Below are 132,977 nucleotides of genomic sequence, written 5' to 3' on the forward strand. Positions count from 1 at the left end.
CTACAAATATGGTTCTTTTCTACACTGAAATATACGACACGCATACTTCGCTTACTACAATAAAGTTTGATTAACCAGGGGAGCAACTCATTTGAAAACAGTGGAAATGAAGATGTAAAGACATATTCTTAAATAGACTACTACTCTGCATAAAGAATGCCGATACACTTACCTGGATTTATTTTACTCTTCTTTTGCGTGGGATTCCGTGAATTTGACGAAACTTTGTGTTAGCATAACGATTCCAACGCACTTTGGTGTCCTCTCCTGATTATCTTTTAAAACTTCATGTATAAGTAAATATGGTACTTATTTGTTTCTTATTTAAAAGTTTTCTAAATCATTTGAAAACTAAAACACAATCCTGCATTAAAATGTTTTGTGGGTTTTGCTATGTTTCTAATGATTAAACGAAGGGAAATAACTCATTTCAGAGTAAAGTACAGTATCCCGTGTCATACCAATATTACCAGTTGACTGATATACAGTAAAACTCGTTTAGAACGAACACGAATATACCGAATTCTCGGATATAGCGAAGTTTTTTGAGTCCCCTGTATAATTCTTAACAAATCATTACAGAATTTTACAGTAAAAACGAATTCGGATATAACGAATTTACGGATATAGTGAACTCATTTTGAGTCCCGTAGAGGTTAATAATAACGAAATTTAACACTTTTATAACGAATTTCTTTACAGTTTAAAAAGTTTGCACTACTATTTAACATCATAGTTTGAAGGAATTTAATTTCATATAAATTTTTCAATTCACAATCCGATTGTTAATGTAATCGGAGTAAGGTATTTTTATTTTAAGCTTTAATTAGTAAAAATTATAGACTTGTTAAAGATAACATGTATATAGTGAATTTGCTATAGTTATTATTACGAATTTGTTAAACGGATATAATGAATTGGAGGTTTTTAAAGGTAAAACCCCTGTTTACGAGATATCTATACTTACCTGCATCAACTTTTTGCATTTTCCCCGAGCTGCCTACGATCATGCCTGAACTTTTGAGACCACCCCTGTGGTATCATCTAGTGTTTACCCATAATGCACAAGCATACTTCCGTTTCAGTTTTGTGAGGGCCTACACAACTAGGACCCAATGAACAGGGGTGGGTGGTGCAGGTAAGTATAGATATCTCGTAAACAGGGGTTTTACCTTTAAAAACCTCCAGTTTACATCAATATCTATACTTACCTGCATCAACTTTTTGCAGAATTTGTAGCAGAAATATTGGGCGGGATTACAATCACTATCATATAATAGTAAAATAAAGAATACACTCACCCAAAAAGATATTCTATTTTTGTTCTTTTTCTTTTGCCCATCTCGATGTATCAAGAACTGATGACTTGGCAAAGCGAGCTTCTCCTTGAGGAACATCTCTCATATAGAATGAAGTAAAGGTGTTTTCTGTTGCCCAATGAGCTGTCTGTAGAATTTTCTCTAGAGTTGCACCATTGAAAAGGGCCCATGAAGTTGCCAATCGTCTTGTATCATGTGCACGCACATGAGATAAGGTCTCACTGTTATGTTCATACACAAACTTTACTAGTGACACAATCCATCTTGAAATTGAATTCTTGGATGCTGGTTTTTGCGAGTTTGATTTGTAAGTCAAGAATAAACACTTTTCATCACCACGAGAAGACTCTGTCCTTTTTAGGTACATTTTAAGTGCTCTACAAGGACACAAAAACAAGTCTCTACTGTCTGTTGCAAAGCTATTAAACTCTGGTATGAATATTGGTTTCCATGGCTTTCCTAATCTCTGAGTTTTGGCTAAAAACTGTATATTTGGTAATAAACGTATTCCATTCTGCTCAAGACGTAAATGTGACTCTCCAATTGAAAGAGCTTGAATTTCGCTTACTCTTGATGCTGTTGCCAGAGCCACAAGGAACACTGTCTTCCATGTAAGGTACTTCATATCGCATGAATTCATCGGTTCAAATGGGGAGTCACACAACTTCCAAAGAACAGTCGGCAAATCCCAATTTGGAAGTAATGGTCGTACATTAGGTTCAGAATTGTATATTCCTTTTATTAACTTTGACAGATCAGTATTGTTACTGACAGAACTATTGCTCCAACCCTTATGCATAGATGCTATCGCCGACCTAAAACCCATTAAAGTATTTGGCTTACAATTACGTTCTTCATGTAAATAGATGAAGAAGTCTGCTAAATCAGCTACAGTGGCCTCAACTGAATCCTTTTGGTTCTTGGCACACCATTCCTTGTAGATTCGTATTCTAGCATCATACATTTTTCTTGTTGACTGTCTTCGTGAGTTGAAGATAAATGACTTAGCTTTCTCAGAAAATCTATTCTCTGTTCTTTGTTGTTTGAAATTTTCCAAACCGCCAGATGCAGACTTTCTGGACTTGGATGAATGAACTGCCCTCTTCTTTGAGTCAACATGTCTCTTATTATTGGAAGTTCCCTTGGAATGTCGACCAATAGATGTAGTAGGTCTGGAAACCATGACTGTCTTGGTGAAAACGGAGCGATGAGGAGAAGAACACACGACTCCTGTTCCACTTTCCTGAGTACTTTCGGAATTAATATGGGAGGCGGAAATGCATATGCAAACATTCCTGTCCAATCTACAGCTAGCGCATCGCATTCCCATGCCAAGGGGTCTGGAAACGGAGAACAAAACACTGCTAGTTTCCGGTTTTCCCTTGTTGCGAATAAATCTATGTTTGGAGTGGGAAAAACTCGAAAAATCTGCTGAACTATTTCTTGGTTGAGACTCCATTCTGTCATCTTGGGAATTTGTCGCCCTCTGGACAACTGATCCGCTATTACATTCTTTTTCCCTGGAATGTGAGCTGCTTTGAGCTGTATCCCGAGAAGGTGACACCAATGCAGAATCCTCCATGTCATCACGCATAGGGCTGCAGACTTTGTCCCCCCTTGGCGATTGATGTAAGACACTACTGTTGAATTGTCTGTCCTCAGCAAGACTTGCCTGTGTTTGACATTGTCCCTGAAGTGATGAAGTGCATTCTCCACTGCACTGAGTTCCAACAGATTTATATGTGATGACTGTTCTATCACCGTCCATTTCCCCGACACATTGCGATCCTCTAGGTGGGCTCCCCACCCGTAAGTTGATGCATCCGTCCACAAGGTTAGGTCTGCTCTGAAGCTCAGAATAGACGTTCCTGCCAGAACATTCCCTCTCTCTATCCACCAGAGAAGATGTGGGATGAGGAAACTGTCCATTTGAATCAGATGATCCAGTTCGTCCACATGTGGACGCCACTGAGACAGAAGGCAGAACTGAATGGGACGCATCTTGAGTCTGGCAAGAGGTACCAAATCTATACAGGCTGCCATTAAACCAAGGATTCTGAGGAATGTACGTGCTGGGATAAAAGATTCCATAACCATGGTAGAAATTGCCCCAAACAGACTGAGAAAACGGTCCAAACTGGGGTAGACCATACCCTGTTGGAGGTTGAATAGTGCTCCAAGATAAGTTATCTGTTGCGTTGGCTGCAGAATTGACTTGGATTAATTTATTACCAGGCCCAAGTCCATCAGCAGAAACAAAGTTCTCCTTAGTTGATGAACTAATGTCATTCGATCTGCATTTTTGAGAAGCCAATCATCCAGGTACATATAAATGGAAATCTGTTGACTTCTTAGATGTGCACCTATTGCCCCCATTAATTTCGTAAACACTCTTGGGGCTGTTGCTAGACCGAAGGGCATTGACCTGAATTGATAATGGATATTGTCTATGCAAAACCTGAGGTATTTCCTGTCTTCTGGATAAATTGGAACATGTAGATATGCATCCTTTAGATCTATTGATGCCACCCAGTCTCCTACATTCAGAGCCTGTATTACTGACCTTAGAGACTCCATCTTGAAATGTTGATTTTGGAGAAATATATTTAACGGTTTCAAATTGAGAATCGGACGGTAACCTCCGTCTCGTTTTGGAACAACAAAAAAGGTGCTGTAAAACCCCTGACCTTCCTGGGCCTTGGGAACAATCTCTATGGCATGCTTTTCTAATAAACTTTCTATTTCTTCTAAAATACATTGTCTTTGGACGACATCTTGTACATTTGTTATTCTTACTCCTGTATTTGGAGGGTGTTTTATGAACACAAGTTTGAGTCCTTCCTGGACTATTTTTAAAATCCAATCGTCGGATGTAATTTTCATCCACTCCCTGTGGTACGAAATGATCCGACAGCCTACTTTGGCTGATTTCTGCAACTTGAGTCGAGTCTCTAATTGATCCGTCAAAATTACTTTGGGGGACGAAACCCCAAACGATCTTGTGCAGAGCCACGAGTTTGACCTCTGAAGGAACCTCTTGAATTGAAATTTCGTCCTCTTCCTATAGTAGTCTTTTGATTCTTTTCTGCAGCAAACTTTCCCTTCTTTGCAAAGGATGACTGCTGTTCTTTCGGTTCCGAGGTGCCCACTGAATCATCTCTCTTTCTTTTCCTTGCAGAACTGAGGGCTGAACCATCTCTCTGCTTTGAACCCCTCAGGTGCTGTGTTTCTTTAGCATCGCGCATACTTTCTGCACTTGCGTGAAGAATATCAAAATACTTCCCACAAAAGAGCTTAGGATTCAGAGTTGTCTGTACAAGGAGTTTGTTTTCAGTTGCTTTGTTTTTAAAAGCCAAATCCTCAATGTGAATGGCTCTGCGGGCTGCAACTGCACCCACTAACATGCGGGAAGTAACATCAGCCATTGACTTGAACACCTGCATGAGTGCTTGTAGGGCCTCTGTCTTGTCCTCATCAGATACAACGTTATCAACGTAGGACGTAATTAGAGAGGCATATGTCAACTCTCTTAGAAGAAGTCGAGATCCTTGATCTATCTTCCATAACTCGTTGTTGCGTGAATGCAACATAGGGTTGCAGAAACGGTAAGAATTTTTGTTTCCTTTTCTCCCTGTTGTAAAACTGTTGTCCTCAATGTTGTCATCAAGGCGCGGCGTTGTGCAGTACTTGTCAAAGTCGGAAGAAGCGACTCGGTATTTTTCATCATCTGATGCTTTATAAGTCCGAATCGCACCTTTTCGCTGGAATTCTTCATCAACATCTGTTAATGTGTTTAAAATGTACCCATCCATAGGCAAAGACTGTTGTGGGGTAGATGATTTTGTCCCAATCAAACGATTTGACATGTATGATTTGAAGTCTCGGCTCTGAGTTTCAGAGGCATCAACTGAGTTGATGTTCAGTTCTGTAGACACTTTTTTAACAAAATTTTTCCAGTCTACCATGCATGAACCATTAGAGTCTGTGTCATGCGTATGTACTGAACCCAAGACAGAGTTATCAAACTCTGAACGATTATCCTCGTGAACATCTATAACATCATCAAGTGAATTGCTTATGACTTGATCAGTTTCACCTCTGTGGCTTACCAGATCATCGTCATCCGATTCTCTGGAGCGTTGATCATCTGACGGTCGAAATCTATCGAACCTGTTACACGCCCTGTCTGAACGAACATCAGACGTAATAGCAATAGTCGGTTGTTTATTTGAATCCTGGACCAACTCTTTAATTCTAGCGTCAATCAACCTTTTCATGCAATTCTCTTGATATTGCTGCCATTGGGCTTCGAAATTCCCCAACACGAAAGGCGGAAAATTACCTACTTGAGGTGGGACTGAACCCTGCGTCAAGTCGCCGCCATTTTGACTCATTTCTGTCGGAGAAAGAATTTCTGATGCAGCTACGTTTCCCGCAGAGGAAACTTGACTATCAGAACGATTGCCACTATTCCCCACAGAGGGAACTTCTGGATTTGGCAATGTAGCTGACTTTCTCCCCGCTTCAGATTTCTTTCGCTCGATCATCTTTCTGATCAACGTCCGTTTTTCCTCTGACCACTTACTGCAAACTTCGCATGGAAATGCTTCGTTGCAAACTCTGTGTCTATAGCACTCTGCGTGGTCATCCAAAACGGTCATTTCTCTATTACATTTTACGCAAATTTTAAATGAATCAGACATTTTAAGACCGCAGGCTTAAGAAATTTTAATCGAAGAAAAACACGCGGCTTTTCTTCTCGAATGCCCGAACAAAACTGAAACGGAAGTATGCTTGTGCATTATGGGTAAACACTAGATGATACCACAGGGGTGGTCTCAAAAGTTCAGGCATGATCGTAGGCAGCTCGGGGAAAATGCAAAAAGTTGATGCAGGTAAGTATAGATATTGATGTAAACTATGAAAATAACAAAGTAAATCCACTGGTTCCTAGTACTTTGCTATAACTGAGTTTTACTGTAATGGAGTTGTTAGTAAATGATTTAACAAGTTGTCGGACAAATAGACATAAGATGAAAAGCATTTAAAAAAAAAAACAATCTTAAAATCTTTTAGAACTCAAGATACTGATGAAAGATAAGACAATAGTTTTTTACATCTTTATTAGATACAGAACAATTTCTTTAGTTCCGCTGTACATAGGGCCAGCACAAGCTGCCATACATCTGGATGTAACAATCTCTAACAATCATGTCAACATAGCGAAGTGATGTACAATAATAAATGAAAAAACATGGTTGTGTTGATACAAAAGATTATTTTGTACAAATTCGGCTGAAAAAAAACCCTTCAATCAACAACAATAGTCAAGGATTCGTCATTAGATGCACACCTCCAGTTTAACCTTCTCATGGTAACAAATGTTTGTATAAGATCTCACTAGTCTTGTGTATAAGTTCTCATTAGTCTTGTCAATTCAGACAACCGCAACACGTTTTTTTCATCCTGATAAATCGTTCGCATTGAACATGTCCTCGTCGTACTTTTCTGCAGTGACAATTCGACCAGCAAAGTATCTTCCATTGAGGGCAGCACAAGCCTTTTCCACCTCTACAAAACATAAGAATAGCATGAGAAGTATTCATTTCTCCAAATGCTGTAGAATCACATTAAGTAGGACTACATAAGCTATAGAGAATTGATAGCTTAACTTGACCATGAAAAGCCAACTTTTAAAGCTGCTTGTGTACATAATGTGTATGATCTAAAGCTTATGGAGCTGCAGACAATTCATCTTAAGAGAGTAACTCAGCGAATGACGTGTGAAGTGCATAGAGAAAAATTGTGCTGATAAGCAAGTTTAACAGACTTGAGGCCAACAGTTTCTTCAGGAACAGTTAACATAAAAAAATAATGATACGCTAAAAAAGTTTACACTATATAAATAGTGCCTGATTGGGAGGGTAACTGTTGAAATTGACACCCCAAGCAAAGCACTGTCAACCGACGCGAAGCGAAGGTTTTTGAGAGGCGTCAATTTCATCAGTTACCCTCCCAAACAGGTACTATTTATTTTATTATACTGAATGTCTTATTTTTAAAGAAAAATTTACTGCTTTTACATAGAAATGAAGTGAATTCTATGGCGAACCGTACGCGCATAATTTACGCGCATGTAACAATTCGTTGTGTTACCCATTGCCAAGTGTGTTGCTAACGCTGAGGGTAATAGAATGGATTATCAACTGTGTCTAAACCAATCAGATTTCAGTATTTAAAATGAAAGTATAATAAAACAAAATACTATATTATATTGCTAACATGATACACAACAAAACTTACCTGATTGAGCAGTGAACTCTACGAATATTTTGACAATAATCTCTGCGTCTTCCTCCTCGCTCTGTTTCTCCTGATATATGATGACACGATTAACATTTCCGTATTTTCCACATTCGTCCGTGACCTCATTCTCAAGTTCACTGTCCAAGTCCTCTGGTCCCACCATGTTTCTCAGAACCATCACTTTACACTGTAAAATAATACAGATCATTAAGTCCTATCACCTAAACTTTCCACCTAATATCAATTAAATTTATATTAAATATACCGAACACATATTATAATATCATGTATGATAAGTGTGCCTCTTCATATACGCATATGAATGGCATTTAGTGATGTACCGTAATCCGGTGAATATAATACGCACTTTTTTCCAACCATTTTTTACCGTGAGAAAGGGGTGCGTATTATGCATCCCTATAGGATTTGGACATATTTTTCCTAGGTGAAGCACGGGATATCGTACTACAGTATTACCTATGCTGTTCACAGAAAAGACCGATACCCTGCTATACATCGTAACATTACTTCATTGCCACATATATATTATTATTTAACCCTTAGGAAATCATTATTATAGAATGTAATTAAAGAAAATGTATACTTAAAGTCTGTTAATAAATAAACTGTTTTAAAATGGCCTTTAAAAATTAATTTGAACTGTCTATTCTTTATCTCCGTGTACGCCGCCATTACTGCTGTTATTAATAGAATGCGGGCTTGGGTGGCCACGTGCTCTTTGAAAACAGCTTTCACGTCATGTGGCTCATTTTTAACCATTTTCATGTAATGCTAATTGATTTATTGCAAATAATTATGACTATAAATAATTCTATAACCTATTCCGGTAATTGAAGCCATTGTTGTGCTCCCCTACCACTAACGCTTGACACCTTGGGTATCTCTGTCACTCCCCTTAGGCTATAAGTGTACTATACACAACACAACTATTTGTGCACATATTTTATTATGTTCCAGGCCTCTAATTGATCACTTTGATCGGAATTATTTAAGAATTTAATTAGGTCCGTAATCTTCATACCTGTACACCGTCCGTTTTTCACTACACAATTATATAACCCTTGTTAAAAGTAGTGGATTTTATTTCCGGTAGAATATTTAATACTAGGTCTATTTAAAACATGATTATGAAATAAAGATATTACCGCGATGTATTAGTTATAATAAATCAGTATCTAAAAAAATATTGTTTTTTTCTTATTTCCGGTAGCGTATTCCCGCGGTGAAGTTGAGCGTGCATACAAAGTTGATACTCGGGATACCGTTTGGTCAATTTTTTTGATGCGTATTATACATCCCAACAAGCTTTTTTCCACCACTTTCAGACCCAAAGTGGGGGGTGCGTATTGTACACTACTGCGTATTATATTCACCGGATTACGGGTATTTGATCGATACAGTATTATTGGGTATTTGAGATATCAACGACCTTTCACAATACAGTTAAACTTCGATATCTCAAACACTGATATCTCTAATACAATGGATATGTCTAAGTGATTTGTAAGTCCCAACCACTTATTTTTTTAAGTATTTTACCCTCGATATCTCGAATACTCAGATATATCGAACTATTTAAACAGTCCAATCTAGTTCGAGATAACGAAGTTTGACTGTATACATTTTAGTACACCAATATCTCAAAATTCCATGTATAAGTTTGAGCGAGTTTATAAGACATGTCAATTAAAACAGACCTCCGTTTTCCTCATGAGTTTCTGCATCACCATGTGGCGCGCGTTGGTGCCGCTGATCTTCATGTTCTCCTGTTGGTCCAGTGTCTGCGTGGAGTCTTCATCCGCCTTCTTCTTCTTATCTTCCTCTTCCTTCTTCAGCTCCTTCTCCTTGTCCTGAGGAGGTAGGGGAATCATAGCCGGCATGGCAACTGCAAAAGAATGAGATACTAAATATAAGTTTGACAATCATCCATCTTAACACTCTTTACAGTAACTGAATAAAATACAGCCCTGTGTATAACACTTGCAGAGAGAAAGCACGTGGTCCATGAGTCTTAATGGTCACCTGATTATAACACAACCATTTGAAGAATGTGCGATGTTTACAATTTTGGAAAAAAGCAACGTGCTGATACTCTCTTTTAAAATTAACTAAAGAAGGGTGGCTGTCAATGTCACATAATTATAAAGGCTTATGATTACAAATGTGTGGGTTAAAAAAAAACCTGTCATACCTGGTATAGAAGTTGGGACAGGTACAGGAGCAACAACACCCAGCCCTGTAGGGGCCACGACAGCTGTGGGGACGATTCCAGGGACTCCTTCCACCGCGGGTGGCATCACCATCCCCAGTGCAGTGGTGGTTACAATGCCTGCTGAACCAAGCTGTGGCACCACCACAGACACAGGTGGGACAGGTACAGGGGCCACCACACCTGGTGGGGGGACAGGTGAGCTGGACAGGGACGGACTGTTCCCAAGACTCATGGGCTTAGCAACTCCTGGGGGAGCCTGCAATGTACCATTCATTATTAGGATATATGTCATTTACACATATATCATATAAGTTTCAATCATATATTTCTGTTACAACTAGTTAAAATTATGATATACTTTGTTTAAAGCAACTTCATTTCACTTTGAGAGAGAGAGGAAGGAGAGAGAGAGGGAGGAGAGAGAGGGAAGAGAGAATGAGAATTTAATGCCCAGAATATGCTGTTAACATAAACAATTTTGATAAAACTTGGTCAAACAGCTTTTAATTTAACTTGACATGGTGCAAGGTCTCGTACCAGGCTCTTGATTTGTTCCTGGGCGTCCATTGCGGTGATTTTTGCGGTGACTGCTGCTGCCGCTACAGCTGCTGCGGTTGGTAATGTGCCGGGCCCAGCCATCGGTTGCAGGGCATCGGGAGGGGTGATGGCCTAAAAGCAGTAAACAGTGGCCCAAATGATTAAACAATTACATGGTAAAATAATGATTTTAATTCCCAGTACACAACATTCATCATGATGTTTCAGCAATTTCCCTACAATGTTTTACAACTTACAACATATCTTTTTGTGCCCAAAATTCAATTTAATTCTCAGTATATAAATTTTATAACATTTACATGTAAGAATGTTCAACTTGAGACATCACTTGTTGTTATTCATTTTCCCATGCAAAAATTTTTGAATTCTCCCATACATAAAAACATTTGTCATGATGCTTATTTGTAAGAGTACTTTTAAGAGATCACTTGCATTGTTTAGATTTTTCTATCTTTAAAATAAGGAAATTAATGAAATGAATCCTCACCCTTCCGACTCTTAGGTACTGGCCTCCAAGATCAAATAAATTCATGGATGTCACAGCATCCTGGGCCGCTTGCTGGGAATCAAACTCAATGAAACCATATCCCCTAAAAAAAACCGGAGTGACAATTATTTACATGACAAAACAGACATATATTTTTGTGTACAACTCATTTCCATGAAAAATGAAATTCTATAATTGTAAATTACAACATACTTGTGTTTTCCAGGTTTACCAGTTTCTGTGGCCAGTTTACAGTTGACAATTTTTCCAAATGCTTCAAATACACTGAAAATAAAAATACAAAGCAATTTTAGTAACTCATCAAAGAAGAAACAAAGTTTTTAATATTTTCCAATATGACATTGAACAATTACTGTTCATATTTTCAGCACACAGACATAAAATCTATTCACTTGTCTTAAACTCAATATAAAACTTGCAGTATGGTAAAAAAAACCTTGACAAAAAACTGACATTTTGAAATATTATGCATAATAAACTACAGGCATAAATTCTGATCAAGATGAGGAATAAATAAGGATTAATGTTAAAGGCATCCTTGATTTCATAGTGATAGTATTCACTGGTTTAGTGTTTTTCAGTTTCTTATCTATTTTTCACTTGCGAAATGGTTTTTAAAAAGTTTTTCTTTTCCCACCACTTTAACTCATTTACCTCTGAATATCGTTCTCTGTAAGATCGTGATGTATCGAGGCTATGTAGATTCTGTTGTGGTTCTTGGCTTCCGTCGCCAACTGTTCAATGATTGGCTGAGCTTGAGGCATGTTACTGGGTCGCCCAACCTAGCAAATGGAAAAACATACGTAATCAAAGATTTTTTGTTAAAAATCCACCTTAATAAATAGTCAATTTGTGCTTTCAACAAAATGTCTGAGATTTTTTTCCCCTGGATTTTCCCCTCTTACATGTCATGTGATTCTTTCCATACACAACTTGCTATATATATAATATATATTAAGATATGTCCGTTCATGTAATTATTTTCACTGGTACCAAACAAATGTTATGTCAAGCACCGTTAGGGTTCTAGTAATGTTCAATAAATTCATGGTCAATATAAAAGTAGAAGAACATTCCTTGAAAATGAAAACTGTTGGCAATTACATCTACCGGTACATGTACATTATAGGGAACACGACATATACATGTAAAAAGTTGTTTTTCTTGGAATTTTTCAAAACAGGTTCATCCATTGCACTTCTATCAAAAAAACATTTGTTCTTCAAGAATTGTTTGGTGCAGTCATTCAATCCTACCAAAATAATAATTTTGGGGCTATATTTTCTTTTCTGCTTCCATATACAGTGGAGCCTCAGATATCCGGACGCTTTCGTTCCTAAGTCTAATCGTCCGGATAGGTGAAGCGTCCGGATATCTGAAATGTGTCTATTGTAAGCAGTTGTCATGAATGATAATGTATTTGTATACAATGGCTCCCAGTGTTGATACTAGGTTGTTTTGCCTTTGATACCATATAGCAACATATGCTAGAGTTGTCTGTTGAGATGAAAGTTTTTAGATATTAAGAACTCTGCATTATTTGATTAATTTGTCATAAAAGAAATATTAACCGGACAATAATGATAACCGAATCTAGCTAAATTCTCTGTGTCCAAGTGTGATGTGTGTGTGATACACTGTTGTTAGCAATTTTCCAATTTTTGAAAGTGATTTGGGAAGTCAGTGTGTTTCTACAAGCTACTCATGAGGGACTAGCAAGCAAAAAATGTGTGAAACTTAATTGACAGGGGTAATCTTTTGTACTGATTAGGGTATCATCAATTTTTACAGTCCGGTTAAATGAAGCAAGATTGGTAGTCCCGTGTTTTGTGGTAAAAACAGACCGTCCGGATCCGGAACTCAGAATTCCGGATAAATGAGACAAAATAACGTATAAAAAATATGTTCCCAAATAAAATTGTCCGTAAACTGAAGCGCCTGGTTATCTGGCATCCGGATATCTGAGGCCCCACTGTATATGGACAATGTGACCTACCTTGATGTTTCTGCCACCAATCATGACACTGTTCATCTGCTCCAGAGCGAGCTGTGCGGCCTCGGGGATCTCGTACTCAATGAAGGCAAAGCCCTTGTGTTTATTGGTGACCGGGTCCCATGAAAGGTTGACACTCTTAATTGGACCGAAGGGAATAAAGGCCTGCTTTATTGTGTCCTCCTTAATCTCAAAGTTTATACTTCCAACGTATATCCTGTAGCAAAAATTTAAAAATTCTGAATATTCAAAACTCAAATTTTTTTTAGATGCTTCCAAATTTTTAAACCAGTTAATTTTGATACAATATTTTACTTAAATTTTTTTCACTTAACAAGAAGTTGACAATCTGATTAATACATGTGCTCTTACAGTTGAGCTTTTCTTAAAACAATTTTGATCTCCATGTTAAAAATATTTCACCTTACACCAAACAAGAAGTCTAGAAATCTTGAAAAGAATAAGATTCATTGCAAGCTTCTGTTTTAACCCATCTCTCCAGCTCTATGTCTAGGACTCTCAAACTTCATAAGTGAGTTTAATCTACCTGCACATCAAGGCTAGAGCCTGTTGTCTTTGTACCGTTGTCTGGAAATTCTGCATTTGCTACAAGCAAAAAAGAAAAGAGTTTTATTTTAAATCAAAAATTATTTCTCATAATACATTTGTATTTGTCTTGGTTAGTTCTAAGGTTTGTTTTGGCCAAATGGAATATATCATTAAATGGTATCTAGTATTTGAAATCTGTATATCATAAAATCATAAAATCCTTCATAAACTGATAAATGTATATCATAAAATCATAAAATCCTCCATAAACTGAATTTTATCTGACCATTTCATTTGAACATACATTCAGTTTCATCAGTACATACTTTCTCCAGACTGTAACTGCAGTAAAGAGAATTAAGAAATTATTAATTCATAAGGACTTACCTGTTGCTGATGGGCTATAGTCTGTTTAACAAGAACACTTTTGATGCTCTGCTCAAAGGCGTATTTCTTTGCCTTCTGTACAAGCTCGTGCTGAGTGGACGACAGCTTTGGGAGAGTAAATGGTTTCTGGTCTCTCTTTGCCCCTGGCCCTTCCAGAAGGGATCCAACCTGATCCGCTTGAGGGATATACACTCCATTTTCTGTAAGATGAAGACAAGAAGTGAGCACTTAAACACAAAAATATGCAGTGATGGAGAAAATAAATTGTCCAAAACTTTTTTTTGCAAGTGGATTTTTTTAGGGGAGGGGGCGTCTCCATCACAATAATAAATAGTCTGAGAATATTTTCAAATTATCTACCCGTACTTTGTCTTACCCCATACTTGCTCATCCATTGATTAACAAGCATTATTTTGTTGTAACCCCTGTCCTTACCCCTTCAAACCCACTTACTTGAAATATACAAGCAGATTTTTCACTATATGTCGTGCCATGTACAAATCATCATATGGACAAGTCAATTGCATTAAAAAAAATACTTTTAGTCAAAGCAACAATGGAAAGAAAAAGTAATCTGAGAGCAATGGACATGTACATGTAGTTTTTGTGTGCAGTTAAATGGTTGTACATGTTCATTTGTCGCAGGGCAATCTTATGGACAGGATAAATTCTCTCAGCAGAATACTTTTCTGTAAACATTCTTTACCGCTACGCTCCAGTGGATGTCTGATTCATGTTGTCATGGCAACACAGCATCATGATATTTTGGTCGCCACATGAAAAGGGGGTCAACCTCATATTTTCCTTTTTACATGAAAAACACAGAAGGAAAGAAAACATCCATGTGTGAGTGTTCATCAGGCAACAATTTCAATTTCTCATAACAAAATGTGATTATTCTTTTTTTCAAAATAGCATCCCTATCTGTCCTAAAAGTTAATTTGAAAAAAAAAATACTATTGCAAACTTTGCATAAAAGAGGAAATGTTTGCTAATAAAACAAAAGCAGTCCCAAAAGATATACAATAAAATGTTTTCCTCTTATTAATTTGTTTTGTGTCATTTAATTCTTTTTTATTAATTAATACTCACCTCTAAAATAAGTATAATCTGAATAGATTATGATAATGTGCTCAATAAAAGCAAAATGGTTGGCAATAGATTATTAATTTAAAAAAGATTAACCGTCAAAAAATGTGCAATTGAAGGCATGAAAAATTTTGTATGTAATTTAATTTCACTTAATAGACACAAAACAAATTATGAAAGTTTGCAAATCAATCAGTCCTAAGCTTTGGTGTGACTTTCTCATGGATGGTCTGCGTTAGAGAACTTGAGCATATTTTCTTTGTGCTTTTAATCTCGCAGAGATCGCCTGTTCTGATCTGAAATGCTTAAAAAATACAGAGATTTCTGAAATGTAAATTGCCATACACTGGTTATGTATAAAATGAGAGTTTTTTAAACATAATTTTCAAGCTACTTCCATATTAGTAGATATAAATAAATAAGAACTCTTGTTTTTCTTTCTTGTCTGGATCAGTTCTGCAAATACAAACAAGAGAGGTTACATGCACACACTCACTCACGCCTTCATTCAATACCCTAGATACTACAGTCAAAAAATATACAGCATTTCCACAAACGTCTATTTAATGTGAAAATATAGAATATTTTTCCTAGCTATATTCTCTGCATGCTTCATTTAAAGAATCTATCATAAAAAAAAATTTGAAATCCATGTACGAAAAAAAAATAAACCTCAATGGGTTTAACAGTCATATACATGTAGTTTTAGTACTGATCATGACACTGAAACTGCGCGAAATATCTCTACAAGATATTGTGAAGACAGTGTGGCCGGATATCCATGTCGGCATTTCTGCAAAGTGTTTGCTTCCCTCCTTGTGAAACTTGTTTGTTAGCCGATGGCTGAAAGTACAGAGAGAAGAGGGAAAAAGAATAAATCTCTGTCCATGACACTCATTTCTAAATTGTACAGAAACTGTTCCAAGAATCGTTACATTTTTCAGTCAACAATTTTTTTTTTTCAGCTGGACAATAAACATTCTTCCTGAAACCAGCTACTCAGTTTTAATGAGTATCTCAACCAAAAAAAAAAATTACGAATGAAAAAAAGCCTTGTTTTATTTTTGTTGATTTGATAATATTCATCATCCTGGTCTTTATAAAAGCAAAAATACTTTTTGAATATTCGGGGGCAAAAAGTTTTTTTTGTTTGGAAATAAAAAAACAATATCCCGATGTTGGCGAAAGACTCATTGCTCGGCTGTTATTGCAACAGATCTGGACAGTGAGGGTTTCCGTTGTAGCCGGTTTTCATTAGTCTTCAACCGATTTCCAGCTTTCCTTTTCCAAATGCTCAGCCTATATTACTCATAAAATACAAAAAAGAGAGTGTCCTTCAATTCATGGTTGTACTGCAGAGCTAACAAGGTGATATCTCTCTTGCATTCCCTTTTTTCTCTCACATTAAGCAAATACATTCATATTACTGATACCATCAATTGCTTTTTGACATTCTTTAGAAAAATTTCACGTTGAAATTATTTTTCAAATTCAAAATTTCTTGGGTGAGGAAAAAAGTGTATTTGCTGTACAAAAAATGATGCCTTTCAATCTATAAAATAACCACTTTCATTCTTTATACATGAAATGTCCCACACTCTTGAACCATTTCCCTTGTGCATTGTACAGTTTTTTAATATATTAACGCAATAAACAATAGAATCACAAAAAGACTGCCAAATATGCTGCAGTCACTACCTCCAAAACCTCTAGGTAGTATAAAACGCATGGAAATTTTTTAACTCCACTGATAGATAAGTCATTTTATATACAATGAGTTTTGGTTCTTCTGTAAGTGACATGAAAATATTCATCATATTTTAATGTCACTTTTATGAAGAACCCATCTCTGCCCACCATACCTAACATAAGCTCTTCATCTGTTTTCATTCTTTTTATTTCACTGGGTCCATTATCCTGCAAAAAAATAAAATTAAAAAATTACACATATATCTTAAATCATCTTGAGTTGGCAAATTATGATAAAAAATAATTTTACTACTGGCGTGCGAACAGTTCTCGCCGAGTACCATTTAAAAAAAAAAATCAATAATTACACATATGTCATAAATCGTCTCAGGTTGTCAAATTATAGAGAATTATTTTACTATTGGCGTGCAACCAGTTCTCACCGAGTACCATTTCTCGCCAGTGCATTGTTATGTCATTTTTCGTAAATGATTTTAAGTGTTAATAAAATGATGTACAATCGTTTGACCAGTTCCGAATTTTGACCAGTTCCGAATAGTTCAGAAGTTAAATAGCAAAAAATTAATGAAATAAAACATGGAGGAAAAAATCAATACCTTTAATATAAACACGTATTTATGCTTGTTTGAATTCTGCTGTAGTTTCATTTTTTGCGGTCATACATGTATTTGATATCGGTCTTAGATTATTCGACCTACTTTCGCTTTGTAATAAATCCAGGTCATTGCAACGCTAATATGCACATAAAATCGTCTGTCGGTGCCTTAAATTTTCACTTGTAACAAGATTTCTTTTTTTAAATGTAGGTTTAGTATGTGTTCTAACATACCCAAAAGCAAACAGGATAAAAAATAAAATAAAAACGCAAGTGGAAGCAGAATTTTATTGAGCGTCATTTTATGAGTTCCGAATACCCAATTTGTTTCCCTCTGTTTTAGGATTTAATGAAGGGATTGATTAAAACAAATACTTCTGGAATTCATTAAATGTCTTCCTCCGTCTTAGATGAATCATATTCTACCACAATAATGATAAGTGGAGGTGCTGTGACTGTATTGCGACAAGATGTTAGAAACCAGGCTAAATTATTGTTACGGTGATTTTGTCTGTCATTTCAGTGCAAATCAAACTATATTATTAAAAAAATACAAATAACTGAGATGTTTGCATTAAACCTGTTATTCAACAGGTTCAATCAATAGTTTTAGGGCCGAAACTTTTTTATCTGCATTCCATATGTATAGGAACAGTTATGTTATTCGGAACCCATCGGCTTATTCACAACTCGTAAAATGGCTTCCCACGTAATTTGTTAGAATAAAATTTTATTTTAAAAAAATTAAATGCAGTAATATTGCATTTATATCAGCAGGGATATGGTGTATATCGGCCAAAAAATCAGATCTAAAAATAACACCCAGGAACATTTACAGCACCTCCAAATCTGTACCCTATTCGGAACTGGTCAAACGACTGTAACAATGCACTGGCAAGAAATGTTATGCAGTGAGAACTGGTCACAACCCAGTAGGTTTGGTAATTCGTAGGTTTCACTCTAAATTAAAAAAAAAAAGTTTGCTAAAACTAAGGGTTTTTAATTTAATGTGTAAATAATAGTTCTGGTGCAGCATATGGCTATTTTAGACTACTAATTCAAAATGTCAAATATATTTTTTCTTCTCTATTTTGCTACATTAGGGTATTTTACCCGGTATATTATATAAACGACGAATTCCGTTATACCGGGTCCATTGGTGTACCAGAATATCCGAGGACAGACACTTCTAAATTCTATCTATTGGACTCATACCGAATTGGACCACATTTAGCTTTATTCTTTAATACTGAATTACAAATGTAGACAATAATTCGTATATTTTACTTTCACCAAGATAAAACATTTCTCAAAAATATGAAAACATGATTGGAAAACGTTTTTTGTTAAGATATGTAAAAATAGAAGCATTCCATCAACGACCACAACAGGGTTTTACACCAAATGTAATTGTTAGACAATGTGTAAATTGAAAAAAGGTTTATTCTTATTGAAAATAAACATCTAAAAAGTTTACCAGCATCGTGTCGCCATTCATTTGTTGTGGAAAAGGTAGAGTTGGTGGTAGGACGGCCATTTTCTCGAGTTTATCTCGCACAATCTCACGTGACTATGAACATTTCTCGAGACTTCTGATAGTCGAGTTGAATCGAATCCGGAAGGTTTCGCCCCCTTCCTATATTTCGCCCCGGGTGGATTATTATCAATTGTGATGAAATTATGTGTAAGGAATTGTATTATATACTTCTTATTTTCGTTCTATCATTTTTGTTTTGAATTTGATATGTATTTTTATTGCATAAAACACAATTCTTTTGTATCAGAGACATTAATAAATGTTATTTATGTCTGTGGTATTCTATATCATTTTCGTGTTCTGTAAAGTTACATATATTGTATTTGTAATTTAAAATAACATAAAAGAACCTAGCTAATTATCTTCCAAAAAAAATTCACAAAATACTTTATATTTGGACTAATACATAATTCAATATACACTTACAAATGCCTTCAGTCTATTTAGATTTTGAGCAATTATAAACTCAGTAACATCATAATTTACCCTTTTTTGGTAAATATATATTAATAGTTTTACGATTTGTTCTTTAAAAGTTTTGGAAAACAAGTTAAATATATCAAGATATATATAATCACACAATTAAGAAAAAAAATACAATATTAAATTGATAATAAGATTATTTTAAAGTTTGGTCATATCCCGTCGGGCTTTTTTTTTGTCTTTTTATGTTTTTTTCTCTTTCCAGTTGTTTTCCCTATGAATGATATGTGCAAGCTATGCACCTAAACAAGTTCGTGTACATATTTTAAGCCTTTCGGTGACTGCGTAGAGACATGTAAAACCTTTCCGTTTCGGATCAGGATGACAATCTGATTAAAATAAGATCTTTGATCCGCTCCGACAAATTCGACATGTGTAGCAACATCAAATTTGTCGGAGCTGATCAAAGATCTTATTTTAATCAGATTGGATGACTTAGAACTGGTTGTGATTTTGACAAATTTGTTATTTGTGCAACGATACTGCGATGTTTTAAATTGTAGTGCATAATGTATTGTAAAGTTAATAAAAAATAAAAATGGTCTTTTGTTATATTTTTTGAACTTCCATTTCAATACATGAATAATTGGATAATTACAACTTTAACAAAGTTTTTGTTAATCATGATTTAATTACATCTACTGAACTGTATATATAAATGTACGTCGTTATAAGAAACACGTCTTTTGTTATATTTTTTGAACTTACATTCGTCCTTACAACTTCTTTCAACTTCAACTTCAACAGGCGTTATCAAAAATTATTACAAACATTTCTAATAAATATCTTTTAATGTAGAACTCCTCCTATTTTTGCGTTTCGTCGGAAAAACGATTTAATTGCGATCGATACGTAGAGCATTATTTTGGAGAATCCCAGTACAGAGACTATTGGTAAAATTGTGCTGTCATGATATTAAAAGACTCCGTTTCTTCCATTTATATACTGGTCAAAATTTCTAATGCCCCACTCTTAATATTCTAAATCTTAAAGAATTTCAACACCAGTTTTTAAGTCGTTGCCATCATTGTCTGCTGTTTAAAATGCTCAACTGTTCAACAGACATGTCAAAAAAAAAAATTAAATCAAGTTTACTTAGTAATTACTCGACCATGACCGTATTTGTTGAAAAGCATAGAGCGCGTGTTCGAAATGTTTTTTGGGTGTGTTTTTAAAAACGACTAGATTCGATCGGTTCCTTGGCTTTAGCTGCTAATAAAAACATAAAACCAACTGAGTAAAATGTGGCGCATGTCTGTGCAAGAACTTTCAATATCAGTTGGCGTGGTCCAGGCAGAGCGTACTTCACGAAATGTTTGATTCTTTTCACAATATTTGCTTTATTTACTCGACATAACCTTTAAAAATGATGTCCTATAAGCAATTCAACAGCTATTCTAAATTCATAATATTTATAATCGTTAGAGTTTTTGCAGACACCACAAAGTCATTCTAAGGCTTGTCCGGAAATACACAGCAACTGTACATGTTAAAGACCTACCATGAAGGCCAAAACGTCACGTAATTAACGACACGTCGTCATGACCGCTATATTAGGATAACTCTTCTACTTTTCATAGTATTCATTACATATCGCTAAAAAATTTTTAAAGACACCACGAAATCATTCTTAGGCTTGTCCGGACATTCAATGCAACCGGAAGTATTCAAGGCCTACACCACGAATTAAGGCCAAAAACGCCATGTAATTAACGACACGTCAACGTGACTGCTACAATAGGGTAACTCGTCTCTCTGATAGACAATGCACAGAACGCACAACTGTATGACAGAATTTTGGAACACATTAATTGCCTGTATGTATGGGACGAGATTAACCCGAGAGTGAGACTGAATGTAGCAGAACTGAACCAGAAAAAGAAGAATAACATGCATTCCACAAAGGGTTTTGTTTAATTGTGGGATCTCTATGAGGACCTGTTATTAGTGCGAATGGAAATCGCACGAGGTAATAATGCGGTGGTTTTTATCGCAAGGTACCTTTCTTTTTTTTGATTTTTTTAAAAATAAAAGTTGATTGAGTTTTTTTTAAGAAACGCCTTGTTATTTTTCATATTTAATCACTGTCATGGTAAAAAATAAAATAAAATTAGGAACAGTACAATGCAAACGTTTGAAATTTTGACTTACAGTATATGTACTTATTTCGTTCTTTTTATAACTAAGTACAGATATATATATTTCGTGTATATTAAGACCATATTTTGTGTGTACTATAATCACTCACTGCTGCTGTATTTACAACATGTAATATTAAGTTAAATCACTTGGTAGCTGATGGATATTAATTATATCTAAAGAAGATGGGTGGATAAGGCGTGTAAAATGCCTATACACGGAAGGATATGATTCTGAAAAATTGAAATATCAATAAATCTGATATTTTATAAAAAAAATATTTAAAACAATATTGATTTAACATAAAGTGCATCATCGATTTTAAATCTTTAAATATGTTCAATACTTGGAGCATTTTGACTCAAACAGGCGTATACGTATCAAAACCAGCAAGTACATGTTTTAGAAATTCTAGGCATTTTCTTTTATGCAGATGGCCTGTGCTCCATATTTTTCTCATAATCTAGATAAGGTCTAATGTAAAACAACCCGATTTCAATTAATTAACAAAACATGGAGAGGTGACCCATTATACAATAAAAATCATTTCGTTTTGAAAAATAATTCAAATCCGTAAATTCGTGGCCAGAGTGACACATAGTTTTTAAACAGCGTACTCAGTTGTGTCAAATGGCTCAGTGGTTAGAGCACAAGGCAATTGCATGTGCAGGCATACATGACTAGGGTTTTCATGTTGTGCATTCGATACCATCAAATTTTAAGGCAATATTTTTTTTCCCGTTTGTTCAATATAAAAAAACCTGAATAGTTAGAAATAGTGCTTTTGCAAACTTGTATTATATAGGTTAAATTGGAAAAAAAATAATTCAAAATTGTATTTTACAACTAAACCTAATAGGCTTTTGCGATATCTTATCCCCCATCTTCTTTAGTTTTCAATCGAAGTTCTATGGTAAAATGCAGTTCAGACTTCTGTATTCTACATCTTTTGGAATTTTTCATTTAATGGACAGAGTCAAGTTATTTAGATTTTCAAATGATCCGATTATTAACAAAGAATACTGCTTTAAGTCTCTGTTCGATTACTCCGAACGTACTAAACTATGTCAAAGAAATTAACCCTCACGCATTGATGCGTAATAACTTCTTTATTATAAATATATGAAAATAATACAAAAAAAAAAAATCAGAAATAAAATTTAGGAATGACTTATATCGTATAGGAACAAATATGCATATAATGTTCTTTTAATGAAATTATAAGAAGTAGGCAACACTATAGGCTATGTTTCAGCATTCAATGTTTTTATTATAATAAGAAAAACTCACTATTTATACAGTGTAGTAACTATCATAAATTTCATAATTTTTTGACATATGCTTCGTGTCCAGTTTTTTTAACGACTAGATTTCCGAATAGATACTGTATATTTATTAAAGTGTAAATCACAAATAACTGTTAAATTTTGCTTATTATTAACTTTAAAATAAATAGCAATTGATATATACAAAACTTTGACCAATTTTAAACTACACATGACGCAAGATTCTATACATGTAAAAGAATTAGGTGTTCTTCCCTTATCTTGTAAATCGATGTCTGACACTGATAAAAATTTGGATCGAAGATCGATTTAAATACTTGATAATGCATAGTAAACACTAAAATTGGAGAATACAGTTTGAAAACGTTGAAAAAAGAAAGACAGTATATACAAATAAAATAAGCACTTTTATATCATGCGTGATGACAATTTAAGTATGTTGCATTTCACACAATTCTTGTGCCTTTTTTTTATATTATTAGGAAAGTAGCAAGTACATGTAAATAAAACTTTAAAAATAAAATCAGACATGATCAGTTATTTGTCTTTTTTTAAAGGAATATACATGTAATCACATGTAACTTGCTATCGTATAACCATAGAAATTCCTACAGAACAAAGAACAATGCTGCCAGAATGCTGAGTATTGAGAACAAGGCATGCGCCTTGAGATCCGCTCCTGCATTATCTTGGTTTCCATTGGTCTGACAGCTGGGGCCAGGGACGGGGTTCACAGAGTTTCGTAGCTCAGGAGATGTGATGTTAACCCAGAAGGTATTGAAATTCTGGACAACGGTGGCACTGGGAATCGAAAAAAGTTAGTTATTTATGTCATGTGTTAACAAATTAGCATGGTATGGGAATCGAAATGAGTTTTTTAAAAAGTAAATTAAAACAAACCGAAAATTAATGTGGCCCAAATCCTGCCCCGGGGTCCAATAGAAGGTCGCTTGTGTCTTGTCGCTCCTACTGGTGTGCGTGATAGCACTCTGAAAAAAAAGCAAAAAAGAAACGAAAATGAGAACTTTTCACACTATTTAATTACTACATATTAAAATATGATAAAAGTAAAATCCTCCAGTTATTCACTAGACAGGCGCATGAAAAATACATGGATACAGAAAAAATAGTATAGATTCATAAAAAATATTTTGGATACAGAAAAAAATACTGTTATCTGAAACTGTTTCGTCAGCTGTAGTCTCACTAATACAATGTGATGGTTAATTGGGCAGCGAGTATTCCGGTGTAACGAAGAATTTTGACCCGGGTTGAAAATTGACCCGGGGGTCATTTTTCCACGTTGAATATTGAGACCAAATTCTTCGTTACACCGGAATAATACTTAATCCTCACTGGAAGATTGCATTAATTTATCCCGTGCTTAATAACTCGTACGAAACACCAAAGAAAATATTTTACTGTATATGTATATATTTACATTTTTTTTAAAACCATTTTTGGTTTGAACATATTTTATTGTATAAATGATATACAATGGGTTTGAACTCAAGTTCTAAGAACTTATAATTACTAGGTTCTCGTGCAATTTTTATCTAATCCATAATTATAAAATGGTTTTAAAATTTCGCCATTGGCTCTATAAACACAATCAGATATTTCAAAAACAAGGCTAAAAATATTTACTTAAGAAGTTAATTATTTGTAATTGTACCTAAATTATGACAAAACATGTACTAACTTATAGGTATGAAACATGAAGCAATCACCCAATAAAAGATGCGACATGTCCGGTCATCGGGATATTACACATGACGATAAACGGAAAGAAGTCATGAGAATAATAACAAACCCAAGTTATCCTGGACTTAATAAACATGGGTAATATATCCTGCTTGATAAATCTAAACTGCGTTAGTCAGAAGAAAGCTAAGTGTATAGTTAAGCCCCACCAGATACTAGTACATGTACCTTAAAGTACGATTCATTTAGCTATCTTTTATAGGTTGAACTTCAAGGGACTTAATTTTATTTTATTTTTTTAAATCAGAATTAAGAAAGTCTAAGATAAGCCAATGGGAAGCCTTACGTTTATCCGTCTTTTTATGTTATTATCAAAATCAAAATACACAAAAATGCATGATTTGGTTCTCTTTCGATATTATCATAATTTTTTTTTTATTTACGTTATCTTCATGTCGGTATGGCTCGATTCTCAAGTCGGTTCTCAACGCAAATCCTTGAAAACAAACAAGCATAAATACAAAATTTACAACATCACTACTATTTGTCATGTTGTAAATTTTGTTTTTATACCCACCCAGTAAATTCAAAATTTACATGACATGAGACTGCATGAGTATTGACTTAAATTGAGAAAAGTTTGTGACGGCGGACCCTGGAGAACTTACATTGGCTTGTCCCGGACAGAAACAGCAAGCCGGGAATACTTACATTGGCTTGTCCTGGACAGAAACAGCAAGCCGGGAATACTTACATTGGCTTGTCCTGGACAGAAACAGCAAGCCGGGAATACTTACATTGGCTTGTCCTGGACAGAAACAGCAAGCCGGGAATACTTACATTGGCTTGTCCTGGACAGAAACAGCAAGCCGGGAATACTTACATTGGCTTGTCCTGGACAGGAACAGCAAGCCGGGAATACTTACATTGGCTTGTCCTGGACAGAGACAGCAAGCTTGGAATACTTACATTGGCTTGTCCTGGACAGAAACAGCAAGCTTGGAATACTTACATTGGCTTGTCCTGGACAGAAACAGCAAGCCGGGAATACTTACATTGGCTTGTCCTGGACAGAGACAGCACGCCGGGAATACTTACATTGGCTTGTCCTGGACAGAAACAGCAAGCCGGGAATACTTACATTGGCTTGTCCTGGACAGAGACAGCAAGCTTGGAATACTTACATTGGCTTGTCCTGGACAGAAACAGCAAGCTTGGAATACTTACATTGGCTTGTCCTGGACAGAAACAGCAAGCCGGGAATACTTACATTGGCTTGTCCTGGACAGAGACAGCAAGCTTGGAATACTTACATTGGCTTGTCCTGGACAGAGACAGCAAGCTTGGAATACTTACATTGGCTTGTCCTGGACAGAAACAGCAAGCTTGGAATACTTACATTGGCTTGTCCTGGACAGAGACAGCAAGCCTGGAATACTTACATTGGCTTGTCCTGGACAGAGACAGCAAGCTTGGAATACTTACATTGGCTTGTCCTGGACAGAAACAGCAAGCCGGGAATACTTACATTGGCTTGTCCTGGACAGGCGAGGGTTGAAACGTTAGTGTCCCCGGACATCACAGAAAACGACGGTAGTGGGAATCCGAAGCAGCCCGGGGACTGGGCCTGGACCAGGAGTCCCCTGAAGGTCCCACCACTGACCGTGACTGCCAACCAAAACAAGGGGAAGATTAAAGGGGCATGGTCACGATTTTGGTCAAATTTTATTTTTCTGTTTTTATTATTTACAACGCTTTATGAATGCATTTTTAATGATCAAATGACATTTGGGTGCCTGTCGATGAATTTTAAGCAAGATACAGGGCTCACAATTCTTCGTCATGTAAACAAGGCTCATGCCCTGTTTTTGTTTACATTGGTTCAATATACCTGTAAAAAATGCCTTCATGCAGCATTATAAACATTAAAATCGAAAAAATAATTTTTGACCAAAATCGTGACCATGCCCCTTTAAGGTCACAAAACAGAAACCGAAACCACACAACCATCTGGTTTTTTTTTTATTTAAACACTATTTTATTCAATATAGTAGAGATCTATATGATGGGGTTAGGCAGCAGGCACAGTCTATTTCAGCCCTCTTCCTTAAACTTTTTTGTAACTAAAGAATATATTATGAGTGCAACGGGGTGTCCGTAAATCGTTTTTATTAATATAAACTTAATATCTATTACTTTTATTATTATATATGTATGTAAACCTAAAAGCACTATCATCAGCTACACATGAATCTACATGTACAGCACACCTTGATCCAAGAAATTTTTATTCTACATTGTATACATAAAATTCACTGTGTATATTGAAAAGAATGACGGATATCAAATACGTTGTTAACAATTTTCGGGGACAAACCTCCACTGGAAACGATGTTGTGTGTACTTTATTAAGAAAGTATAGAAACCATTATGTTTATAATTTTTGCGGACAAACCTCCGTTACGATTCGAAACAGTATACGCAAGCCATACCTTCAATGACGTCACCGGCGGTGTAGGTCGAGGCGTTCATGGTCACCGTGTATGGCGATGCCCCCGCCTGGACGGCCGCCCCGTGACCTGGAACCATCCCCGCGCAGGAGGAAGAAGGCGCTCCTCCAGGGTAGCCGCTGACAGCGACCACACAGCACTGTAGAACGAGAGCAATGAGCACCACATCCATTCTGAAAGGGATTAAGATAATTACATTTATATTATAACACCCGATGATAAACTGCATACATGAACATGTACCTATATAAATTCTTCCGTTTACTATACAATAATTACACACAGAAAAGTCATCATACTATGACCGGTAGTAATACAAGTCAATTTATCGAATAACAATTTATCAACGATCCAAAGTGAAACTTGTCGTTTAAACACGGTCTATGCAGCAAGCATGAACAAGACAAGGCCCAGTCTCCAACTGATGATCATTGCGGATAACTACTAATTTATATATAGGCAAAACATACATAAAGGTGTAAATAAATAGAGTTACTCTTGACACATTTGATAATTAATTTAAAGGATTACTCAAGATTTATGATTAATTCAATAACAGGTGACACCATAATGTCTGACGGTCAAGGTCTAATTAGAACAAATTAGCAGTGGAATCAATAAACATCACTCGATATAAGGCATTTTTTAACAAAGACAAACCGGTGTAATCGGTTAAATTGGCGAGGACCAATTTTCGTGGATTGTCAGTTTTTAACCAGATCGCAGAGACGTAATTTCTTTGATCGGTTCTTACGAGGAGGCCGGGAGGTCAACAAACTGACCATAGATCTGCCTTAAACTTTGACATAAGATGATTTTTGTTCATAAATTACCATTTAGAAACATAAAACAGAATTAAAGCAATATGAACTGTATTTTTTATAATTTTATTTTGCTGCAAAAACCTGGTAGTATGATTCTGCATGTAACTAAAACTCTTATGATAAATAAAATTTGAAAGAATCATTAATTTTGTCAGAAGAAAGATTTCTCTTATAAGGAATATATAGCAGATCAATTTTTGTACAGGACGACAATAATTCAATTTTGCTTCAATTAGGGCTTCTTTACGGTTTTTCTAATAAAAATGTGGCTGACAGAACTTTAAAAACCATGATTTTTTTGTCAATTTAGTAGAAAATAACATTTTCGTAAAAAAAATTTCCGCATGAAAATTGCAGCTCATATTGCTTTAAAATTTGAGCTTCTACAGAACTCTTCTTTAGAAGGAGGTAAAAATATGTAAAGCCTAAAATGGCCACGATCATATAACACTCTTATAAAACAATGAATGAAAATGCCCCCAAACAACACAATATTCTGAAATAGATATACCTTAGACTTTTTCTAACTGTTTTAAAAAAATTATGGAAGGTTGTCGTCCATTTCGAATAACCTATAACGTTAGCATGAAATACTTTCAAAAAAGGGGAAAAGAATAAACAAACACCCCCCCCCCCCCCCCCACCAAAAAAAAAAAAAAAAAGTAAAAACGACTTGATTATTATAGATAGCATGAACCATGAAAATTATATTAGTCAAACAGGCGGGAAAGCACTTTTGGGGAAAGATAGATAATTCTCTAAAACATGAACAAAAGCCTCCAGCGGATTTTAACTCGGGATCTGCAGTTTTCAAGCACGATTCTTTCACCACTGAGTCATGCAGATTATATGCGATCAAATCGATTGATGTATAAAATTTCAAAACACAGTTACGGTACCGGTAAATCGCCATCTTTTGACGTCGTATCTTTAAAAGTATAACCCTTGATGCGGTGAGCTACCTTAAATGGAATTATCATGTTTATATTTACAAGGGCAAAAATGCCGCAAAAGAATCCACATGGGATTATTTTCTTAAAGAACCACCATTAATTGATTTGCTGACAAATAATACTTAAATATATGTTGTGATTTGAACCAAGCCAAGTTTGTAAATGATTGTACAAACACGAAAACTTCATTTACAGTAAAATTCGAATTTTAATTTAGTGAAGAACATGTACACGAATTTATTAATGTACAAGGTTGATGAACATTCGTTAAAATTCCTTCGTCAAAATACCGGTTTATATTATTATTCTTTTTTTAAATTTTGTTCAATATTTCACAAACGTAGATATCCGACTGATATATTTTGCAACTGAAATAGGATTTCTTGCCCAAATGAAGAATTTATACAATATTAACCCATAGTCTTTTTTATGCTTACTTGTATTAACTTCTGTGGTTAGTAGGGCGACCTGTCTTATCTCCTCGTAATTTGGATGAGAAATGAAAAGATTGACACTAAGTTCGAGATAAAGTAGGGATATCCGATGATCTTCATTGTGATGCATAAAACATGCATGACATCATCACTGACATCATCACTTGAATCTACAAGTACTAATGGACTTGATCTTCTAGCTTTGAGCTTTGAACCTGTCGCGTCAACAAGTAAATTTGTCGTTTTGAATTTAGATCATAATTATGACTACGGTTATCGTTAAGAGTATCTATAAGTAGCAGGGAATCTATTCCGTGATGGAAACATTATTGACCAGTTCAATATTGAAAGAAATATACAATACAGAAGAAATATATAATAATATTGAAACAAACATACAAAACAGAAGAAATGTGTACATTCTAATATTCTTTATTATCGTTTCGTAAATTTGAATCATGATACTAAAAAAATTGAATTCAAAACAACATTTAAATAAACTCAAAACAATCTATCCCCAAGCCCATGTAGTTTTTCATTTATAAAAAAAATAGAACTTCGCTAAAATTTCTAAACAATATAAATAAATAAGATGACCCGTATTCATCCACGGCGCCTAAAAGGACGAGGCTGTTTAAAGTTGAACACGACATCAGATGCGAAAGAGATCTGGTATGGAATGGACTGGCCAGGATTGGCAGGGTTCATAAAGCCAGAGGCCAGGAGGTAAGCTGGGGGTGTAATTGGCACGATCGCTAAGAAGAAAAAAATACTATTCGTTAATACATTCAACCAAGTATATTTACATATGTAAATCAGTCACGTAACTTTGTAGTCAGACAATCAGCAGACGACCTTGGAAGCTGCTCTGACTAATAAGACTCAAACGAGCTCACGTTTGATCTCAGTCATATATTTCTCTATTTCTTAAAATTCCTTTTGTGATAGGGTGATCAATAATAACATTTTTAAATGAGCTCTTCTGAATTTAGTTGCCTCGTGCATTTGGCACAGAAAGCATCTCTTTCAATTTGATGCATTGAAATTGATATTCTATAAATAGGAATAAGCAGGTTTACCTGGGCTAACTCCGGGGTGGTTCGGGGGTGGTGGTGGTGGTGCCCCTGTGGTGGTCGTGGGTGGCATGGTGGTGGTTGGTGCCTGGGTGGTGGTTGGTGCTTTGGTGGTGGTTGGTGCTTGAGTGGTGGTTGGTGCTTTGGTGGTGGTTTGTGCTTGGGTGGTGGGTGGGGGAACAACGATTCCTGAGGAGGAAAGCTGGTAGGCATTGCCAAGTCGAGCCGCCCTGCAGCAGAACTTAGCTATAGCGGGGCTGAGGGCTTTCAGTTGTTCCAATGTCAGCTTGTTGGCGGCAGCCACGGAATAAGATGACCTAGCTCCAGTAGAAACTTCAACCATCTGGAAGTTAAAGAGTTTGTCTGTATACACTTTAAGTACACTTTCAAACGACACTTTCTGACATATAGGCAGAGAATACCAAAACCTTGTATGACAATTAAAACAGTGCATGCTTAAACAATCGCAACTGCTCGGAATTTTTCCGGCAGAGCTTTCTGCTTGTTGAAAAAGCCCAACAAGAAGTTACGAAGGCATAGTATGGTTTCGTCATCAAGGATATGTATATATACGATATAAAGTATCATAATAGCTAACCGATTGTCTGCTTTCAAACTCTGTCATGGTTTGTGTCATGCTAGTCAGGGAATCTCCCACAAAGCAGAGGTCGAGCGGTCGAGCACGAAGAAAACGCCAGTTGAATCCATGGTTTTGAAGATTCGCGCCATCGTCGCTCGTATCATCAATGGGTCCTGGCGGGAGAGGGATTCTAAAACGGATTCCCATTTTTCCCTGATTAAAAAAAAATCCATCGTGAAATTGTGTATAAACGTGAGTACAAGCAACTCATTTTTGAAAATAAAACCCAACATGAAATGTGTACTGATTAAATTATTTACTTAACTAATAATATCAAAGATTATTTGAACAATTCAAATTTTACGTGTAAAAACATACTGTTGTAAAATCAAACATGGTATGATGCCTGTTGAACTCGGTATCCAATAGGTCCCTGTCACGTGATACCATAACAGACACATTCCTCTTTATGTTAACACGTGCAAATTCATCGACGTCTACCTCTATATTGGTGTTGGCCTCGTCGAGATCGGTCAACCAGCAATACTTCCTTACCTACATATAGATGACAGTAATTATTGCACAGGCGAAAGAACATGCAATGCAGTTACACTAGTTGTACGTTTTTTAAGAGAGCTAGATGGTCGTATATACTATTTTCATCTCCTGTACATGTAAAAGGAGAGCTTTGTAAAAAAAAAGATATAGAAAAATATTAAAATTAAGAGATTTTTGTTACTAAATAATAGTTTATGGCTTAAATATATGATACCTAAAAAATTAAAGTAGATCTGAAAGGTCATTTATTGGGCATCCATTCTATTTAAATATTTGGAATTATATAACATTTTGAAAATGATTAGTGTAACCTTTTCCCCACTTCTAATTGACAAGTTGGATAAAATTTTCTTGACTTCTATTTGGTTAGAATGAATTAAATGTTGTTCTCCCCGAAACACTGCTATTGCTAACTTTAATAGTTTATAATCTAGATATATTTGTCTTCAAATATCATGACGCTTCAGACACAGTTTACATTACGTGAAGATTTTTAAAATATTTCAATCTACGTACGTTGCTAAAACGTGGTGGTCTATGGTCATCATCGTCATCATCATCGTCATCATCATGACGACTCCCTCTTCCTCGCCCCTGTTGACCCCCACGTTCGCCCTCTTGATCCCCTCCTCTTCTTCCGCCTCCTCTTCCCCTCCCCCGGGAACCACCTCTCCTGTTACTTCCTGAACGACCGAGAATTTCGGATACCCCAACAAGTAGAATCAGAGCCGCTAATATCAATGCGTACTTCATTTTGTTTTGATATCACAGATGAAATACACCAGAAGTAAAGGACCTTTATATATATATAGTAAAACAAACGGACGAGGCATGTTGTAACTAATTTCTGGTCATTATTTCAGTACCCATGTCTTGGTCTCTTCAACGACGCAAGAAAGCCGTGAGTCAGAAGGATACTTTGATCCGGGTTCTGGATAAGAAAGGATAACCCGCGGGACTGGCGTTTTATCCCACACATACATGCACTGCGTATGTAACGTTACATATACATATGCACGGATGATATATACTCGTCAGAATAGAATATATAAACAGGATCTTAATACTAATAGATCATGACCAGATATATGCAGATACAGAGTTTTCCTATTTATTGAACCCTGTAAATGTTAGCATTTTTTCTATATTTCATTTGCCTATGGCTGAATTAAGGTATATTGCTCTTAATTTTTGGTTTCTATCATCACATGTATATCGTATAGACATTCATTTCAAGCATTGATTACTTTGTGGTTAATAAACATTGATTAATTTGGTCGTAATTCGTAAGTTCTTTTGTAAAATGCAGCCCATATCCTTAAGCTGGAATAACATATCATCACAAAATGACTCACCTCTGATTGAAACGACATCCCGATTTATTTTAAAAAGGATCTTAACTAACTCCATAGCCGAGTGGATAAAGTGGCGGGCTTGTGATCCCGAGTTCGAATCCCACAGTGGTTTTTTTGTTATTTCTTACTGAATTGAATTTTTTTTTACATATTCATTTTTTATCCCCAAACAGCCAATTTTTCGCTTATTTGGTATATGTACAGTTTATTGATAATTATATCTTTCATAATCAAATAATTAACTGTTAATTTGAGTGCATTTTTCAAGGTGTGTAACTGTAATTCTACCTTAATTTATAAGTAGATCTGATCGATTGTTAATTTGTTGACCGTTCATGCTCCTTAAAAACGAGATATAAATAAACCTGATTAACTCTATACGGACAACTTCAAGAAAAGCATTCTGTCATTGTAGATCTAAAATTTACCAGCGTGTAGAAGACATCAGCTTTACTTTTTATCAACCCTATTTTGAAAAAAAAAAACCACCGAACCATCCGATAGTTTTAAAAGCATTTTTAATATAAATTTTCAGAGTAACTGAGAAATAATTATTCCAAATAATGTAAAATCAAATGCAAATGGCTGTGTATTGTTGCACAATCCGATTTTTTTTTAAAAACGAATGCGTGACACTTACCGTTCTATCGTCCAATAATAGCATAGACTCACATACACTTAACAGTAAACACTATATACCTGCCTATAAACAACTGACCTGTACCTGCTGTATATTTCTTCTAATCCTCTTCACACTAAATCCTTAATGTTCACAATAGTATGACACTCGCAAAATGTTTCATTAGTGAAGGGGAAAAAAAATCTTTTTCAATGTGGTAATTCTGCTCGTTTTCTTTTTTTTTTTTCGCGAAATCATCCACTACTTGGATGTGTACTTCAACTGTGAATAATGGCATATAATGATGGAGGACGGTAAAAGAACAGGCCGCGATAGGTCAGCGAATCATGCCCGGAGCCGTCAATGCATTGTCAATTGACCATCATAACATAAAAATCAGTCAGTGTGAAACGATACCATATATATCCCTCGATGATCCAAAAAATTAATAATCCTCGCGGCGATATACAATCTCTTTACCATGACGAATCTTTGCCAGGTAGAATTGGGCGTTGTGTATTTGGTTATTATCATGTTGTTACCAAGGTGACATATATATACGATGCATTGTTTTTTTTGTGGCAAGAGTTCTAAACAACACACAGCAATGATTTGTTGTGGTATATGGCTTCGTTTAAGCCAATACTTCATTTTACAGTTGTTATTTTGCATTGAATATTAATTTTTTTAAATTTTACATTGTACATGTATTGTTGATATAAAAATGAAAATATCCTTTTTATTTTGTATTACAGATTTATGGTAAAAGAAGACTGTGTCCAAATTGATGAATTTTGTTTAGTCTGCATGGATTCGTAAAGAATTAGTCTTATTTGACATACTTCGTTTCCAAATAAAGCATGCCAAATTGATGAATTAAACTTTTGTTTTTAATAAATTTTCACAAAGGCCTTAATTTGAAGTAATGTTGTACTGGTAAGTTGAAAATGTTCAAACCAACTCCGGACCAATATGTACGTAAGGGACTTTGTAACAAGTGACCCAAAAGACAGGTGCTCTCAACTTATTACAAAGTAATTATCCATGTTTAACGTTTGCTATCTGCTGCTAGAATAGTAACTGGTCTATCAATACTTGCTTCTAAAGACTCCCTCTATTTTGATACAGGTTGGAGTACATTAAGTTTAAGATGAAAACTTGCTAGACTCAAAAACAATATATTTAAGGTTGATATAGAAAAACCCAGCCCAATTATGCATGTACAAGAGATATTACATTACAAACGTTGTAGTATGTCTAACTGTATGGCATTCTCAAAATGATGATTGCTTACCAAAGTATACAAGTCATCTTTTGTTCCATACAACTCTTATAGGCAAATGAAATTCTCTACCACTAAAGGCCTTCACCAATGCTATCATCCCTGACAAAAATATTTCAAACGCAAAAAACCTCCACCACCATACTTTTCTTTTGGAGATAGGACTGAAAATATAATTCATACTTACTTCGCCACAACTGCATGCTGACTTATGACTTTTTTAGATATAGTATTGTTGAAAGACCTTTATATGAGTGTGGAAAAATTAATTGAAGACACATATCATTATTTTTTCTCTTGTACCAAATCAGAAATGTTTTAGTGTTTGTAATTTTAGATAAGTATTTGTATTTTTAATACACATACATGTATTTTGCATTGAGAGATGATAAACTTTGTGACAATGGAAATTGTAGTTCATTTTTTCATTAAAAAAATCCAAAAGTCTTTGTGTACGTAGTCTCAAAATGTGCTAACAGAAAACTTACTTGATTGTTTGTAAAATTGTTGAATATTTCTATATATTTATAAACAGTTATATAATTACATGACTTTTAATTAACATGTGAAAAATCTGTTTTTCATTTATTGTAGGGAGTGGGCTACATAAGATATAGAACTTGTAGTATATTACAATAAAACCTGTTCAAAGCACTGAACGCGTGCTTCCATGTTTCCATATTGTAAAGGTCAAACGTTTGTACAATAGAGCCAACGCAGAGTTTATAACTTTAGATTTAGATTTGTTGATATACGAACTATCAGCATTATAAAATGGAATTTGTTTGACTTAATTATCAATAATTACTTACACAAAACGACGAAATTCAAAATTCCGACTACATGCACAATTAATGCTTATTATCATAGATTATACCTCCCCATTTAAAAATGTGCATTCATTTCTTCAATTCAAACTAGTGAAGCCACGTTTGCCGTTCGCCATGGATTTCTCTTGGTCGACTTGTTTTATTTGTCTTCTCGCCATTTTTCCAGGTTCCCTTTTTGTTTGATTCTTACCTTTTTTCTCTCCATGTTTCAAATATGCAAATTTAACGCAATTTTTTTTTCAGATTCCATGGGATCTAAGTATCTCACGGTGATCAAGTCACTCCCTGGGACCATCTACTTCGGGACTCGGTCCGAACTGATCGGCAAGTCCGTTACAGCGAACAAAGTCCAGAATAACTTCTCCCCTCTCCTACGACCTCTCCAACAGGACCAGTTTAGCTTTGACATGGAGTTGTGCGACCTGGTTGCGATCTCCAGGGGATCCTTTGTTGTCGCCGACAAAGACGAACCACAATCAGGTTATATGATTTAGTTAATTTTAGTGAAAACACACAGTGAATGTTGGTATGGTAAATTGACCAATTCTTATTTTTTCGTTATCTATCCTTGTCAACTCCCTCTCTCTCTCTTCTCTCTCTCTCTCTCTCTCTCTCTCTGTTTTGTTAATGCATACCGGTATCTTGGATGCTTTATTGAAAACACGGGGGGAAAATATCAATAAACAAATTTAAACGATATGAAATAAACAGTGAATAACATAAACATAAATATCGACTTTACATGATTTTTAAATACTTGACAAAAAATTAAGAATAATGGAACCCTAGAAACACGACAATCAGTTAGTATTTTGTTATTTGTGCAGTCATTTCCTGCTTTGTGAATCTTGATATGTTATAATCAAATGAAATAAAATCTACGAAAATTTGATTCAATACTGTATGTGTATGACAAAATCAATTCAACATTTGTTTTTTTTTTTTGTTTTTTTTGGCTAATTTTAGAATTTTATTTAACAGGAGTGATGTTTCAATGTTTCAAACAACCAGATGATTCTTTAGTTATAAGAGAAATTATCACCATAATGGCAACCAATCTGGTAAGTGGCATTCAACATCAACAACAACAATAAAATAACAAACAAACAAAAATCATTTAAAAACCCAAGGCAAAACGAAGAAAGAAAACAAAAACATTTCTGAAAGCTTTAAGTACGTTTTATTTTATACTGAATCAAATTTGTATCTTAACATCTTTAAAAATCTTTAAATCTTTAAAAATTCGTTTGAAGAGAACATAATTTAGTGAATTCCAAACACAAAAAATCTGTTCTCTCAGCGTCTTAGGGAGGCGGTAGTCCGATTTTTAAAACTCACTGAACTGATACCTATATTACAATGTTTACATTTTTTCTCTGTCTTTGTCTGTGATATCAATTTTGTTTAATACAGTCCAATAAATTCAAATGAGGTATAATTAGGGCACAAGCGTGGTTTGTTTATTTATAATATCAATTGCTGAAAATTATATATAATGTGATCAAATCTATCATAAAGCCCTTCGGGCTTGTTTGCTTTGATCACGACCCAACCGTCATAATACTCAAAGAATGATTCATTATTCCTGAAATAAACAAATTAAGTCATATATAGTCCTGCATCTTCATATTGATTTATTTTAGGTATAAGTACATGTATAAGTATATATACATGTACTATTATTGGGTATATGTAATTTTGTGTAAATTAGATAAACTAAACCAAAATATTATATTGCCAATTTCCTCGTGTAGAAACGTTTATGACTACTAGTAAATATTGTTTCTCTCCCTTCACCCAGGGGACCCATATTAGGGGTAAAGCTAAATGAAACGTTATATTAGTGTGATTTTGTTCAAGCAGTGAGTGATTTCATCATTTTTTATTCTCATTTCTAATATTTGCAGATGTACGAACAGATGTTCCAGAACCAGGTTTCGAGGTCATTCGGCTGAGTTACCAGTATCTCGACCATTCCACTTCTGAAAAAATCTGAATTAATATTCATAATATGAATGAAATAAAAAACCTTGAAATAAATTTAGAAATTAATACTACTTTTTCGTGCTTAATTTAATGCTTTGATATTTATCAAGATGAGTAAAGTTAGCTACTAGTAACTGGCTACTAGTAACTGGCGACGAATAGTAAGAAAAGCTAGCTGCTAGTAACTGGCTAGGAGATGAAATAAAAGTTGACTACTTGTAAATAGCTACGAGAGGTAAGAAATGCTAGCTACTAGTAACTGGCTACGAGATGAAATAAAAGCTAGCTACTAGTAACTGGCCACGAGATGAAATAAAAGCTAGCTACTAGTAACTGGCTACGAGATGAAATAAAAGCTAGCTACTAGTAACTGGCAACGAGATAAAATAAAAGTTGGCTACTAGTAACTGGCAACGAGATAAAATAAAAGTTGGCTACTAGTAACTGGCTACGACGAGTAAGAAAGGCTAACTACTAGTAACTGGTTACGAAATGAAAGACAAATTTGCTTCCAGTTACTAGTTACTGTCCAATTGACAAAACATATCATGTTTCAATTTACCTCATATCTAGGTGGCATATTTCTACCTGTGTTGTTAATATGGACATTGCACTATGTCATCTACATGAGTTGTCATCTTTTGTTATATCGTCAGCTACAGATTGCCTTGCAAATCAAAAATTTGAAAACTACAGTTTGGTTTACAATTGATGAAGAATACTACGAACTTGAGATTAGAGTGTTCGAGTTTAAAGGATTACTAGAACTCAAGAACAAATTATTTTGAAAGATACAGGTCTTATCTAATAAAACACGTGCATAATTGAGTCTATCAGTAATTGGAAGTGTGATCTACCCATTTCCAGAATGGGTCGAGGAGGACCAACTTCCACAGCAGTACGTTTCTTCGGATCACGGGGACGTGTTTGTTGGGAGGAAGAGGCAACTAGATCACTGTGTGAAATGTTCCCCTTGGACATGACGCCTTTTTCCCTGTTACTGGCGTTGAGTGACTTTGATCTGGATCTGTGCTTGATAAACATTCATTAATTTGGTCGTAATTCGTCAGTTCTTTTGTAAAACGTAGCCCATTTCCTTAAGGTGGAATAACACATCATTACAAAATGACTAACCTCTGATTGAAACGACATCTTGTGGGTGAGGGATACCCACGAAAACCACGAAAATTGAGCCACCACGAAATATAATGATTCCACAGTATGCCAAATTGATGAATTAAACTTTTGTTTTTAATAAATTTTCACAAAGGCTTTCATTTGAAGTAATGTTGTACTGGTAAGTTGAAAATGTTCAAACCAACTCCGGACCAATATGTACGTAGGGGACTTTGGTACAAGTGACACAAAGGACAAGTACTCTCAACTTATAATAAAGTAATTATCCATGTTTAACGTTTGCTATCTGCTGCTAGAATAGTAACTGGTCTATCAATACTTGCTTCTAAAGACTCCCTCTATTTTGATACAGGTTGGAGTACATTAAGTTTAAGATGAAAACTTGCTAGACTCGAAAACAATATGTAAGGTTGAGATAGAAATACCCAGCCCACTTATGCATGTACAAGAGATATTGCATTACAAACGTTGTAGTATGTCTAACTGTATGGCATTCTCAAAATGATGATTGCTTACTAAAGTATACAAGTCAGCTTTTGTTCCATACAACTCTTGTAGGCAAATGAAATTCTCTACCTCTGAATATTAGAGAGCTTAATTCACTAAAGGCCTTCACCAATGCTTTCATCCCTGACAAAAATATTTCAAACGCAAAAAACCTCCACCACCATACTTTTCTTTTGGAGATAGGACTGGAAATATAATTCATACTTACTTCGCCACAACTGCATGCTGACTTATGACTTTTTTAGATACAGTATTGTTGAAAGTGAAAATGAACACTTGTTTTCTGTAGTTCACTTTTTCATTAAAAAGTCCAAAAAACGTTGTGTTAATAGTCTCAAAGTGTGCTAACAGAAAACTTATACTTGATTGTTTGTAAAATTGTTGACTCTTTTTATAGATTTATATACATGTATATAATTACATGACTTTGTAAAAATCTGTTTTTCATTTATTGTAGGGATACACTACATAAGTTACAGAACTTGTAGTATATTCCAATAATAAAATGTGTTCAAACCACTTAACGCGTGCTTCCATGGTTCCATATTGTAAAGGTCAAAAGTCTGTATAATAGAGCTAACGCAGAGTTTATAACTCTAAATTTGTTGATATACGAACTATTAGCATCATAAAATGGAATTCATTCGACTTAAATATCAATAATTACCTCTACATAAAACGATGATATTTCAAAATTTCGACTACATGCGCAGTTAATACTTATCATTATATATTATACCTCCCCGTCTAAAAATGTGCATCCATTTCTTCAATTCAAACTAGTGAAGCCACGTTTGCCGTTCGCCATGGATTTCTCTTGGTTGACTTGTTTTATTTGTGTACTCGCCATTCTTCCAGGTTCCGTTTTTTGTTCGATTTTATTTTTTTCTCTCCATATTACAAATATTGCTGGCAATTTAACATGCAAATTTAACACAATTTTGTTTCTTCTTTTTTTCTTTCTTTTTTAACAGATTCCTTGGGACACAAGTATTTCACTCTAAACAATGCACTCCCTGGGACCATTTACATCGGGACTCGTTCTGAAGTCATCAGCAAGACAGTTACAGCTAACAAAGTCCAGAATTCCTTCTCCCCTCTCCTGCGACCTCTCGTACAGGACCAGTTTAGCTTTGACATGGAGTTATGCGACCTGGTTACGATCACCAAGGGGTCCTTTGTTGTCGCCGACAGAGAGGAAACACAATCAGGTTATATAATTTAATGAATTTGTACACAGTGAATGTTGGTATGGCAGATCAACCAATTCATCTCTCTCTCCTTCTCTCTCTCTCCTTCTCTCTCTCTCTCTCTCTCTCTCTCTCTCTCTCTCTCTCTCTCTCTCTCTCTCTCGTTTTTGCAATAAAAATATGCACCGTATCTTAGATGTTTTATTGAAAACACGAAAAAATAGAGAATATTACTTTACAAATCTTAAACCAAATTAAAACAAACGGTGAAAAATATAAGTGTAGAAATCAACTTGTACATAATTTTTAATTGTTCGAAAAAAAAATAAAAATACGAATGATGAAACGCCAGTATCATGACTTCAGTTATAGTATGCTGAACTTTTTTTTAAACATTAAGTCTGAAGATGCACAATTTCTAATCGCAAACAGTAAATTAATTTGTTATTTGTGCATTTATTTCCTTCTTTGAAAACATTTAATAATGTTTAATCAAATCAAATTAATTCTAAGGAAATTTGACTCAATGTACATGAAGGGCAAAAAACCAATTCAGCAATTGTTATTTTTACTAAATTTTGAATTAATTTTATTTTTAACAGGAGTAATGTTTCAATGTTTATCACGACCAGATGATTCTTTTGAGATAAAAGAAATTCTCACGATTATGGCCACAAATATGGTAAGCGTCATTTAACAACAGCAAAAAAAAAAAAAAAATAAAAAAATAAATAAAAAAATAATAATAAAAATAAACACCGAATCTAAGAGTTCGTTTTATCGTATGTCTAATCAAAATCGTATCTTAACATCCATACATACCATTTAACTACTGATATATTCCGTAGAAATCATACTATAAGAAGTTCGTTAAATTCGGAGAAACTCAGTTGCTAGAGCCATTCTCGCTAGCCAAGGGTTTCCGATACATGTACACTACGCTTCTCATAAACAGAGGGTTTACGGGAAGCGTAGTGTATCGGAAACCCTTGGCTAGCGAAGATGCTCAAGAGTATAATTTAGTTAGTTTCTAACACAAAAAGCTTTTTTTTTTAGCATCCAAGGGAGGCAATAAATTGCGATAGCCCGATTTTTTAAAACTCACTGAAACTTATTTCAAGATAGAGAACTTCATATGACACCTTTATAAACAATAAACAAAATAATAAAGTCACATAGTCCTTGATCTTCATATTGGTTTATTTTTAGGTTTAAGTAATGTTACATTGTATAAGTAAACATGTATGTATCAGGCTTAAGTATTTCTTTTTCAAAATTAGATAAATAGCTAAACCAAAATATTCCTACATGTATAATATTGCCAATTCTTCAGCAGCAAGAATCATCACTGGCTTATCAATATTATATCTTCAAGAGAGTCCCATTTATTTAAAAACAGGTTTGATGCCTCTCTCAGAGAGACGAATATTAGCAAAGTTGAGCACAAGGTATAAAATAACATGTGTTTATAAACACACGACTGCTTGTTCAATAACTTAACCATTTTAGTAATATTCATTTCTACAATGTATTTACTTTCCATTCTAAACTACTACACAGTTGTAAATTATTATACTTGGTAAGAACCTCGTAAGTTAATTGTTAGAACTTGTGTTCGAATCATTTGTATATGTTTATGCAATAAAATATGTCCAAACCAACTTCTTCATGTAGAAACATAGGTACACGACTAACGGTAAATACTGCTCCTCCCCCCTCTCCCCCAGGGGACTTTTAATAGGGCTAAAGCTATATGAAACCGGCACAATAGTGTACAAATTTGTTCAATCAGTGAGTGATTTCATAATTTGTATGATTTTAATTATTTGCAGATCTACGAACAGCTGTTCAAAAACAAGGTTTCGATGTCATCTTGAGTCAAATCTCGACCATTCCACTTCAGAAACCTCCTGAATCAATGTTCTGTTAACATTGTTTAATCTATGAATTAAATATAACTTCTTGAAATTTATATTGATGAATAAATAAAATTTGAAAAAAAAGACAGCTTGGTATACAATCGATGAAGAATGCAACGAATTTTAGATTAAAGCGTTTGTTTTAAAGCATTCGCTTAATTAGGCCTAATACAATGATGAAGTAGTAAAAAATTAAATTGGTGCAAATAAATGTTTTATTGGGGAGGGGTTGTTAGAATTTTGCGCTTTTTTTTTTGATTTTCTTCAAAAACATCTTTTGTATCGTGCATGTAAATAACTGTTGAAACGAGCCCAACCAAAGAGGAAGACTAAAGAAAATACGACTTATCCTGGTAAGAACTAACAAAGAAATTGAACCACAGGAGAGTTCTAATTTTTGTAAACAAACCAACGTGATCCGTATCCAGTTATATAAATTTTGTTTTATAACCATGAATCGGACGTTATTTTTGGGTATGCGCGTCATCAGGTAGGTGGAATGACTACATCATTAGATATATAATATGTTGCATTTATTCCAAATGGTGAGTGCATTACTATCTGAACCTTAGCTGACTTGTCACAATTCAATAAATGTCTTTGCATTAGTTATGAATAGATTAGATCAATTGACAATATTGCTCTCAATTCTTATTAAACCCTATGAAATATTTTATAAAAAATATGAAGTTTCAATATGTCTATGAATCATTTTCAGTTGTGTAAATAAATTTTCACTTTTAGGTAACATTTTTATGTAGCACTGTCTTGAGTAGTTATCATGCATTAATTTAGTTAGAATTTTAGCTCACCAAGCCAAAGCCAGTGGTAGCATTGCCTACTCTCTTGGTGCGGCTTTGAAGCAGGTCTTACACCTTAGTAATTCTACTGGTACCAACTTCACCCAACTTGCTCAGTACGTTGTGCATCTTCATGGGGATATATTAAGAAATAGGTACCAGACTTGAATGCTGAATCTGAGCCATAGATTTATGATGCTAGAGTAGGTTGATGTACTTTGAGCAGGTTTTAAAATTTTTGTAAAAGCTTTTTCCTTATGATATCTAAGTTATTACTGCTCCAGCTTCACCAAACTTGCTTGGGTTTGTTTATTTTTGCATGAACACACACCCACATATATATATTATACAAATATTGACTGGGGTTGAGGGCAACATTGATTATATTAGTCCCGGAGGGACGAAATATTGCCCGACGCGAAGCGGAGGGCAATATTTTCGTCCCAATGGGGCTAATATAATCAATGTTGCCCGAAAACACAGTCAACATTTTTTTTGTTATATGAAGAAACAAACCAAAATTTAAGAAAGTAATTGAAAACAGATCATCGTAATTTTCTCAGCTCAACAAAGAATTCACGAATGCAATTTTGTGCAAATTTCATTTCCAAAGTATCCTCAGCATCAAACGGTCACTGGTGATATTCTGCCGACCGTACGAATTAACATACAGATGTTCTACCTGATTTTACTTTACAGTAATTCGCAAATCCATTATATCCGTTATGATAGCAAACCGTCGCATTGCGCGTCCGTTGTTCACTTGCCTTGACTGACCGTCTATTATGACATCACCTTGTTTTGGAGTCGCAAAGAGTTATTTACGTCATTGTTTACGAATCAACAAATCAGAGGCGATTAATTGAAAAAGAGGGAATATTCTCTAGATATTATTCCTAGCTGGTCAATATGAAAAAAATATTGACCAGTCAATATTTTTCGGACGAGCTAATATTACAATTATTGACTATTCCTCTATATAGAGTTATATAGTTAGAATATACTACTGAATGTAACAAATATATATATACATATTTATGCTGATGCTGAATCATATGAGCTGTTGGGAGAGGTTAAATGATATCATACCAGAAAAATGTACTAGCGTTACAAAACATTTTAAAAATATGAAATCTTGAATTGAAATGACTATTTATATCATATTGAAAATTTTATGATATGAAAGTTAATTTTAAAATAAGGTTACCACATCATACTACATGTCAGATAATTTAATACTAGCTGGTACTATATTTTATGAAATGATAAAAAAAATTAATGTGTATATTATAATTATGATATGAAACAATATCATTCAATTTTGTAAGAAATTGTATACATGATTTGGTTTTTATTTACATTCAATTTATATGATATCACTGTGTTCAGATGTTGACTGTATGGAGTTGAAGGCATAAACATTTTATTCTTTCAAAACAAATATGCTTTTCATCTATTCTACTATGTAAGGACAGTATTTCTTTATATCGTATTGAATATGAAAAAAACATGACTGACCTGTTCAAAGAATAAGAGTTGTCTCCCTTTTGCCATTTCTTTATAGACTTTCTGTTCAAACACAGGTGTAGGCAAAATAATGGGAAAGGGTACTATACCTCTTGTGCCTTTCAGGATGATCATAACAAAGCTTGAGCTTATACTCACCACCCTTTTGTTAATTTGAACATTCAACAGACTTATCTTAATAAAGGGTTAACCCATTAGCTGCCTGGGCTAATTATTAGTTATAACCAATTTGCAATACTTCAGCATTATGTACAAAGTAATTAAATTAAGGTTTAAGTACTGAACTGAGATGAACTGAGAGAGAGAGAGAGAGAGAGAGAGAGAGAGAGAGAGAGAGAGAGAGAGAGAGAAATGCCATATATCTTTGATTCTATAGCTGAAAGCCACAAAGGGGGAAAATAAAAAAAGTATACCATATGTCATTGCACATTTTACATGTAATTTCTTAAATATGATTTGATGGAAACTTCATTTTGAGACCAAGAAAAAAACATTGCTTATATAGCTTTTTTTTTTCATTTTCAATCATTTTGCTTGGTGACTCTATTGTTTTGAAATAGCAGAATGAAATGTATTAAAAAAGAAAATATGATGATTTTGAGATAAAAAAAAAGAAGAAAAACTGAAGTAAGAAGGAAAGGATAAAATCAAATTGATTTTCATGACTTGTGTAACATGACTTTAATTGTTTAGGATATTTGGAATGATACTGATCTTTCTAAATAAAAATTGATTTTAAGTTTAATTACAAAACCAGAGACCCCAAGCCTTAAAAATGTAGAAAAATTGTTGCTCTCATTTATGCACTAAATAGTGAAAAAATTAGACTTCGGTAAGACCTAGGATGTGCTGAAAGATCCCTTATGCTAGAATAGTATAAGCAGAGTTACATAAGAAAAATGTTGAGTTGGAATAACACACCTGGGAAAAACACACCCGGCAAAAGTCACTCAAATTAACAGTACTTTATAATTTGATTATGAAAGATATGCCTGGTAATGATTAATAAACTGTACATATATGTTAAATACAAAAAAAATTTGCAGTTTGGGGATAAAAAATGAATATCTTATTCTATAAAAAATCAATTCAGTAATTAAGTAACAGCAAAAGCCCCTGCATGATTCGAACTCGAGATGTACGGATAACAAGACCAACACTTAATCCACTTGGCTGTGGAGTAAGTTACATGTAGCTGTTAATAAAATCCTTTTAATAAAACGGAATGTCATTTCGATCAGAGGTCAGCCATTTCGTGATGATGTACGTGTTATTCCACCTTAAGCAGTTAAGAGGGATTTTATTTTAAACACATCAAAATGAATTAAAAACTTATTTTGAGATTTCAGTAAGTCAGAATTAATGGGTTCAATTACGAGGGATTTTTCACATTTAGGATTGTATTTTGAACTTGAAGGTGTTTATCTTAAAGTGCAAAATTTTTACTACGCAAATTGTGAATTTCTGATATTCATCATATTATACATGTAGAACAAGGAAATTGTGGTGACAGATTGAATAATGCTTAGTGCTTGCCCGTTTTGAAAATCTGTCTGCATTAGCTGATCGATTTTGCAATGATAAGGTGAACAAAATTTACAATTCAATACTAATGTACACACATTTTCATTGATTGATTTCATCATGCATATTCATGGCAGACAAAAAGAGAATAATACTTCTTTCCGACCATATGAATTATGCATGTTTACACAATACACATACAATTTTCGCCTAATGAATGGAACAGATGTTGCAAAATGAGCATAAATTTGATTTTATCTCATGAAGTTGCAATATGCACTTTAAGGCCCATTAAGATTCCCGATATGCATAATTAAATTATATATTCAATGAACATGGATTGAACAGCAGCAACACTGGCCTGTATTAGTTTTTATTTTCAATTTATTTAATACTGTAAACGTACTACATTTGGCTGTGTATTCTATTTAGCGCTTTTGGCGGAATGCTGCTTCCACTAAATCAAGTACATCGCTAAATGCCATACAGCTATGTATAAGAATAGTCCAATTCAGGAATACGCTAATTCAAATCCACGCCAACTTGTTTAAAATCTTATTTCCGCCAAATATCGTACACGCCAAATATAATGTGTTTACAGTAGTGTTGTGCATGTACTATGCCTTTTAATATTAATGGTAGTCGAGGTTTGATAAATTTTGTGCGAGATGGATCGAGGCAACTGCACAACTTATTAAACCTTAACTACTATTTATGTATAGTACATCATTGGTATGCACTACAAAACACTTTATTTGTTATTATTAAATTGACTGTTGTATTTTGAATAGCTGTGACATTAGAATACATAAGGCTGTCTATATATAGCCCTAAAATTAATTCTCAGAAAAGCGAACACCAATTACTCTATCTTCTTGAGTTTATTAAACCCTTTTACTTTAAAAATCCCGTCAACAATGCGATATTTTTGGAAAGATTATCTTTTTTTTAATTGTTGCATTTCAAATGTGGATAGTATTTAATGTGTGTGTATAATATATATTTATATATTAATAAACTGTACAATCAATGATTGGCTGCTGTATGTCATCATCAGTAGTGCATTAATTCAGCAATACATTGATCTCAAGGTGAATGATTTCGGGGTCGAAAGTTAGTCTAGAGTTGGATACTCGCTGTCAGTGCATGCTCTCTAAGATTAATTTCCTACAAATCATTCACCGTGCACTAATTTAGCATAGTATGCTTACGCTACCTAAATCCTTTGAATGCAAAAATAGCTGAGTGTTGAATCTATACTGACAGATAGGATTTTAATGATGATTAGGGAAGAGATATAATGAAAGAATGTCATTGTAGTTTAATTTAATACAAACCGGCATGTAAAACTAATCAATATCAACAAATTAAAACCAATTTTTTTAAAAAGAACGCAGGAATTGGGAAAAGGGAATGATAAAAAAGAATTCAAAATTGATTAGAAGGAAGAAAAAAGTGGGAAGAATAGATTGAAAAAGGCTCAGTCATTTATAACATTCTTGTGTGCTACTGTACAAAAAAATCATTAACCATATTATGTCAGAAAAAAATTAAACAGAACATTTTAGCTTTAAAATACATGTAATAAAGCAAATTACCTTATTGATTAGATGTTTTATGAATTCTTTGTTTTTCAAATAATTTTGAAGTAATTTTTTCAAAACACTTTAAATTTCGAATTGCCAGGATTATTACGTAATACTACTTTGATTTTTGTCAATCAAAGAATTTAAATTTTAAAATCCTGTGACTCAGAAGAATGAGCTTTGTGATCTTCTTATAATGATGTTTGAATGAAGTTTGTTCCATTGTATAGCTTAGCCCATCTTCGCTAGCCAAGTGTCCGATTCGTTTTTCCCATCTTCGCTAGCCAAGTGCCCGATTCGTTTTTCCCATCTTTGCTAGCCAAGTGTCCGATTCGTTTTTCTCATGAGATGAGAAAAACGAATCGGACACTTGGCTAGCAAAGATGCTGAAACGAATCAGACACTTGGCTAGCGAAGATGAGCTTAGCCTAATTAAGAGGGCTCAATGGTTGTGCCCATTTTTAGACTATATTGATCTCCTTTGAAGGAAGAGCTTTTAATTTATATAAAATATAAGAAAGTAACTTTTAAAAGGTAAAAAATATAGTTTTTTCTACACTGTCTTATTAATATAGTTTGTAGGTAAACATACCATATCTTCAAATTTTCTAACAGATCTGATATGGTTCATTTGTTGACCAGCTAGCCTCTTAAAAACAAAAAAATGTGCCCTAATATAATAATTGATAAATATTCATGTTTTTAGCTCACCTGAGCTGAAAGCTCAAGTGAGCTATTTTGAATACATTTTGTTTGTCATCCGTCTGTCCATCTGTCTGTCCGTAAACTTTTCACATTTTAAAATCTTCTCCAGAACCTCTGGACCAATTTCAACCAAACTTGGCACAATGCATCCTTAGGCAAAGGGATTCAAGCTTGTGAAAATTAAGGATCACACCCTTTTATAAGGGGAGATAATTAGGAATTATTGAAAATTTTTGAAAAATCTTAAAACATCTTCTACTCAAGAACCATTTGGCCAGGAAAGCTGAAACTTTTGTGGAAGCATCTTTAGGTAGTGTAGATTCAAAGTTGTGAAAAGTTTTACTCCTAGGGGTAGGGTGGGGCCACAATTGGGGGTGGAATTTTACATAGGAATATATAGAGTAAATCTTTACAAATCTTCTTCTCAAGAACCATTTGGCCAGGAAAACTGAAAGTTGTGTGGAAGCATCCTCAGGTAGTGTAGATTCAAGTTGTTCAAATCAGGATCCCCGGGGGTAGGATGGGGCCACAATTACAGGGGGGTCAAATTTTTACATAGAAGTACATACAGTCTGTTAAAATCTTCTTCTCAGAAACTAATCAACCTTAAAAGCTGATACTTTTGTGGAAGCATCGTCAGGTTGTGTAGATTCTAGTTTGTTCAAATCATGATCCCCAGGGGTAGGTGAGGGTCACAATGTGGGGGGGGGGGGGGGGGGACGGACAAATTTTTATGCAGGAATATATAAAGAAAAATCTTAAAATCTTCTAAAAAACCATTTGCCTAGAAAAGCTGTAACTTAAGTGAAAGCAACCTCAGATAGTGTGGATTCAAATTCATTAAAAACAAAATTTTAACAAATTTCAAATATTTAAAGGAGTAGGGTTGGGTCACAATGGGGATCTAGTTGTACAATGGAAAACATTTTAATTATTCACAAAAACTGAAGTGTTATCATGTATAGTTTTACTTATATGCAAGCATTTTGACATATTGCTGATTCTTTAAAATTGTTTAGACTTGCTCCTGGACAATTCTTGGGCCTCAAAAGGGGTTCAGAGTGATGTAGGTTTATATCCAGTTTATAAACAATTGTTTAGGATCTTTTTGAGAACTGCAATGCTCAACATGTGATATGACTATAAAATCATGGGGGGGGGGGGGGGGAATGGACTTTTATTTATACAGGATCTACATGTAATATACCACATTTTCCACATATATTCTATTTTTATTTATACAGGATCTACATGTAATATACCACATTGTCCACATATATTTTATTATGACTCCATTAAGCTGATTTTATCATGCCTATTGTTGAGCTATGTGGCCCATGGGCCTCTTGTTCAAATTTAGATTAGAATAAAAGTGCTCTACATTCTGACTCATTCTCAATATGTGAGAGATATCTTTTCTTGGGTTAAAATTGTGTTCATAACCATATATTTATGTATTTTGACAACGGCTCAAAGGTTTGTATTTCTTCTGAAAGAGACACCGGATCCTCAATATTTCAAATAAAAATGCCTAATGTTTATTCATAAATGTAATCACAATTTTTAAAAGAGTCTGTTTTGTCCGTTTCCATTTGTTATGTCAATCATCGGGGGGGGGGGGGGATGACTTGATCTCTATAAGGAGTGGTATAACAAATTCATTTATTGACTCACATTTCATTAGTAGAATGAATGTGAGTTACAGGATTATTTGTGAATGATATAACAAGCAAAATAAACTGAAGCTTTTTATTTGTTTGTATTTTTTTCTATTTTTTTTATTGAATTTATATATTGTAAAACAACACCTGTTGTCTTATAGCATTGAAATTCCTCACTGGGTTCAAATTCTATTTTGATTTTTTGAAAATTCAATGGCCATAATTGTTTATAGACGTCTTTGGATCTTTTTTAAAGCTAAAGATGTATGAGCAGGAGTTAACCATTCTCATATAAGCTATTTGACCAAGCCAAGAAAACTGGCCTTGAAGACTAACTAAATAATAACACATTCTGAAATCATGCATACAGTCTTAGCATTCATTTAATTTATAAAGCATTATAAAGACTGGCTTTTAGTTTCCTGTGATATAATGTCTCATTATTTTCATTCTTGGCAAAAATGGATTTTCTCTTGAAATAAAAGTTCTTTTATCCGATATCCATTTCATTTTGCATTGCAACCATGCTGCTACCCTTTCCTGTTTACCAAGACTTATTTTTCTTCCCTGTGGAAAAATACTTAAGGTCAAGGAAAAGCTTCTTGCTGCTCAGTATGATGTTTTTATGCTCTGTTGGATTTAATTGACATCATCTTCAAATTGCTCAGAAATGTCTTTTTCAGAAGACAATTTAACAAAAAACCTGCATGGTCCTATAATAACATTATGCAACTAATCAATTGCATGTTGTTTATGTTTTATTGCAGTTTTGAACCTTAAGTTGCCTGCTTTTTGATACCAATAGTATATAACATACCGTGATGAAGTTTCTAGCTTGTTGTATTTCTTGGTCATAATTTATTGAATTTTCATAAAATTGAAGCTTGGAGGAAATATCTGTGTTGAGTCCAGATGATTGAAAGCAAAGAAAAACCTGACTGGGAGTCATAAATGATGCATCTCTGTAAAAAAAATTAACACTGTATACATCCAGAGTTATTTTCGCCCCAGGTTATATTTTCACCCTTTTTCACCTCCAGACAGTTTCACCCCATCTAGTTGAGTTTGAAGAGAGATGAATTAAGACATTGAAAGTTGGCCAGTCTTAAATTTGCCCACTGACAATACGGGCAAAAAGGCTGAAAATAAAAAGAAAATAAAATTTGGTGTACAAATTTATCGTAAGAATGACTGAATAAAGTTTCGTTTTGGGTGCGATCGAGCAATTTTGGACAGAGTTATTTGGACATAATTTTTTTTTTCGTTTCCCTGTATACAGTATACATGTACATGTATATGTAAGACTTTTTAGTGTAGTTGGACATTCTTTGTTTAAGGAATGAATTTAATTTCTACCTTTGTTATATGATATGGCATGACTTGGGGCAGTTTACGTTTTCTAAAAAGAATATAGGAGCATATTATATCTTTTCAGATATCGAATGAAAACAATAGTATACCAAAGACCCCTACATGTCAATGAGAGAAGTGTCCACTCTTGGAGCCAACAAAAGGTACATCTGATTGCAGTTATTCTCTTGATTTTTTTTTTTCATAATCACCATTTATTAAATGAAACATAAAATAGCACATGTGTTGTTCATTAAAAATGTGTTAATACTAAAAAAAACTGAATATGTTCCAGACATTCAGGAGACCTGGCCCTCAAGCATTGCCAATTGTGACCTCATTCCTGGCTCTTGCATTCTTCAGCAAGGTCCCAGTTGTCGATAGTCCACGTAGTCTGTCAACTGATCCTAGCGCTACCATTAGCAATAGTAGGTATGCATTCAATATTACATCTTATACACATTAACAGTCATAATTTGAACTATCTCAATCTGTTTTTGTGGATTATCTTTAAGTTTTTAGAAAAGCTTTAGAAGGTTTTCAAATCAGACCAATCCTCATTCAGATTTTGAACAGAACATCTGAATAAAGCTCCTGCTAGCTAGCTATCTCCCTCTCCTCTTAAACCCTTAAATGTCAAAACAGTGCATGAAATAAGGAAAAAGGAATCATTCTTTGAGTATTATGAGGTGATAATTTCGGTCGGGGCGTGATCAAATCCAATAAAGCCCGAAGCGCTTTATGATAGATTTGATCACGCCCCGAACGAAATTATCACCTCATAATATGCAAAGAATGATTCCTTATTACTTATATTTACATAATTTTAAGCCATCATAGTATTATGATTAAATATTTAAATATAAATAAGCAAATCTCAATGGCGCCACAATTTGGCTTCATTTGAAGTTATGGGTTAATATAGTACAAAATCGATACATAGTGTAATCACAGGCAAAGACACTGAAAAATGTAAATATTAGGTGATAAAAGATGATGTCATAATAAGACAGAGGTTCACTTTTTTAGCTCACCTGAGCCAAAGGCTGAGCTTTTCTGATCACAATTTGTCTGTTGTCTGTCGTTGTCGTCGTTGTCGGCGTAGTCGTCGTCGTTGTAAACTTTTCACATTTTCATCTTCTTCTCAAGAACCACAGGGCAGATTTCAACCAAATTTGGCACAAAGCACCACTAGGTGAAGGGGATTCAAGTCTGTTTAAATGAAGGGCCACACCCTCTTTAAAGGGGAGATAATTTAGAATTATTGAAAATTTGTTGGCATTTTTCAAAAATCTTCTTCTCAAAAACTATTAGGCCTGAAAAGCTTAAACTTGTGTGGAGGCACCCTCAGGTAGTGAAGATTCAAATTAGTTCAAATCATGGTCCCCAGGGGTAGGGAGGGGCCACAAGAGGGGGATCAAGTTTTACATAGGAATGTATAGAGAACATCTATAAAAATCTTCTTCTCAATAGCTATCAGGCCAGAAAAGCTCAAATTAAAATGGGAGCATCCCCAGGTAGTGAAGATTCAAATTAGTTCAAATCATGGTCCCCAGGGGTAGGGAGGGGCCACAAGAGGGGGATCAAGTTTTACATAGGAATGTATAGAGAACATCTATAAAAATCTTCTTCTCAAAAGCTATCAGGCCAGAAAAGCTCAAATTAAAATGGGAGCATCCCCAGGTAGTGTAGATTCAAGTTTGTTCAAATCATGGTCCTCGGGGGTAGGGTGGGGCCACAATGTGGGGAACAAGTTTTACATAGGAATATATAGAGAATATCTTTACAAATCTTCTTCCAAAAAACAATTAGGCCAGGAAAGCTCAAATTAAAATGGAAGCATCCTCAGGTAGTGTAGAATCAAGTTTGTTCAAATTATGGTTCCCAGGGGTAGGGTGGGGCCACAATAGGGGGATCATGTTTTACATAGGAATATATATAGAGAAAATCTTTACAAATCTTCTTCTCAAAAACTATCAGGCCAGAAAAGCTCAAATTAAAATGGAAGCATCCTCAGGTAGTGTAGAATCAAGTTTGTTCAAATTATGGTTCCCAGGGGTAGGGTGGGGCCACAATAGGGGGATCAAGTTTTACATTGGAATATATAGAGAAAATCTTTACAAATCTTCTCAAAAACTATCAGGCCAGAAAAGCTCAAATTAAAATGGAAGCATCCTCAGGGAGTGTAGATTCAAGTTTGTTCAAATTACGGTTCCCTGGGTAGGGTGGGGCCACAATAGGGGGATTAAGTTTTACATTGGAATATATAGAGAAAATCTTTAAAAATCTTCTTCTCAAAAACTATTAGGCCAGAAAAGCTCACATTGAAATGAAAGCATCCTCAGGTAGTGTAGAATCAAGTTTGTTCAAATCATAGTCCCTGGGGGTAGGGTTGGGCCACAATGGGGGGATCAAGTTTTACATAGGAATATATAGAGAAAATCTTTAAAAATCTTCTTCTCAAAAACTATTAGGCCAGGAAAGCTCAGTTTTGAGTGGAAACATCCTCAGATAGTGTAAATTCAAGTTTGTTCAAATAATGGTCCCCGGGGGTAGGATGGGGCCACAATTAGGGGATAAATTTTTATACAGGAATATATAAAGAAAATCTTTTATAAAATTTCTTTTTAAAAACTATTTGGCCAAGAAAGCTCCAATTGGCATGTAACCATACTCAGACAATGTAGATTCAAGTTTGTTCAAATCATGGTCCCTATGGGTAGGGCGGGGCCACAATTGGGGATACATTTTTATATATAGAGAAAATCTTTAAAACTCCTCTTAAAACTATTAGGCCAGGAAATAGGAATATATAGAGAAAATCTTTAAAAATATTCTGGAAAGTTTTCGGTCCAAAACTCAGTACTTAGTGTGAAAGCACAGGTTATGCAGATTTAAGTTTGATGAAACCATGATTCCCTAGAGAAAAGTTGGGCCACGAAATTGGGGGGGGGGGGATATAGGAATAGAGAAAAATACTCTTACAGGTACAACAACAAAAGGGGCTTGGTATTTACCAAAAAAACAGAAGTGGATAAAAATTGGCAGATTTTCAATTTTTGTTAGCAAGATCTACTGTACTTAGTTGTCAAGATATTTTGATACTGTAATGCTAATTTGATCAGAATTAAGGCAATTGTTGCTCAGGTGAGCGATGTGGCCCCTGGGCCTCTTGTCTTATATTCCTGAACTGTGTGTACATATAATTTTGGCATAAGATGTTCCTTATTGTATGAGAACTACTGTGGAATCATCATTGTACATGGAGGACCAATGTTTGTGGCCTCTCTGGATAGCCCTTGTCCACGAATTGACATCCCCATGAATGTATATATACAAACATTTGTTTGATACTTACCTGGGTATTAAGATTATCCCAAACTTGCTAACAATGAAATTATGACCCCACGAACCAGGAAAATTTTGTGTCCCCACAAACATTGACCCCACAAATAAAAAGTTCACAGTATTTTCATGAACATTATTGATAATAGAAATACAAAGAGGAGATTTATTGGTCCAGATTATTATATATTTGTGAAGTCATGCTATGTATTAGAATTTTTATCTTAAACTAGGTATTAAAAAATAATCAAATAATCTGATGTTTGATAATACCAGTAGTGCTAATATTGTATATAATTACAAATAACAAGAGCCATTAATATTGAAAAATACTTCACCCCTTTTTTAAAGGAGATATATGAAATGGGTTTTTGGAAAATTGAGTGAATGAAAGGTGAAACCAGGTGCAGATTTCTATGTTGGATTTTGCTTAGAGGCACCAATTAGCTCTAAAGAGTAAAGACACTCATGTACTTATAACCTGATTAGGAATCAAAGTGTTGATTATCAGAAATGATGGTCCTCATGTGGTCCATCTCATATTTTTCATATCACTGGAAATGCAGTAATCATCATAAAATGTCATCTTCTATTTCCTCTAATGGTTGATTACTCAGAGTTTTTATTGCTTGGTTGCTATTGTGAATATTGTCTTTGAATTCAAAGCCTTTAAGTTATTAAAACTTCTAAATAAAAAAAAAAACATCTATTGATATATTATTCTTTCCTTTAGAAATTACATTGATTTTTCTGGTTGCTTTAATACTGTGGATTCCTATTTAAATGCAAAGAATTCATGTCTGCGTAAAATTGCATGAAGCGCATGTAACGAATTGTAAAATCTCGCTTGTACTGTTTGGACATGTAAACTAAATGAAACTACATTATAAATTCGGCATTTGTGATTTTATGTACTCGTGATTTCACGGAAAACGGCTGAATTGTGGAACAAAGTACTCATGCAAATTAAGGAGTCTACAGTATTACGCGTATTTTCAATATGGCCACTTTTGTAATCAACAAACATAATAAATAAAAGTTAAAAATAGAAACTGAGAAATTTCAATCAGCAGTTTTTTTCAGCACCAAAATGTCTGCCAAACTACAGAAGGCGAAGCAAGAAGCTTTGTGGGGAATGTTCGTTGCAGATGCATTGGCTATGCCTGTACATTGGTATTATAGTCCATCAGATATCAAATCTGGGTATGGAGGATGGTTGACAGGCTTTCAAGCTCCAGAAAAACATCATCCCTCCAGTATTCTCACAATATCTGCTACAGGTATCCTGTTTAAATTCAACATTCATGTAACCTTAATAGGGCTGAATGGTCAAGGCCATTTTATGTTAAAATGAATCTCCTTCAAAAGGAGAACTTTGTATAAAGAAATACGAAAATATCCAAATTTTAATATTTACATATTACTGTGTACTGTGATGTATAACAAAATAAATTATCGACATTTTAATATTTACATATTACTGTATACATGTATAACTAAAAAAAGACTTAATTTATCGAAATTTTAGTGTATACATTCTACTGTATATAACAAATAAAAAAACATAATTATCTGAAATTTTTTTTTCAGTACTTGTTGATTTTATGGGTAGTTTTTTGACAGTTAACTCTCCTGAATGCAGTCGTGGAGTGCATGATTTTATTTCCAAAGGCTATTAATAGATTGGAGGCTTATAGATAATGAATTGTAATTGATTTTTTAAGGTCAAAACCCCAGGGGAATTATGATTATATCTGGGTTTTTTATTTGTAACAAATACATTTTAATCAAGTAAAAAGACCCAATTTCATTAGAAAATTTATATAATAAGCAGATTGAATTTTTTTTTTTATCAGAAATCTCATTTTGAAACATTACATCTGGGTAGTATTAATCAACCGTTAGATTTGGGTTTGGTGAATTAAGATATTTTTGTATATCTTAATAGCAATCAAATGTTTTAAAACACATTTTTAAGTTCTATTATTGGATCAAATGGGTTTTTCTTATTAAATCTGGCTGGCACCCATTAACACCAATGTTGGCTTTGATTATTCAAATTTATTTTATTTTCTGAAATTATCTAGCCAATTTCAACTTTCATGAAGCATTTTTGGATAAGAAGCTATAGAAAATTTGTTTAAAGGAAGGACTTGAAAATTTAATTGAAGAAAACCTGCTGATATTTGACAGCAGTGGATTACAATGTACTAAAATAATGTACAATATGGTACATGTAATAAGAAAATGTAATTTTTCTTGTGATTACTGTAATGTGGCGTTATTTTGCAGGAGGCAGTGGTCGCTCTGCGGGCACGGGGAAAAGCAAACCAGTGATTGGAGATGTCATTCTTCATGACAAGCTTAAATACTGGACAAACAGAGACAGGACTGTCCATTACCACCAGGGTGAGGCTTGATGCATGAGTTCTAGTGTAAATGGTTCTTTTACAGTTCAGTTTAGGCTACATTCACATAATTCTCAATGACACTATAGTTTTGTTTTTTTAACCATTTTGGTAACATTTATTGCATTCGCAGATTGAAAAAAATCTTTGAAAAATGTAACCCTTGTGTTTAATCAAAGACCCCAAAGAACCTAATAATTTTTTTGGCTGCAGGAATGAAAGCAGGAGATAACACATTGAACACAGTAATGGCTTTGAACATGTTGCAAACAATGCAGAAAGTGGATCCGCAAGCCTCCATGGATCCCAGGGAGTTACGCGGGCTGGTGCTGGAGCAGTACGTGAAGTTTATGACCACTCCTGGCTCTCATAATGACACATATGCCGAATCTTTCCACAGATCGTTTTTCAAGGACTGGAACGGAAGCAAAATGCGACCGACATCTGCAGAAGCCCTGCTGCATTGGACAGAAGACAGGTAAGCTCACATAAAAGTATTTTATTTAGAGTGTTTGATATTAGGCAGAAAATGATTTTTAACAAGTTAGCTTAGATTTTATATGGTGTATTAATGTTTGAAAATATTTTTACATAAATTTGCTTGACATTTGGATACAATTAGTTATATGTTATACGTCAAATTTTAAATTATATTGTTTAACCAATGCTTTGCAAATTGAAAACCTATCAATATTAATTGGAATCATGTTAAGAATCATTTATTTATACCAGTAGAAATAGGGATTTTGACAACTTATTTACATGTATTCATTATATAATTTTGTGCAAAGATCTATAGGTGCACTTGTAACTAAGAATTGCATTGTGACATCACAGCATGCAGGTAGGATGAAAATTTACACCAATCAGATCTGGTGTTATAAGCGACATGGGAAATAAATCAATATATATATAAATAAATTATATATAACCAACGAAACGAACAATAAAATAAAATATTGTCAAATTTTTGGGACAACCTGTCCCATCTTCAGGACAACAAAATAAAAACTACATGTGAAAAAGGAAAAACCTCTACCAAACTACCACTAAACTAAATAATATATAAAACACCGGATCAGAACGTGTCAACTACATCTTTGTAGTAAAGATCATAAGCCTGAGACAGAAAAATCCCGTCCGACGCAGCTGACGGTCTGTATAGTCTACCGTCCGCTGAGTCGGACTGGATTTTCAGGCGTTTTATATATTATAGTGCTAGTTTTGTAGATGTTTTTCTTTCATGTGTAGTTTTTATTTTGTTGTCCTGAAGAAGGGACTGGTTGTCTCGAAAATTTGACAATATTTTCCTTTATTGATGGTTATTTTTCGTGATTTTTTATATCTCATCTTATAACCGTGTATCTTTTTATCCGACACTATAGATAACCAGTGTTGTTGGTTTTTTAGTGCTTCTTATATATATATATATATATATATATATATAATGTGTAATTTTATATTTGCTTTATCCAACGAGTTGAAATCGTGTATGTATTCGCGAGGCTTGCCCAATTATAGATGTTCTATTTATCTCATACAATTTGATTTATATTATGAAGCTTTTCAGACAGTCCCTTATATGACCCGAATTGATTTTTTTCAAAGATTAAAAACGATGATGCAACATTTTGTTACAAGTGTGCTGTTTTTGTGACCTTGCGCAACACAATTTAGTACACCATTTCTGAGATAAATCTAATTGTTTTAATGTAAAGTTTCACTGAAATAAACCTTGAAATAATTTTTAAGCACTAAATAATTTTTCTTAGAGCTTTATCCATTTGATTAAATGGAAATACTGATCAGAAGACTTGAATAATCAAGTTTGTTGACATACACAAAGTTGCAAATGCTCGTTAGTTTGAATTGATTCGAACGAGGAACAGTTATTGATGTTTTATAACACGAACATGAGCTTAATGATTCGAGATTTAAAATAGTGATTAAAGTGATTAAAATAGTGGAATCAAAGTCTTATGAAACATTATTTCGGTAAGTTCTTGTATTTAAACACAACCAGTAAGCTCTGTTTTCATCCTGTCGTCAGGATGAACTCCTTTATAGTTAACTTTTTTTTTGGGGGGGGGGGGGGGGGGAGGGCTAACCCCCTCCCACCAATAGCCCGGTTCCAACGCCTATGCTACGCAGTTATGTGTTTTCCTTCATATTTGAAATTTAAATCTTTGACAAAATCCATTTTATATCAAATTTTATAGTAGATATAGTTATGTTGAAAGTACTAACAAATCTTCGAAAATAGGTCACTGAAGCGTTGAAGCGAGGGGCTGTGTCAAAAATAGTTTGGACCGGAAGTATTTGATAAAGCACCACCCGTTTGATATAGCAAAAGTTTATCACACGGGTAATATACACCACACATATGATATATATATATATATACATATATATATATATATATATATATATATATATATATATATATATATATATATATATATATATATGTGTGTGTGTGTGTGTGTGTTTCTTATCACAAATAAATGAATGTAAGAATATATAACTGTTCGTGCAAAACACAGCCCACGTTGGTGATCATAACACACAGCTGGACTTGTTTATTTCACAAGGCTATCACGTTTCACAAGCTTTATGTATATAATTGATTACCGTTTTGTTGTTGTGTAAATGAGATTGTGATTAACACTTAAAGAAATGATTTTACAATAAGCTGTTAAATAGAAAATAACCTTGCTTTCAGAAATATTTTTCCAATAGATATATACATGTATGTAAATTTTTTTTTCAGATTTAAATGTTTATTTTTAGGATAATCAGAGTATGATTTAAGAAAAATGTCTTATTGACATTACTGGACATGTTTTATTAGATTTCAATATCATAGTTTTATTCACACCAGATTTAAAAATGATTTGAACATATTTTTATTGTACAGAAATACAATTGCGATTGGGCACACGGCCGCCCTCTCCCAAGTTGTAAACTTTACAGCGTGTAACTTTCAATCAAATCAATTTTTCCAATTCCTCATAAAAGCACAAATATACATATATTTATATCTCATATCTCATATATCCCTCTGTGAACAACGGAATCATGTTTTAGAAATGATGATCTAACTATCATTTAAACAACCTGCAATAACATAGCACAAAAACTCTTCACCTTGATTTGAATTCGATATTCGATAATTAAATACGACATTTGACAACTGTCATTCATATTTTGGTTGCAAAACATTAGATGCATGTATATTTCGTATAACATTGTGTATATATATATATATATATATATATATATATATATATATATATATATATATATATATAAACTCAGATCATAACCGCATCCCCTGTAATTCATGCGTGCGAAATGTAAGAAATAAATGCATATATATTTAGTACAGTAAGGCTATCACTTGCATAGCAAAGCCAAGTCATGGCACATCTAGTGAAACACGGTTGACAAGGGTCGTTATCAGTTAAAGGTTGTACAGCTAATGACACTGTCAAAAAAAACCCCCATCAATGCAGGCGATTAATTGTTTCATTTCATACAGTTTACAAATTACTGTCGAATATGTTACTTAAAGGTTCAACTGGTTTTTAGATTGACATTCTATCGATCTATGATATGCCCTGTTAAAAATGCTTGGTCTTCGTTTAGTCTTCATGCTCCATCACAATTGTAAACCAAATTGTGGTTTCTGAACAGTTTGACTCGCCAAGTTCATTCATGAAGTGTCTGATTATTGGTAAAACTCCTTACATTGGATTGATAGCTGATAATTGGTGTTGCTTTTTTAGTCTATGTGACTTTTGATCAGTGTTTGTTTATTATCACCATAATACGTTTTGTCAATACTCTGAAAGATTTTTTCTGTCAGATTTCAATTGTGGTTAACTACTACTATGGTGAAAAGATAATGGTTTAAGACCTAAAGTTTAGGAAAACGTTTGAAGAGGTTTTGATGAAAACACAATTATATTATTATTGTCTTGTACAAAATTGGGTTGTTATATATTCTTAAGTAAAGAAATCTTTCTTCTGATAAAATTTAATAATACATGACTATTCAAATATTGTTTACCTTGAAGGTTTAATTTTCTTTCAGAATTATCATAAATGCAGGGTTTTTGAAAAATATAAAATTTGTTAGTCTTTGTTGCTTTTACATACCTTTGTGTATCAGCCAATGTTATTTAATCCTTAAAGCTAATCTCTGTACAGCGCGATATATCGACTTTCTCTGCGATGATTTTTTCTAAAGAAGATGCACAATCGATAAGTTCAATTCCTTTCTTTTAGCATATTGATCAGAATCTGCGAACAAATTATCTCCCCGAAACTTTGCTTTTATATGACTTATAATTTAATTACTTACGAAAGGCGTCGGCTTAATATTTATAATTTAAAAGAAAATGGCGTTAAAGCTGATTCATTACACTGTGAATATGCAATATTTTATATACAGTGTTTACCCGTATTTGCGATTTATTTTCACAAACAGTGAGAAAGCAGTTGGTAAAAACAATAAAAACTATGAAAAACACATTTTGTGAATTATTTACATCTATATGCGTTTGAGGAGAAATTGATGGAAGGGAGGGGGTACCTAAAGATGTAAATATTTGATGGACGATTTGCCAAAGTAGATTACCAATTTGATCTTGTAATTTAACTCTCTATTAAATGTTTCTTGAAGCATTCTGTTAAGTAATCCTCCCTCTAATATCTTAGTGTAGATATTTGATAAAATTCTCCAACGTGGTTTCATGTCTAAAGTAAACATTTCCCCATTTTTAACAGAAATTAAAGTGACAATCAGTAGTATTTGTCATCTAATAACATGTAGTTTGAGAGCCATGTAGGAATTGGCCATGGTGCAAAATACGTGTAATAGTTAATTAAATCAACCCAGGTCATCAAAGGTCAGCAAATAAACTGAACTCGTAAATTGGTTCCTACATCATTTCACCATCGTAGAAAAATAGTAGAAAATATATTTGTATTTAGTGTCAATAACATTATTCTACATTTTCAGAATGAAACACCTTGATAATAAATGAAAACAAAATTTAGTGTCAATAACTTTATTCTACATTTTCAGAATGAAACATCTTGATAATAAATGAAAAAACCCCAATGAACTGTTGAAAGTTTGTCCCACCGATGATGTTAACATTGCGATATTATCAATTTTAGGCTTGAAAAAAAGTTGTTTGACGACGATTTGCCAAATGTTTATCTTTCTAAACTGTCACAATGTAGTAACCAGGGCTCAAACATGGCGTTGTATCAAATATTTCAGGCAGCAAAAAGTTGGTTTTGAAAAAAAAAATGTCAAAATACGCTGATATGTGCAGCAACGTTTTTACACAAGATGATTTATGTTAATTATCAATTTTATAAAACTAAAGTTCCATTGTGTAACCTGTGTATATCAGTTATAATCACACCATGGGGATGTATACCTGTGGTACATGTAACAATAAACAACGATATCCATCGCTCTGGAAAAGCGTTTTTATCTTAGGATTTATCTTAAAACAGACAGTCACAATCATGCATCATAAAAAAATTGGACGTATCCATTCGATACATTTATGAGACATATAAACACTTAAGTGCAAGTTCCAGGTCTTAATGTGAAAGAAATTCTCGTTTCTTCCATTAAATTATTGGGCATTATTTTATAAACTTTTATTCCGGTCGAAGACACTCTCTGTAATTTATCTGAGTTCTATGTTTCTGATACTTGAATCTCTAGCTTGCAACCAACGGCTAATGTAGATGGGGTACGAGAGTAATCATTTTAAAACCATTCACAGAGTCTGTGACACGGTTTGCACTGGAAAATAAAAGATTTCAGATCACGCAAGGACAAGATAATAACAATTGGTTTGAATATTGATTCGAGATATCAAACGGGGAGCCATTATATTTCATGGTTAAAGGAAGCCGTAGTCAGCAATGTATTAATAAATCACTTGTCGTAACGCAAGGGTACTTACAAATTATAGACACGTTTATAATCACACGTGATGAAAGGACAGGTTTGGGTTTGAAATTCTAGGAATATGACTGATAAGACAGTCGCCCTCACGCTTTGTGTTTAGTTTTATGCGTTGGTAAAAATTTAGAATTTTCTTTGTAGGGAAAATGTATTTCACGCGTGTAAACAATGACAACATGATTTATTCATAGTTTTATTTGTACTTCTTAGCAACAGTTTAATGACCTAGGAAAATGCTGAAATTCAAGTTCATATTTGTCATAATATCATGATAAAGGTACATTGTATTTGTACGTATGATTATCTGATACCTTTGTAAGGTGTTCTGTTTCAGCTTTATTAAAAATACGATATATACGATGTATGTATGCATCTCAATGTGAAATTTTTAGGAAAACTACGACTAGATTATATAAGGTCATTGTATTATTAGAAATGCAAATCTGTACATCAAGTGCCCGTGCATGACTTTATAAAAATGGACAATCGTTCTGATATTGAACGTATTTATAATTCGAATATGTCATTTGTGGGACACCTTTCATTCGTAAGACACCTTCTTTAATTATCACAACGTAGTAGATTATATAATTTTAACATATACTATCTCTATGTCCAGTGAAATGAACGACCGTTTTCTCTTCTTAACATAGATATCTAGCTAAAAGCAAAGGATCTTCTGATCACCAGCTTGTTGTTATTGGTGCCATCGTACCGGCAATTCCTTGGATTATCCACTATGCCCATAAATCGGAATCCGAGTGCGCAAAAGCCACGGTGGACTTCATAAAACTTACCCACCCTGAACCAGGGCTGGTTCCCTTCATCGACATCTACTCTCGCTTGCTGCATGGGGTCCTCAATGGTCACTCCCTGCAACAGGAGGTACTTAAGACGCTCAGTAATGCTCAACTTGGGGGCGAACAGAAACGAGACGTTGTGTTGAAACTTCTTGATATGGCTAAGGGGTGAGTAGAACTTTATAAATACATTCGCCCCAGTGGAGAGTAAGGTATACTGTTTTACCCTTGTGTGTCTGGCTGGCCTTCTGCAGCTGTTCGTCCGCCTGTCTATAACAAAAAATATTAGTAACACACTCTTTGTTTAGGCATATCATATATGTACCAATCGGATTCCAACTTCCTGTTAAATGACGACGTTTGTTTTAGTCTTAATTTAAAAAAAATCGTCAAAAATTTCGCAGCAACTTTTCATCACAGATGCATGGACTTTTAACACGTTCTTTGTTATGGCATGCTATTTGGTGGGATCTAGTTTTTCACCAACCAAATGTCAACTTTCTGTGAAATGTCGCCTTCGCTTATTTTGTTTATTCACACCAGAGCAGGGTATTATAAGTAAGGATTGGCTTACTGATATATTGTTTTGAAAGTTAGTACAATGATACCGTCTTCTCAATGTTAAGTTGTCTGTTTCTGATTAACGTAAAAATGCATTTGCTTTAGGAACGTTCTAGCATTTGTATTTTGATACACAAAGTATGATGTACCAATTCGGTCATCATGAAAAAAAAAATATCTGAAAAACATTGCTTAACTTCACTGTACAAACTGTTATCTACATTAAAAAAAACCCTCTCATATTTCAGACTTCCAAAGGGTTCTGAACAAAGGGTAAATTTGCACCAATCCGCTACTGCCCACCTTGGTTCAGCCTGTTATGTAGAAGGTGCTATGTCAAGTATGCTGTTTTTAGCACTAGAATTTGCTGACGATGTCAATGCGGGATTATTGGCAAACGCCAACTGTGGAGGTAAGAGGATAAAACGATCTCACAATTGCAGTCTCTATTTGATATTGATTCAACCCAATTAACGTTTTCTGGAATCTGCACTATTTCACCATTGGTTACAGTCGTTTAGAAATCAAGCATTTTCCTCCCGAAATTCTAGAAAGATTTTTTAAGGTGGCTCACTACAACGTGAAATATTTTCTCAAATCAGCAGAAAATTACTTGATTATGATAGATATCATAATGGATAAGAAGGATTTAAGTCTAGTATGCAATAAATGTGCAATTTTGGATGAAAAATTACACTTTCTAAAATTTAATTCAGTTAACATGGACAAAAGCTCCAGGTGGATTCGAACTTATGATCTGCGGTTCCCAATACTTTAACCACTGAGTTACAACCATAAACAACCCAATCGAACGATATAAACAGTTTAACAAAACATTTAAATCGCCATCTTGTGAGGTAGTGTCTTAAAATGTACAAGTGTAGGTGTAGTGAGGTACCCTAAAAGACTTTATAACAATTGATGGGGACAGACGCATAATGTTACTTAATGATGTAGACTATCATACCTTGGGATTGAGTTTACATAAAGATTGTTATTTTGGACTGAAGATATATAGATACATGTACATTTGTACTTTGATGATTAGATTGTTTTTGGTGTTTGGAATCGAGAAATTAATTTGGTTGAAATGAAACGTCATTACTTATAAAACCAAAACATACAGACGAAATTGAAAACAAACAACATTTGCTGAAAAATACTGTTTATACAGCTGAAGTTTAAATAAGAGTATAACGAAGATTTTATGCAGCAAGTACAATTAGTATGATGATTTTAAAACAACATATGTATGCAATGGTCTTACTAAGAGAGTTTGAATAACAGATAAATGGCAGATTAGCTGATGCAATATAAAAATTAATGTAAATAATAAACCTTTATTCAGGTGAGAACTGCCATCGAGGAGCAGCTCTTGGTGCGCTTTTAGGAGCCTCAGTTGGATATAAGGACTGCCAAATATCACCGGAATTCAAGGAAGGTTTGGGTTCAATGAAGAAAGGACTTGTTACCCTTATTGAACAAATGAATTCTTGAAGAAAGGACTTGTTGCTTTAATTGAACAAATGAATTCTTGAAGAAATGACTTGTTGCCTAAATTACACCAAGTGAATTCTTGAAATGCGCTTCATGGGTAAGCAGATTATAAGTGACTGTTTCCACCTAATTTATGATAACTTAAGTATGGAAATCCGAAGTTGACCCTTTCGACTTCAGTCCGTTTACTTCGTTTACGGTATGCTATTTAATCAAGCACTGTATTTTGAAATTGATTTGTTGAGAATTGAAATGGCATATACATACGGGTATACCTTTTTGTTCTTTAACCCAGTATTTTTTGTGCTATGTGATAAATATTATTATTAACAACTCTTGATATTATCGTTAAACTTTATAAAGTTTCACATGTGCCAGATTGTATTTATATTTGATGGTTTATTTTATGAAGTGATTTTTACTTTGTCATATTAATACTTTTCAATTATTTTCTAATGTATACAAAATTGTTTCGAATGATTTTGATACATGTATTGAATAGAAATACAAGAAACCATTAATTTGTGTTTGCGTTTTGTCTCTAGACACAAAGTTAAAATATATCGAAATTTCAACTGATTAATGTTAAGGCTTAAAAACGATAGTCCATTGGCGATATTTTAATGGCAGAGTATTAATACTCAAAGTTTCAACACAGATATCCGTCTCTTTAAGAATATATTAGATAAGGTTTGCAATGTAAGAAGAAAAACCCATTACTTAATTGAAAAAGCGTTTCCCCCTTTTCAACTTAAGTCTTTTTGATGCATTAGCCAAGTTATAGAGTTCAGCTAAATTGGAACAAGATTTAGTTGATTTTATGTCTTACTCTTTGACAGTACACCTTCGATAAATTCAATTGCTCCTACTATATATGTAATTAAACGGCAAGCGAGCGCAAAAATTGGCAATCTTCTGGGGCCTAACTACGCAGAATCTGCTCGTTAAAGTGGTTCTCATTCTCGGTTTTTATCGACGCGGTAGTGATTTACAATTAACACGGTCTAGATAGTGGCTCTAAATTACTTTAATTTGTTTCCTAATCCCTCAAAAAGCCGCAGACATTTTTTGCTGCTTCCAAAATAACGTGGTTCATACAGACTAACTATTTGTAGATTTTATGTTCACTTGGTTCGCAAAAAATTAAAAAAGAATACCAAAACTTGTCTTCATTTACTATTTTGTAAATGTTTCGGTATTAATATGCTTAGTTTCTTTGCGTTTTTTTGAAGGTCATTTGATAAATGTATAGTTGTGCCAAAAAAAACAACAACAAAAAACCAAACAAACAACAAAAAACTAAAAAGACAAAACAAAAAAAACCCCTTAATTCATATATCAAAAATCACAAAAATTAAAAGAAAAAGATCACAAATGCCAAAAAATAAAAACCAAAAACAAACAAAACAACAAAACCAAACAAACAAAACTAAAAAAAAACCCATCAACAACTCGTATTATTCATGAAACGTTTGAAAGTTGGTGTTGCAGTGTGCAAACGTAATTTAAAATAGAATGTGGGCAAAATTTTCTTCTGGATTTCTCATAAATGACTAGAATTTAAAAAAAAAGATGGAGCGAAACTGATTAAAATTCACTAGAACTATAGTATCATTTCAAGGAAAGCAACCTGCAATTGCATACGAGAATGAAATATGAAGTCCCACCCCTCATATTTATTGTAGAACATATTATCAAAACTATGATCATGATATGAAAATTGGACAGATGACCTTTCATTCCATGCAATGAGATCGTGTTTGCATTATATTTTCATGTCACTTAGATAAATCAGTTTAGTTGAGATCTATTCGATTAAAATGATTTCCTAAAAATGATAGAACCATGTTCTGCATGATAATATTAGATATTTACATTTTTCAGCGTCTTTGTGATAACACTACGAATCGATTTTGTTCTGTACAAGTCAATAAATTCAAATTACGTTTTGTTGGGGCGCTAGCGGGGTTTGCATAATTAAAGAAAAATGAAATTTAAATATATTAGTATTATATCAGTATTATAATATCTAATCATACAAATGTTGAACAGTATATAAATATAAGTAATGAGTAATAATTCCTTGATTATTATGAGGTGATCAATTTGGTTGGGATGTAGTCAACTCAAAAAATGCCTGAAGGTCTTTAGGATAAAATATCACCTCAATAAATTATACTGAAAAATGATTTCTTATTCCTTAAATAAAACATAACGAGTAGTGTTACATGGCAAAAGGTGATATTAACTATATTTTTTATTTAAATATTTATTTGTTTAAAAAATACAATTTTTCTAACGAGAGAATACATGGCTGCATTGACGACAGGAAAGTCATTTAATGTATGCCTAGGCTGATTGTGAAGTCTTTCATTGCAGACATAGGCTAACTTTAAAGTCTACAAATGCATGAAATGGCCGACTATAAAGTCAAGCATTGACCCACTGTGAAGGCATCAAATACCTGCATTGGCCATCAGTAATGTCATCCATTGTAGGCATTGTTTAATATTAACTTTACGTTTAACAATAAAATCACAAGAGATACTGAGTTGTCTTTAATTAGTAGTTTCTTTTAATGTTTCCAGAAGATACATGTATACTGAATCTTTTCAAGGCATTATGTCAAATGATATCCTTACGGTTTATCTAAACATTGAATGTCGTTGGTCCTAAAAACAGACCAAGGCAGTGGAGACGGATTGAATACCACGCGTTAATGTTTATATTTATATTCATATTAATGTTAATTTGTATGAAATTTACACTGAATATAAATATGATAGGATCACAAATCAGCATCATAGGAAAAAGTACCAGGAACATTGCTAATTTAAAGAAGATGGGGGATAAGAAAACGTAAATGCTCATTTGGTTTAGTCGTAAAACACAATTTCAAATTTATTTTTTTCAATTGAATCTATTTGATAATATTTGCAAAAGCACAATTTATAACTATATTCAGGTTTTGATGTTTTAACAAACGATAAGAAAAAAAATATTGCCTTAACATTGAAAGCCTAGATATTTAAGGTTACTTTATGTCTGGAGCTCTAACCACTGAGCCATTTCAGTCACAACCAAGTGAGTTATTTGAATGCTATGTGTAACTTTGCCCACGAATTCAGTAACTTGTATTATATTTTTCTAAAAAGTTCAATAGCTGGGATACAAAATGATATATTTAATGTATAGTGGGTCATCTCTCCACATTTTTGTTGATTTAAATGAGTTTGTTTTCCATTCGTCCTTATTTAAATTGTGAAAAAATTAGAGCACTAACCCACTATTTAAAAATAATGCATTTAACTTTAAAAAAGAGAATACTATTTGGATGTATTGATACGTACTCGCCAGTTTGAATCATTACATTCCAAATATTGAACATATTTAAGGGTTACAAATCTATGATATATATGTATATACATGTAGTTTTGAATGATTTCTTGATAAAATTATCGATGTGTTGATATTCCAATTTTTCAGTGAATGATTTTTTGAAAAAAAATATCAGATTTGTTGATATTTCAATTTTTCAGTATCTTATCCACCCTTTTAGTGGACATTTTACACGCTTTCTCTACCCATCTTCTCTGGAAGTAGTTTCAAACTGCTTATGAGCATTAGATGGTGGTGGCCGACGAGAAAGCGTTTCTTTGATATACATATTTCTCTTGGTCACTACCTAAGTTGGTCTTATATCCTAAGTAAATTAACTTTTGTTGTATTTGTTGAAGGCAGTCGAGGTCGGGGCACTTTTTCGCAGCAGATATTTATCTAAAATTAATTTACATTTGAAAAATCATGGAATTGACCCTCCCTTTTTGGGGGACATGTTACATGTAATAACTGGAGGTGAAAATACGAGTTCAACAGTAAAATTGAAGTTACGAGGAAAACTATGCAACCCCTTCAAGGATTTGGATCGTGATTTTGAGAATAACCCAATATTTTTGCTTGCCAAGATATTTTAGATGAAGTTGCCCCCTTCCCCTTACTTTAAAAAACGATACTACGTGCATGTGCTGTTAATTCTTATGGATCCTACTACTGTACTATTTTACTGATTTCTTCGATATATTTTGTTTTTCTGATGTTGATGGTAATGCACAAATTTGCTGCAAGGTCACGTGTCTCAATATGTATTTTTAGAGGGATGTTTCACTTATGAAAAATACATGTCTATCGTCAGCCATTTCAAAGAGAATCCGACGTGTTAACAGTTTGAAGCACTGCTTTGTGAATTTTTCAAACGACTTGTTGTATCAACTGAATTGATTCATATTTAAGACCAGAAAGTGTGTTTTTATTCTAACACGTTATTTTAGTGCTTCAGTAATTACTGGTGTCGCCGGGACACAAAACAGTATTAACGGGGAGTTTTTAAGACATTGCATTTTAGAAGTCACTATGTAATAACCATTTATTGGTTTGAGAACTTCATAATTTTAATGAAAAATCTCTGGTTGTCTAGATAATGAAAAAAAAATCTATTTTTGTCTTTTGATATATCCCTTTTATGCCAATGCAGACTGTCGCAGTGATGTGCGTCAAATATCATCCTCTGCAGGAGAACAATGAAACCTACTTTCTTTAGGTTCTAATGTTCTGGTATTGATCGCAATCTTATGTGTTAAATATGAAATTTACATTTGGAATTTGGAGCACTACTTTCAGCTGTTTATCAGTTGTTTAAGAACTTCTTGAGAACTGCAATGCTCAGTAAGAGATATGACAATAAAATCACCCTGTAACAAAGGAAGCTCAATGTGAAACATTAGAATATTTCAAGATAAAATTAAAAATCTTTTAATTCAAAATCCATTCTACTATTTAGTACTATTTAGCCCAAATATTTTTTATAAGACTTCATAAAGCTAATTTTATCATGACCTTTGTACTCAGATGAGCGATGAACCCAATGAATCTCTTGCTAAGACTTTGTTTATTAGAACTCAATGTGAAATCACCATCAGCTGCTTTGAGAACCTAATAACTTGGGGGAAAAATTACCTCTTGATTTATGTTTTGTATGACTGTCGCAATGATTTACATCTGATATCTTATGCAGCAGTTGAGAATTCCTTCCTTTATTTTCTAGTATTCTATCACTGATTGCAATCTTAGTATGAAATATGAAATCTACAGTAAGCATTTGATCCACCGCTATGTGATTTTACCGAATAACTTTGATGCGCCGCTTTGTGGTTTTATATCAAAACTTTGACGCGCCGCTTTCTTAGTTTTTTAGTTTACCACACAACTTTGATGCGCTGCTTTGTGATATTGTCACCTAACTATAATGCGCCGCTTAGTGATCTTACCACCTAACTTTGACACACCGCTTTGTGATTTTGCAACCTAACTTTGATCCTACGCTTTGTGATTTTACCGCATAACTTTGATGCGCCGCTTTCTGATTTTACCACATAACTTTCATGCGTCGCTTTCTGATTTTACTGCATTACTTTGATGCGCGCCGCTTTCTGATTTTACCGCATTACTTTGATGCGCGCCGCATTCTGATTTTACCATGTAACTTTGATGCGCTGCTTTGTGATTTTGCCGCATAACTTTAAAGCGCGCCGCATTCTGATTTTACCATGTAACTTTGATGCGCTGCTTTGTGATTTTGCCGCATAATTTTTAAGCGCCTCTCTGTGATTTTGTACCGTGACACCTACCAAAATGTAATAAATCCATAATTTTGATGTCCATGAAGTCCTCTACTAAAAGTGTAAAACTCATGAGCCCTGACTTAGGGGTTCAGTTCCCTCTAGGGTGGGGCTAATACAACCATATTTAAAAAATGTATTGAATCTTCGAAAATCATATTCTCTACTTCATCAGTAGTGGAACATAAACAAAATTATATGTAAAATGCACAGTAATGATGCCTATAATGCTTTCTACACATATTGTAGAATTTATGGACCTGGGTCAGGAGTTTAGGTCATAGGGCGGGGCCAAATAGTAAAATTTTATTGAATCTTTAAAAATCATCTATTTTCATATAGATACATGTATTTGGCAAAAACTAAATGCATGATTATGATGCCCATGAAACATTTTCTTAAATTGTGAAATGTATTGTCCCTAGGTCTTGGACTTAAGCTCTAGGATAGGACCAATATTGCCACGTAAAAAAAAATAATAAATTTTTATGATATTTTCTTTGTACTTTTACAGTCAAAACATTTAAATTTCTGCCTAAAATGTCTTATTCCTTATTTGATTTGTGAGATAAAAATTTCATAATATTTTCTTCTTTACTTTCACAGTCGATGGAGATTAATTAAATTCATTTGTATTTATGTCTTATTCCTTAATTGTGCAATTCTCTTCCCAGGACAGGTACTAGCGGGTAACGTTTTGCTGTTAGTTTTGTTTTGTCTGACGTTTTAAATTTTACATTAGGCTATGGAGATCTGTATGCCTCTAGTCATCATTTCTGACTTCGAACTTAATTTGCCTTTGCAAGAGAGACTTTAATAATGACAAATTATGCTGATTTGCAAGATACTAGTTTAACTGCATTTCAAGTGTTATATGCATAACACTAAGGAACCTTCTTTTAAAAGTCGGTGTTGAAGCAGAATTGTTGTGGATTGTGTGCTTCTTAGAAGATTTATTAAAGGTGTTTTAATTTGATATAAATTGGTTCTGTCATGACTCTACTAATTTGGAAATGTTCAGAATTACGTTCAGGTACTCTTTGAAGCTAAGATTTTTTTATCGTTCTAGAAGTCTTGATAACCAAGCAACAAAAACATATAAGCAACAAGTTTCAACAATGGTCAAGCCTTCCAACCTATCTGTAAGGAGGGAGATAAATGCTCACTTACAGCTGATACGAAGCGGCCTAGTTCTTGTCAAGGGATATTAAAAACTCAGACAACACTATTGTTATATATTGATTTATCGGTGTAGTCGGTATAAGTGATAATATTTATCAACCAATAGGTATAATTAAGTGTGAAAGTATATATATGAAAAAAAAACTATGTTAGAATAAGTTTTTTTTTTATCTACATGTATATAACAGGTTTTACAACTCTTTTTATATATATAGTTATATAAGTGAGAATATCTATCAACCATATGTATACTTGTGTATAAGTGTGAAAGTACATGTATTATGAAAATTATTTCAGAATAAGATTTTTTATCTGTCTAACAAGTTTTACAAATCTTTTATTTACTAGAATTGGTCTCACAGCAAACATAAGTATGTGAAATCTGCTTCAAAAGTTGATCTATCGTATGATAACTTACGGTATCATTCTTTCTACTCTGAAGACAGCAGAACACTTGTTTAAAATGACTATGATGGTGATTTAAGTCAAAATACATTAAGACTAAGAACTTTTACTTATGTTTTTAGCTTTCTAAGAGGATACCTAAAATATATGAAGTCCTCTTACAGAAGTAATTACCATTTAATAATAGTTTTTGTGTTTTTTGAAAAGTATATTCAATATTTAAAAAAAAAACCGCATAAAGTTTTTAGTCATAAGTTGTATATAAATCGGGATGAAAAAATTAACTTTTGCCCATAGATTTGACATAAAGCTTAAAGATGAAGGTCATTTAAGTACCCAAGTATAACTAATGTGTTTTAAAATCTATTTTGTTAAACGTTGTACATGAAATCTATAACATATATTTACAAAGTCAACTTCTTAACACAATAAGAAATGCAGCCCTATACCGGCGTCGTGATGTTCTTTTTGAGTCATATCGTTGATCCCCTGAAAGCTAAAGACAAGGATTTGAGACACTGTCTTTAGTTCTTTTTAAAAGCATTTACAACATTCCAAATAAACGTCGAAGAGACCATGGCTTACATGAGATCAAGGATTCTACCTTGGCCGATCAAGTTGTTAATCAGGCCGGAGGTGAAAGTCCAAATTTATATTTCAAAAGATCTTTTAATCGTTTATTTTGTTTGACTTGAGGTAACAAGGTAAAAATTTCTTCAAATTTATTTAAATAAGAAATAAATCATAATTTTGAAGTGTTCAATGGTATTTGATGGAAAATAAATCGATGAAAGATTTAAGCGTTCACACGCTCTTTATATGAGTTATCAGAGTGTTGCAGAGATTTGCATCAGCTAAAATTCTAAGCGATTGAAAACATTAAATTTCCCTGAGATGGATTTTCTGACAACTGTTTCAATTTGACTCTGCTTGTTTCTCTAAAAACATTACAATTTAACTGACAAAAAGGCATAACTCATGTTTTAATCAAATTCCATCTTAAGAAAATTTGGTCGACCATTCTTTTTTGTTGATATCATTTAAGGGTATTAAAGATGACAGTCGTAAAAAACATGTATGCCAACGTTTGAGCGTTCGGTGGTCGTGATTAATTGAAACTATATTGATTTTTACTAAAAGATCTATACAAAAAGAAAATACCCAAATGTAAAAAGGTAAAATATATGGAATATAGTTTATTGTTCAGCAAATCATATCTTGAAATTTAGGGAGGATCTGATGTTCTTTTTGTTGACCATCCATCGTTTTTTAAACGACAATCAACAATAACATTGATATTATTCGCATATTGATATATGTAGTTTTAAAAATGTACAATATTTGGTTTTAATTGACAAACCTACACAGAAGTCTGGCGGCTTACCTGGTATTTCCAATTCATATTGTCAGTTGTCTCTTCCTGTCAACAAGTATGGCTTATTTGTCACGTTCACCTACTGCAGTTGCTAAATTTTAACTGTACACACCGATGTCACTGACGTACAAGGTGCCTTAGTTTCCTTGCTGTTCAGCTTAAAATGCACCATAACATCTCCCCTTAGCAGCATCAAAATTCCTTACAACTACTGAATTTTCAATGTGAATTTGTATGTTTGTGACTTACTGAAATTATCTTTGGGGTCTAAATTCATTTGGAACAAATAATGGGTGTTTTTTGCACGAATTATCAAAAATCAAAATCCAATTGTATTCACATCTCGGATATATGTACAACTGATCTACAAAACCAAAACAACATATTCCTTTACTTAAGAAAATTTGGTCGACCATTCTTTTTTGTTGATATCATTTAAGTGTATTAAAGATGACAGTCGTAAAAAACATGTATGCCAACGTTTGAGCGTTCGGTGGTCGTGATTAATTGAAACTCTATTGATTTTTACTAAAAGATCTATACAAAAGGAAAATACCCAAATGTAAAAAGGTAAAATATATAGAATATAGTTTATTGTTCAGCAAATCATATCTTGAAATTTAGGGAGGATCTGATGTTCTTTTTGTTGACCATCCATCGTTTTTTAAACGACAATCAACAATAACATTGATATTATTCGCATATTGATATATGTAGTTTTAAAAATGTACAATATTTGGTTTTAATTGACAAACCTACACAGAAGTCTGGCGGCTTACCTGGTATCTCCAATTCATATTGTCAGTTGTCTCTTCCTGTCAACAAGTATGGCTTATTTGTCACGTTCACCTACTGCAGTTGCTAAATTTTAACTGTACACACCGATGTCACTGACGTACAAGGTGCCTTAGTTTCCTTGCTGTTCAGCTTAAAATGCACCATAACATCTCCCCTTAGCAGCATCAAAATTCCTTACAACTACTGAATTTTCAATGTGAATTTGTATGTTTGTGACTTACTGAAATTATCTTTGGGGTCTAAATTCATTTGGAACAAATAATGGGTGTTTTTTGCACGAATTATCAAAAATCAAAATCCAATTGTATTCACATCTCGGATATATGTACAACTAATCTACAAAACCAAAACAACATATTCCTTTACTTAAGAAAATTTGGTCGACCATTCTTTTTTGTTGATATCATTTAAGTGTATTAAAGATGACAGTCGTAAAAAACATGTATGCCAACGTTTGAGCGTTCGGTGGTCGTGATTAATTGAAACTCTATTGATTTTTACTAAAAGATCTATACAAAAGGAAAATACCCAAATGTAAAAAGGTAAAATATATAGAATATAGTTTATTGTTCAGCAAATCATATCTTGAAATTTAGGGAGGATCTGATGTTCTTTTTGTTGACCATCCATCGTTTTTTAAACGACAATCAACAAAGGTTACTCAGTACCATAACATTGATATTATTCGCATATTGATATATGTAGTTTTAAAAATGTACAATATTTGGTTTTAATTGACAAACCTACACAGAAGTCTGGCGGCTTACCTGGTATTTCCAATTCATATTGTCAGTTGTCTCTTCCTGTCAACAAGTATGGCTTATTTGTCACGTTCACCTACTGCAGTTGCTAAATTTTAACTGTACACACCGATGTCACTGACGTACAAGGTGCCTTAGTTTCCTTGCTGTTCAGCTGAAAATGCACCATCGCATCTCCCCTTAGCAGCATCAAAATTCCTTACAACTACTGAATTTTCAATGTGAATTTGTATGTTTGTGACTTACTGAAATTATCTTTGGGGTCTAAATTCATTTGGAACAAATAATGGGTGTTTTTTGCACGAATTATCAAAAATCAAAATCCAATTGTATTCACATCTCGGATACATGTACAACTGATCTACAAAACCAAAACAACATATTCCTTTATTGAATAAAGTAAGAGGAGTTATCCTTACATTTTGGGTACCCTTTTGGCGGCCGCCCACCATTTGCACCATTGCAATAGCACCGGATCTTTGCTTTTGAAAAAAAGTAATGAAACATTTTGAAGCATTTATTTCATTTGACACGTAGAACAAAAGGGACCAAGGGTTTTTTAGTTTTGTTATTTTAAATATTTTAAACATTATTACTCATTCATTATTTCTCCCGTAAAAAGAAATAGCCAAAAAGTTCGTTTTCAATTTATAAAATAAAACCTTAATGCTCTGTTTTCTGAATCAGTTGTCCTTTTGCTGTCCAAATGGCACATTTCCTTCTTAGATAACTAAGAAAGAACACAAAATAACCAGTCTTTCATGTACACAAACAAGAGTTCATAGCTTAAGGTTTTTCAGATTTGTATACTTTTCAATTCAATAAACTGTGTGAAACACTGAAATCTTTATCCTGTAATTAAGAAAATTTCTGCTATCTCAGATATACGTCTAGTTTATAGGCTCTGTATAAACATAGCAAGTCCTATGTAGCCTAGACCAAAAGGTATATATGGGGGTAATTTATATTGGATGAAAATTATTTTCCCATCCACTGTTTCAACCTCTACGTATTATATCTTTATATCTGTTTTCTATTTGACCTGAAATACATCATTTTAATTTTTCTTTTAATGTCATATAATGTTTTTTTGTAGTGTAATATGAGTGAATAACTATATGTATATATTGCCGTTTTACAATCTAGGATAGTCTGACTATGCCAAAAAATTTGCAAAACGCTTTACAATACAAAATGCACTGACCATGGGTAGTCACATTTTAAGATGTATGAAGACATTTTTCCGAAGTATCCAGTTGTACAGAAACAAATTATTTGACAAGTTCTAAACGGATTGATTTCTATTCGTGACCGGAGTAACGTGGAAAAAATTGGTTTTAAGGGGACTAGAAGAAATGGACAATCAGACCTTCCTTATAAATTCGGAAATTATTTTGAAGCCATTAATTGTAATTCAAAAGGGGAAAATCCGTATATGTTAACTTTCTTTTGAATTTCTCTGGATTTTCTATGTTGTAACAGAAAAATAACTATTTAAAAGTATATTTTGCACAGTCATTAAACGGGTGAATGTTACTGAAATAATTTTAAAAGTCATAAAACTCAACATTAACGTTTTCTGTGTATGTGGACATGCGAGTTTCCCATCGTGATCATTCAGTAGAAGAAGTATGCGGGAATGCACGATGTGCTTAGGATAAAACCAATAATTAATAATCAGGCATTCGATTTTGATTTAATGTATCTTTTGTGTAGTACTTCCCAAAGTGACATAAAAAAGTAAAATAAAAAAAATCTTCTGGTCTTCTTCTTTATAACGTACCTTTCTAGCCTAGAAGTACAAAATGTTTTATCAGTTTTATTTTGTATTTTCAATTTTTCTTGAAACATTTTACATAAATTTTTTTCTCAATTTTTCAATAAACTGACCTATAACCCGTTAAAAGAAGCATAAGCTTAAGAGGGTCATGTGGGATATATGTGAACAACTGCGATCAAGTATTGTATTGATTTAAGAAAGAAAGCATTAAAATCCGTCATTCAGGCAACTGAAAGGAAACTAAATAGTAAATGTCATAGCTCTACCATTCAGTCACCTTTCATTCACCTGAAAGAACGACAAGTTCATTCTTAAAACATACTTGAAATGTCTTTTTAAAAAAAAGTATGATTTAAACGCGATAAAGATGTTAAAAATAGAGATAAAACATTTTTAAAATTTTTTTAAGGTGATAAGCACAAGTAACGTTTGAAAAGTAATGTTTTCTGTTCATAATCTAAAAACACTTATTTAAACATGTGAATACACAACAACATAACCAAAAAGTAATCATCAGTGCATATTGTGTACGGTAGGAATCTATTGTACGCCAATTGTAAATAAACTATCGGAGGCATTTGATCTAAATCTCATTATATAAAAATAGCATGTATAGACTTAATAAAAATGAGCTTTTCTGTTGGGTTGTAAAGGTTTTCTATTAGTTTTCAATTAGAAAACAAAATTTTGAAAGGTTCTTAATATTTATATTCATATTTTCAAAAGCTTCGGCTATACTGTGTAAATCAAGCTGATAGAGACCACAACGACTTTTACAATCAATCAAATTTTTTTTGGGATTAACCAAAGCGCTAATCAAGAAAGCAAAGTTCCCGTACGTGGACAATCGGATTTCACAAACAATCTCAATAAGCAGATTATACCGATTTATACGCTTTTGGTATATCTACATACTTCGTTCTATACCGATCATTATTTAGAAAGTTACACATCTTTTCAAACATGTCACAATCATAAATAAACATCCAACAATTTAGGCATAGGCTTCTATCATAGAAAATGTATACTAGAATACAAAATATGACTGAAAGAATTTGAAAATTTCAGAATAAAGCCAGGTATACTTGTACTTTGAAATAAACGTGTTTCAAAGCATTGTTTTCTCATTATTTACTATATATTTTTGAGAACAGTAATCAGTGAACTTAGGTATGTCTTTATAATACGTCTGTTTTTACCTTAAATGTTCACCTTTTATGAGATTTTGTCATTATCTTATGTTAACCTTTGAAAGCTCTGATTTCAAATAGATTAGCATTTAGAAAAGATATGTCATGAATAGAAAGAAACATACAACTAATTAAAATTAAAATTATATAAAAATTTCAGCTGTTAATAAGTAGACCTTCGTTACAAAAACGTTTTAGTTGATCGTTTACTGCTAAAAAGTGAAATATACAATTGTTTTGTAAGTAGTTTCCTACGGGCCACAATACTTGTGATCAAAATGTTTCATTCATAAGGGTTATGTTCTGCAATAATGCCTCATTTCCCTTCTATGAAACACAAGAAAAATATTTTATTGTTAAACTATTTTCTCCACATTCTCCAATTGTTTTAGCACATGAGTGCAAACTTTTGTTTTTAATATCAATGTCAATTATCCTAAGTTTGGATTGGCTACATCATATATGAATGTAACTATATCAGTAAGTTTATAAATATATATCAAAAGATTAGTTCAGATTAAAAAAAAATATTTTTTGATTTTTGTATGTTTTCTGTGATTGTTGTATTTTTCGTTTTATTTTGTAACTACTAGTATATGCATTAATCCATTTAGCTCCTGTTTTAAAATAATACCAAAATGAAATTAGGAAAAGCAGTGGAAGAACTGATTTAGGATATGAAGTTATTGTCAAATTGCAATCTTGTACCAGTGATTTACTTCATGTATCCGCTACAGTTCCTGTTGCCTGTGTGATATTAGAGGCAATCTTTGATGTCTAACGCTAACACACGCAACAAATCAAGTTTTATTGATTCTGTGACCCGACCATTTAAGACTCTCCTTGTTTCTGACACTCTGGCAATACTTTACTAAGAACATTGACTTCAAGTGTGTATTTTTGAAAGATACAAACTGAGTTGGTAAAAGATACAATCTTTATAGTTTGTTTCGTGCACCAGATATGAGCTTGCACTTTGAAGTGAAAATTTGCCAACTTCTGCGAATATGACGTATTGATCTTAAATCTTTGATTTATCAAGAAAAATGCAGATTCCACTTAATATTCCGTGATCCTATTTACTTTGTACTCTTTTACATAATGCATTTGAGAAAGCCGTAGGCAAATGACAAACCCGGTTAATTAAGACGCTAACTGACTGCACGATTAAAGATAGTGACACCTTATCAAACATCTCTTTTATAGCCCGATTTTATTTCATCAGTTGTGGAATAAATTCCATTGATCAATAAACACAACAAAAGAGCCACACTATCTCCACTATAAAATATGTATAGAGTGTAGATGGACTTGCAAATGCTTAATCACAATATTCCTATTAAGATAAAGTTAATGAGATTAAAATAAGTCTTCAAGAAAACGATTATTCCGTCTCTGAAGACGTTCTTCTTGTCGTCCAATAGAATTATATTTCAATTAAAATGCAAGACTGGAAAGAACGACACTTTGTATACAAATCACAAACACAATAGCTAAAGAAGTGTTCTTACTACATAAGAGAAGTTACCTTTTTATACCTGCTGATTTCATTTGCTTTATGATTATGAATCTGGTCGGCTGTAAGTTTGTTTTAACTACCGAAAAATATCAAAATAACTTATTTACAGACACCATTCTCTGGAGATTACTTGTATTCAAAAAATATTTTAAAAGGTCTGACTTTTATAAAAGTATTGTTTGACAATGTCTTTTATAAGCATTGTTAACATAACAAGTTAGGTAAAGTAAAAGTATCTGGGATATTTACTCGCCATTTTAGTCATTAAAATGTTCTCCTTCTAGACTAAATAGCAAATATTGTCCAAAATCAAATATTTGTTTATAATTGAATTCTTGGAATGAATTGTTGTTATCCTCATAGAAATATGCACGGATCAGGAATGTTTTTTTATTTTTTTTTTTTTTTTTGGGGGGGGGGGGGGTCCACAGCCATTTTCGATACTACATGAATATTATTAATCTGAATTTTTCAGAAGCTTAAAGATCTGCATATGAATAACTGCTTTGATTAGAAACCCCTCTTACAATTGTGAGTACAAGTGCATTAATTTCTCGTATTTAAGATTTTTTAAACTAAGGTACTCAATGTATGTAAACCATTCTATCTGATGCAAATAATTTTGTCTTTTCTTCTGTTGTGTTAGTGATTCTGAAACGCTTTGATCTATTACTCGTAATAATATTCATGCTCAGTAAACAATTCTAAATTTCTTGTATTAACATATTTTTTTCCAAAAATTTCTATGTTATTAACCTATCTTATAGGACCTACAGAATGCGTATTTTACCTTATCTTTATTTCTTAAAATCTTTTACAGTCCCACAATTTGATATGAATATTATAAAACTTTTATCAAAAAGTTATACATTAAAGTTCGTTTTGATATTGTAAGAAACAATACTTTTAAACAAATGATCAATTTTAAACAGTAGCTGTTGATCAGGATTCACGAGGCTCTTAAATGTTACAAATCATGTTAAACTTTTAAGCATAAAACTCAATTTACACCTATTGCCTACACCGCTTGGAGATGACCTTCTATTTAGGCTGTTCTACAGACAAATTGCAGACATAAGAACTTAAACCTTCAGCAAAATCAAGTTAGCTATACATTTACTTAATCTTTTACTTGTTGCATATAAATGGTCCTCCATTGTAAATGTTTATTTGATTAAAATCTCTTTCAAAAAGGGCGACTCATAGAAAAAAAAAGACTCTAACCACATCAATAACGCAAAAAAAAATGCATTTGTTGTATACGATATCATAGAATATATAAACATAGCCTGTGTCCGTTGAATATGTAAATCTAACTTCTAGTTTCACAGAATTATTCATATAAATAAAACATAAAAGTGTGCAAAATATCAAATAAACGACCATTAATGCAATAGCTGGTCCATAACTATCCTGTTTAATCACGAAGCCAGCTTATTAACTGTAATCCAGCTTATTGACCGTAATCAGATTTTACCAAATATATTCTGAATGAAACACCTCACTGCTGTTACAATTGCAAACGAAGGCAATTAAGATTACTTAAGAAATAAAGGAGAGAGAGAAAAAAATCAATGGATAAAGAGATATTGCTTTATTCGACAAGATAGCTAGGGTACATTGCTGCTTAAAATAAATGTATGTTCTAAACTTGTAATGTCGTAATGGAGTTTTGTTACGATAAAATCGCTTTTGACTAATAGAAATTATATATGTGTTTTAAAAACTTGTTATACCCTGTGTAATAACATTATCCTTTTTTCTTGAATAGTTCTCAGTGTTGTGAACAAAACACCAAGCAATTGTCCACTTATTTTAAAATTGGTTATAAGTTTTGCCATTCTTTAAGAATCTTGACCCTATTCATTTAAAACAAATCGTCTCAATTCTAAAGGGACCATCTATACTTTATCTAAAACAATGTTCTAGTAAGGCATTGTTCTTTCTGTGTTCACAGTTTACAAAATATTTGTTGCAGGTTGTATTTTTTATCTGCATTTACATGTAATTCATGTATATTTTTGTTCTTAATGTACAGTTTACATTAATTAATATCAATTCACAGACATTGTTTGACGTCTTGACGTTAAAAATGCATTAATCAGACGAACGCAGAGGTCTGCATTACTTTATATACCTCCGCGGAGACTTATTGTAAAATACAGGTTCCATAATGCACTCAAAATTAAAGCCTAGTATTTTGTTTTGGATAATAAAACTGCTGCTCATGCAAGCAATCCTACCCACTCTCAATTTCCCTCTCCTTCTTTATCACATCGATAACTTGTAGAACAATCCGCAGTAAATTCTACACGGATTTATTATACCAAATATCCTTCAGTAAAGTCTACAAGGATCTAGTATACCCCATATAACTTAAAGTAGAGTCTATAAGGACCTTGTATATCATATATTATACAGTAAAGTCTACAAGGAGCTTATAAACCATATATCTTACAGTAAAATCTACAGGGATAAAATATACCATATATCTTACAGTAGAATCTACAAGAATAAAATATACAATATATCTTACAGTAAAGCCTACAAGCACCTTATATACCATATATCTTACCGTAAAGTCTACACGGATAAAATATACCATATATTTTACAGAGGAAACCACAAAGGATTTAATTACCATATATCGTATAGCAGATTCTACAAGGATCTAATATACTATATATCCAATAGTAAAGTATACAAGGACCTTATATACCATACACCCTACAGTTATGTCTACAAAGATCTAATATAACTGATATCCTGGCTTTTTACGACTACACTCGTCGCCATATGACGAGTCACTTTTTTTTTTATCTATAATTTCAAATAATATAAATCGTAAACATAAAGTTTTTCTGTAACTTAAAGACTGTGAACAAAATATGCATGAACTACTAGTACATGTATCTTAAAACAATTCTTTTTATATTTTGATTTGGTACATGTATGAGAATCAAGCGAGTGGTCTGTGAAGGTACAGATACATTCAAAACTGTTCTCTTCCTAAAACTATTTTTCTTCCGAATAAATGTTTTGTTTTTGCTGATTTAACGTTAATGGTTGCTAGGAAAAGAGAACAAGGCGGACAGTTATTGCATTGTCTGTTGATTTTCAACGGATAAATAAACATCTGTGTATGTCGTTTAAATATTATTAATTATTATATTATCTGTTAATGTTTTACTTAAACTTGAACAGCTGTGTATGTCTTTTAAATGTAATTGGTTATTGCTTTATCTGTTGATGTTCGGCTTACATTTGAACAAACGTGTATGTCGTTTTAATATAATTGATTACTACATTATCTGTTAATGTTTAACTGATATAACAATTAAAGATAAGAAAGTTTTATACATACCTTCATACTTCTACACACAACCAACTGTTTACAAATAATCTGTGCAAATTCATCAAAGTTATAATTGAGAGAGATAGCTCTCTAGGTTAATTGCCAATCATACTTCCTTTTTTCACTTTTGTATTGTCACTCTCAAATGCATGCAATGTATGTATCATATGTATCATTGTTCAATTGTTCAATTGATTCTTCTCAACACTGTGATTTATGCAGTTCAGAGAATAAAGTAATTGTCATTGATACTTAATAATTGTGTATGTCTTTCTGATATGTTGAGTGATAATACTGTTGTAATATTGTTGTAAATGCACCAAATACTAATCGCTTATTTCATTTATTGAAACGCTATTTTTTGAAATTGCCAATAAGGTTTTACATTTAAACAGCAACCTATGTTTATAGTTAAACAGTATTATATGTGAAATTGAACAAAATGACAATAAAAATAAAATATTTTTTTAGAATATGAATTGGGGATGAAATGTTTTATTCATACAGTAGTGTTTATGCAAACTACAATAATAAAACGGCAAATGTAGCCTTGGCCTTTTTCAACAGAAAAATCAAATACTGGTCTTTCTTATAGTCTTTGAAATTAAAAAAAATATATATGCAAGAATATTGAAGGTCACATGTATGAAAATGGAAAACAGATACATGTGAAAATGCATTAGCTATAGACATGAACTTGAAAATAATAAATAATAATTGTTCTTGGATATTTTCTGTTTTTAATACAACTTCTTTTTATTAAATATCAACAAGCGACATGTATATCGCCAGATTTTATCTTTAGTGAACACCATTAGTAGATAATTGTTACATATATGAATGGGTAAATGTTCTTGTATCAGCTAAATAAGTAAAGACAGAAAACAATTAGGATAAACAATGATTAATGAACTTATCGGCATACCCCTTAATATGATATGATAGATCTTGAACCATCAGTTGCTAGTTATGATGAAAAACAACGAAATATTATACGCTTACAATGTATAATACGATAGTTCAAGAATCAAAATCAAAGTCCATTTTTGATAAAGTAAGGGAAATGAAATTTGAGTTTTATCATCTGATAAACCCTTTAGACGTTCTACTTCCGCAGTATTTATAACAAGCTACCCGGAGATAAAGTGTTGTCTAGAAATAATGAAATCAAAAGTAAAAAGTACCTAGTTTGTTTTCAATCGTAAAATTCAATGCCTCCTAAAAGATTGCTTACTTACGTTGAACAGTAAATCAGGAATAGGTATCAAAAGGGGATTAAAAGGTCTGAGAACAAGTACATTTTGTATGTATTTAAAGTACAAAATAAGTTTTTAAGAATGAATGTTACGCCTATGCTTTTTTTATACCGTGAATTCATCAATTTGTTGCAGTCAAGTTTTTTTTAGATAGTTGTTTTTTTTTACTGGTATATCAGACGCAAATCGTGGATTAACTTGTTTAACAAGCATTCTGCGAGTATTGCATAAGCAATACACGTCCCCTACCGGTTTGTGGAAATTGTGTAAACAATGCACTGATATGCAGAATTTCGAACCTGAACATTAAAAAATTGGAATATAAAAAATTAATTTTCTCGAACATATGTCAACCAGACGCTACAAAAGTGTAAACTTCATCTGTAGTTTGACATTTTGAAGCTGTTCGACAAATTTCATATTATTCCTCAAACGCCTAAAGAAAAAAAGTGTGGAAAACTGAAGTGGGACAGACAGACGGACGGACGGACGGACAGACGGACGGACGGGCGGACAGACGGACGGATGGACGCAGAGGAAAGCTATAGTCCCCTCCGGTGAAAACCGGTAGGGGACTAATAAGTGCTTGAAACAAATTATACTTTGTTCTACAAAAGTGTTAATTCGTTGGTGAGCTAGTGGGGCCCAAAAACTTCATGAAAACTGAGTCACGAAGAATGATGACTATTCAACCGTAACATAAAAGTGTACCACTTGTGTTTGTTTTATTGCATTTTCATGTATGTCATTAGTAATTCCAACACCTGAATCGAAACCATTCTAGAGATTCAACATGTATTATAATAATTTTCAAGATACAATATAAAATCCAAGTATATAAGTATTGATATAGAAACTTATTGGATAGGCAATGTACACTTTTTAATTAATAAACTCAAGTAAAGATGAAGTACAAAAAATGAAGATGTTTTTTACTAGCATGTAGTAAAACAATAATGTTATCCTTTTCAACTTTTTTTCGTAAACGTAATATGTTGTGTGAAAGAATTTTATCATTATTTTTTAGTTTTTAATTTTTCACTGAGTAAGATACAGCGACCTTCTTTACTATATAGCACTCTCGACATTGTACAGGTATATATTGAATGATACGCAAAACATGTTTTTGTTGGCTTTCCCAATTATAATCAACAAAATTGTATCACTTAAATTTTAGTAATTTCTTTCAAATAGGATTAAGTCATGTACATGTACCAGAGATACATACTAGCATTGAGATTAAGCGTTTGTTTACATTTTGAATGTTGAAGTGAAAATTCCAGTTTTAGACCTCAAATAAATGTGTTAATCGTTAGGAACTCTTTATTTATGCTTAAAATGAATAAGATAGACAAATCAGCTCGAAAAAGATATTTTATTGATATATTGAACCTATGTAAACAAATACAGGGCACGAGCCTTGTTTACATGACGAAGAATTGTGAGCCCTGTATCTTGCTTAAAACTCATAGACTAGCACCCAAATTTCATTTGATCATTAGAAATGCATTCCTAAAGCATTGTAAATAATAAAAGCAGAAAAATAAAATTTGACCAAAACCGTGACGTTCTTTCCTTTAAAAGACCATTCATGAATAAATTGAAAAAAGCCACTGCAAAAATTACAGATTATATTTACACATGTTGGTTTTTTGTAAATAAAATCAGATAATAACTTTACTGTGAAGTAAGTAGAAATCATGGTGATTTGATTTTTGTGGTACATGTATTCGTGGGAAGCCCTCCTCCTACAAATGTTGTTTCTTGATGAAAACAAATTTTGAAAGAGTGATATCTTTACTGAAACTAAATACTGATGTATCCACGAAATAACATCCCCACGAATAAGCAAAATATCCACAAATCACGAAAAATGACCCCGACGAATTTAAGTGAAACCACGGTAAGCTTGTATTTTCAACCAACATAAATACGGACGTTCATCTGATAAACTTATACAAATTAAATAATCAATGAACACTGTCGAACGCTTTGAAAGGAATACAGACTGCGATGAATGCAGAACTGTAAACCGACTTGAGGTTTATCGCACACCTCTTTTGGGTGTCAATTCGTCTACATTTTAACTAAATCAGAAAACTTTACCAAAGTCCGTTAGCTTGTAATTAGCGATGTCTATCCTCCCATTTCTAGTCTTTCATTTATCCGAGATTAGCTTTTTTCCATAGATTGGCTGGTACAGAAAATCAATTACTCCAATGGCTTTAGGAAAAACAACACCTCCAGCTCTAATGGTCAATTTTTACAAATCTCATTGAGGGGTCATTGTTCTCCAGTTATATATGGACTGGACAATGATTTATCAAAGAGTTTGATGTTTCTTGATATTTTATTTACAATTGTTTTATTAATGTTCGTTGGCATTGATTTTCGTGGATTTACTGACTGTTTTAGGTAACACAAAATCGTTGTCTGTGTAAATATCAGATCAACGCTTGATTGTTATCAGATGTAGCACTTCAATGTACATTTGATTTCATGCATCAACTCAACAACAAAATCTACTAAACTGGTATTAAACGAATTTTGATGTAAACCAAAGTATGTTACTAATACCGTAACGTTTTTTGGACATATATTGTATGCTTAGAAATATCCAGGGATTTTCAGATTTCTTGAAAAATGTCCGCTGCGATTGATCTATGTAGGAAAACAAACTGTACACAATTTATTACATTGCATCGATCAAGTATCTTTTAAGGTGTTCTTCAAACTGAAGATAAATGTCTTAAGGCCAAGGAAGATATAGGTTTGTTGGTCTGATTCATTAATCACTGAGATAAAAAAATTCCTGCAGCTGTCTTTCTGAATGATTGATGCTGAGGTTCATTCCAAGTTTGGAAGTATATCAAGAACAACCAGTTGTAGACGGATTGATATTTTAAGTATTTAATCACAAATTCATGGGCCTCTGACGTTTTCTTATAAATTTCTTTTCCCTAGATCTACTGGCTAAAATATATCTTTTTTTCTTTGCAGAGAGAATTGCTTTTCTGGAGAAAAATGTATCTTATTTCTGCAGAGATTCCAATAAACGTTTAAAAAAAATGAAATAATAATTTTAGTGAAACATTTTGGTGATTTCTCTTTAACCATTTAAACAAGACCATTTTGGTAGTTGATTCCAGCAGAGTCCTGAATTTCTATGATGTAGTTTACAAAGCATTGTTAATTAGCAGCACATCGAAGAAAAAGGGGATGGATTTAATAACACTTGTTCCAAAATTCAGTGAACATTCTACTTTACAACCGCTTAAGAATTTTAGTTATTTACTGCGTTTTGCCGACATGAAAGCATATAAGAGAGAGAGAGAGAGAGAGAGAGAGAGAGAGAGAGAGAGAGAGAGAGAGAGAGAGAGAGAGAGAGAGAGAGAGAGAGATTGCCAGTCTACGCATTATGATACATCAGTACTTTGATAATTCTTTTGAATTTTATCATTTTTCTTATGGAAAACCAAAATTAGAACCTCACCTGTCTATTGACAAGCAAGACATAACTTTCATTATTAGATTTTGTGTAAACGGTTGGTTACATTTCAGCTTTCTGATCATAACAGATAATCATAAGTAATTGCTAGGTATGTAAATTATTTTGGAGTAAGATTTCTGTTGTCATACACAGTGAAGCTATTAATTAGGTTTTGTTTTTGTCAATATAATCTAGCTAAAAGCAAAGCATAAATATACCACGACCTGTCTTGAAAAGAATGAATCCTTAGCAATGGACCGTTTTTGATTGATCGAAGAGTTCTCCATGTCAGAAAATCGAACGCCAAACAGTTTGATTGAGTTGCCCATTTATTCTTTTTTAGTTAACTTTGAAACAATAGATAGATTGTCTTAAATTAATTGAAAACGCCGACTGCTTAAATAACATCCTTTGCAAATTCGTCTATTTCCTATCATAAATCAGCAGATGTAATTTGGCGGCAAGTTTAGTATGCCGGCTATGTTAAGACAAAACAAAATATTAAATAAATAAGATATTGCAAGACCAAGCGCTAATGTATATATATATATATATATATATATATATATATATATATATATATATATATATATATATATATATATATATATATATATATATATACACACACACACACACACACACACACACATATATATATATATATATATATATATATATATATATATATATATATATATATATATATATATATATATATATATGTGTATGTATATTACATATTTCAACAAAGCCTGGCCACATCTTTTCTCACCATTTGTCAATGTATCTTAAACAAAGTGTCTCGTTATCTGTCTCTTGTATTTCTCTCTACGTCTTGTCAATCTGAATTATTCGGTGCCATTTTGACATCTGCATTCCTCGGATCCGTTTTACGAGGTAAGGTTCTCTTTTTTCTCAGGCTAATTTTTTTTTCAATATCTGAGATGGGGGAGATCGACCAAAGTGACCAAATGCATAAAACATCTCACCGAGAGCAGAAATAACACGAATTTAACACTGACTAGATATTCGATTCGACGGAACATCTCCACAGGGACCGGGGAATCTGGCTCTATGCTTGTGGCTCTACAGTCTTTTTAGAGGGCTGATTTTCATTCTGCCAGTATTGGTGTTTTGAAATAAAATCCAGTTTGATGACCGGAACTTTAATTTTTTTTTTTTTAAAGCTGCTTGGTCCGATTTTTTTTGTTATTACAGTATCAATGTTTTTTCTATACAAACCATTTATCTTTTGGACTTTCTCCTATTTACACCAGTAGAATTAGTCTCCTTTCAAAGTTAGAAATATTCAAAGTAAATAAAAATAATTTCTTTTTGGGCAAACGAAAAAACAAACCAAAATGCATCACCGGAATGTTTAGAAAAGGACACCGTTTGGTTTCGTCCCCCGAATAATTGGGGCTATTCAACCCGCATGCTATGTATCGATTGTAAAGAAAGCAATCTTCAGAAATATTAGCGAACAAAACGTACACATGTTAATTTGTAATTTGTCTGATCATTTCGACCTTTATTTAAAGCGATGTCAAAATCGTAATACAACCATACCCGTCTCGTCGTCAGGAGTGAACTTTAACATAAGGCGAAATAACGCGGTACCCTTTTATGTCGTTTGTTTTGTTAGCAAATTTTGTACGTATATTTTTTTCATTGAAATTTGGCTAAATTGACTAGGAAAACTAATGCAATGTCTATTATAATGGATATACTTAGCATAACCATCGTTTAAAAGCGTGCATAAAATTCGATATAAAATCGGACCAAGCAGCTTTAAGGAAGGGAATGTGGGGGTGCAATTTTTTTCGGTACTGTAAGATGTTAAATTCATAAGTTTGAATTTTCTAAGAGTTGGGTTCTAAAACCACCTACTCCATTCCTTAAGATTCCAGCACGACTTTTCCTAAAGTATAACTTAAATTTTAACTAAGATCAATAGAGACATTTTTGTTATTTGTCTTTTTTTCAGATTTGATCCAAATTTGAATTCATGTATTCCATTTTGTTGAATTTAATATAAAAAGGGTTGTATACATTGTAATAAGATATGTATGCCTTTTGCTTACCCAAAATCCTAGATTCATTTTTTACCCAAAACAAACTTGGTTGTTTTGTCATTTCAAGGTAATAACATTGAAGGATGACTTTGATATGTTGTTTATTTATTTTCAAAACATGGCTTTAGACTTTTCAGTTAAAGATTAAAAAGATATAATTACAAGCAACACAGCATCTCCACACATGACATTCGTTGTAAGGGAAAAACTTATCACATAGACCAATCCAAACTTGGGGGGGGGGGGGGGCATAGATTTCTCACAGTAGCCTTTAGAGTTTAGAGGGTAGTTACTCTGTCATGTGAAGTTAAAAATCTGTTTTCTTTGTGTATTTTGATTGGCACAGGATGGGGCTACCGACGGTCGAAGGAATAAATATAATTCAGAGAAATGTTATCACAGGACGCCTAATTTTTTAGTAACATAAAGAAGGGGAATAGTTAATTTTTCCTTCTGATCTTTGAGTTGACACCGCAAGGGGAAACAAGTTCTATAGGTGTGGATTGGACTATGATGCGTATCAGCCAAAAGGAATCGGTGGGTTTATACTTTGGTTTTGTTGGGATTCCTAGGCAACAAGTGTCGTATATTTAGCGAAAACTTTATTTAAAACATCGTGGAATGACTGCAAATCCAAGAAAACTGGTATTCAGCGAACATCGATGAAACCATAGTATTGAATGAAATGAAGCAGAAACACTTTTTTGAAACAAGCTTGAGTGAATTGGTTCTTAATCGTTACTTTATTAAAACAAAAAATGTTATTAAATTTGGATAAATATTGTCAATGGGTTGTTCGTTCTTATTCACATATAGATATGTTATTCTTAATAAATAGAATTTTATAGTTACCGGTATTAGATATAAAAATAAATTTAATTTTTTTTTTTTCAAATACGTTGTATTACATGCTTATATTTTCATATTTGTATAAGCCTATGGGAAAGCAAGGTCATTTATCTACATGCATGTTTATCAATACGTATTCATATGTATTAAAAACTTAAATACATGAAATATAGATTTGAAAAAAAAAACATCTTAAGAAGTTCATAAGGATATGTACTTGATTAGACGATGAACAAATCTTTTGAGAAGCAATTCGAACTTCACCTAATTTTGTTCACGTAATTGACCAGGTTCTATGATCTTTTAACCATTGTGTCTTTTTCTAAAAGGTGGCGAATTTAATGTAAACTTTTTGACATGAGTATGAGTAAAATATACATCATGCTTCTTAAAATTATATTTTTCAACAACTCTAGATCCATAAAACATGTTCTCTCTTAAGTTATTTGTCTCCAAACTTTGCTACACGTCCTGATGAATAATAATGTGATCCGCCATTTATAACGCCACTGCGCACGAGTGCGGAAAAAACCCAACATTGAACACACAATGAAGCACAATTTGTTTACAATTAACAATCGCGTTTTTTAAAATGTCTTAATTTACATAATTCTCAACGATATAAATGTTTAATTATGTGTAATAAAGGGGAAACACAATTTTAGCGTCATTGACACAGTAAACGAAGTAAACGGAGTAAATACCCCCTCCCTGAGGGTTGCATGTACTGAAAGTGTACTGAAAGTGTTTCTTTATTCAAAACTTTTTCTTCACGAAAATCCACTTGTGGTTTATAACTAATAAAGTAAAGACACGGAACACATGGAGCACGAACTTGACTAGCAAAGCCCCTACAACTTCATAATTGAAAATTAAGTTCAATTCTGCTTTAATTCCTATTTCATCAATCTGCATGGTCTCTGATGACGATTTTGGCTTTGTTCCTATCCTTGTTCGTCTGCCTTTATTTTTTGTCTTTGCCAAAATCTGTCAAACTTGGCTGCCTTCTCTTCCTCCTCGTCATCATTGTTGTTGATAGACCGAGGTGGATAATATAAAATATGATATGCCATTTTTTTTAAAGAAGTTGACTTTCATTCACGAGATATATCCTGCATAAAAATGATTACCAAATTTTGATAGAATTGTTTATTTATCAATTCGCATGAGTTCCATCAGTTTGATTATGAAAAGTTTTCAATTCTCACAGCTATTGTAGTCAATGCTGCCAGATTTTAACGAATATCTGCATGTATAATAATAGTACGAGAGAGATTTATAATATAAAAGCCAATGTGGAATAAATGTTAACCTATTGTAGCGAACGGATACTCTAGACAGCAAAGTTTAAAGCCTTTGAGGTATTTTTATTCAGTTACAAATAATTTATGATGTAATAATGTTACCTTCTAGGTTATCATTTCCTTTTGCAAAAGGCAATCGTCAGTTCTTGATTTATCTTGAGGGAAATTGCGCGGGATTTTAATGATTTCAATAAAGCCATTTGTTCTTTTATCTTGCAGCTGCTGAAATTGGTGTACATTATAAGCTGTTCAGCTGAAAAGGTCGACTTACGCGCGGGTACCATTTTCTTATGCTAGGAGCCATTTGAATTTGTCTAATTGTGTGAGAGTCTTCCATCGGGTTGAATTTATCGGATGGTCGATCATCTGTTTAATTTTTCGTTAATGAGTTGCGAAGATAGTCCTACATTTTATATGTAATTAATCATTTGATCTAAACAGTCCAGGGTGGGTTTTTTCATTCTCCGAGAACGCAGTGATTTAAACATCCGTCTGAATGGCGGAAAAGTCATTAAAGTTTGAATGATTTCATTTGTACGCACGCTTACTCTTTCTTTCATTTTTCAGTTTCAATGTCCTAAAATTGCCTTTATGAATAGCAGTAGAAAAATGAAGCTTTTCTCCTGAGGATTATGTAATGTTGTAGAATGACACGAATTGATGGCACGTCAGAGAACTTGGATTATGTTCTTTCTCACAATCTCTTTACTTTAATAACCAAATATTACATTTTGAATGAACATTTAATATAGGCATTACTGAGAAATCCATATAAAACATATATATCGTGCTAGAAAAACTCAAAACATTGAGTGCACATTGCCCATACAAAATAGATTGCACAGGTTCATTTGTGATGTTTTGCCAACAGCAGTAGCAACAAAAAAAACCCAAAAAAAACAAAGAACAAAAAACTTGAGAAATTGAATTTTATTATAATCTTGTACTTTCTGTATTACTCACAGGAGAGTATGAAAAGTGGCGACATCCCAAAGCGGTCGCTAAGGACTTACGAAAATTTTTACTACAAAATGCAAACAACAAAAATTTAATTGAAAAGTTAGTATAGTAAACAAATTGAAGCACGGCATGAACCAACGCGACAGTCTCTGATACCTGCATTGTGTCTGACGATGGTCCGAATGAGATGTACGTTCGTAGAATATGACTTGGAATGCTCAGGATGACAAAGGTCAATGACAAAATATACAACATTTTGGCAACGCGCACCTGCGGGATGGACTTAGCTCTGTTATTGTTCGAATGTCTTTGATTCATGCTTCGTTTCTTCTTGAGTTGCACCGACTTGATGACAGAAAGAGAGATTGCGATCAGCATGAATAGGATCAAAACCAAAGGAACAATGAACGTAATGGTCGTGTCTGCATTGACGAATAACACCAGTAGCTGTGTATATTTGGTCCCTGTTTCGCACATCTTGACGGATCTGACACCAATATTGTGAACGTTGACCGTGGTTGTCACAATAAACACCGAGTAAAAACTCAGAGCGAACGCCAACAACGACACAGTTGTGATCACGGCCCGCCGAACTGTGCACATCGAGGTAATTCGGGTTGGATGGCATATTGTAATGTAATTTTCAACAGTTATGCAAACCACGAACCAGATTGATAAAAACGTACAGATGTAACTCCAATACACTTGGAATTGGCACATGCCCTCTTCATGATTCAACCGAAAACCGAGACCTTCTAGCCACACGAAAGATAGAGAAACCAGCACTCCACTATCGGCGCTCAAAACAGCAATCACGTAAACCGTGGAGGATATTCGTCGGAGTTCTTTGACGAGGAACGCACACGCTGACAGTGTGTTTCCTATAAGTCCAGAGAAGACGATCACCGGTAAAATGTAGACCTGGAGGAATTGGTACACTAGCTGCGTCTGATTCAGCGTGATGCCCTGATAACACCTCGAGGAGTTGCAGCTGAGATTTGACATCGACGCATTCTCTAATACCGTTCTATTATCCATTTAGATGCTCTGAAATAAGCAAAAACGTGTCTATGTAGCAATCAAAGAACAAAGTTTCCAGGTTTTTAAAACGAATTTACCTGCACAATAATGTATGTGTGTTTGTGCTCATTGCAAAACATTTTTTTAATACATCTGTGACATTGTTGTTCTGTAGTCACCTAGCAAAATGATATGTCAGAACATCAAACGGTGGATTTTCTTGTTCATGTACATAAATGTTAGTTTTAGACCCACTTTGAACAATGATTAACCTAGATTGCCGAGTTTTGAACACACTTTATTAATTACAAACCTTGTATGCCTGATCTAGTTTATTGATTTTACAGTCGTTCTTACACAAATGACTAACCAGAGGTAGCTTCAGGCAACAACATCAAATAGCGTGGTTCGTAGACCATAACAATCCTTACATCAATGAGAGTTGGGTTATACTTTTACGCTGCATCATTTGAAACAAATTAAACGTGTATTGCATGTGATTTTTCTTTTTATGTGTTTGGTTTTTTTTTCTCTCCACTTGAGCTGATTTCATGTCATTTGGTATTACTAATTGTCAGTATAAATCAATTCTTGTAAAATTGATGGAAGAGAACGTCTTGCTTTGTGCTTTTATTTCACACTTTTTTGTTTGTTTTCCTTTGGTCATCAAACATCCGACACACAAACACACATACACACATTTAAAATCAAAATTATAAAGAGTGAATGCTATAGGATATGTAATTATGGAATTATTTATAAACATTAACGGACCGTCGTGCGCGCGGGCGCTTTTTCTGTTTGATACGGCCTTCCGTTTAATAATTTATACTGTCTAGTTTATATCCTCTATAAGTATTATTGCTAATGATATAATTATAGATTTGCTCAATATTTGAATATAAAACAGATAGTATTAGTTTATGCATAAAAGTAAGTTAGTTTATTCTAGCAACTGATCAACACAAAAATAATAATTTACCGTAACATATAAATTGTTATTTGATTGTTACGTCAAGATGTAGTAAAGTCTATGGCAATATATTCAATTGTTCTTTTATTGCGCTTGATCCTTTAAGACGTCACTATTGATTTATAAACACTTTCTATCGCACTTTATGACTATGAATAAATTTTGTTGAAAAAAATTATAATCTAACAGCATTCTATTTTTCAAAAAAAAAAAAAAATGAAATCATTTGAGACAATTAAAATCAATTTTGCATATTTGAAAGAAGAACTTATTAATAATTTGGCTTTAGTAAGGATGTGCGTGATTTGGATATCATGAAGAATATGCACCGTAATTCTTTATTTCAGAGAGCATACGTGATAAGTTAAAGTAAATTGATTTTATTATCAAACATCTAAGCTCGTTTTTTTTTTATTCTAGATGATGAAGCCATTTAACTATAAAAAATTATTGCTTTAATTTCTTGTTTAAACTTGAGAAAAAAATTTTAAAACGCAAAAAATCATGTACAAACTAAGCAAAAATTAATTAAAAAAAAAATCTTGCAAATGTTCCTTTCGTTAAAAATTGAAAGCCCACTTATAAAAGAGAAGATAAAAGTATAACAGTAAAGAGACATACCTCTTACTAGCTCGGCGTTAGTCCATGAAATAAACATCAGCGGCAATTGATCGATTTATATACATTCATGGAAATTCACAGTTGTCATCCAGCGAGATATTATCACTGCAACAACGAGCTGATAATAAAGGCCCGTATTTTAGCATATTAAATCAGACTGCTGTGCTTTGTGTATTCCTCTCGCTAAATGAACAATTTAATAAAACTATATTTACCGGCTCCAATAATTGACCATGACAACGTTTTTTGGGTCGAATATTGCATGTGTCAAGACTGCTGGTCCATCCGAAGGGAATTACCTGGTATTAAGTTTTTTGTTGTTAAAAAAATATGAAATTCATAAAAGTTAAAACATACTCTTTTTGTAAAACACGAATTGCATGTAAACATGTACCAATAATTATTTCATAGAACACTCCAAAATCTTTCTCTCAATACTTCACTAGACTGATATATGAAACAAAAATTGGCATATTTCTCGAACGCACAGAAAACCTTAAAAAATAGTGTCTGACCTTCCGTTTGAAGGCAGACTTTATGTTTGCTTGCGAAGGATGGTGATTAGTAGTCAATATCACTCTGCATTAAAGATCAGCCTCGAGATGCCCAATCTCCCTTGATACACCTCTATTTTAAAGGATACTTTAAATCTAATACGCTTATAATTTCTTACTTTACCCGAGTTCAACCAGCCATGTTTTGTTATAAAGTCGTAACTTCTCGAGCTTTTTCAAAAGAGCTCGGTAATACGAAATTGAAACGATTTGGAATATTGGCCAAACATTTATAATGGAATATTTTAGGTTACAGAATTGAATTTAACAACAATAATAATAAATATTGAATATTCTAGCTCAAATCTGAACATGTATTACTTTGCCCTGTATAATTAACGAGTTTTTACAAAAAGACAATTCATGTAAAGTGTTGACTGACAACCAACCCCCCCCCCCCCCCAAAAAAAAAAAAGAAAAGAAAAAAAAACAACAACACTGACTGTCTAAGTGGACATCTAAACGCCTTAATGCACAGGCCGTCATACATACATATCAGAAGGTCGTCTTTTTAGGTAAAATGCGCATAGGCCTACATATCAGAAGTTTGTCTTTTTATGCAATATATTGTGTTTTTAAATTTCGACATCGATGAAACATGCGATTGGATATACTTTGCGCGTAACATAGCATGTTATTTTCTTAAATAATAAACGGGTATATGTATTTGCTTTTACATTGTAATTAGGGAAGAAACGTTGCAAGTGATTGATCTGACAAATACCATTCAATGTATTTCATGACAGGAAAGCCTTCGGCATTACCGACAATTATCGAAGCCCACGTACTGATTCTAGAATGATTGATTTGACCACAAATGTAACAATATATATAATAAACACCAACGTTGTTTTGTTATTGTAATACTTCAAATAAGATTTCGAGGCCAAGGTATGTTGAAAATGTTTGCATCCCTTGATTTGAGCAAAAACTGATCGAGTGCATGGAATACACATTGTTATGTGTAGACGTTTTATTTAAAAAATATGTATTTTAAAAGATGCAGGGACTGTATTTTAGGTGTTTTCTCTCAGAGATAATCGTGTTGATAAAAAAGAAAACAATACCGTTTTAAATAAAATGAAAAAAAATATATTAAATGCATGCGACCCTAGATTACACACTTTTTTCCAACCGGATTTACCCATGCAATCCCGCAGAAAGAAAGTATAATGTCACTCGGTAGCGGTTGGTTCGATGCATTACACGTCATTATTTCCCACTTTTCCGGATATTTGAGACCTCTTCCTTTGAATTCGCTCCCTGCGAATTTTTAATTCATTATTATTTTTTATTACACAAATTTTGCCATTTTGGTTAACGATAAGGATAACTGTAACACGTCTAGCGCTTTTGTAGTAAATGAGCAAAAAGTCTATAAAAAACCCTGACGTTAAGAATCACCAAAAGAACAAATATGATTGGATATTGAATTCCTTTTATAAAGATGCACACGCTTAAAAAAATGTCCTCGTGATATTTTCACTTAACTTTACTTAGCTGTACAAAATGATCACGTGTTTTTATCACTTTTTATATCCCCGCTGTGAAAGAGAGAGTGGATACTGTTGTACTCTTTTGTGTCCGTCTGTCCTTCTGTCTATTCGTAACAAATATTTCTCACGCATTTTTTTTCAGCATCTATATATTGCAAATGCTTAAAATTCTCAGACACTCCATTTAGGTTTGTCATATGTAAGGATTTATTTTGTATTTAATTGGACGTTAATTCCTGTCAAATGACGACTTTGTTTATAATTAGGTTTTAGCCCAAATATTCAAACAAAATTTCGTCAAAAATTTGTTTGCAACAATTCATTGCAAATGCTTAAAAATATACCACACTATTTGTAAAGGCATGTCATAGGTTGGGATATATTTTTATACCAATAAGATTTCAATTTCTTGTTAAATGACGACTCTACTTATTTCGTATATTCACAACAAAGCGGGGGTGATACTTGCGAGCATTGGCTCACATTTATCCTGTTTGTTCTTTATATGTCCATATGCAAGTTCGTTTGTCCGAACCATTACTTTCAGATGCCAAAAAAAGGCTAAAATCTAAAAATTTAGATTCATGGGAGTTTTATTCAATTCATATCGGATTTTAAATTCCTTAAGGATTACTGCATTTTCGGTAGGAATTTCCAAACATCCTATAGAAAAATTGTTTTTCTTAGGGAAAACTTTCTTTTGTTTATGTTTTCTTATCTTACCCGACCGGTGAGATACATGTATATCAATACCAAGAGTGGTTGCAAACTCTTTAAGCAATGATCTTTTAAATGGCTTATTTGATTTCTTCGATTCATGCACCTTGGCACTGGCATAATTATCCGGCACGGCTCATCCTACAGTTTGATACACTTAGTTTGCCAACAAAAAGGAATTTCCAATTTAATCTTTCTAAAATCGATTATTTTAATCTGCAAGACTTTAATAGTAATTTACATGCAAGCAAGATTTAATCGATAAATGTATAGCTTATGTAGCAACATTTTTGGGATAAACTATCCTTGGAAGGTAACCAATAAACTTCAAGAGTTTTAAAATTTAATAAAGAGCTCTTTGAACCATTTTGAAATTACACTATTCATATTACAGTGTTGGAAATCAATCAGAAAGACTCCAATGCAAAGAAAATGCTTCAGGTTTTTCAAGGTCAAGATCTAGCTAGTAAATAAAAGAAGCCACAAGATTTCTGAAATGTTATGTCTATTCGTAAGATAAGGTATCTGGATTTCTTTTTATAGGATTTCCCATAGAACGTCAAAAAACGGTGCTATTTCTAGTTGATTCTCTTATAATGTAAAGTAAAAGGATAAGATATATCAATTCAATTAAGATGACGTCATAAAAGATCTAACACTTTAACTAGAGAAAACCCTAAAGTCATTTCCTAGATTTTGATCTTATGATCAATATATAATAAAATGAAAGATGACTACTGGGTTAGGACATAAAGGGTATGAAACATTTCAAAGATGCTTCATAACAATAGCTTTGTTTGATGGGGGGGGGGGGGGGGTACTCGTAAAACACTTTGAATCTTGATTTAAGATTGCTCTTTTAACTGGTAAATTAATGGTTAAGTTTTCACATGAAAATATATGCGCATAATAAATCGAAATCAAGTAGCCTCATCTTATTAATATTATTGGGGATTTTTTTTTTGCGATTCACCAGATGCTACGCCTATTGTATCGATACCTGGTGAATAAATTGTAAAGCAACAGCTTAAGTTAATTTATTATATATTCAAAACAGATTCAGTTTAGACGAAATGAAGTCATTTTGTTCCTTGTTGCACCATCTTTTATTGCTTGTGTCTGGTAGTTTTGTATGTATTGTAAAGACGAAATAGAAATGTACCGTTGAATTAAATCATAATATTTTCTCGGTGGGTTGTTTCGTGGATGTCGAGACCATCATGCAAATTATCCAAATCTCAACATCTACGTAAGATAATGAAAGATAATAAATAGTAACATACACAACAGTTTCTATACGAACAAATGCATATTTTCTCAACTTCGAATGTGTTACCTAGGCATCAATGATGGCAACTTTTTTTATGCAGTTGCAACCGTAAAGCATCGCGAAAGCGCTTTTTATAATAAATCACAGTATTGAGAGTATTTAAAGCTGTGTCAGTTTACAAATTATCTATTAAATGCAAGGTTTGATCCAGGGTTGAGCAACAAAACAACTTTACTAATGACAGCAATTAAAGTAATTTTTAAGAAAAAAATCGAAAAAGTAATATTGTAGCACAGCTATTCTTATAGATTAAGACATTTTGCCAGGAAACTAAAACAATGCCTGCACTAGATTTCCTGCACATGCTACACCTTTGGTATTTCAACATGTGTGATATGATGTCCATAAACTGTACTTAATTTTTACCTGATAAATAATTATTGTACAATTAACCAAAAACTTACTTTCATTTTCGATAATCAGCCCGATATAGCAAAAGTGAGAGTAAGGTGGTGGACACGCTTCGGCGGATCCAAGTCCGAGATTTCATCAACATATAATTGTTAGGAAATAATATTGAATGGTTACGTAAAAAGAGAATATAATGACTGGAACCTGCTGTGATTTTACTTAACAAGTCACGTTTGTGAAACATTTATGCCCCACTCCCTTGGAAACATCCACAAAGAAAATGAACGTAAACTGCAAATAACTGGTATTTTTCTAAGTTCAAGGGACATAACTGTGTCGAAAATTGCTCGATCATGCCCAATTTCGAACTTGACCGAGATATTATCATGATAAACCTGTATACCAAATTTAATTTCAATATGTCTATCCTCTCCTAAGAAAATGAGCGGAAACTGCAAATGAGTGGAATTTTTCTATGTCCAAGAGGCATAACTCTGTCGAAAATTGCTCGATCATGCCCAATATCGAACTTGACCGAGATATTATCATGATAAACCTGTATACCAAATTTAATTTCAATATGTCTATCCTCTCCTAAGAAAATGAGCGGAAACTGCAAATGAGTGGAATTTTTCTACGTCCACGGGCTATAACTTTGTCGAAAATTGCTTGATCGAACCCAATATCAAATTTGACTTAGATATTATCCAGATAAACCTGTATACCAAATTTGATTTCAATATGTTCATCCTCTGCGAAGAAAATGAGCGGAAACTGGTCCAAGATGACTCCAATATTTAAGGTAAAAAAGTGTGCAATGACATTGATAAAAGTCTGTTGGGGAAAAGTCAAGGTCATTGGACCTCGCCAAAATATTTAAAACATATAAACTCTCCACACTTTCCACTTTACATACATGGAACTTTTGAGAAAATCGTAATTAGTTACAGTATAATCAATTTTCAAGGTCAGTTGTGAAGGTCACAGCATAACTCTACATGTATGAAAAATACTTGTCTGGAGCATATTCCCCCTCATTTTGTTACAATCTGGTAACATGGTGCGTTTTATCAAAGGGTATGCAGTGACTTTGAATTAGTTTTTAGGTCAAGTGTAAAGGTCATATTAGATCGACCTTAAAAGCATATATTCCCAACAACTTGAAATAAGATATAGCATGCGCACTGAAGAGACTCAGAAAGGTCGTCTACCCAATACTTTCTATTTGCTAAGAAACGACTTCATTTTGATTGATTTTCTAACATCCAGTTATATTAATACATTTCATGTGTTTTTCCATGCTCTGCCGGAAAGGCCCAAAAATTAGGAAAATAACATCCCATTTGATAAAACATGATATGAAGAATCGACAACCTACGAATACCCCCCCCCCCCTACATGCAAATGGTTTTACAGTAGATGACAAGCACTTAATAATTTTTATTCGATTTTCGTAAAAACATGGGTTTTTTTTCAAGTAAAAGGTGTCATTGTCATTTTACTGAATGTTTTTATTCCTTTGAAAAGGACTAGTTGGACGAATTGATTTTGATCTACATAACGATAACAAATGAAAGTGAATTTTACGGTGCCAAAATGTCTAATAGGAGCAGTGAAGTAATCATTAATAAGTAATTTGAAATATATATCTTTGGACCAACTCTTGATCACCGAGTCTCAGTAAAAAAAAAAATAACAACTACTTGTTTTTCTAATACATGCATGTCTTTAAACTAAATTGAGTTTGAAAAAGTAAAAATGTTTTTGTATTTTATTACATTGCTTTAATGTTTATAACTTATAACAACTCATAAACATGTTTTGAATTCAAACAACTGGTCATATTGTTTGCCCGTTCTTCCACACTCTGGTACTTTTTTTTTATTCATCGTATGGTTTGATCGTAAATGATTATCTACCTATAATATGAACAGTGTACATATATTTGAATCATATTTTTATAGAAATTCATTAATTTGTACTCTTCAGAGGCAAATTGGAGTTTAACAAACTTTTGAGCAATAAACAAAAAAAAAAGAAGCCCAGTTCAATTAATTCTCATCGATTTTTACTGTCATACAGTTTTTAATTAATACTCACTTCTTTCATACATTGAAATTGCAAAGGGCATACAAGTAAAAATCTATTTGCATGATAATGTGAAAGAGATATGAAGACTGATTAGCCCGAGAAAAATAAGATTCCCAAAGGGTAACATATAGATTATAAAGGTAGCAATCACCTTTAATATAATATACCGATATAGGAATAGCTAGGAAAGTATGCAGAAAAGAATATAATAAATGTCTAATGAAATTGCAGTGTATGGACCAAAAGCTTACAATCAATGTTGTAATCAAAAGTTGGTATTCTTCATACCGGCCAATGCGGTTTCCAATTGAAAGTATATCAAATTTGGTAAGCTTTGAATACAACATAAGTATCTTAGTACGATCAGTTTACTAATCTACAACACCATGTATTTAGGTTGTTATACATGTTTTGCGAGAATTGATAATGCTATTTAAACTACGCAGTTCTATACATGTACGTTCAGTTAATCCTTAATTCAGTAAAATACAACGATCAACACATTTTACTTTCAAGTTAAACGCTTTTTTAATCAAATCTGATAAAAAACCAACAAATAATTTTGGATTAAATGAAATCAATCTCAATAGGACATTTTTTGTCCTTTTTTTTTACCGTACAAGTAACAGTATATTCTTTTTTGTGTTATTTGAACATGTTTACAAACGGATCGAAAAAGATGTATACGTGTAAAAGGTGTAAATATGGTTTTAATTTATTTCATGCAAAATGCAACGGAAAACGTCACGTAGAATAGAAAACTATGAACGCTGATATTGGTCCTGTTTATATAATCTGTCAAAAAAACCCAGGTCAGGCATAATTTTTTTAACAGTAAGCAGTTTGCCTTGGTTTCCCTAATACATGTATAATATATGTCATGCATGTATTTTCAATTCACAGCTCGGTTGTATTGTCATAACAAAACGACGGAATTTGTACACTCATTATACGAGTTAACCTACAAGTTTAATATTATCGAATCATTTGAAAAATGACAACCCACGGGCATTTATTTGTCTTCACAAAAATTAACGATTTTATTTTATCCTGCATTTCTGCATTAGTAATGAAACCAGTTTTATTCCACACCTATATATATTATCCTGCATTTCTGCATTAGTAATGAAACCAGTTTTATTCCACACCTATATATATTCCACACCTATATATATATATATATATATATATATATATATATATATATATATATATATATATATATATATATATATATAAAACAGAATGCGACAGTCAAAATTAAATAAATTTAAACCAACAATTTATTTAATTTGGACTGTCGCATTCTGTTTTATTTATTTAAGTATTTTTTGCTGTACCAAGGCTTTATTTATATATATATATATATATATATATATATATATATATATATATATATATATATATATATATATATATATATATATATATATATGAGTACTATAACGAAGCCAACGCAGTTAGTGGTAAAATAAATAATCGATTCTACAAAGATATTGATATCAAAAACGTAGATCGGATTAACAGATTTTTGCTGGTACATCATTATTAAATGTTCAGGAAATTAAAACAACATTGGTGTTGTTATATTATTTGAAATACAGAAATTATGTTTTGTTAGTAAGAGGTCCATGGGTCACACTGCTCACCGGAGTTACATTTCCTGAATTATGAGTGACCTCTAACATATTTTTAGAATAAAACTTGGACTACCCATGGTACTACCACAAATAATCGTAAAAGCAATTTCCCAGATACATATATATCCAATATATACCGTTTAATCATCATTGTTCGTGGCTTTCGTCGGTAACCCTTGCCCAGGAATTTACATCCCCGCGAACCTATACACAATGAAGTTTAATAATTATCAAATTTATCATGATTACACTACAAATGAAATTCCGTCCCCACGAACTGGGAAAATTATGGCTACCCATGAACATTGACCCCCTCGAATAAAAATGATTCTACGGTAATTCAGGAAGATGAATAATTTTTCTTTCTCATATGATAATTATTATACATTGCCTACCTGTCCCAAGGCCCTGTCAGGACAATTTTTTTTCGTGTGGTTTTTACTAAAACAATTTCATCATACACATGCAGGGTCTGACTTTAAACTCTGAACCCTAGGATACTTTATATTTGCTAAGAAATATGAAAACACACAAAATGTATAAGGATGTTTGCACCTTGAAATCTTACCTTGTGGTAGCAATTGTAGCTCCTTAAAGGACGATTTGACGTAATGTAAATTCTGTTTATCGATATTCTTATATTGAAATTTACGCTCCCCTATGGGAGTCCAAATTTGACCAGATAGGAAATTATCAGAGATATGCATAATATGCAGCAAGGTAGTTTTCAGGATTGTTTTTTCGACATTGCACTTATTCCTTTACATTTCTTCGTTAAACAATGAATTATAGTTACAGCACAGTATCAAATTACACGCTGTAATTACTTATTTCTCACAACTACAATTGCAGTACTGTTCTAACTCTTAGCAATGGATAGTTTTGTTTCCATATATAAAAGATAAAAATATAGATTTGGTGACGCTAACTGCGCCCCCTCTTCATCTTTTCTTCGTCCCTCTTTTCCGAAAATAGCGTGAACAGAAATAAGAATATTTTAGAAATGGAAACCGCCTCCCGTTTCTATATATTGTATATACGTGTACAAAATAGGTGTGCGTGATAAGTAGAATATGACGACCAAATCTCTGCATCATAGAAGTGAACATGTGCATCTGCGCATACCACGTGAATAAAGATTAGGCTGGTGCCATTATCTTCCATTATCTCCCAATTGACACCATGATTCGACTCTTTTACCCAGTAGCTTCAAGGTATGTAACAGAAGAGTTTGATTCAAAAAGCCTATTAGATTTATTTAATTTCTTATTCCAATTAAAATAGTTAATCAAGGAATTTAAAATTTAACCTAAAAATGTGAAATATATACTTTTCTCTTAAATGTATGGTATACGATAGAGCCCCTTATGAAAAAGCGTATTTTCTAAGTGTTTTATATTCTAATCATTACAATACATTCCGAGAGGTTGTTGATGCGGATTACGTAACGAAGATACCTTTCCCTTGGTGTGTTACAATAAAATATATAAAGTTCCTAATAACCATCTTTATGTCATATAACAAATAAAAAGAATACTTTTTCATAAATCAAAACTGAAAGCATTTACTTTACAACGAAAGATAAACAGTTCTACAACTTATATTAATATTCATCGAGAAAAGAGATAACATTATGTCATATAAGGAAAACAAGAGGCACATAGGCCACATCGCTTACCTGAGCAACACTAGGCATGATAAAATCAGCTTAATGGAGTCATAATACAAACTATCTGGACAATGTAGTATGATACATGAAAAATGACAATAACAAAATGTGAACCATCTCAAAAACCTAAAAAGTAAAATAATCCTGTATAAATAAAAAAAAATTATTTTCCCTTGGATATTCATATGTTTATAACAGGTCCATTTTCTTCCAAAATGATTTTATCCTTCTTCCGGGGATTATGATTTGAACAAACTTTAATCTACCCTACCTAATAATGTTCCACACGAGTACATGTATCAGCTTTTCTAGTCGTTCGGTTTTGAGAAGAGTTTAAAAATATTTTCCTCTACATATTCCTATTTAAAAATCCCTCATGAGGCCCCATCCTAACTCCGGGGATCATGGTTTAATAAACTTGAAACTATCCAACCTGAGGACGCTTCCACACGTTTTAGCTTTTCTGACCGATTCGTTTTCGAGATGAAGATTTTCAAAGATTTTCTCTATATATTCCTGTGTAAATATTCCCCCCCTTACCCAATGTTGCCCCACCCAACCCCGGAAATCATGAACAAATTTGAATCTACTCTACCTGAGGTTGCTTCCACGTAAGTTTCAGCTTTCTTGACTGATTGGTTTCTGAGATGAAGATTTTGAAATATTTATATATGTAAAAATTCAACCCCCGTTGTGGTCCCACCTACCCCTGGAGGTCATGATTTTCACAACTTTGAATCTACACTAGCTTCCACAAAACTTTCAGCTTTCCTGGCTTATTAGTTGGCGAGAAGATAAATTCCAATCCCCATCATGGCCCACCCTGACCCCGAAGAAATTATTTTGACAACTTGAAATCCAAACTACCTGAGAATTCTCCACATAAGTTTCTTTTTTTCTGACTAAATGGTTCTTAAGAAGAATAAAAAAAATGTCTCAATATTTTTTTCAATTATTTATAATTATCTCCCTTTGAAAAATGACGAGGTCCTTTATTTTCAAAACCCTGTATCCCCTTTGCTTAGGAGTGTCAAATTTGGTTGAAATTGGCTCAGTGGGTCTGGAGAAGATGTTGAAAATGTTTAAAATTTACGGACAGACAAAAGGGGAAATATAAGCAGTAAAGTTCACCCAAATTCAGCTCAGATGAGCTAAAAAGGTTACTTTTATATCATATACCGAAAAAAAACTCCTGATAATATTGAAGATGTAATGTTTCCGAGTAAAAAAAATTGTGTTTAATGTGCGATTGTAATACGGATTGATTCGAATATGAGAGGTTGCAAATTAAGCCCCTATGTCGCATAAAAACAGTTTTACCAGCCGATGAAAAATGTCTCCTAGACAAGTACTGTCAATAAAACAGGATGCAGCTGTTTCATCGTCAAGCACACGACATTAGGAAGTGGGGCACGTATGTTTTAGATGGATCTGATGGTGGGCGATATTATATTTGAAGTTACATAATGAAATTAAACACGTGGAACATGATTTCGCATTAAATGTAGGTCACGTTCGAATGAATGATACTAGCAGACAATTGGGCTATATTTTCTTCTAAAAAAATCCCCGTGGAAAATTGCCATCCATGCTTTATTTTTCATTCAGTTGTTTAAATAATATCTTTTTAAATTAACAATTAACGTAACTCTCTCTAGAGAGCTCTCTCTCAATAAAAAATGTGCCCTAATATGCAACTTGTTGTTTTTTTTCTAAGTAAACGTTCATTATATATGCATCTGTTTCATTGCACTGTTAAACACACTTTGTATCCTTGAAAATGTGTGATGTATGCAGAAGCAGTTGGCCTATTAATATACATGTATATCAAAAAATTTAAATAATAGAAACAATTATCGAACTTATTCTGAAATCAAATCGTGCAAATACTTGTATTATATTTTTATAAACAAGCATGCTTAAATGAAGTACAAGAGCTTCAATAAAAATATTGCTTTTAGAGTGATTTTAACTAGACTGCTAACATTCTGTATGATATACATGTAGTTCTGATGATAAAGTATCAAACAGGTTGAAATTGATGCGTACATCCGGTGAAATATACATTGCTCAGAGTCTACCACATGTTGGATTTTTGCGTCACATATAAGCTAATGACTGGTGATCAAGAATAAAATGAGTAAGTCTTTTACACCTAATTATTGATTGATAGCTTATTTGATAAAAGTTGTATGGAGTCTGACGATATTAACCTGGATAAAAGTACATTATTTCATTGAAGAAATACAGTGAAATTATAATTTGGGACCAAAAAACTATCTCGTTGTAAGCGAAACCTCGTAATATCCGAGCTCGTAATAACCAGAGGCCACTGTGCTTTTACAGTTTTAAAATTAAAAAAAAAAATTAAGTTATAAATTTTTTGACGGGCAAAAGTTATAGAAGTCCAAGCGGAATTCGAACTAATGACTTTCAAAATCATTGTTTTGTGTGTTCTAAACTTGGCCTCACTTATAGTAACAGTCTTGGAAAAGAAAATGTTTAAAAAATTATGTTCGACTTTATGTTTCGATAGGTAGTACGTCACAATATGGAGTTGTCCGATAACAAGTTAAAATGTTTAATTTGTGCTCTTTTTAGAAGACAATCAGAATAGAGGCATAAAACTAAACGAAAAATGTACAACGAAGTTTCGGTAAATCAAACAATGGTGTGAACATTGTATCAAATTTATGTGCTAAATGCATAAGAAAAACCTACATTTACTATATGAATGTTTTCTATGTGTCCGAACATTTAAGTGCAAAACATGGTTTTTTCCCAGAATTTCAAGATTCCGTTTTCGGTAAAATCTCGGTTTGATTAAAAATTTGATTAAAAATTATTCAATATCATAAAATCTTATTTTTTTGAATTGCTAAAAGCAATTATTTGAGGGTTCATGATTCCAACTTGATTATAAACCACTATTTATGTACTACAGATAGATCATATCTCATTAGCATCATTATCTATATCGATTGTTGTGATATTTTTATACAGCAAATCTGACAAATACGATGAATTTCCAAATCGAGTGATAACATATACAATGCATGATAATACTTACCAGTATACAAGATCGACATCTGACTTCAAAACCTGAACTGGTGAGAATAACCTACAGAGGAGTCCTTTCTTAGTCACACTACAATATTTGATCCATGAGTCCGGTGTTTTAAGCAATCAGTGCATATTCGTCTGAAAGGTAACGATAATTGTATCAGACATTTTTTAAATCGATACATTTATATATTGTGTGACGTTCACTTTGAATAATCGGGCCAACGTTGTTTAATACTAAAACTGTTGTCCAAGAATAACACACTTGACAATTTAAAATTCATGTCTTCCGCTATTTTAACCCACTAGACAATTGTTTTAGCAATCATTTGTTTTTCATCCCTATTGACCAATAGTGCGTACGTTGTTCAATACTAGAATCAATGTCAAAATGTCACTGTTGAATCATCATTGTACATGGGGAACCAATGTTGGAGGCCTTCGTGGGTAACCCTTGCCCACAAATTTACATCACTTACATTACCTATACACAATCATTTGTTTAATTTATTATTAAAATTATTCTGATTACATTATCTACGAAATTTCGTCCCCACAAACGAGGAAAAAGTTGGCTATCCACGAACATTGACCTCCACGAATAAAACATGATGCCACAGTATTAGACAATATCTTTTATTTTTTTCTGGTCTTGTGCTATTTATATGTTGAGCATCATAATGAGAAAATTAGTAAACAAGAAGATGGATCTAATGATATTTTACCATTATATAAATAGTGCCTCTTTGGGAGGGTAACAGTTGAAAATGACACCCCGAGGAAACCATTGTCAACCGACGCGAAACGGAGGTTGACAATGGTTTTCGAAGGGTGTCAATTTCAACTGTTATCCTCCCAAACGGGCACTATTTATTTTTATCATACTGAATTTCTTTATTTAAGAGATTTTTTTACTGCTTTTATGTAGAAATGACGTGAATTCCACGGCGAACCGTACGCGCATAATTTAAGCGCATGTAACAATTCGTTGTGTTACCCGTTGCTAAGTGTGTTGCTTACGCCGAGGGTAATAGATCGGATTATCAACTGCGTCTAAACGAAACAGATTTCAGTATTTAACATGAAAGTATTATAAATTAATATTGTTGGGTTAAACGTAAGTTTAATATTCAAATACTCGATAACCAACAGACCATATCTACCAGACCCTGTCCGACCAAAATCTTTACCGCGATTGAATTGCGCTACCTTTAACTATAATTAAAACTATCAATGTTTAACACATGCTGGTGTGCCAAAATAATTCAGATAGAAAAAAAAAAGTTGACCAGATTATCTTTTCTTCTCCTTATCAAATTGTGTCCATCCAATTTTCTGTTATCAATGGTGCTAAGATGTACTAAACAATTCTTTTCTTATGTTGAGATTACGTTGGACTTGACGTCATGTTTAACCGGAAGAAAAAAAATTAAAAAAAGGTATAGTTTGTAGAATATTGCAAGCTTGTGCTTTTCAGCTTATTAGTTACTGTATTTTATTGTAGGAAACATTATTACGCCGTACGCTTTTAGGCTCGCTTTATTAAATTGTCCGTTTGCAGCGATTAATGTCCAGAGGTGTGTTTAATACACACAATAGTTACATGTACCTCCCTTGCGCTTTAATACTGGCAATCCTAACGCGGGTTCGGCATAAGTTTGCAGTTTTTACACCAATTCATAATTGGCAAAAATGAATGTATTTTTTCGCAACAATAAAACAGGATTCTTAGAATAGGGTCGGAAAGTCTCGTCATGTGACCCGCGAGATATAACGAGAAAACGTACTTCCGGGCAGTTGCTGCAATAATGGCGCTATCAATAATATACTGGGCTCGATATGTAGATGGCCATACAAAGCTTACTAGGAAGAGCGAGAAAGCCGTGGATAGCGACAGGGTGCTAAAGTTCGTTTTAGACAAAGAATATCACGTGATATCGGCGGTGGTTCAAGCTTCAATGCGAGACACTTCATACAAAGTTCAGGTATGTACAAAATATTTAGCCGTCTTCATCCCTACATTTAATCAACCAGGGTAAAACTATGCATCGAATTTTTTCTTTAAGTTAACAATATCGCTTTCTGCGATCAAGAAATGTGCTACATTGTATATTTTTAACCTTAAGTTCGTCATTGTTGCCGTTGTAAATAACCCCTACCCCCACTTTTAGTCTTTAATAGATATATTTGTTTTTAATAATATGTATAAGTATTTCCCACTATAAATACAATATGTCAATATATTCATACACGCAAAGTTGCTTCACAGACATTCCATTAATTTTTTACAAAGATATTTCTGGAAAATGAAGATGATGATGCAGGAACAATTATATCATCAACCTGTGAATGCCCTATGGGTCAGTTTCGCTGCCACCATGTAGCTGCTGCACTTCTGTTTGGGTAATCATTACTAATCTATTATCATACACATGTAAATCAGCATTCTTGTGTTAATCATGGTTGTAATAAGTGTTAAATGTATATTGTCAGCTGATTTTTTGCATTCCAGTGTCTATTAAGTTCAGTTTAAAGAATAAATCTATATGATAGCTTATCTAAACATTGGGATTAATGATGATATTTAAGATATAAAAGAGCAAGTAAGACAGATGTGAAGTGCAGCTGGATCAAGCATCCAAAATCGGCACCTCCCAAATCCACAACAACCATGGCGGAAATGTATCCACCCAGGCAACAAGATTATAGGTAAATCACCAGGACACTTATGCAATATATTTTGTTAAAATGTCAGTGCTAGGCAAAATCAGATTTTTATAAACCATAATGATACCATTTCTATAAAATGTGAATTCAGAGCATTAAAAAGAGAGATGACAGATGCCGACAGATCATATTTGTATGATCAGCTAGGTCTTTTGGGTAGATTTACAGGTTTGATCAACAATTATCATTTTATCCCTGTTTGAGGGAAAACTGTTTCCTCTATATGAGGCCCTTTTATTTTTACGTAAATATTGTATTAATGTTGTGCATGGATATGAATTTATTTTCAAAAAAGCCTTTGTTTCTTTCAGTTTGCATGTGCATGTAACAAAAATTATTGAACTTTTCAAGCTGAACACCTTTTTGTAAATATGCATTAATTGTCCGCCATATTTCTCTTTTACCACTGTTATCCCTACATCCCCTTTAAAAGCTGCAGCTCTCATATCAGTTAAAAGTATATCGGTGAAGAGGTCTCACCCGTGAGGATGTAAATCTTGCTTCGCAATGCTATTTACAAATAGAATTTGCACATATAATATTTAAAGAAATAAATGCATAAAATCCAAAGACCATGAAAGGAACACTAAATGTCGGCCACAAGTTAAAATCAAAGGGTTTATATACCTGTAGATAGATACCTGTGTGACTGTGCTTATTTACAGGTGGTGTTCAGCTTTAAGAAACATTCATTAAATGAATATTTCAACAACTGATATGTAAAGAAAATTATCTATGCAGGAAAAATGATCTCGCAACATAATTCATCTTTCTGTTAAATATGGTTAACCTAATGATATATATTCCAATTGACACAAGCATTGTCGAGAAATTTTTTTATCAAGGCAATATCATTTTTTTTGTATATACATAATTGTCACACTTACACCTATATTGATTACACATGTTCATATGAAAACTATGACATCCTTTTGTTGGCCATATGATTTCTTTATTTAATCTTTGCAGCTATGCATTGGATTTTGTCTAAAGAACCTGAATGTGAGGAAATGCCAGCATTACTTATTGAGGACCAGCTTACAAGTGAAGAGTACATGAATGCCCAGTGCAAGTCTTCATATCTGAGGTACTTTTGAAATTATAATACTGCTCTCTTTCTCTCTCTCTCTCATCTCTCAATCTATAAATATGTAATAATAAATTTTTTTTCTGGTTCATTGCAATAGGGATAAGCTTGTTATTTCTTCGGAAAATGTCATTAAGACTGCATGGATGACTACAGGTCAACGAGAGAATTCGTTATGGGCAGCTGTTCGCAAGTTACGAATAACTGCATCAAATTTTGGGCAAGTTATCGGAGCTATCAGGAGAAATCGGTAATTCATTGATTTCAACATATATTGATTTCTTAAATAACTATAATCTTTTATCTAAATCTTTTTTATTATAATAAGAAATAATTTAGAATCTTAATTTTATTTTTAGGCTAACTTTATCCTTGAAGAAAAGGTTACTCAGTGCTTACAATCTTGAGAAGAGACCTTCTATTCAGTGGGGACTTACACATGAAAAGGTTGCAATAGATAGCTATTGTAAGCTTTCAGAGGTGTCTGTATTGCAGACAGGTAAACATTTATACTGTCAAACTCAAATCTTGGCATAAAACCTGTTCATCTTCAATGTTCATTTGAATCATTATTATTGATTGAATCATTTTTTTTTTAATTATGTGATATGAAACTAATTTATGATACAGTTTATGAAACATTTTATTTTACTTTCAATTAAAGGTATTTGGCTCCATGAATCAGGAGTTCTTGGAGCTTCTCCTGATGGATTTGTCCAGGGTGATCCTAAAACGTGTAATATGAATGTCCACCTTCAAAGTAAACTGACAGCATCACCAGCAATTTTAGAGGTGAAATGTCCGTTTTCAGCAAGAGCGATGTCCATAAAGGATGCTTGTGCAAACTTGAAAGATTTTTTTCTAGGTAGGTTCAGAGATTGATTAGAAAGATTTGCATACAAAACATTCATTATGTTGAGGTTAAAATTAAATACTGTATGTTACCAATAACCCATCCTTAGGTTTGATTGCGTTAATGAAACCTAGTAAATTTTAGCTCTTGTGAGTTTTTCTTTAATAATTTTTCTTAATATTTTAGAGTGCGACTCTGAGGGCACTTTGCGTCTCAAAGAGAGCCATGACTATTGGCATCAAGTTCAAGGCCAACTTTATCTAACAGGAACTTCATGTTGTGATTTCGTGGTTTGGACACCAGTCAGTATGGAAGTTATTCGCATTCTTAAAGATGACTCATGGCAATGCCACTTGAAAAACATGATTGAATTTTATTTCAATGTTTTTTTACCCTCTCTTAATTAAAAACTTGGCAGACTGTAATTCAGAAATTTTCTATTTACTGTTTATTTTCCTATTGATACATTAAATTACTCTAGACAAAACAATTCATTTTGTTTAACTGTTTAATTCTGATCAAAGCAAACATCAGCATGTGTCAGTTCACAGTGTGTAAAAGTGGTTAATAACGAAATGACCTTAACTACACATCATCATTCATGTAGTAGTGTACAGCAAAAGTTTAACAAGTGCTACATATATCTACACTCTGCCCCAGATTATTATTTCCAACACCTGTGTTCATCATTTGACAAGATGGAAGAGGTGTTTCAAAATATTTACATTATAAAATATTTTGAACTTTGAGGCATTAATAAATAAAAAAAAATAAATTTACTATAGGCCTAAGCAAAATGTCAAAGCAAAGATATCTTTGGACATGGTATAAGACATGGTCTGAAGCTCAGAATTACACTAATTAGGAATTTCATATTTATCGGCTATTTCCTTCAGTAGGGGAGATTGCAAATTTACAAGTGCCACACATAATTGAAAAATCTTTGTGGACAAATGTCTGTATTGTGAAGGTATATGGTCTAGAATACAGTAGTTCTTGATTCTTTCATTTGCACGCTCCACGTGAATTCGACTTCTCCCAATCTTGTAACATAACTGTGCTTCTTCCTTTGTAAAATGAGATTTTGATGAAAGGAAAGGTGGTATGTTTAATGTTACACCTGATGGAAGTTTGTCGAAAATGTTAAACCCCTTATCTGCAAGGATCATGTCACCTGGCTTTAACATATCCAAAACTCCACAATGATCGACTATGGCAGCATCAGAGGTGGAACCAGGATAGAGTTCGGAACAATACACAAGTGCCCCGTTTGGTGCTACACAAGTAACAGCCTTTGCTGTATGGCGACTTTTATAGTTGCTATAAGATAAGGACTGGCTGTTCATATTTGAGGGTACATCCTGGGTAATCTCTGTGGCATCCATAGCGATTCTTGCCGAGGAGAACTCCTCGAATGATTTTGGCATTGATCCTTTGCACTTTAACTGGGAAGGTATTCCTACAGTTTTCATCACTCCTTCGAATAGAATTTCATGAAGCGCTGCAACATATGTATTGAAGATATTGGATACTGTAGATTTGCTGGTGTTGAATCTTTCCGCCAAATCTAGATCCCTGAGATTCAGACGCAATTTCATAAGGGTCATAAGGAGTTGGTCACTGGTACTAAATCCTTGTACTGTCCATCCACTGAAATAGTTAAATGGACGCATCCTCTCCAAAACATTGACCAACACATTGAATACCTCGGTGGGAAATGATGTATATAATAGCATCTGTAAATTAAAACATGCATGTCAAATAATTTTATTCATACTATCACTATATTACATGTGATATACTTTTAGTTAGGAATTTTAACCATCTTTTTCAGGTAGAACTAAAGGCTCTATCAGTACATGCAGTATGAAAATGTTATGTTCTACCTGTGAAATCATAGTTATATAGAACAAATTAATCTTTAAGAACTACAATGTATATATATGATTTACAAAATCAACAACTCGATACATTATCTTTTTTCTTTAAAAAAAAAACATGTATAGAACAGTCAATTTGAATCTGTGGAATACACTCGTGTAACAAACCTTGTCTGGGTCTTGTATTATGTTTCTTATGGTAAAAGGTTGTTTTCTTAATCTTAGAGATTCTAATTCTCTTTGGAGGTCTTTGACTTTTTCTTCCAAATCATTTACACTTTCTGTAATGTTAACAAAAGCTATAAGCAATTTTTTCTTTAAATCTTACTTATGTTGAGAAATGTTTAATAGAGAATATAAGCCTTTGTCTGCAGGCATATAATAGAATAAGTTAATATGCCCATTTCCTCCAACTATAGACATACAGAAAATTGTTATAGAAACTTCATTTTTACTGTAATGTCATATTTTGAGTAATGAAATTTGAAGTTTGCTCATATTTTTCTTTCCCTAATGATTCAAATTATAATTAAGTAATTAATTTATCTAAGAACATGTGTACCCTCTGATGTCTCCGGTAAAGAAACAGCATAGCAGTGATCATGATCAGTGTTGCTGCCTTGCACATCTTTGGACAATGTTTCCACAGGACCTGTTCTATCTGCAAACCAAACAAATTAATTTTATGGTTTTTTTTTTGGTCATTAATGGTTTCATTGTGAAAATGTTTATACTCCATTCTTTATTCACATATATTATTAATTAAGAATATCTCATTTAAAACTTTCGCAAGCAAGACCAAGTATTCTGATGTTTCTGTATGGGAGTAAAGTGTAAGAATATGAAAAACGTATAACCTTCAAAGGAATCTGGAGCATCATTACAGTGTTCATGGTTTGATTTTGCTTTCTCTTCTATTTCTCCTTCAACAAGTCTAAGTCTGTAAAATTGAATGACATACTGTTGCATTTTTTTTTTTGAAAAATAAAAACACATTTGCTTCATGTGATTTAAATTGTACCAGTACTTGGAATCGTAAATTATTGTTGATATAAATTATTGTGTACAACTTCCTCCCTTTAAGGAGAGAAGGGATATTATTATAAGTTCATAAGTAAAAATTAAAATTCTCTATCCTACAGCTCAGTGAAATTGTCAAATAAGTAAACACAGAGAGAGATGATTGAGTCAAAAAGTACAAGTCAAGAAGAGTGCTTCCACTGTGTAAAGTAGTACATAAACTTAAACTATACATGGTCAATGTAGAGTTCTAAACATTTACCTTTTTGGCTTAGAATGGTCTGGAAAGCAACCAAGATTTTTGCTATAAGCAAAAATTGTTGGTCCATTTTCCTTTACACCATCCTTAAAATGACAGCTACACAGCCTGTCGTTGGCGGTATAGGCTCTATCTGCTCTCCTGTAAAGACAAGATTAACCATGTTAACAGAGGATTTTAACATAGGTATAATACAAACTGGACCGCCATCTTTACAAATATTTGGGGTTTTTTTTTTTATTTCTAAACTTTCCTTTTTTTAAAGATTTACTATTTGCTATTTCCTTAAAATTTAAAACAATTCAAAATGCCTATTGCGCCAATCACCCTCATCAACCTAGCTATTCTTCTCTCGCGCACAAACACATCACATGCATCCAACTATATTTAATATTATCACAAAAGAATTATGCTGCAAATTTAACTCAGACTTGGCGATGTAAAGTTCAGTTTGAAAGATCTCGTTACAAAACTAAATCTATTAACTTTTCACGTGGAAATGACAGTACAGTGGACTTTAGCATAAACACTGCACCGTGACCTTGAATTACGCTTTTCTTATCTACTTTCAAAATAAAACAGGTGAAATTGCATATTTACCTACACCTCTGTATCCACTTATTCCTTTCCTTCGGATTTGTTGGAAATCTAAACAAGCTGCACGTTCTTTTCGCCCCTGTCATATGATTGCATCCGAATGCAAAACATAGCGGCATCTCGTCTGCTGCCCGGAAGTTGTAAATCGAAAGTGAAAGTAAACGAGACTTTCCGACCCTATAATACCGTATATTAGATATGGTTATCAATATGGTTAATATATATAACCAGTAGTCTGGTTATATATGCATTAATTAATATTGCATTGCGTCTAGTGTTGCCAAGTTGATGTCACACAAACGCTATCGTGTTACGAGTTATTTAAATAAACCCAAAAACTTACCATCTGTCATTTCACATTTTTAGATCACCCGAGTAAAGTCAGGTGACCTATTGCTATCCGTTATCGTCCGTCGTCGTGCGTCGTCCGTCAACAAATTTACATTTTAAACTTCTTCTTAAAAACTACGTACAAGGCTGATTGTTACCATTTTTTGGTATGAGGCATCTCTATGGTTAGCGGAATCTGAATTGTGAAATTCATGGCTCTACAACCCCCGAGGCGCCACATGTGGGGCCAAATATGCAAAAAAAAGCCAAATTTTCAGAAATCTTCTTCTCTACTCCCACACATATGAGGAAACAACTGGTTGCATAGTTATTATGTCCATGAAGCCCTCTACCAAAATTGTGAAATTCCTGACCCCTGGGTCAATGGTTCAGGCTCTAGGGTGGGGCCAATATGGCCACAGAGTAAAACTGTATTAAATCTTACAAAATCTTCTTTTCTACTTCCATACATATTTAGTAAAAAACTAAATGCATGGTTATGATGTCCATGAGGCCCTTAACGAAAAGTTTGAAATTCATGACCCCTGGGTAAGGGGTTCAGGCTCTGGGGTGGGGCCAATATGGCCATATAGTTAAATGTATGTAATCTTAGAATATCTTCTTCCCTTCTCCCATATATATTTGTTAAAAACTAAATGATTTATTATGATGTCCATAACGCCCTCTACTAATATTGTGAAATTCATGACCCCTGGGTCAGGGGTTCATACTCTAGGTTGGGGCCAATATGGCCATATAGTAAAAGTGTATTAGATCTTAGAAAATATTCTTCTCAACTCCCATATATATTTGTTAAAAATTAAATGCCTGGTTATAATGTCCATGAAGCCTTCTATCAAACTTGTGAAATTCTTGTGACCCCTTTGTTGGGGGTTCAGGCTCTAGGGTGGGGCCAATATGGTCATATAGTAAAAATGTTTTAAATCTTAAAAAATCTTCTACTCTACTCCCACTCGTGGGCAAAAACTGAATACATGGTTATGATGTCCACTCACTCCTCTTCCTAAATTGTGAAATTCATGGCCCATGGGTCTGGGTTCAGGACATGAAGGGGGGTGGGGGCAATGTAGTGTTCTCTATTCTCACACATCTGTATAAAAACTGACTTACAATTATGGTGACCAGGAAGTCCTCTACTGAAATTTTATTTTCATATGTATGGGCTTTGAATCTAGGGCAGGGCTGAAATGGATGTATAGGTGTTAATGCATATAATGTTAAAAAATTATCTTCTTTACTCCCACAGACCTGAAAGGTAAACTGAATTCATAATTTTGTAGACCGGATCTTTAGGTTTTTTTCGCCAAAATTATAGGTTTCAAAGTTCTTTTTGAAAGATTTCAGGCAGGGAGGTGGTCGTCATAACAAATTTATAATTTTTCCATTCCAGAATGAAACCCAATTGATTAAATGCAAAATTAGATGTAAAAGTAAACGTTATGATGCTTTTTTATCGAATTATTGTACGATAAAATAAAACTTACAACCATTTAAAAATGCTTTTGAAAAATGGTTAAATCATTTTTTTTTTCAATCATATAAAAGATTTCCCGGCGAATTTTCAAACACTATATTTTAGCAGCGGAAGCGCACTGTGTAACATGGTTCATGGTTGTTCAGTAATAATTTCATATCACTGACAGAAAACGGATATAAAATGACATACTAGTAAAAGTGATGAGACAGAAATATTTCATACAAATGAACATCAAAATAAAAATAAGCATTGAATGCTTAAGGTAAAAATACACAATACCCCCTCCCCACCCCTTTCCAAGTTTTAAGGTGAACTTACCTGGGATACAAATGAAAAAAGATCGTCAAGTCTAATCGGGCAGCATAGAAAAAAATCACATGCTCAATCTCACTATCGAATTGATACCGGATGTTTTTTCCCCTTTAGAAATGTCTTCTGGTGCAATAGAGTAATTTTAAAAAATTCGATCAAGCAGTTTTCATTGATGTTTAATTGTAAAACCTACTTTTTAGAGTTTTCAATTACCGGGTAGTACGAATATCTGATTAAGTGTGTAATCGATAATGTCATTCTTCTTCTATTTTCAATACAATGCACTTGATATTCAACGGCGCTTACGTTAGGGTAACACAAAGTTTCAGATTGCATTGGTTTGCAGCAACATGTTGAAATGGTAAAACGCCTTTTTCTGATTTTAACATCAATATTTAAATTCCAGAACCTATTTGGTGCGTCTATATATTTTATTCACTTTTCCTAAATCAAAATTCAGTAATTTTGTTAACTTGATACGTTAAGTGTGCGTTTTCAACTATTTATTTTGATAGATTTAGCTTTGGCACCCTATTAAGAAATTATACATATCTAAAACGAACTCCTGGTTTTAGAGCTACTCTAACACAATCGCAGACTTTTCATATGATTTCAGTATGAAAACAAACTGAATGTGTCTCGAGTGAAATACGCACTGATAATAAAGACAAAACATAATACGTATAGAAGGAAAATTATAGATAGTTTCTTATGACAAGAATTTTAATGGTCTGGCTGTTAAAGTCTCAAAGTACATGAAGTTAACACAATATGGTCGCACATGCAGTAACATGTTTCTTACAAAATATTAATATTAATCAATAAAGTTAAATTGTCGTTTAGTGGGCTTGTCCGAACAAAAAAATGTATGCATAACTACATTCCTGTTTAACAGTTGTATTTCATTAATTTGACTGCCCAGAGATCGGTTTGTTGTGTTTTTAACGGTGAAAATGTTTGAGTGCTCATTTCAAGGAAGAGTTAACTATGAACAGACACACGTGTAGATTTAATGATATTGCCTTTTAAGATGTTGTAACTATCTAAATTATTCACGATTTTTTAAAATTATGTAGTGTACACTTTGTTCACTATCTATTGTCAAAATGAAGGTTTCTTGATCCGTATATAAACAGTGTTGCAACATTAATACTGAAATGGCAGCTCCCGTTTTTCGAAAACAAAAACATATTTTCTTCTACGATTGGCGTCGGCACGATTAAGATCAGTGGCGTCGGAATCAAATTGAAAAGGGGTGAGGGGGGTTAGGCTTATCAAAAATCTTGACAAGCAAAAACAAAATAGTTTTTGGTTACGGTCATTTATAACTTTGCAAAAAAGTTCCGACGCCTTTGAAGATCCTTCACTTGGAAATTCGCTGAAATATCGGGGGACAATTAGTCAAAGAAAAATATCACAAAATCTTTTTAATGCGAAAGTGCCCTCCTCTAGCTATGTACATTTACCACAGAACTTATTTTAGAGTCCAAAAATGTGCATGATTAAATACTTCTTTCTTTGAATCTATGTGTCAGTGGAGCACCGCATAGGAACATGGACGCGCTAGGATTCGATCAACATAATCAACATAAATGGCAGTAAAAAACACAGTATACTCGATTTTAAATAGTTTTGCAGCAAGTGAGTTAGTAAAACGAATCATAGATCGACCTACAAATACATTTGAGCACAGTCAGTTATACTGACGACGCAATCAATATTAGTCAATCAACATTTACAAGATATGCTTTGCTTTTTCCAGTGCAACTTATATGTGCAGAAATTTGTTTTGTCACCACGCTCTTCGGCTCTCCCCTTCGCATTAATTCAGGCAGGATGCAGTAATCTCGGTTTCTCGTACACATTATACCCAACCCAAGCTAATCTAAATGGAAAATTTGTGTAGACATTGTCTCCGTATATATTTTTCTTCACCGACTCCTTAATAACTCAGGCCTAGCGCTTTGATGTTGAATGTATAATATCGGTTTGAGACATATTATATGCATTATGAAGGTGATAAGGATGTTATTCGTTATCACAATAATGAAGCGATATCATTAATCGATTAAATTTTTCCGGGATTTGTTTCAACGTTAACTGTAGTGCAAATCATTGTTACTATAATACATGTATCTTTAAGGTTGATGGGGATTTAACGTATGGTAGCAAATATACAGAAGCACTGGGAGAAACGGCGTTTCCTCGGTGTGGAAGGAGGCTGGCTAAACGATAAAAGACGACTAAAAATCGTTCAAATACTGACCATCTCGAAGGACCTCGCTTACATACTTGACATTAGGATGAAAAGCAATTCAAAGGACCTTGCTTGATCTTTACGCGAGAATTAAAAAATCAAGTTGGCACGTATTGTACTTATATTCAAGCTCGTTGCAAATCCAGGTACTCTCTGTTTAATCTGAGCAAGATTAAGCCAGTTGAAACGAATTTATGGCTCAAAACTAGATATTAAGAGATCTGGTAGGATGTTCCCATGTGTTTAGAAACTAGGTTCAAGCTCACTGAACACCCCCCCCCCCAAAAAAAAAACCAAACAAAACAAAACTCTGTTCATTTACAGCATAAGCCACACCGAGTGAGAGGTGAAAATTTAAGCTCTGGGCAAAGATTGTTTAAAGTGGTCTTTTAAAGTGTAAAGACGTAGTACGTAAAAACTCTGTTCATTGTCAATGTACACCATGTGACCAAATGCATTCTTTGGGGGAACAAAAGCAAGATTAAATCAAGGAAAGTGAACAAGTGAATTGGACAGGATTTTTCACATATTTCTGCTATAATGACATTTTACTTAGAAAAAGAAACTTAGTTTAAGAATATTTTATAGAATTCCTTGCAAAGATTTCCTTAAAAAAGAGAACAAACACTTTGTCGGTTAATTATTCAATAGCCACAATGGTATTTTTGCACCCGCTTAGGTTTAATACAAGTTGCTGTCCTTTAAAAAAGGACTACAATACGTGGACCATTTGCATGTGTTTCCAACGAAAACGTGAAAGCTTTTTTTAAGAGTATCAGAGATTCCACTGACTCTATAGCCCTCTGCTTTTAACCTGACTAAATTTGTACGTTGTATTACGTATACATGTATATATAGCCCTGACTTTTTATCTCAGAATTAAAAGGGTTCATACTTCTAAAATTATTATAATCTATCTATGAATGAAGATTGCATGCATGTATAGTATCAGACATTCGATGAATTCTACTATTTGCGCACACATTACGATTCGCACTACTTTGTTAACTATGCAGTGACAGCTTTGTGTAAATTGAAAAATTCAAATTTTGATGCATTTTTCTTGAGATTTAAACTTTTATACAGTGACATAATTATTCAATCACACTAACATGCTTTAAAAAATTTAATCGGGAAGTTCTCTAGCATCGCCTACTATAAAAGTAAAGTTAAGTTACTTGTGTATTCGGAAAACAAGAAAACTTTGCAAATTATGCCATTTGATGCATGTTGTAGTTTCGGCATAACATTAACTTATTCCATAATACTGATAGTTCATATCACATGCCAATCATTTCTTTAAAAGGAATACTTTGTTTCTGTACTGTTTACCGACAACTTTACAATTACAGCGCCTTTGAACTTATGTATGCATATGGCACGGAATCCCGATCCCGATTCAGATAAACGTGTGCTAGCCTGGTTCCCTGAGCTACCCATTACGCACAGGAACCAGGCTAACTTATGCGCAGGTTGAATTTTCCCCATAGCATCCGGTTTAACCTCGCTTATATATTTTTTGAGTGGACCTCAGGGTCCACGCAAAAAATTCAATTGTCAAATGATGGATCATCGCTTCAAGGGTATATTACAACGTTTGTTACATGTAGTGATGCATCTCACCAGTCAAGTGAGATATTTACATGTACCTTTGAAAAAATAAATTCCTCTGGAAAAAATTTTTTCTAAGGGAAGTTTAGAATTTCCTACCGAAAAAAATTAAACCTTCTAATTAATTAAAATAAATATTCCGATTGGGTTTGAACAAATCTTCCATAGGATTGTAAAATCCGATAGAAAATGTTAAATTCCTATTTATAAATAACCTGTCCGAAATAAATACCTGTAGCAAATACTTTTTACCTTATAGAACTATAAATCCGGTCGGAACTTGTAAAATCCTACAAGATATTCAAAATATCCCGTAGAATAACTGTTTCTTCTATAGTAAATATTGTTTAATTAAAAAAGTCAATATCTTACATGTTCATGTTATGCGTAAAACATTAAAAACAGAAGTACTTTCTAGTAGCTGTAGATCTGTAGCTCCCGGTCCAAAAAAATCGAATGGACGACCTGGGATTTCGATGCCAGGTTGTCAATCCAATTATTTTTTCAGACCGGGAGCTACATACCTGAAGCTATAAACTCTCTAGCCAATGGTCTATCGTTTGGAGCATACAGATTTTAACGAAATTGTGTTTTAAGCGGGTGCAATTATGCTACCTTGACACTAGCCTGCATGTAATTGTACGTCACAGCGTTATTATTATAGTGTAAGAATGACCAGACCACAAACATCCAAATGGCCACTTCATCCATATAATATAATGTCAATCAGACGCAGGGACTCACAGCAAAAGCCAAGAAGCTATACCTTCGTTTGCAAGTATAATTTTTACATCGCCATAAAAACTCTGTGGGCACAAAGTCTCGCGTGACCGGGGCTTTAGAAAATTATATCGACCAGATTTGACGTCACAATTTAGCGCGTGGGTCTTATTCCGGAGAATGGTAGAGTAAATGCAATCCAAAACAAGATTTCGTGTATTCATGATACTTTTTATTGCCTTCAAAAAAAGGCATACATATTTTAACCCTTGCTATTGTTTTATAAATGTCATCAACGTCACAGCTAACAAAAAGCATTAATGTTGACATGTGTTTTCCTAGAACGACAGATTTATGATAATTTTTTCCAAAACATCAAGTGAGTAGCTTCATCCGCATTAAGATGACAGACTAAAAGAGAAGCGCTTAAAAGCAGCAAATGTCAGTAGCTGTTAAATACCATAATTTTAAAGTTGTCATTTTTCATCGACTTTTTTTGTGTTTTATTATACCCCCCGCAAACGAAGTTTGGGAGGTATATAGGAATCACCTTGTCCGTCCGTCCGTCTGTCTGTTCAATTCGTGTCCGGTCCATATCTTTCTTATGGAGAAACATTGGAAGTTCTTACTTCTCACAAAGATTGCTTATGACCTAAGGGTGTGTCATGACCTTGCCCCAAGGTCATTTGGGCAAGGTCAAGGTCACTGGCAGAAAAAGTGCAAAATTTGTGTGCATATCATTCTTAAGGAGAAACATTGGAAGTTCTTACTTCACTGAAAGATTGTTTATGACCTAAGGGTGTGTCATGACCTTGACCCAAGGTCATTTGGGCAATGTCAAGGTCACTGGCAGAAAAAGTGCAAAATTCGTGTCCGGTCGATATCTTTTTAATGGAGAAACATTGAAAGTTCTTACTTCACACAAAGATTCCTTATGACCTAAGGATGTGTCATTACCTTGACCTTAGGTCATTTGGGCAAGGTCAAGGTCACTGGCAGAAAAAGTGCAAAATTCGTGTCCAGTCCATATCTTTCTTATGGAGAAACCTTGGAAGTTCTTAATTCACATCAAGATTGCTTATAACCTGAGGGTGTGTCATGACCTTGACCCAAGGTCAATTGAAGAAGTTCAAGGTCATTGTTTAAAAAAAATCGGGCTCAGTATACCAATAATTCAAAATGTTTATATATTAAATGGCTGTTTGACATGTGGAATTTTGTTTGATTCGAGTCATGTTTGTTAACATTAGGATGCAAATGTCCTCATGCATTAACAGATAACTTTAACTAAAATGGAATTTAAAGAATAGAAATTACTTTGTGTACTCATATTAGCATTAGCAGTCTCAAAAAATAGAGCAGTTGTTATTTATAAAAAATGGACGGTGAAATAGATTCATCAAATATTTTCTATAATAGAAAGAATACGAGTTATGATTTTTTCTTAGCGGGGGGTATCAATTGTGAACTTGATCACAGTACCTCTAGTTTGAAACTGTCTTGCTTTGTTATTTTGTTTATTTTGGACCTGCTATGCAAGCATTCTTTAAAAATGACTGTTAGTTCGATTTTTCAGATTATAGTTATTTCCTTTTCCTTTAGACAAATTAGAATCAATACGCACACAAACAATGTCCTTCTAGTGGATATTGTTCAGTGACGTTTGACAGTATTTTTAACCGTAAGTCAACTTTAAAAAAAACATTTCCTATCATCTTGGTCAAGTTGGGCTCTTTTAACCCTTACAGTGCCACAGAAAATGTGTCGTGCAGTGACCGTTATTGGTTTATGATTTAGCTCGAGATTTTAACCAATTGTCTACGTCTAGGTCGTAAACACTGCACTTCATATTTTTGTCTTTTGTCCCCATCAAGCTTGCCTTGAATCTTACCCATACAGTGGCAGACTAGCAGTGGGTAAGAGGTGTGCAGTGCCGTTGGACAGATTACATATATAGCAGCATATGGAATAGAGACAAAACAACTTTTAACCTTAACAGATTAGTTAATACGGGAATAAAATCTGAAAAAGAAACCAAAAGGACGCACGCCTAGAAAAGTAGGAAGGACATCGTTAGAAAAGAAAGAACCGACGGGTACACACGGACGTGAGACTTAGAGGGGGCTCAGTCAGCTACTGAAACATCATCTGCCAAATTTCATGGAGTCGGATCATTATTTTAAAACTTGTATATCTATTCCAAACAAATGTGCTCTGGATGTGGAATGAAATTTGTAAGAGATAATGAACAGAATAATTTAATAATGCGAAAGAACTGTAACAACGAGTCTATACTCTCTGAAGGAGTAGACAAGTGCAAATGGCCATTTGTATGTGTCCATCTTCAAAACAACAGTATTCAGAAAAAGGATAAGAATACAGTAAGAATATCTATTTATCGCAAAAGAAGCTATTAGGAGTCGTTATAAAGGAGAAAAAAGGACAAATTACCGTCAATTAAATTAACGAGCAAATAATCTTGTATCTTACTTGCATTATCTCTGGCTAGTTTCAAATTGTTAAATTATTTTAATATATTTATTCCAAGCAGGACAGATGTTTGTTAAGTAATAATTGATCTTCTTTGTAATTATTTTTCATTTATTTCTTTGTGCTTATTTGCATTTTAAGAGGTTTTTTTTCATTTAAAATTATTGTTGTCCTAATTATAGCATGCATAACCTTTCATTTTAGGAGTTTTTTTCTTTAAAAATTATTGTTGTCCTAATTGTAGCATGCATAAGCATAGGTATTTATTGAGTTGAATAATTAAAACTTTTTTTTCTGTTGAAGAAAATATTTCTAAAAGAAGAAATGAAATAGAATTAAGAGAAAATGAAGCAAAGACCTTGTTAAAATTTTGGCTAATATGCTGAAAAACTTGTCAGGTTGACTAGTCAAGTACATGTCTGCCTAAGAACTCTTATTCAACACAATAATTTGACCAGCATGTACAACATAAAAAAGATCAATTACTAATATTAGCCCCTTTAAAAATAAACTTGGACTATTGATGAAACATAGTGAAACTTTTTGTAATAAAATTGCAAAGAGAAGAAAATTGATAGCTTTGTTCGAGGAAAAAAATGCCTACTTTTATGATAACGAGTAATCAACTATGGAAATAGTAGATGGCTGAAGTGACCGAGCGATAGTCGAGTATTCGAATACTCGTTGACATCCCTAATTAAAAGTATAAGGGTGTAATGATGAAAAATTCAGGTATGGCAAAATACACTAAAATGGAGTTGAACAATATATAGTTAACAATTCTCGGTTTTCCTGAAGTTTGACCACATGATTTCTTTTCATATAACTTTATATACCTCTGTTTAGCTCTATTTCGATTAACAAAAAAAATGTTTATTGATAGTTCTTTAACTTAAGGTAGCTCCTGCCTTTTAAATTTATCTGAGAAATGCAAGTAAAATTGCTTTTAATCAACTAATAAACATCTCATGAAAAAGAAAAACACATAAAATGTTGATATAATTAGATTAATTTTACTGTAACAGTCCATCATATACGCATACCCCATATATTCAGTTGTACATCAATCACTGCTATAAGCATACCTTTACATTTTCATGTATAAAAAGTTTATAAATTAAAAACCACTATCCATAGTTTGCAGAATAATGCTCTTATATATCCTTATGACAAAAATTGTGTATTTTTACGGATGAGATGCAGTTACAGAACTTTTTTGACTATTTATACAACATACCCCCCTTAAAAAATCATCAAATCTGAACCAAAAAAAATACTTTCAAAACAATTTTTTTTTAAAATTTCCTCTGAGCCAAACATTTTAAATTATGTCTAAAAGAAAGACAGACATCTACTGAACACATTAAACAAATAAAACTTATCTATCATCGCAGTAAATTTTGAGCCATACCCAAAAAACTTTGGGTACCCTATACAACATCATACAGAAAAACATGAGTAAATCGCATATTTATGTCAAAACAGTCTTTACCTGCTCAAAATTCTCATTACAGCTGTAAAATACAGCATTAGAATAGATTATTTAACATATTAATGTACCTATCAAATTGCTAATGTCAAAGTTACACATGATAATAAAGTCAAATAGTGCGTACATGCCTCGTGTGACGACAGAAGTAAAGGTATTTTTAACTACAGAACTCACTTTAATTAACACAGTTTTGATGACACATGTAAAAATAGCATAAAACATGGGCTCAAATAATCAAAGCTGAACATAAATACCCGGTACATATTATCTGCCTAACATTTGGGCAACACATGAAACATGGCATGTCAGACATGGGGACTAGGTGTGCAATCATGTGTAACGTAATTGAAGGTCTAATATAGGCGTTATATAAATAGCTTCCTGATTTGTGTTAAGATTCAAAATTACAAATTTGAAAGATACTGCACAACTTTGCTAATAACAGCTTTTGATTTTGATATACTCTTGGTTTCTTAGAGTTTGGTATGTTCTCACAAAACACATTGTGAATCCCGTTCTGGGGATCTCGCTGGTGGATAACCTGCAGTTTTGCCATGGTTAACGAGAGGCTAACAAGTTTCTTCAATGTAACAGAAGAAATAACTTTGCCTTTTACAAGTGGATCCAAAGATTCCTTACAACTGTAATATGACAAATGAAATATGTCATCGCTAACACAGTGGGATTTCAGTTTCAGGTTAAACAGGTTCTGAAGAGAAGAAACATCTGCGATGGCATTGTGTGCTTCATAGGTTTCTCCTAACAGCTTCTGAACAAGATTCTGCTGCTTGTAGTTTCCAACATCAGCTTTAGGGAAGGCTTTTCTTGAAAGCTTCAAAGTATCAAGGTATCCAGTGACTGCAGTTTCAAAGGCTTTCAGAAGGTTGTATTTGGACAGCTGGTGTATCAGAACTGGTAAGTCAAAGTTCTGGATATTATGTCCGATCAAAATGGAATCAGGAAACTGTGAAAGGAACTGGAGAAACCTTTGAAGTCCGTCAGATGTTGGTAATGATTCTACAGCTTTTCCTTTGTGTTTTAAAACACCTCCAATAAAAGTAAGACCTGTTTTAATAAAACATTTAGAAATGATAAGTAAATACTTTGTAAGGGACAATCACAAAATTATTTCTGCTCACGATAAATTCTGTATACGAACCTGTTGCTTCAGATGCAGAAATACTGATGTTACAGCATGTTGGTTTCATGTATACATTAAAGCTCTCTGTTCCACAAACACATGCAATCTGGAGGATATCTGAAGTCCTGCCTACAGGTGAAGATAAGGCCTCAAATTTAAGAAAATTCATCGAAGGAAACCTTTACAAAATTGACAAAGGAAAAATGACAAGTCCATATTACACATACCTAGTCCAGTGGTTTCCAGATCAAAAACTATAAACTGACTTCTCTGCAGGCACAATGACTTTGGCATGCTGATGTCCTCCAAATCCACCGACTCCTCCAATCCAATCTTTGAACTATATGTTGCACCTACATTTTTTATCAAATAAATTACTTTCACAAGAAGACAATTATATTTTCAGATTAACTTATTGCAATTGAATATAAAATTGTTAATCAAATAAATTACTTTCACAACAAGACACTTATATTTTCAGATTAACTTATTACAATTGGATATAAAATATTACCCTCTAATACAGACTGGGAAGCATCTTTTGTTGATCTTTCATTTTTCAATTCCAGGCGGCGCCGTTTAACACTTCTCTGAGCCTGTGCCAATCTTTGTCTTTTTAATTTCCTGGCTAACTTTGAAGTCCATTTTTCTGTAAACCTCCCAGGGGACAGCTGACATCGCCTATTCAGCTGAAATCAGCAAGGACTCCTACATTGCAAATACAAATGCAAATTTTTCAATTTCAATAATAAATTCCCTTATGTATATAGGCATATGCTCACGGATCAGTAACTTCTGGTTAATCAGTACACATGCTGAGAATTGTTAGATTCGAGAATTTCCTTTATTTCAAAAACATATCCAGTATGTGCTATGTCACCCTTTTCATATTGTTTAGAGATTCTTACCAAGCTCTACAATTCGGCGTCCACAACGCCACCCAAGTTCGTCAACGTCTTCACTTTTAACTTCTTCTTGCTGACTTACGACAGGTTGAATATCCAACGGGTTGTAGGCATGGTCGACGTAAGGAAATGGAATATCCGATATGGGGGCACTTCAACTTGGCTGAGAACTTTGATTTTCTCTAGCCTTCGTTAAATGTTTCAGTCGCTCTGCCTTTGTAAGTTTGCAAAACTTTCCGTTATGTCGCGCCATTATTTGGCACCACCGGATATTAAGCTTGCAGCGTAAAATTCGAACCGAAACATGTCAATCCGGAACAATATTCCGTATCAATATCGGTTTTGACCTTTATAACTATTTATGACGTAGAGATACCCGGGAATTACTTTAAATGGAAAATAAACTTTATTTTAAGTGTTGAAAATCTTATATGATATTCTAAAACAACGGTAAAATTGTTGGCCACTTTATTTCAGTCATGGAGGGAAATTTAACCATCATTTAAACACTTGACAGCAAAGCTGTAAACGAATTAACAGTATATACAAGGCTGTCTTTATTGATTTTCAGTTACGTTTGGTTTTGATTAGATCCGTTTAGCTGGTTTCGTTTTGTTGCGAACCCTAAAAAACTGAAACGAAAGTGAAATTTAAGAAAAATAAAAAACATCTTCAATTCCAACCGATTCCGACTGTAATTAAACAGATCCCGAACAAAATCATATAAAAGTATGAAATGAATGTGTCACAATCTTGCAAAATACAGGTTGTTTAACTGTTAAATGATTAAGCCATTTACTGACTTCATAATTCATATCAATTATTCAGAATAAACTGCAGTATTTTTGTAAAATTTCAATTCAAAAATAATTCTGATCGGGATTAGTTTCTTAGCTCACCTGAGCTGTAAATTGAAAGCTCAATAACTTTGTGTACGGCGTCCGTCTGTAAACTTTTTACATTTTAGACTTCTTCTCCAGAATCACTGGGCCAATTTCATCCTAATTTGGCATAAAGCATCATTAGATAAAGGGGATTCAAGTTTTTAAAATTATGGGCCACGCTCTATTTCAAGGTGAGATAATTAGAATTAATTGAAAATTTGTTGATATTTCTCGAGCATTTTCTCAAAAACATTTAGCAAGAAAAGCTGAAACTTGTGTGGAAGCATCCTCAGATAAAGTAGATGAACGTTTGTTCAAATCATGGTCCCCGGGGGTAATGTGTTAATCTTTTAAAATCTTCTTTTCAAAGATTATTGGATCAGAAAAGCTAAAATTTGTGTGGAAGCATCCTTAGATAGTGTAGATTCAAGTTTGTTCATAATATTGTCTCTGGGGGTAAGTTAGGACCACAATGGGGGGTCTAAGTTTTACATAAGAATATAAGAGTAAATCTTTAAAAATCTTCTCTGAAATCAATTAACCAGGAAAGCTGTAACTTGTGTAAAAGCATCCTCAGGTAGTGAGGATTCAAATTTGTGAAAATCAAGACCCCCCCCCCCCCCCGAGGTAGGGTGGGCCCAAAATTGGGGGCAAAGGGCCCAAAATTGAAAGCAAAGGCTGAATATGGAGAAATACCCTGTCTATAACACCAGCTTTTGTCTTGCCTGATACATCCTATCTGTCGAGGCTCGTCTTACCTGCTTGATTCGAAGAAAACTTCTCTTACTGGATGCTGACTTATTTTCCATGCTACCAGATTTAAAGACGTGAGATTGGCATGCCTTTTTGACCTTTCTTTTATGTCAGCATGTAATTCACGATTGGAGTTTTTATTTTATTGAGCCCAGGATTGTTTCGCAGAGTGCGGAACAATTACTTGCAGCACACATGGTTTCTTCCGGCCTATCTGCAATACCTGAATTATAAATACCGGTGGGGGAAAGCACACACAAACATTCCTTTTATTTTCACTCTTAGTGCATATTTTGCCCAAGCTATCTAATCAGGAAAGGGAGAGCAAAACACAGGCAACTTCTTGTTCTCTATCGTTGCAAACAAGTCTACATTCGGGGTGGAAAATTTAAAGCTGAACACCGCTCGTAAATAGGCACTGGCCGCCATATTTTTCTCTCACTACCGTTATCCCTACAACCCATATATGAGCTGGAGACCTCTTAGCAGTTTTAAGTACTTTGCTGTAGAGGTCTCACCTGTGTGGACGTACATCTTGCCTCGTCGAGTTACTCGGTCGCGATGAAATTATTAAGTTTTACGCACTTTTACGCCAGGAGAATACAATCAATTAAACTGGACAAAATATAATTTACAAACAGAATATGCACATCAAATAAGATTAAATTGCATATTATATTCCAAAGACCACGAAAGGAATACTATACGTCGGCCACGAGTTTCATGTGTGCAATCGGGTGTAAC

At 33.4% G+C, this 132,977-nt stretch overlaps 12 protein-coding genes across 17 annotated transcripts; 4 read left to right on the top strand and 8 right to left on the bottom strand.

Moving 5' to 3' along the window:
• Nucleotides 1-2,207: 2,207 nt before the first annotated feature.
• LOC128182116 (uncharacterized) lies at nucleotides 2,208-3,416 on the bottom strand. Its single transcript, XM_052850731.1, has one exon. It carries the CDS (start codon nucleotides 3,414-3,416, stop codon nucleotides 2,208-2,210), a length of 1,209 nt encoding a protein of 402 aa, XP_052706691.1.
• A 228-nt stretch (nucleotides 3,417-3,644) lies between these two features.
• On the bottom strand, nucleotides 3,645-6,232 carry LOC128179628 (uncharacterized). The gene has a single exon (XM_052847133.1). It carries the CDS (start codon nucleotides 6,020-6,022, stop codon nucleotides 4,289-4,291), a length of 1,734 nt encoding a protein of 577 aa, XP_052703093.1. The 5' UTR covers nucleotides 6,023-6,232; the 3' UTR covers nucleotides 3,645-4,288.
• Nucleotides 6,233-6,415: 183 nt separating this feature from the next.
• Nucleotides 6,416-18,859, bottom strand: LOC128179627 (poly(U)-binding-splicing factor PUF60-like). Of its 4 annotated transcripts, XM_052847131.1 has the most exons (14): nucleotides 18,725-18,805; nucleotides 16,805-16,859; nucleotides 14,560-14,657; nucleotides 13,854-14,053; nucleotides 13,465-13,523; nucleotides 12,921-13,134; nucleotides 11,579-11,706; nucleotides 11,117-11,188; nucleotides 10,904-11,006; nucleotides 10,396-10,527; nucleotides 9,838-10,114; nucleotides 9,344-9,531; nucleotides 7,623-7,812; nucleotides 6,417-6,890 (listed from the first exon to the last, which is right to left on the bottom strand). In XM_052847131.1, exons 5-14 carry the CDS (start codon nucleotides 13,518-13,520, stop codon nucleotides 6,781-6,783), a joined length of 1,470 nt encoding a protein of 489 aa, XP_052703091.1. In that variant the 5' UTR covers nucleotides 13,521-13,523; nucleotides 13,854-14,053; nucleotides 14,560-14,657; nucleotides 16,805-16,859; nucleotides 18,725-18,805; the 3' UTR covers nucleotides 6,417-6,780. The 4 variants fall into 4 exon arrangements, with proteins under 4 accessions (XP_052703088.1, XP_052703091.1, XP_052703089.1 ...); XM_052847128.1 differs by lacking the exon at nucleotides 14,560-14,657 and having other exon boundaries at nucleotides 6,416-6,890; nucleotides 18,725-18,859; XM_052847129.1 differs by having other exon boundaries at nucleotides 14,560-16,859; nucleotides 18,725-18,809.
• A 3,641-nt stretch (nucleotides 18,860-22,500) lies between these two features.
• On the bottom strand, nucleotides 22,501-32,112 carry LOC128181858 (uncharacterized). Its single transcript, XM_052850404.1, has 9 exons — nucleotides 31,845-32,112; nucleotides 31,149-31,325; nucleotides 30,789-30,983; nucleotides 30,197-30,533; nucleotides 29,764-29,872; nucleotides 26,889-27,079; nucleotides 25,925-26,064; nucleotides 23,593-23,681; nucleotides 22,501-23,493 (listed from the first exon to the last, which is right to left on the bottom strand). Exons 1-9 carry the CDS (start codon nucleotides 32,079-32,081, stop codon nucleotides 23,301-23,303), a joined length of 1,668 nt encoding a protein of 555 aa, XP_052706364.1. The 5' UTR covers nucleotides 32,082-32,112; the 3' UTR covers nucleotides 22,501-23,300.
• Nucleotides 32,113-35,498: 3,386 nt separating this feature from the next.
• LOC128181939 (uncharacterized) lies at nucleotides 35,499-37,460 on the top strand. Its single transcript, XM_052850523.1, has 4 exons — nucleotides 35,499-35,580; nucleotides 35,658-35,894; nucleotides 36,396-36,475; nucleotides 37,322-37,460. The coding sequence occupies exons 1-4, from the start codon at nucleotides 35,529-35,531 to the stop codon at nucleotides 37,367-37,369; spliced, it is 417 nt and encodes a 138-aa protein (XP_052706483.1). The 5' UTR covers nucleotides 35,499-35,528; the 3' UTR covers nucleotides 37,370-37,460.
• Nucleotides 37,461-39,769: 2,309 nt separating this feature from the next.
• LOC128181724 (uncharacterized) lies at nucleotides 39,770-42,241 on the top strand. Its single transcript, XM_052850232.1, has 4 exons — nucleotides 39,770-39,902; nucleotides 40,019-40,255; nucleotides 40,837-40,916; nucleotides 42,067-42,241. Exons 1-4 carry the CDS (start codon nucleotides 39,851-39,853, stop codon nucleotides 42,109-42,111), a joined length of 414 nt encoding a protein of 137 aa, XP_052706192.1. The 5' UTR covers nucleotides 39,770-39,850; the 3' UTR covers nucleotides 42,112-42,241.
• A 284-nt stretch (nucleotides 42,242-42,525) lies between these two features.
• On the top strand, nucleotides 42,526-66,450 carry LOC128181806 (uncharacterized). 2 transcript variants are annotated; one of them, XM_052850346.1, is made up of 9 exons: nucleotides 42,526-42,643; nucleotides 51,392-51,470; nucleotides 51,602-51,738; nucleotides 55,735-55,931; nucleotides 56,944-57,060; nucleotides 57,273-57,537; nucleotides 63,711-64,025; nucleotides 64,667-64,830; nucleotides 65,767-66,450. In XM_052850346.1, exons 1-9 carry the CDS (start codon nucleotides 42,606-42,608, stop codon nucleotides 65,913-65,915), a joined length of 1,461 nt encoding a protein of 486 aa, XP_052706306.1. In that variant the 5' UTR covers nucleotides 42,526-42,605; the 3' UTR covers nucleotides 65,916-66,450. The 2 variants fall into 2 exon arrangements, with proteins under 2 accessions (XP_052706306.1, XP_052706307.1); XM_052850347.1 differs by lacking the exons at nucleotides 42,526-42,643; nucleotides 51,392-51,470 and having other exon boundaries at nucleotides 51,600-51,734; nucleotides 65,767-66,449.
• Nucleotides 66,451-93,814: 27,364 nt separating this feature from the next.
• On the bottom strand, nucleotides 93,815-109,445 carry LOC128181145 (neuropeptides capa receptor-like). 2 transcript variants are annotated; one of them, XM_052849435.1, is made up of 2 exons: nucleotides 109,425-109,445; nucleotides 93,815-94,939 (listed from the first exon to the last, which is right to left on the bottom strand). In XM_052849435.1, the coding sequence occupies exon 2, from the start codon at nucleotides 94,928-94,930 to the stop codon at nucleotides 93,866-93,868; it is 1,065 nt and encodes a 354-aa protein (XP_052705395.1). In that variant the 5' UTR covers nucleotides 94,931-94,939; nucleotides 109,425-109,445; the 3' UTR covers nucleotides 93,815-93,865. The 2 variants fall into 2 exon arrangements, with proteins under 2 accessions (XP_052705395.1, XP_052705394.1); XM_052849434.1 differs by lacking the exon at nucleotides 109,425-109,445 and adding an exon at nucleotides 96,507-96,646.
• A 1,718-nt stretch (nucleotides 109,446-111,163) lies between these two features.
• On the top strand, nucleotides 111,164-114,491 carry LOC128179269 (uncharacterized). Its single transcript, XM_052846649.1, has 7 exons — nucleotides 111,164-111,402; nucleotides 111,711-111,820; nucleotides 112,007-112,126; nucleotides 113,332-113,481; nucleotides 113,591-113,730; nucleotides 113,896-114,096; nucleotides 114,271-114,491. The coding sequence occupies exons 1-7, from the start codon at nucleotides 111,226-111,228 to the stop codon at nucleotides 114,489-114,491; spliced, it is 1,119 nt and encodes a 372-aa protein (XP_052702609.1). The 5' UTR covers nucleotides 111,164-111,225.
• Nucleotides 114,492-114,931: 440 nt separating this feature from the next.
• Nucleotides 114,932-117,453, bottom strand: LOC128182117 (uncharacterized). The gene is made up of 6 exons (XM_052850732.1): nucleotides 117,443-117,453; nucleotides 117,247-117,384; nucleotides 116,822-116,904; nucleotides 116,527-116,625; nucleotides 116,133-116,245; nucleotides 114,932-115,820 (listed from the first exon to the last, which is right to left on the bottom strand). Exons 1-6 carry the CDS (start codon nucleotides 117,451-117,453, stop codon nucleotides 114,942-114,944), a joined length of 1,323 nt encoding a protein of 440 aa, XP_052706692.1. The 3' UTR covers nucleotides 114,932-114,941.
• An 11,193-nt stretch (nucleotides 117,454-128,646) lies between these two features.
• On the bottom strand, nucleotides 128,647-129,589 carry LOC128182118 (protein PML-like; the record flags this gene model as incomplete). The annotated part of the gene is given in 2 exon segments (XM_052850733.1): nucleotides 128,647-129,008; nucleotides 129,011-129,589. Coding segments are annotated over 2 exon segments (633 nt in total), but the record flags the coding sequence as incomplete, so codon positions are not given.
• A 34-nt stretch (nucleotides 129,590-129,623) lies between these two features.
• Nucleotides 129,624-132,289, bottom strand: LOC128182119 (uncharacterized). Its single transcript, XM_052850734.1, has 4 exons — nucleotides 132,239-132,289; nucleotides 130,206-130,380; nucleotides 129,919-130,044; nucleotides 129,624-129,820 (listed from the first exon to the last, which is right to left on the bottom strand). The coding sequence occupies exons 1-4, from the start codon at nucleotides 132,287-132,289 to the stop codon at nucleotides 129,633-129,635; spliced, it is 540 nt and encodes a 179-aa protein (XP_052706694.1). The 3' UTR covers nucleotides 129,624-129,632.
• Nucleotides 132,290-132,977: the final 688 nt, after the last annotated feature.

This window comes from Crassostrea angulata, chromosome 4 (genome assembly GCF_025612915.1).
Source record: "Crassostrea angulata isolate pt1a10 chromosome 4, ASM2561291v2, whole genome shotgun sequence".
Lineage (NCBI taxonomy): Eukaryota > Metazoa > Mollusca > Bivalvia > Ostreida > Ostreidae > Magallana > Magallana angulata.

Bases quoted from the DNA above. Each gene is read 5' to 3' on its own strand.
- LOC128182116 (XM_052850731.1), bottom strand. From the start codon at position 3,416: ATGGTTATGGAATCTTTTATCCCAGCACGTACATTCCTCAGAATCCTT.
- LOC128179628 (XM_052847133.1), bottom strand. From the start codon at position 6,022: ATGTCTGATTCATTTAAAATTTGCGTAAAATGTAATAGAGAAATGACC.
- LOC128179627 (XM_052847128.1), bottom strand. From the start codon at position 18,784: ATGGCCGTCCTACCACCAACTCTACCTTTTCCACAACAAATGAATGGC. The intron at 7,813-9,343 runs GTCTGTTTTAAT...ATTATTTTACAG, and splicing joins AACTCATGAGGAAAACGGAG to TGTAAAGTGATGGTTCTGAG. The intron at 6,891-7,622 runs GTAAGTTTTGTT...TATGTTTTGTAG, and splicing joins AGAGTTCACTGCTCAATCAG to AGGTGGAAAAGGCTTGTGCT.
- LOC128181858 (XM_052850404.1), bottom strand. From the start codon at position 32,081: ATGAAGTACGCATTGATATTAGCGGCTCTGATTCTACTTGTTGGGGTA. The intron at 29,873-30,196 runs GTAAACCTGCTT...TTTTCTTCTTAG, and splicing joins CCACCCCGGAGTTAGCCCAG to CGATCGTGCCAATTACACCC. The intron at 23,494-23,592 runs GTTTGTTTTAAT...TTCGATTCCCAG, and splicing joins TTGGGCCACATTAATTTTCG to TGCCACCGTTGTCCAGAATT.
- LOC128181939 (XM_052850523.1), top strand. From the start codon at position 35,529: ATGGATTTCTCTTGGTCGACTTGTTTTATTTGTCTTCTCGCCATTTTT. The intron at 35,895-36,395 runs GTTATATGATTT...TTTATTTAACAG, and splicing joins CAAAGACGAACCACAATCAG to GAGTGATGTTTCAATGTTTC. The intron at 36,476-37,321 runs GTAAGTGGCATT...TAATATTTGCAG, and splicing joins CCATAATGGCAACCAATCTG to ATGTACGAACAGATGTTCCA.
- LOC128181724 (XM_052850232.1), top strand. From the start codon at position 39,851: ATGGATTTCTCTTGGTTGACTTGTTTTATTTGTGTACTCGCCATTCTT. The intron at 39,903-40,018 runs GTTCCGTTTTTT...CTTTTTTAACAG, and splicing joins TGTACTCGCCATTCTTCCAG to ATTCCTTGGGACACAAGTAT. The intron at 40,256-40,836 runs GTTATATAATTT...TATTTTTAACAG, and splicing joins CAGAGAGGAAACACAATCAG to GAGTAATGTTTCAATGTTTA.
- LOC128181806 (XM_052850346.1), top strand. From the start codon at position 42,606: ATGAATCGGACGTTATTTTTGGGTATGCGCGTCATCAG. The intron at 51,739-55,734 runs GTATGCATTCAA...AGTTTTTTTCAG, and splicing joins GCTACCATTAGCAATAGTAG to CACCAAAATGTCTGCCAAAC. The intron at 64,026-64,666 runs GTGAGTAGAACT...CTCATATTTCAG, and splicing joins CTTCTTGATATGGCTAAGGG to ACTTCCAAAGGGTTCTGAAC.
- LOC128181145 (XM_052849435.1), bottom strand. From the start codon at position 94,930: ATGGATAATAGAACGGTATTAGAGAATGCGTCGATGTCAAATCTCAGC.
- LOC128179269 (XM_052846649.1), top strand. From the start codon at position 111,226: ATGGCGCTATCAATAATATACTGGGCTCGATATGTAGATGGCCATACA. The intron at 111,403-111,710 runs GTATGTACAAAA...TTTTTTACAAAG, and splicing joins ACACTTCATACAAAGTTCAG to ATATTTCTGGAAAATGAAGA. The intron at 113,482-113,590 runs GTAATTCATTGA...TTTTATTTTTAG, and splicing joins GGAGCTATCAGGAGAAATCG to GCTAACTTTATCCTTGAAGA.
- LOC128182117 (XM_052850732.1), bottom strand. The intron at 116,905-117,246 runs GTAAATGTTTAG...TCAATTTTACAG, and splicing joins GACCATTCTAAGCCAAAAAG to ACTTAGACTTGTTGAAGGAG. The intron at 116,246-116,526 runs GTACACATGTTC...TTAACATTACAG, and splicing joins TTTACCGGAGACATCAGAGG to AAAGTGTAAATGATTTGGAA.
- LOC128182119 (XM_052850734.1), bottom strand. From the start codon at position 132,289: ATGGAAAATAAGTCAGCATCCAGTAAGAGAAGTTTTCTTCGAATCAAG. The intron at 130,045-130,205 runs GTAATATTTTAT...TAAAAAATGTAG, and splicing joins TTCCCAGTCTGTATTAGAGG to GTGCAACATATAGTTCAAAG. The intron at 129,821-129,918 runs GTATGTGTAATA...CTTCACCTGTAG, and splicing joins TCTGGAAACCACTGGACTAG to GCAGGACTTCAGATATCCTC.